Here is a 144,179-nt window from a genome sequence, read left to right as displayed (position 1 = left end):
CGTTGTAGTATAACTGAAATATATATTCAAAACAAACTTAGTTGAGATCGTGACATTCATTGAAGAACGGAATACTCAAATTCTAAAGTCAAGTAGGCCCCTATTTGTCGTTCTGGTATAGCAGCATCCTGTTTGTCACTCGGGGGCACGGGTAGAGCAGTCGTCCACAGTTGTCATTGACGAGTTTCTTCCTTGGGGTACGCCAGGGCCTTTCATCATGAATTCGAATCCCTGTTCGCCCCGATTTGTCAGCACCATGACCTGCATCACTTGTGCTGCCTCACACATTGCGCTGACACGCCATGATATAACTGGAATATTGTTCAAAGTGGCGTAATATCCAACTCACTCATGCAGTCATTCACATACACTCATTCACTGTTTATCACTCACTTGCATTCTGTTTGTGTATTTGTTGTAAAGTTGACATCCACTTTTCCTGGAATTTCCCCAAGTTCTGCGATGAGTCTGTTCAAGCCATCAGTCAGGACACCTCTGTTTGTGTGATCAATCTCTCCCAGGAGCGCGATGTTGACAGTGTCTGAATACAAAGAACATGAGGTTTTTAGGAATAATTCTAATGACATCCAAAGCCTGTATGAAATAATTATTGAAAATGAAGTCTTTGGCCATTTCTTCATTCAAATGTGTTAGTTTATTATTAGATAATTCATGATGACGAAATAGTCATTAAAAGAAAAACATGTGTTTTAGCAAAAAAAGCATAATTAATCGCCATGAAATCCTCTTTGTCCTAAATTCCTTTTTAAATTTGATAGAACAAGAAATGCCTTAACTTTGGTCTCATAGGGTGGATCAGATGCTCATCAACAATCTTAGTAGTGTCCTTAATAAAGAGTGACCTCCCTAGGATCGAAATGGTCAATCTCCACCCCAGGGCGTGATGCATTCGCTGCCATCCAAGTGTTGAGAGCTTCGCTGTGGGGAGCTTATCTACTTCCTTGTTTACAATTGTTGAGGTACCACATTATTCAAGACTCTTCGAATCTCGCGAATTCTCTGGAAGGCAGTTGTACCTGTATACGTGCGAGACGAGGGCGTCCACCTACTTGCCTATCGGAAAACACCGACTATTCTGCCCGTTAGCTAGATTCAGGAATGCAGACGGGACTCACCCAAGACATTCATATTAACATATAAGACAACATCTTTTCCCCACCCATGCAAAATCACAATCACACTTGAACCCAGTTACTGTCAAGCGGTCCGGTTTACAATTCCCTGTTACAGAGGCCGTATGTACGACCTAATAAATAGAGACTGTTTGCCATCGAAACTGCCCACCGAGTATTTTTGCATTTAGAGGTTTTTAGCCCTTCTTCCTCTGTAGAGTAACAGTCGGTGTTTCAAGCAGTTATTCCTTGTATTGCTACACTAAATATATTTGACATATTGCTTGCACATATGGATCTGTGTGCATCAGTTCGCGTTTGTGTGTGCTTGGTTTGTGTGTGGACTCCTATTTTAGAAAATGGGGGAGCACTTAATTAATAAAATATTAACGGAAATAATTCAGGAAGCAATTTGCGTGTTAGCAAATTAGTCCATTTATTGTTACTTTTGTATTATGTTTTTAATGCTTCCACTTGATTACTCGACTGGTATTCTTAAAAACGTATGTTTATAGGGGAGGTTGTGTGGGTGAGGGGGTTGGGGAGTATGCATATAGAGAGTTTAGGCCGTTGTAGAAACTATGTATTCCTGCCATACCATGGAGGGGGACACGAATTTCACATATTGTAAGCATAGAGTCGCAAAATGACATGCTATGTGGCCTGTTCCTCTTGGGAATCCAAATGTAGATTAATATCAGATAAAGTCAACTCACCTTTGATACCCTCGATACAAATGCACTCACACCTTCCGGGTGTATTTGTACAAGTACCTCAATGTTGACACATGTTAATTTCTGTGCATTCGTCGATGTCCTGATCGCAGTTATCACCCTCCCAACCAGCAATTTCAGTAATTGAAATGAAGCATCACCCTGTTAATCGGGACACCGTAAGTTCCGAAAAACACTTTATGATAAGTGTAACATGAATGTCTAAATATGGAAATTGATTTTACTCCATCCCCATGAATCATTAATCCTGAATGAACTAATCCGATCGAACGGATAACGGGGTCTCAATGTACAGTAAACTACGATTATAACGAACTCAAAGGAACCAATATGTTTTGTTCATTATAACCAGAGTTCGTTATAAGCGTTTAAATCGGCACGATATGGCTGAAATACTGCCGATGTGACGTTAAATCTTAACTCACTCACTGTAAGCGTTTAAAATAAAGCATACCGCAAATGGCCGGGATAAACGCAGTTTACTGTACATTGGGACCACTTTAATGCGAAAGGGTCGTAAAGCAAGACAAACTCAATCGTGCTTTCTTTTGAAATTTAAAATGCAGTAACAAACTGAACATTGACATCAACCTTCTGAAAATACCTTCAAAGCCCTCTTTTGCTCCTGTGTGGGCGTGGCACGTGTAGTTACACCGGTCATTAGTGGCACTGCAATATTTCTCACACCCAGACCCGTACCAGTCCGGGTCGCAGTAGGCACGGACCTGAATCTGTAACCTGAAACAATAATTCAATCCAAACATTTCAGTTTGTCATGTTGTTCTCTCATCTTGCTGTTCAAATTCATATGAAACACTTTGAGTTAGGTGCCTCATCTTATAACCACTGACACAATTGCTTCAATATGTTTAGAAAAAGGGAAACGAATTGAATATGAAACAGTCGGGTTCTATACAATCAGCTCTGGGTTATGGTCGAAAGGTGTAATGCAATATTGTTCCACAACCTGGTTCCACAATTTGGTAAGGGGAGGTCAGTTGAATTATTCAGAAAATAATCGAAGTAAATAATGACAAATTAATGACGGCAACTCGGAAGAGGTCGTGGGTGAACCTGTGGCCTGTCGTACTAGAGATAGCATGGTGTGCAACTACACTTAACAGCTTCATTTGGATTCACCTGGTGCAGGTAACGTCTGAAACAACCTAAGCATTCCATCAACATCCTTCAGATCAGCCAGCATTTCAATGTTTATTGCACCAGCAACTCGACTGAAATATTTGGGACATAAACGTTTCTCATTCACATCATCTTTTCTTTGTAACAATCCACCCTTCACGATCAATGAATCTGTGTCACTTAACAGTCAAGATTAAAACCGCTTCTGTCACAGAATCATCCCTGTGCCAATGACTGGCCTATTTATGTTGTAACATGAGCCAAACATCGTTATAAGTAAACCTTGGGTGCTAATCAAATGGCCCTGAGGTTTAGATGCATCAGTCAGATCAACATTATGCTGATGCTAGACGCCAATGGTATCCATTGAATAGACAACATGGGAAATTATTCGCTCTGTTCAAAGTTTTGTTCTGGACCCTCAACCTCACCTAACCTAACCTAGTTCTATTGTATCACCACAGTCATGTCTTAGTCTGACTCACCTTGTCCTTCCCAACACTATGTATGGGGTGTACACGGCTGTCTGTTCTGTAGCAGCGGCCTGGATGTTGATCAGCATGGAGAGTGTGTCCATGTGGTCGCCACTGGAGGTGTCATCATGGTCATACACCTGCACCGTTATTTCTATCGAGGACTGGAGAAAACAACATGTATATTCTCTGCTTAGTTTGTTGTTTAACACGACAGACAGCAATATTCCAGCTATGCTAAAAAAATATGCTATTACTTAATGAGTGAGTGAGTTACGTTTAACGCTGCTTTTAACAGTATTCCAGTTATATCAGGGTGTGTCATCTTTATGTGGTAGGAAAGCGCTGAGTGATGCATGTCTTAGATGTTTACCACTTCGGTGACACCCAAGTGCACGGGTATGGTGCGGACAAACCTAGAAACATAACCAGGCGAACCGGGATTCGAACCCACAATCATAGGTTTCTGGCGTGCCCAAGGGAGGCAACTCTGCACAGCGAATAGCAGTGCCTTAGACGACTGGGCCACCCTTGCCCCCTTATCATTTACTTGATACATGTATTGTCTTTCTTCTAAATATGTACAATGACGCTTGCAGACATTGAGCCTAATCTATGACGTGGCATGGTGAGACCTGTGTCTGTTAGTTTCATTATCAACATTGACAGAACAGATACAGGTTCATATATGTGGCTTGAAGATTTACAATAAAATCTGACATGAGTGTATTTTAACACTGAGTGTAATTTAAGTTTAGGTGACACTCCTACCGGTACTGCTTTGGACACAGGTATGATGATAGGATTCGCTATTCCTAGAATGCTGTTTCCAAATTGGATCGTGTTATGGTTATCTATGTAGTTTGTGGTCCTCTTGTAAAGAGAGCACGGCGCTCTTCCATCTGGCCTGGAACAACATTATATTGTTGTCTGTCGCTGTCAAATCTACAGGTAACATAACTCTACATTAAAAACACGTCATTTTCCCCTCCTACATATTGTAAACCAAAGGCGTAAATTCACTATATTATTTTAATAAATAAAGTCAAATGCACTTAAGAATTGATTCATACAGTCTGCACATCGGTTTTTCGATTCATACCTCAATGAACAGACAAAATGCACAGTCAATGCGCAAATTAAATTCGACAACGAAAACATACACTAGTTTAACCAAAAACACTTGTTTATATCAAAGCAGACAAAAATGACGAGATTGATAAACATTCTAGGTGTAGGAATACATACTTTGACGTGACATGAATCAGATGATTGTGTAATTTATGCACATAACTTGACATGCCCACAAAGTCAGTAGCCAATCAACTGAGAGTAGGATCAAATTTTAAACAAAGTTCATAGGACCTGTCAATCAAGGCAAAAGGCGAGAAGAACTGCAACAGTCAGACTGTAACGAGCGGGAACAAATATGTCCGGGAGAATTAGGCGGCTGTTTTAAATGACATGGTCAGTTACCGCCACACAGTTGGAAAAATGCTAGTTAGAAATGCAACCCGAAGACATGAAAGTTGTGGAACCGATTCGAGCAGGGGAAAAAACAGGCGAGCGAGCCTGCACGTTTGCTGTTTCATTCCTTCTCGGCCTTCTGTCTCAAAGGGTTGTATGGACAATGAATATGCATGAATTCCGCTAAAAGCCCTGTGCATGGCGATACACGTAAGCAGAAAGGGAATTCCATCGACTGTAATATTGGGATTCCCCGACATTCCGTAGTAATAAAAGTAGCCAATGGGCGTGGCTTAACTGTTTACATTCATTTAAAAATGAATGCAATAACACGTGACCAATTCAGCTGACCAGAATGCAGGAATTTCAATGAACAAAAGAAAAAATTAATTATTCAAAAATAGCCCCAAAATTGATTCAAGTGCAGAAAAACGTGACAAACAAAGTCAAGGTGATTCTATTGCTAATAGTGAGTGAGTGAGTGAGTGAGTGAGTGAGTGAGTGAGTGAGTGAGTGAGTGAGTGAGTGAGTTGGGTTTCACGCCGCTTTTAACAGTATTCCAGTTATATCACGGCGTGTCAGCTTAATGTGGGAGGAAAGCCCGAAGTGATGCAGGTCTCAGACGTTTGCCGCTTCGGTGAAACCCATGAGCACGGGTATGGTGCTGACAAACCTAGAAACATAACCAGGGCGAACCAGGATTCGAATCCACAATCATATGTTTCTGGCGTGCCCAAGGGACGCCACTCTGCACAGCGAATCGCCGCGCCTTAGACGACTGGGCCACCCTTGCCCCCTTATTACTTAATCATTCACTTGTTACATGTATTGTCTTTCTTCTAAATATGTACAATGACGCTGGCATACATTGAGCCTAATCTATAATCGCGTCGCCCTCTCTATTACTAATACATGGTTGTACCTCAACATGAGCAAGGAAATACCTAAACTATTTTCGCAGAAGAATCAGAAAGACAACATTAAAATAACCTTTGTGTGATGTACTTAACCTGATGTATTAATGGCAACAGGGGTCCGGGTCATATTTTTACACGAGATACGATAGCCTACAAATAGAAAACTGTCCCTAAATGAACATGTCTCCCTCGTATAGTTTGCCAATAAATATATAAAAAAGTACCTACCCATCAATACAAAAGATAAGCATTGGCTCACATTTATCAATACACAAGGTACGAGCTTCACTGTCACAACTTTGTCATTCCAGGGTACTTACCCATCAATGCACAGGGTAAACCTTGGGTCACATTTATTATTGCACCAAGTGGTGAGATGATTGTCACAACAATCCCCGCTTATTTCTTTCCCATCTGACCAGTAACTGATGAACCGAATGTCCAGTTTGCCGTCAGTCTTCACATGCTGTTAAGGTATGAATATACGGTTCAGACATTTGTTAATTGAAGAAAGTAATATCATCTTGAATGTGATATAATAACGTTGACATGAAGAATGTCGAATGAAGTTCGAATTTCTTTCAGTTTCATTTGCCTCCAAAGAATTTTACTATTCAAAATGATTGTGTTCAATCCACATACATCGTAAATCGTGTATCTATTTTTGGTAACGCGTACCCGCCTATTCTTAAATATGTTAGATTGTTTACTGTTGGTCATGACACGTTTCCCTTTTGGACAATGTTGTGTTTATCCATACTATCATTTAGTCATACAAGACAAGTTTACGATGCAAATAAGTTTTGATAATGCAACCACGTACATAAGTGTTATATGTAATCTACTAAGTCTAGTTTTTAATGCTGTAGGAAATATTTCCATACCCATACATTTTTTATTCTCACAGGCACTATGTTTCATACGGTGTTACCTCATGACACTTCCGAACGAGCTCTTTCAAATGAACTGAGGTGATTTATTATATCAGCTTATATCTGTTAACTTGCTTGGTCAACAGGAGGCAAGGTGCCTAGAATGGCCCAAACGTTTAAGGCGGCACAATACGTTGTGTAACGTTACGTCCTCATGTCAAATTTTGGTGATCGTGGTTTCGAATCCAATACTCGCCATGATATGTACCCACTTTTGTCAGCACCATATCCGTGCCCATTGGTTTCATTTTAAGTGGTAAACGTCAGGTGCCTGCATCAATGTAGGTGTGTTTCCCACATCAAGCTGATAATCCTTAAAACAAATTCATGACAATGTATTGTTTACTAATCTTTTTGTGACTAATATTCATCGCCATCTCCATCTCGTCAGCAGGTAGGCCTAAAATACGGAGGCATTCAGCCACACATCAGGGTGATTCTATTGACAATCACATTGTAAAAACATGTTCATTCCCAGTAAATCTACCGAGGTATCGATTCTACAATGAACGATCTCAAACTTCTAAACACTGGAGGTCTATTTCCTGAGTCATTCACTCAATTGAGGATTATAAAATATTTTCCAGTTCGGTTTACAATTTGAAAAGTAAATATCTTGTTATTCGATCTAAAATATAAGTCCTAGTATTTGAAAGCCAGTGTCTTGGGAAGTGAATCATGATTCATTTGTCGTTAGATGACGATGCATGCACTTAGCTCAAGCATATACAGTGCAGGAAAACGCTATGGGACAGTACGAAGCTGTACGATCAAAATCGTTTATAGGGAGCAGCACAGGGATACGGTTGCGGCAGCTGTGGAAAGAGTGATTTAGTGAGTGGTGTTTCACTCTACTGTCAGTAACATTCCGGCTATATCACGGCGGCCTGGATGAGACAAACCAGTGATAGATAGCATGAGGGAAACGATCACACACTGATGACCAGTGTGATGTAGATTTTGATCAGTGACCTTTAAGGAAAACACTGTAGGACTGCCCGTAGCTCTGTGTCTAGAAATAACATTACCACCAATGATTGGTACCAACACTTTACAAATCTTTTGTCATCCCCCACCATTGAAGACCTGTCTGACGCAGAGCCTACAGTACCAGATAGATCCGCTCATATGATACAAACAAAAATGTTGCGGAGGATATTCTTGATTCTCCAAATAACGAGAGATGGGGTTTTAGACAGCATATATAACCTTAAAAGTAACAAGGTAGCTGGTATAGATGATACTATTCCTGAATTCTTTAAACATTCTTCAGATTTACTACTTCCATACTCAGAATTAATATTTAATTTGATATTAGAAAATGGACATTTTCCAAATTCATGGTCGATTGGTATTATCACCCCAATCCATAAACAAGGTGATATAAAAAACGTAAATAATTACAGAGGTATTACCCTTTTAAGCATGCTTTTCAGCATATTCAGTAAGATAGTTACATCTATCATTAACAGGAGATTAATCTTCTGGGGGTAATGCAATGGATAAAATAAGTGAAGCCCAAGCTGGATTTAGAGAAAAGGGTTATACAACTATTGATAATATGTTTATACTACAATCAATCGTACAAAAGTATCTAAGTACAAAAGGGGGAAAGTTCTATGCTCTATTCGTTGACTTTGCAACGACATAAGTTATGGTCACTTCTGTACTCCCATGGTCTAAGTTGTAAAATGAGCAAACTTCTATGTAATATTTATGAAAATGTAAAAGTATGTGACAGAAATAACCGGGAATTGACGGAAATGTTTGATAGTGAACTTGGAGTGAGACAAGGCTGCATTCTAAGTCCTTTTTTGTTCTCATTTTTTATTAATGAATTAGCAACACAAATTGCAGATAAGTGTACAAATGGAATTCAACTACATCCTAACATGACGCAATTATTTTTACTATTATTTGCGGGCGATATTATATTATTCTCATGTAGTGTTGGCGGCTTACAGACACAAATTAAAGAATTAGAAAAATACTGTGATCAATGGAAATTAACTGTAAACAAAGATTAAACGAAGATCATTGTTTTTAAAAATGGTGGGAAACTTGCTCAAAAGGAAAATGGTTTTGCAAAGGGGAACGTCTAGAAACTACCTCTTTCTAAAAGTATTTAGGTGTATACTTTACAAATCATCTTAGTTGGTCTATGCATGCAAAGCAAGCATCGATGCAAGCTCAAAGGGTATTAATTGATGTGTTAAAACAAATCTTTAATCTTGGAAATATTACTTACAAGTTGTTCTTCAAGATATTTGATTTAAAGAGAAGTCCGATAAAACTATATGGAGCAGAGATATGGGGACTTATTGAGCTTGAACAGATAGAAAAAGTACATTTATATGCCTGCAAGAAATTTCTTGGTGTTAAAGTTAATACATTAAGTGTTATGGTATATGGTGATTGTGGCAGATTTCCAATGAATATATGTTCATATCTAAAGGTTATCAAGTAGTGGTTAAGATTACTCAATATGCCAATTTATAGGTTCCCGAAAAAATGTTATAATATGATGGTACTCTTTGATAAAAATGGAAAACGAAATTGGGTAACAGACGTAAAAGACTTGCTGTTTTCTATTGGTTATGGCTATGTATGGTGTGAATAAAATATACAATGTCATTCTTATTTCATTAGATCATAAACACAAAGACTAAAAGATATATATTTACAAAATGGTAAAAAATTATTTATTTCCCGAACAGTATTTATCTTGTTTAAATGTAAAAAAAATCCGAGTTTCCTTAGCAAGAGTTCGATGTTGTTCATGTGATTTATTTATTGAAACTTGACGTTACACGGGTATTAAAAGAGAAGAACGCATTTGTCAATTGTTCGCCCTGAATGACATTGAAGATGAATACCACTTCCTTCTTATATGCCTATATAATGCAACATTAACGGCTAAGTATATACCTGAATATTACCATGTCAATCCCATTATCTTTAAATTCACATCTCTGTTAAACAATTCCAAGTACTTACTTTTACAAAATGTATCTATGTACAATTACCATGCAATGACACACAGAAAAAATATTATGTTATAGACTCTACTGCTCTGAATGTACAACTCATAAATGTACTGTAGGCCTGTGACCTCCTCAGTACGGAAATAGAGAAATTGAGAAAGAGGACGCTTTATCGGTTTAAAGTTAAACCTTGTTTACTCGAACCCGATTATCTCGTTTAAGAAGGTGTCACTTCTGGTCACCTAAACGTTTTATATCGGCACTCAGCTTGTCTCGAAAAACGGATAAATCGACGTACAAGAACTTCGAGCTAAGGCAGTTCACTGCTTCGAAGATTGGAAAAAAATCGTACAAGAACACCGTTTGGTGAATAGCTATCTTGTTTATATTTCAAACTGCATGTAGGTGAATTATATACATTAAAACGAATTTGAGTATGACTTAAACGTTTAAGGTCTTACCGATATCAGCAGCAGCCAGAGCGCAAAAACCACACCCAAACAGTGTGTCGGCCAACATCTCCAAGTAGACATCATATCCATAAGTCGTCATCAGAGCTGTTCTGGATGGAGGGTTGTCTCACATGTACCGTTCACTGTTGTTCAGTCCACTGATATTTATATCTTAACCCCAAGAGATTACCGGAGACTACAGACGTCCAGGCGCATATCCGTTGTGACTTATATTACACGTAACTAAATCATTACTTAAATTGCACGAGGGTGAATGCGAGTCTGTGTTTAATATTTCCTCGGTGATCTGTGTCATCGAACTTGAGGAAATATTTGTGGTAAATATTCAGTTTCATTATTCACACCAGTCTCGACTACCTCACCAGTGTCGGAAGTACCGTGCAACCTCTACTAGTCCTTGTTACTTCTCCAGTTCATTCAAATTCATGATAAGTCCATTTTGGCAAGTGCAGTAATACCATGTTGAACAAGTGTTACTACTAATCCCTGGGAACATAACATTTCATGTTCTGGTAGCGTTTTGCTGTTTACTGCAGTCACTAAACAAAGACTGTGTCCTCACTGCGAGGTGTTATTAAATTCATGACGCCCGAAGGTGGGAGTGATGATTTTACTACATCTAACTGAATTGTATTTGGACAATACAGTTGTGAAAGTAAAATTGTAACATAACATTTAAGAGAGTATTTAAGAGTGTATACTCTTTAACGTGGCCAAACATTGACATAATGAAACGAGTAGCGAAACCTAATACATATTTATAATGTAACAGAGCAACACAAAAAATAGAAACTTATTTGAATACATTTGGCCGGGTGCACATAAACAACTTGCGGGAAACAGTTTACACATTACACTGGATTAGCATACTACAACAGAAGAAGCATTCAGCCGAGAGGCCTTAAGACAAGTGAAACTGTTATAAGGCATTCACAGTGCTGTTTGGGTATCGAGTTATATTCTCTTAAGGAAAACAAATATTGAAGCTCTAAAGTAACTGTGATCAAATTCGCATGTATCACATCGGGATTCATGGAAGCACGTGATTCAAATTCATAGATATTAAAAAATATATAAAGATTTTGATGAGGTTACCTTGCCGGGGTAAGCGTTTCATCCTTGGCATCACTTTGTCAGGCTTCATCCCTGACATCACTTTGTCAGGCTTCATCCGTAGCATCACTTTCTCAAGCTTCATCCATGGCATCACTTTGTCAGGCTTCATCCGTGACATCACTTAGTCAGGCTTCATCCGTGGCATCACTTTGTCAGGCTTCATCCCTGGCATCACTTAGTCAGGCTTCATCCGTAGCATCACTTTCTCAAGCTTCATCCATGGCATCACTTTGTCAGGCTTCATCCGTGACATCACTTAGTCAGGCTTCATCCATGGCATCACTTTGTCAGGCTTCATCCGTGGCATCCCCTTGTCAGGCTTCATCCCTGGCATCCCCTTGTCACGCTTCATCCTTGACATCACTTTGTCAGGCTTCATCCGTAGCATCACTTTGTCAGGCTTCATCCCTGGCATTACTTTGTCAGGCTTCATCCCTGGCATCCCCTTGTCAGGCTTCATCCGTGGCATCACTTTGTCAGGCTTCATCCCTGGCATCCCCTTGTCAGGCTTCATCCGTGGCATCACTTTGTCAGGCTTCATCCCTGGCATCCCCTTGTCAGGCTTCATCCCTGGCATCCCCTTGTCAGGCTTCATCCGTGGCATCACTTTGTCAGGCTTCATCCCTGGCATCCCCTTGTCAGGCTTCATCCTTGACATCACTTTGTCAGGCTTCATCCGTAGCATCACTTTGTCAGGCTTCATCCCTGGCATTACTTTGTCAGGCTTCATCCCTGGCATCCCCTTGTCAGGCTTCATCCCTGGCATCCCCTTGTCAGGCTTCATCCCTGGCATCCCCTTGTCAGGCTTCATCCCTGGCATCCCCTTGTCAGGCTTCATCCCTGGCATCACTTAGTCAGGCTTCATCCCTGGCATCCCCTTGTCAGTGCTCGGAGTAAGGCAACCAGACAGTCTACTCTAGCGTTCACGAGTGACGTTAACTCAAACAACAGCGATTCTGACCAATACGAGGATGACAGCACCGATGTAATGAAACTTATAAGATCGGACATTGGTAAACTTAATAGAAACTTAATAGAAAGTTTGATACAGTCAGAAATGATATTAAAGATGAATTTTCGAAGTTGAGGTCGGAAAACATCGAACTTAAAGAAAGATTATCTAAACTAGAAAATCTTGTTGATAGTGAAGAGGCCGAGAGCAGAAGGAACAATCTTATTATTCACGGCATAGAGGTCGTAATTTGAGAAAAGTGGGCGGAGACTGAGAAACTAGTGAGGGATTTTCTACACGATAACCTTGGTATGATCAATGCTGACACTATCGATATCGAGCGAGCTCATCGTCTAAGAAGTCAAGGAAGACAGAAGCCCATTATTGTGAAGTTCCTGTCCTACAAGGACAAGGTAAGCATCACTGAACTTGCCAGAGAGATACTTAAAGGACACAAGATGTTACATGTAGCGAACGATTATACGGTCAGAGTCAGAAAGATAAAAGCGGGGCTTATCCCTTATGTGGTGGATGCACGTAAACATACTAAGACTGCTTACCTCTCCTATGAGAAGCTAGTGATAAACGGCGAAGTCTATGTCCTTGAAAATGATGACCTCAGAAAGATCAGTAATCGACTCACTGCCACCAACCGGGGGTCACCGAGTCGCAATCGTGGGGCACATGGAGGGACGCCTCTTGGGCTCAGGAGGAGCGGCGGCGGGGGTACTGATGGGGAGTCTGTTACAGCCTAGGAAGACGGCCGTGGCCCAGATTCAAAGACCGATACATATCTACCTGTACGGGACACGACACCATCTACACTGCCCAATCTTAATGCGTGTGTTTGGAACATACAAGGAATACATTGACATCCCCAAGACAACGCCTTCGTGACATTTTGTGAACAATTTGATATTTTCGGCTATGTCGAAACTATACAGAGTGACACAAATAAGCTTGTAAACTTATTTCCTGATTAGAAAACGGCAGTTTGGTCGGTTTTCCGGTGGTGTTGCTGTTTATATACGCACAACATTTGAACATTTGTTTGAGAGACTATTCCCAGAATGGCAAAATAGTGTATTTTTAACGCTAAGGAAAATTTCATCATTGGGTTTCTATACATACTCCCTGAAATCCCCGTTATACGAGGACCCTGAGACTGATGTGAAGAGTTGGACTTAAAAATATCAGCTATTATATCACGCTATGGTTGTGATACACCTATCCCATTATTACGGGATCGTAATGCCAGAGTTGGGTCGAAAGACGATTTTTTGATTGAAGATGATAACGACTTTAATTACCTACCACTAACAGATTTGTATATAGCTGATGACTTTAACGAGACAAGATCAACGGAAGAACCTGTAGTGAATATGTATGGGTTAGCTCTATTGGAAGTATGCAAGTTGTGGGGAATACACATTGTAAATGGTAGGAGAAAAGGTGATGAATTTGGTTCAGGCACGTGTATAACAAGTAACGGATCAACCTAGTTAATTATGTACCAGCAACTACTAACTGTTTTCAATCTGTTATATATATCGTTGTTCATTCCAGGACGGACTCGGACCATCTTCCAGTATCTTGTATCTTACAAGTTAAATTAAATTCAAGTGATGTTAATGTCGCAAACGATGGCGGTGTAATATGTGACGATGTGTTGAAATATAAATGGGCAGATTTAGGACGTAGACAATTTAATGAAGTTGAAATACCTGAAATCTCGAGTACCATTGTGAACCATTTTCTGCTATTAGTACATTTCAATGTCAATGCTGCCACTGAGAAGCTAGTGGAGCTCCTGCAACATGTGGGGAATCATCGTAAAGTTAACTGTAACAGTCGACAGGGTTTAAAACGTGTACAACCTAAATTGTTTGACCATGAATGTTAGCTCGCAAAAAGAACCAAATATTGTCGTCAGGTTTCGGAGATGTGGAACAAATGATAATTTGACAAGGTATATTCAGTCTAAGAGACACTTCCGCCTTTTGTGCAAAGAGACGTGCCAACATTTCAACAATACGATCGCGGACGAAATTCGTACAGCAGTTGCAGATGGCGATTGTAAGAAGTTTTGGTTTAAAACAAAAGCACTACTGCAGAACCGTAATGAGTGGTTTATTTATTTTAAAGATTTACTAAACCTGACTCGTTGTAACAGCAGTGATGGATTTGATGCAACTGTCAATGATTATATGACACATCACGATGATGAATGTACTTATTGTAGCAGTATGGATAATCTGTCAGAACGTATTATCAGAGAGGTCATTGAGAAATCAATCAAGTCACTTAAAATGGGCAAATCTCCGGGTATTAATGCTATACCACCCGAATTCTTTAAACACGCTAATTCAATTTTACCATGTTTCGAAATATTATTCAATGCTATATTGGATAGCGGTGTTTTCCCGATAGTTGGAATGTCGGCATGATTATCGCATTGTATAAAAAAGGGGATGTTTATGATCCAAATAATTACCGTGGTTTTTCTTTGCTAAATGTAATGGGTAAAATATTCATATCTATCCTTGAATCCAGAATATGAATATGGCTACAGGTACATGAAATATTACATGAATGTCAAGCAGGTTTTTGACATGACTATTCTACAATTGATAATGTATTTGTCCTACAATGTTTATGTCAAAAGTATTTGAGAAAACCAAAACACAGATTCTGTGCAGCTTTCATAGATTTTCGTAAAGCATTTGACTTTGTTGACAGTGAGAGTGAGTGAGTGAGTTGGGTTTAACGCCGATTTTAACAGTATTCCAGTTATATCGCGGCGTGTCAGCTTAATGGGAGGAAGGCCCGAAGTGATGCAGGTCTTAGACGTTTACCACTTCGGTGAAACCCACGAGCACGGGTATGGTGCTGACAAACCTAGAAACATAATCGGGGTGAACCGGGATTCGAACCCACAATCATAGGTTTCTGGCGTGCCCAAGGGACGCAACTCTGCACAGCGAACCGCGGCGCCTTAGACGACTGGGCCACCCGTGTCCCCTTGTTGACAGAAATAAGCGATTGTATGTACTTCTTATAAAAGATGTACATGGGAAAATGTTTAGAATTCTAAAAGTTATGTTTGACAAGGTCTCAGCTTGTGTTAGAATCGGACATTCGAAAACTGAAATATTTACATCATCATATTTACAATACTGTAACCTTCAGTAGCTTAGTGACGCAAGACTTTCATACAAGAAGCCGCCTACATCGTTTAAAATTTAATACAAAACCAAAAATACACAATCTGCATAACATAAAATCACACCTGGTGAACATGCCATCTTAATGAACAAAGTACATTATTGCGCCTGTCTATAATCATATATGTGTACAGGTATTAGACAATAATACAATAATTTAGATATTTGATATTTTTCCACTGTTCATAGTGTGTAGATGGCGGTAACTAGGTGAGAATCACTGAAATGTCATGTGTAAGGTACGGTCCGAACCCCAGCTGCCGAATAGAATTAAGAGCGAGTGAGTATGGTTTTACGCCGCTTTTAGCAATATTCCAGCAATATCACGGCGGGAGACACCAGAAATGGGCTTCACACATTGTACCCATGTCGGGAATCGAACCCGGGTCTTCGGCGTGACAAGCGAACGCTTTAACCACTAGGCTACCCGACCGCCCCGAATAGAATTGAGAACAGGTAATGAGAAGATAACACCCTTGGATGTTGTGACATCCTGGCAATGAAATATGTTCCTCTTGGAGAACAGTGACGCCACAGGATGTTTTTTTAAGAATACACACAAGGCACTTTAGCTCAAGTAATACAGAAAGATTGGAGGTCTATACTCTTGAAACCAAACCAAACAAGCGTTTAAACTGCAGCCCAGTTCACACAACGTAAGCAAAAAAAACTGATTTCACATTTCTAAAAAAAATACAGAAAGGTTTGTCAACAAGGTACGAGATATATTTTTTAGTTTCAGTTGAAATTTCTGATATTCCTTAATTGCAAAAGGCACCAGTTCAACATCTGCCTTTTGTACACACAAAGTTGTGTGAATCATATTGAATCGTTTATGAGTTTCGTTCCGATCGTGAACCCAACCTATATTTGAAAGAAGTCCATTTGGGGGGAAACGAAATGTCAAAACATTAAAAATACAATAAAATGCACCAGTTCAGCACTTATCTGATTTTTATCAAAAGTTTCACATATAATTAAGCGTTGGACAAAAGTTCAGAAGAGTTATCTTCTCAGTATGTCTTCAATGGTCCCTGCAGCGTACCTAAACATTCTTGCAAGACGTAACTGCAAGCAAAAAAATCTCCCTCTGATTATCGTGATGAAACTGCTTATATACATACTGGAATAGACTCCATATACACAACACATCTGACCATAAACCAAAAGATTAAAACACACAATTATACACAAATTGACAATGCACGTATTTTCAATTCAAAGACCCATAAACCCCACAGACCAATTTTTTCCTCACCAAAGACGCCAAGGCTGTACAATGAGCAAGATTGTGGCCCAGCAGGGGACCACGGTAAGAACAGTCAACAGCTCTCTGTCTGGCGGGTTGTCAGTCTCGATGATGTAGTTGATTGCGTGTCATCCTTCCCTGAAGAAGAGGGACGTTGCTCATCCGATCAACCATCAGAACGATTATGCAACTACAGTCTGTGATGTTTACAAATGTGTGATGTCTCATTTGTTTAAATATCGATTGTTTGGGGGAATATTACCTTAATTCAAGGAAGTAGAAACATTTTACAATTATTTACAATGTGTGTATGAACGACCATTATCAGTGAGTGAGTATGGTTTTACGCCGCTTTAAGCAATATTCCAGCAATATCACGGCGGGGGCCACCAGAAATGGGCTTCACACATTGTACCCATGTCGGGAATCGAACCCGGGTCTTCGGCGTCACGAGCGAACGCTTTAACCACTAGGCTACCCGACCGCCCCCATTATCAGTTATTCCTTGTCGGGGTAATCGCCGCATCAACGCTTGTTGGTAAGTGGATATTTTGGTAGTTGACAGATATTGTGATGTTCGGCTTTTATTATTGAGGTATCGTAATAATATCAATAATATTAAGGGAGATTATGTTTGATGACAATCCTTAGTTTTCAATACCCAGATGATGTCGATAATGATTCGACAAACTATTCAAACCACTTAAACAATTACCAACAAATATTTTATATAATTGTTTTATATTATTTAAGATATTACCAACATCACCCTCCGTGGAGTGATTGATCATAACAGAGGCAATCTGACTAGTGACGAGAGTCATCAACGATCTGGGAGAAATCCAGGGACGAGTGAATGTCGAAGTCTCAACAAGCATCTGCAGTAGAAGCATGTATCCTCTACCAAAGCTACTTCACATTGTTCCATAATGACATCTCTACAAACGTAATATCAGTGGTTCACAACATCCAAATGTGTTAGGTTTCAATGCTAGACGTACATCATAATGATGTAAGTAGTTGTGTGCAGGACTCTGGAAACGCTCCTGGCTTCTGATTGGTCGGTTTCTGTGATGACGTCACTTCCGCATCAGAGGTAATCTTCTGTGACCAAACCGAAACCGGAAGTGACGTCATCACAGAAACCGACCAATCAGAAGCCAGTAGCGGTTCCAGAGTCCTGCACACAACTACTGATGTAACTATATTTGGACAAACATCATTTTAAGTTCCAAAGGCTTAAGAGTGATTAAACCCTGTCTTACGTGATAGCTACAGAAGGCAATTATTCTGTATGTTTAATAAATGACTCAAGTCTTATTGTACTTTCAGATGTAGAGATATAGTCACGAACGTACAGTTCTATGTGTCCACGGGGGATGGTACCTTCCTTACCAGTGATTTTGTAAGAGAGATCTTCTCATCAATCAGTGATGCTGACATCAACCAACGCCTCCCCATCCCACTCTACCCAGCCAGAGATGCAGATGAACTGGAGACTGATATTACCAACCAAGAAAGGATAACAGAGGTTGTTGTCCGTTGTTGGCATCAGGCCTTGATCAGTGTGATCAATATTAAAACATTGCCATGCTTTTACACAAACGTTTAACATTTAATCACTCATGTGGTAAGCGTTGGTAAAAATCAATCTGATAAGGTAAGAAATCATCTTTTTGAATATTTGTGTTAATATAACACGGATGTGATATCACTCTGGCGTTCGCGGGGGGCCCAGTTGTCTAAGGCGCCGCAATTCGCTGTGCAGAGTTACTTCCCTTGGTCACGCCAGAAACCTATGATTGTGGCTTCGAATCTCGATTCGCCCCGATTATGTTTCTAGGTTTGTCAGCACCATACCCGTGCTCGTGGGTTTCACCGAAGTGGTAAACGTCTAAGACCTGCATCACTTCGGACTTTCCTCCCACATTAAGCTGACACGCCGTGATATAACTGGAATACTGTTAAAATCGGCGTTAAACACAACTCACTCACTCACTGACGTTCAAGTGTCTGTTATAACAGGGATGCTGGTTCAGGAGGAACTGGTATAAGGTGACTGCGCCTCTCACTGCGGGACTTGTACTGGTGTCGCTGTGTGCGGCATTTCTCGTCTGCGAAAAGAATTCGTAAGTGACACGCGTCTTCCCAGAGAGCGTAAGTCTGTGGTTCTTTCCGATGGACTTGTCATATCTTAAAACCCCTGAATTTAAGGAGATAGAACAAAGACTGGTCGGCTCGGAGTCAGTAAACAGTGTCTGAGTTGGGTATCTGTTTTAACAGAGACCATATCGGTATATATACATTAATTTTTTTAATGATATATCTTAACCCAAACGTACAAAAACTCGTTGTGTTTTCAAGGGTACATACCAAGGAAGGAGAACTTCGTGTTCGTTTTTTCTTTGCACAAAACGTATTTCTTGGTTTTATTGGGACGAATAATGGTAACAATAAAAAATCTGTTAACCATTTGAAAACGTTTTGTTTTATACACCACACCATCAACAACAGTATCAATAATTATCGGGTGGCTAATTCATGTTTATATTCTGCCTCCATCAGTGGAGATTACCAATGTTGACAGAAATAACAAATAAATTTGATAATTCGGTAACAATAGTAATAGTAATGGTTGTGGTAGTGGTAGTAGCCTGCAACCTCGGGGTATCGCGGTACTTGTCATGTACGCTAAACGGAACAAAATGCACTCACTAACCTTTATGTTTATTCGTGTTCTCTGTATCACATATCATTCATGTTATCAAACAATGCATATTTTACTGATAAAAGTTCATTATTTACATTAGTAGCTCCAAGTAAAAGCCGGGCCTCGCGCTCTGTTTGACAAGGGAGAGAACTCCATCGTATCGCGGTACAGAGAAAAGTTGTGTATGGAGGTCCGAATTGGACAAAAAGAGGACATAATTCTACCAACCACTTGGTATGATCATGCCAGACATCAGTGATTTGTCCAGACAAGTGCAAAGACAGCACAAGTAAAATTCTAAATGTGTTATCAGCAATAGGTATTCAATGCATATTTACCGAAAAGTAAGAGAAAAATATTTTTATAAGTCAACATCAAAATATCAGAAATGATATTTTAAGATTGTTTAAAAAGAATTGGATGACAATAAATTGTAACAAAATGGAAAAATGTTAAAAGTCAACAATAAATATATAAAAAGCACTCCTAGTATGCCCAAAGTATGTATTTATCTTTTGGTTACTAGTGAAGAACGTATTTCTAAGTTTGGCATTATGGCCCTTATGATCTCCGAATAGATTCTGGGCACAGAGCGGGAAAAAAAGTGCGGACTACGTAACTTCCGTTACCTCATTAGTCGCCATGAATATGCAGATGATCTAGTTCAGGTCGATAGAGAAAGTTTACTTGGGGTACTGCGGGTTATATCGTTGGCCATTGATAGATGGGGGTAAGGCAATATTACAACAGATGCCAGAAATATGTATCAACGGATTAATAACTCCTTACTTACAGCAGACGGAACATTCCGAGGAAATTGAAATTGTTTACGAAGTGAACTCTTCCTGGTTACTGATTTGCATTAATAGACAGCCGCTAAGAGGCGTGTCCCGCGTGAACTATCGGAAATCACAAATGCCGCGATACGATGAATGCCGCGGTACCATGGGGTCCGAGTATAGTAGCAGCAGCAGTAATAGTAGTAGTAGTAGTAGTAGTAGTAGTAGTTGCAGTAGTAGCAGTAATGGTAGTAGTAATAGTAGTAGTAGTAGTAGTAGTAGTAGTAGTAGTAGTAGTAGTAGTAGTAGTAGTAGTAGTAGTGGTGGTGGTGGTGGTGGTGGTGGTAGAAGTAGTAGTAGTAGTAGTAGTATATGGCCGTCAAGGGAACGATGAGTAGCATCTATATAAATGTAACATTGATTAGATTTTTATTACAACTGATGAAATTAACATATTTTGAAACAAGTGAAAATGAGATGCCTTACAATGAACTGAGTTAGGACAGTGGATCATCTATATAACAACATTTACTCATGTTAGTGAAAAAGTTAATATTTGGCCCACAAATCGTAAAAAGCGAACAGGTGGCAATACATTTTGGGCAGAAATCACGATAGAAATAGACAAAGAGAGTAAGATTCCACAATGGAGCTGTGTAGTTTAGAACTAATCCTAACAAGACTTACTTCATTTTCGTCGATGTGTCCACTGCATTTTCAATATCTTCCAGATATGGGAGTGAAATATCTTGGTGCAAAATACATTTCATTTGTTTGTTTTTCAACGCCGCAGTCAGCAATATTCCAGCTATATGGCGGCGGTCTGTAAAGTATCAAAACATGTTTGAGCATGTACAAGGACTTACATGTACTTTGTGTTCAACGCTGTTGTCCGTTTCCCAATGATATTTGACTTCATGTCGCCAACACCAAACATTTTGCATTAAGTTTTGATATAGTAGAACGGAGGTAGATTTGACAGCGATGATATTTAACATTTGAAACATCCTGCTGCTCGTTCAATTCCAAATTTAATTAGGTTCAAGTCTACAGGTACTTACCTCAACATTGACAACACAGTGTGTTTATCTCCCAGTTTGTCTTGTGTGTTTGTTTGTTTGTTGTTAAACGCCGCACTAGGCAGTATTCCAGCTATATGACGTCGGTCTGTAAATAATCGAGTCTGGACCAGACAATCCAGTGATTGACATCATGAGCGTCGATCCACGTTATTGGGATCGATGACATGCATCAACCAAGCCAGCGAGCCTGATCACCCGATCCCGTTAGTCGCCTCTTACGACAAGCATAGTCGCCTTTTACGGCAATTATGGATTGCTGAAGACCTACTCTACCCCGGATCTTCACGGGTCCCCAGTGTTGTGAATCACATGTACATGTGTTGTATATATGTGCAGATTTACGCTAAGTTTTCAAAATATCCTTATTATAGATTTAAATACAACGTGTCACCAAGCTATTTTTGTATATGTATATACTAGGTATAGACTAAATTCAATTTAACTCAAGTCTACAGGTGGTATACCTCTACATCTACATTATCTCCCAGTTGTGTTTCATCACGTGGACATGTGTAATGTATATTGTTATATTCTACTTTCAAAATGTCCATAACACAAATAAATCCTGTTACCAATCTAGTTTTGTAAATGTATATAATAGGTATAGACTACGCATAAATGTTAACACACTTGTCATTTACAAAGTGGTCAAATGTAACAAATGTTATATTTTGGATAACACTTTCTTAGGGAAGAATAGATTCTCGTACTTTTTGGGGGTTGAGTCCCGTCTAGGTGGGTTCGAATCCCGGATTGGACTCAACGCAAAAAGTACTAAAATCTGTAGTTTACAAAGAAAATGATATCCCCAATATAACATTTGTTTTCGATAGTTATGTTCCACATAATTAACCGCATGTTCATTCATACATTCATTCATACCTTCCTTCCTTCATACATACATACATACATACATACATACATACATACATACATACATACATACATACATACATACATACATACATACATACACACACACACACACACACACATACATACATACATATATTCCTTCCTTCCTTCCTACATTCCTTCATTCATTCATTCATCCATTCATACCTTCCTTCCTTCATTTCTTCATTCATTCATAATTCTTTCATTTCTTCCTTCATACATTCCGTCATTCCTTCTTTCATACATTCCTTTATTCCTTCCTTCATACATTCCTTTATTCTTCTTTCATACATTCCTTCATTCCTTCCTTCATCCATTCCTTCATTCATTCATCCATTCATACCTTCCTTCCTTCATTTCTTCATTCATTCATAATTCTTTCATTTCTTCCTTCATACATTCCGTCATTCCTTCTTTCATACATTCCTTTATTCCTTCCTTCATACATTCCTTTATACATTCCTTTATTCTTCCTTCATACATTCCGTCATTCCTTCCTTCATACATTCCTTTATTCCTTCCTTCATACATTCCTTCCTTCATACATTCCTTCATTCTTCCTTCATACATTCCGTCATTCCTTCCTTCATACATTCCTTCATTCATTCCGTCATTCCTGCCTTCATCCATTCCTTTATTCTTCTTTCATTCATTCCTTTATTCCTTCCTTCATACATTCTTTCATTCCTTCCTTCATACCTTCCTTTATTCTTCCTTCATACATTCCTTTATTCCTTCCTTCATACATTCCTCCATTCTTTCCTTCATACATTCCATCATACATTTCTTCCATTATTCCTTCCTCCATACATTCCTTTATACCTTCCTTCATTTATTCCTTCATACATCCCGTCATTCCTGCCTTCATACATTCCATCATTCCTTCCTTCATACATTCCATCATACATTCCATCATATATTTCTTCCATTATTCCTTCCTTCATACATTCCTTTATACCTTCCTTCATTTCTTCCTTCATACATCCCGTCATTCCTGCCTTCATACATTCCATCATTCCTTCCTTCATACATTCCGTCATTCCTTCCTTCATTTCTTCCTTCATACATTCCGTCATTCCTTCCTTCATACATTCCTTCATTCCTTCCTTCATACATTCCGTCATTCCTGCCTTCATCCATTCCTTTATTCTTCTTTCATACATTCCTTTATTCTTCCTTCATAGATTTCATCATTCCTTCCTTCATACATTCCGTCATTCCTTCCTTCATACATTCCGTCATTTCTTCCTTCATACATTCCGTCATTCCTTCCTTCATACATTCCTTCATTCATTCCGTCATTCCTGCCTTCATCCATTCCTTTATTCTTCTTTCATTCATTCCTTTATTCCTTCCTTCATACATTCCTTCATTCCTTCCTTCATACATTCCTTTATTCTTCCTTCATACATTCCTTTATTCCTTCCTTCATACATTCCTCCATTCTTTCCTTCATACATTCCATCATACATTTCTTCCATTATTCCTTCCTTCATACATTCCTTTATACCTTCCTTCATTTATTCCTTCATACATCCCGTCATTCCTGCCTTCATACATTCCATCATTCCTTCCTTCATACATTCCATCATACATTCCATCATATATTTCTTCCATTATTCCTTCCTTCATACATTCCTTTATACCTTCCTTCATTTCTTCCTTCATACATCCCGTCATTCCTGCCTTCATACATTCCATCATTCCTTCCTTCATACATTCCTTCATTTCGTCCTTCATACATTCCTTTATTCCTTCCTTCATACATTCCTTTATTCATTACTTCATACATTCCTCCATTCATTCATACATTCCTTCCTTCATGCTTTTCTCCCTTGTGTTGATGAACTAGAAAATTCATGACACTCGCAATGTTTGCTGTCATGGGTTCAAGCGTTTTGAATATTTATTAGAAAACTACTTGAAGGAAAAATATCAAGGGTCGTATTTGCAAAGATTCATTAATGTAACGTGAGTAGTTTCTGAGACATATTGTCCCCATTGCAGACACTATTCAGTAAGTTGAAAAGCATGAAGCCAGGGCCATAGCTCTGTAAACAAGTACCTCACAGCACCTACTCCGACTTCACTAGTGTCTCTTAGATAAGCTTGCAAAGTTTCATTCATGTAACTACAGTTGTTTCTGAGAAAACGTGTCCCCATCTCACGTTGAAAAATACGGAGCAAGGGACATAACTCTGGAAGAAAATGAATTTAAGACAACAATTTTCGAAGTCATTTAACATCATGACCAGTAATATCAGTGTGTACAATTACCATCTTCTTCTCAGAGCGTCCATTAGCCTTTTTATCAAAGTCTTGTTTCCACCCTTGCACATATCGATAGTCCAATCAGAGGACGTTTCACAAAATCAGCATCCACGACTAGTACACATTTGTATGAAAGTGATTTACCGCTGCCTGTCTTTGTTGACACGTCTTTTTCATAACACCCCCACCTAGGGTCGAACCAAGAAAAGTGGCCTTGATGTGACAGGGCGTTAAAAACCTTTTGATTATTTTATAATGATTTCAACCTTACGGTTTATATGGGTTTCACCATTGTTTTATTCTGGTTTCACCATTATGTTTTGTATGGGTTTCACCATTATGTTTTGTATGGGTTTCATCAATGTTTTATATGGGTTTCACCATTGTTTTATATGGGTTTCACCATTGTTTTATTTGGGTTTCACCATTATGTTTTGTATGGGTTTCATCATGATGTTTTGTATGGGTTTCACCATTATGTTTTATATGGGTTTAATCAGTCTGTTTTATATCTTTCATCATTATGACTTATCCAGGTTTAACCATCATGTTTTAATTCTCTCAAATGAAAGTGGACATGCACTGTATTGTGATTTTATTGTGTAACGATATATAAATTCTGAAAGAATGTCCAAGAAGTGAAACTTTCTCAACATTGTGACATAAAAACAGAAAATATGAAGATTTACAGCTTTTCATCTTAAGTTGAAACCCGTGACAATCCAGGGTAGAATAGGTCTTCAGCAACCCTTACTTGCCGTAAAAGGCGACTGTGCTTGTCGTAAAAGGCGACTAACGGGATCGGGTGGTCAGGCTCGCTGACTTGGTTGATACATGTCATCGAGCCCAATTGTCTGGATCTATGTGCATGCTGTCAATCACTGGATTGTCTGGTCCAGACTCGAATATTTACAGACCGCCGTCATATTGCTGAGTGTGGCGTTAAACAACAAATAAAACATAAAAAGTCCAAAAGCCCATGGTACTATTGACAATATCATGAGAATGTGTTTATGACTGACTATCAGATAGTGGTGATGTGGAGTGTTCACCAAAAGCTGAGCGTAACCTGCTGGCACTTGGCACAAGTAATGTCAGTCAGATGAGCTGAACCTTAATATATGCTGGTTGACATTATTTTCAGGACATAAGTGAATGCGAGCAGGATGGCACTGGATTGATCTATGACAGCTGACCTCTTCACACTATTCAAACAATCAAGAATGACGTTCAGTTTGATCTATGGGTTGAATCGTTCAAATAGGAGGCTTAATCTATCCACTCAATTTCTGAAGTATTTAATATGAGTGAGTGAGTGAGTGAGTATAGTTTTACGCCGCTTTTAGCAATAATCCAGCAATATCACGGCAGGGGACACCAGAAATGGGCTTCACACATTGTACCCATGTCGGGAATCGAAACCCGGGTCTTCGGCGTGACGAGCGAAGGCTTTAACCACTAGGCTACCCGACCGCCCCTATTTAATATGAACAACACAACAATATCCAATCAAAACAAAGACATTGTTGTTATTCAAAGTTTTATTCTGATCTGAACCAGTGAAACGTAGCATACAAATCATCAAGGAAAAAAAAGAGACCCAATGTTGGTAAGCATTCGTCAAAGAAAACATAATTCACACATTTCTGTTATGACAGGCCTTACACCCTTAAAATGAAGTCAAAACATAAACCCACATACATATATCAGTAGACCAAACTGGTGTTTTAGAAGCATTTTTAGTACATAGCTATTCACACAAACAGGTTCATTAAAAGTTAACATTCATCCCGTTGATGTTAGATGACAGCAACGGTCCACCACAAACACGTGCATCCATCTCAAAGTGTTTGTAGAAAAGGTAAATAACACCAAGCATGCCACATGAACATTTTTTTCACAGCAATCCGTAGCTTTTGGTATTATCTGGGAAGAATATTGGGTTCTAGTGAGTGAGTTTGGTTTTACGCCGCTTTTAGCAATATTCCAGGAATATCACGGTGGGGGACACCAAAAATGGGCTTCACACATTGTACCCATGTGGGGAATCGAACCTGGGTCTTCGGCTTGACGAACAAAGCTTTAACCAGTAGGCTATTGGGTTCTAGTATAAATGTTATTCATGTCAAGTTTGTCCATATTACATCAGTACAGTCCTGTTCTCTTGACAATACTGATACAGCCATGGTGGCTCAAGAGTTTAATTGAAATGATGCCTAGAAGAGAAAAATGTGATAAAAAGTCTGATGACCTGGCACACATTAAATAAACATTTCAGGTTTTGTCTGAGCTGTTGTATTTCAATACATCTCAACCCTAAAAACATGTGATTCTTGCATAAAACATAAAAGCAAATAGAAAGTCACATTTCATTGTTTGTAACATATTCATGCCATGGGCCCTTTGTCAATAAAGAAATCAATTTTGTTTCATTGGCCTATGCATGCTGGACAAATGCTCTTGTCAAAGCTGTACTTGCCAGTACACCAATATCAAGACCTGTGTGTTCATGAGAAGTGTGTAGAATCTTGTACAGGCAAGTCATATTGGCTGTTGTAGATGGCATACATTAAGGAATAACAGGCTTCTTTGATATAAATGGTATTGCAGGGTTTGACACAGTGCAGTGGTCTAATGGAGAGGAACAGGAAGTTTCTCTCAGGATGTAGTAGTGAGTGAGTTGGGTTTAACGCCACTTTTAACAGTATTCCAGTAATATCACGCCGTGTCAGCTTAATGTGGGAGGAAAGCCCGAAGTGATGCAGGTCTCAGAGGTTTACCACTTCGGTGAAACCCACGAGCACGGGTATGGTGCTGACAAACCTAGAAACATAATCGGGGCGAACCGGGATTTGAACCCACAATCATAGGTTTCTGTGCCCAAGGGATGCAACTCTGCACAGTGAATCGTGGTGCCTTAAACAACTGGACCACCTGAGCACCCTCCAGGATGTAGTAACGTTACATAAACTGGACTCTTTGGTGTTTGGGCAATTTCTGAACTATCTGATTTCAGATATTCTCTTTCACCACATGATTTGAATATGCATCTAACAGGTCAGTAGAAGAGTCATATTTCCTACCGGTTATCTGTATGGTCACATCAGGCCATACAAAAAACTTTCCTGTTGCATATCTGTCAAGACTACCGGTAAATGTTTCCAGTGTCTTTGAATGTCCCAGATATATCACTCAAAACAAGTTAAAGATCACCCACAGATGTGTGTTGCAAGACCCACCAGCCATGATAGATTAACTATAGTCATATGCAAACTGGATTTTCTTTAATTCTTTTGAGTAGTATACCTCGGCAGCAGGGTAGTGCTATTGGGTTCTGTTTCCAATCTGATCTGACCAGTAACATGTTTTGTGTTATATCACAGCATACAAATAGAATGAAGTTTTCCAACAATGCTGCAGTGTTAAATATGTGGCACAACAAAGTATTTCGCCACTTGAAATCAGAAGCAGTACTCAGATCCAACAATAACATCACTTGCATGTGATAGATCTTTCAAATAGTGCAATTCTTTAAATCCAGGACTGCTACAAGGGATCAATCGAACACCTTATTTATTGGTTTCAAGACAAGCTACAAATGGTTTTGCTGTGGAATATAGGTCCTAAGCAAAGACTTCTAATCATAACTCATGGATTTCATTCTTATCAACAAATAAATGAAACACTGACAGGTGAGGATGATCAGTGAAGGGCGTTCTTCAGTGATTTAAGAAGACACTGTTCCTAGTATATTACCATTAACACTCTATGTCCAAACATATATTTTATAACCCAAACTCAAACAAGTGGTTATTATCTTGGGTGAATATGCAGCGAGGTCAATAACATTGAGCCATTGTATTACCTTTTGTAACTGTAGACCTAAAACAGTGTTTCAATAGAATTTATTGATCATTCATGGATCTTATGTCATTTATTGATATCACAATTTCGTTTTGTACGTACCGATTTCTGGGTTGAATTTTTGTTTCAATTTTGAAGTCGCCTCGTAACACTGACTTGAATAAAACTTTCTGGGACTGCAAAATGGTTAACCTAAGTCCCCAATAATTGACACAATGACAGTTAAACTACATTTGTGTACATATATTTTTCCAATTCAGCAAAGAAAACTGCAAACACGGAACTACAGGAATGATAACTTGCAACATAATCTGATTAGTTGGAACTAAGTATTAGACTAATATTATGCAAATGAATCCAGTGTATGCAATCAGTAGGTGTGAAACTTTAGTTCCACGGTCCACAGATCAAGTATTTTATTACAAAAGTTGAGTGAAGGGACATATATACAGACAAGGCAGATATCAGCATACTGCCACACACCAGGCTCAAGTACAGCACCCACACTGTAGTCATACAATATTCACTCCTCGCGTATTCGTATTAACAAACCATGTCAAATAATTCATGTTGTTGCCTCACTGAACATGCTGAATATGACAAATGATACATCAACTGCTGACTTGTTATTGTATTCGTGAATTATTATTCGTATTCGTTACCCTATATTCATGATACAAATCGTATTCGCCTCATAGTGTATTCGTTGCAGCCCTAATAATGACCTTAATAATAAACAATAAAACATAATTACTGGGTACAGGTATACAAAACTGAAAAAAACAAAAAAATACAAATAATAATTTTAAAAAAAAAAAAATATGAGAAAGGAATATCAAAAATAAATTCTGGAAACTGAATACTAATCTGGACATCTTTGTATGAATCATGTGACAAGATTCAAGTCCATAAAAAGTGGGTGAATTTGATCTGAAATCATATAACTTTAAAGGGAGGGTGGGTGATTTGGGTTTAACATCGCTTTTAACAGTATTCCAGTTATATCGTGGCGTATCAGCTTAATGTGGGAGGAAAGCCCGAAGTGATGCAGATCTGAGACGTTTACACTTCGGTGAAACCCACAAGCACGGGTATGGTGCTGACAAACCTAGAAACATAATCAGGCGAACCGGGATTCGAACCCACAACCATAGGTTTCTGGCGTGCCAGAGGGATGCAACTCTGCACAGTGAATCGCAGCGCCTCAAACGACTGGGCCACCCGTGCCTCCTTGATGATTAAGGAGGTGAGCAAGTTTGTTGCAGTATTTTAGAAGGAAACACTCAGATGGCTTTGCACATTGTACCATGTAGGCAACTGAAACCTGACGTTTGCATCATGAGCAAACACCCACCACTAGGCTACCATACCAAGACACCAAGACACCAAGACACCAAGAACAGGCTCCACACACTGTACCGTTGACGGGAATCAAACCCAGGTCTGCAGTATGACAAGCTAACACCTTAACCACTAACCTACCCTCCGACCCAAAATGATTGAAATGGACCAACAGGAATATAGGGTGTAAATGCAGTCAAGGTTTCAGTAATTAAACCAACCAGAATATAGGTAATTTCAAATCAGTCCTTTATAACGAAAATAATTCAGAATGTAGTACTGAAAGCATGATGTGCTGACTTGAGCCTCTACAATCTCATAATTCTCCCATACACTCGATTCAGACACAACCAGCCTGATAACATTGATAGGGTTAGTACAATCTGTAAGGAACACTATGTATAAATAACAGCATACATTATGTACACACTGATAATCACTATACACGGAAACACATCCCCTATGATCAGTCTCGATCATTGTTCGCGCATATTTAGGCAACAGGGAAAGCAGCCACAAGAAGTGAAGGGTTAATCTGATAGCAGGTAACCAAGTAAGTAAGCAGGCATTGTGAGAAATAAAATGTTACAGTGTTCCCTCGTTATTGCGCCCTTCAATATAGCGCTAACTCGGTTATTGCGCGCGGTAAAGCATGGCTCCCAAAATTTACTAACATTTTCAATAAACTCAAGTTTTCCAATGACGCGATGTTTTCATGAATCATAAATAACTTCTGAAACGTGCAACGTAGATCATGTATACTGCAGAGCATGTATACTGTTTTGTTGGTCATCTACCACCTACGACTCGACCTTCGTTAAACCGCTCATCAATTATTTGGACGTAGATCATGTATACTGCAGAGCATGTATACTGTTTTGTTGGTCATCTACCACCTACGACTCGACCTTCGTTATAACGCTCATCAATTATTTGGACCCCGAAGGTAGCATTGTAGCGAGGGATCACTGTATTCAAAATAATACACTATATTAGTTCGTCAGTTTTCAAGGTTTTTTCTGCCAATATAATTTCAATAATTAACAAGTCTGTTCATTTGACCTGATAATCCTTTTTATCATGAAAAGATAAAGTTTCATAAAAAACATATTTTAGACAGTGACATTTAAACCAGGACATGACAGAAGTGTGGCCAGGCTGGTATAAACCATTTCTTTTATCCTGTATGCTGAAAAAACTGGACATGTCTACAGTATTACATTATTAAACTCTCAACAGTGTTGTCTGTCTTACAGAATTATAACAGAAAGGCTGACAATGACTGCTTGCTACAGTAGTATCATGCAATGTTTCACCATCGAGCCAGTGGTTGTAAGTTGTGAGTGGACAGGCCAAGAATGTAAATTAAGAACAACCAAACTGGCCAATGACTGGCCACCTAGTACATGCTACACAAATTTTACACAACACACAAATTGCCAACACCAATATTACCCACTCAGAGGACAACAATCTGACTGGACAGTGTACATAATCTGACCTCAATAAGTAGGTCCTTCATGTGGAGATGGTGACGGTTTCTATTGGAGGGCTGGTTCAAGAAAATTTCAATTCATGACAATCAAATTCAGGTTCGCTTTGTGAAATTATTTTTATCAATGAGTCCGCTCAAAACATTCTGGTAACTTATTACTGTTCAATGGGGTAAAATGATGTATAGGCGTTCAAAATGTACACATATTTCTGTATATCATGCTTGACTTATTTTCTTTACATGTACCATTTGCATTGAATTAACACAGCATTTCCAGACCGTTCTACAAGATTATGACATTAATTCAAAACAACCATCATGTGACATGGTCAAGGAATTAAGATGCAGAGACACACACTTACAATATGCCAAATGATGATCTCATGTTGTTGGAATAACATTAACAAGTGTGACCCACCAGGAGAAAAGGTACCTCATGGGTGCTAGAATACAATTGTGCTGTGAAGTCATATAGAAAGACGTTTGACTTCAACTTACTTCAATAAAAATTGCCTTAAAACTTATCTTATTTCTCTCCCGTTAGATTGTAATGAAATAAAAACATTATTTCAAAACATTCAATTTATTCTATATTCAATTATTCTGACATCATATCTAAAAACTGAAATTATTACAGAAACAGTTATAAGTCTGAAAATGGGACTGAAAATGAGTCCAAATGTCTGATGTCATATATCTCTATAATAAATATGAATTAAAGCTTGTGGTTTGTATTTTTGTGTTCCTAATGTACTGCATTTTTCAAATATAATGAGAAATGAAAATGTGAACTTTTCACCCTTAGGTCCCCTATCTCATGGTTGGTCACACATGTTTAATATTTCAAAGATGAAGATAACAAAGGCAAAGTCCTGCAAAAAAGCATCAAATAAGTCACCTAAACTTTCCCAACCTGGTGAAATACACAAAATCCATCTTATAAGGGCAACTAGAACTGATACACTTTAACATCAAACACCACAGTATTCAATGCCCCATATACTGACAGAAAGAAATAACAGAACACATAGCAACACAAAGCTTTCTTTGATATTTGTTCCCTATATTTTTCCATCAGTATATAAAGTACATCATAACTACTCAACTGTTGCTAAGAATAGACAAAGACAATGGGTTCTAAAAAATACTTAGCGCTTCATGACACTGCTGCTTTTTTCTTTGTCAGTCAAGTCTCAATGCAGAAATATTTATATATACAATCAAGATGTTGTCTTTGAGCACTTAAAACATATGGTATTGGTGTGGTTTTTAGGTATTTCAACTGTAATGATCGATTCTTTAGTTAGGCCCCACATAAAAATACAAACACAAAAATGGAACAAAATGTAACAGCTACTGACCACTGCAAACAACTTACAAAGAAAAGAAAGCTTCTCTGACAGAAATAGGTATTTGAGACAAAATATGTAACAATCTGCACTGTATACACAAACCGCATGTATACTTCTAAGTAAACCTAGCAAAACATCCTAATTACACATATATATTTTTATCAACCTTCTCCTGTTACTTTTGGTTTGCAAAAGATCTGTTAACCATAAAAACAGAAAGTGTTGCTAACCTACTCCATGAGTGAGTAAGTGAGTGAGTGAGTTTGGTTTTACGCCGCTTTTAGCTATGCAGCAATATCACGGCCGGGGACACCAGAAATGGGCTTCACATATTGTACCCATGTCGGGAATCGAACAAGGGTCTTCGGCGTGACGAGCGAACGCTTTAACCACTAGGCTGCCCGACCGCCCCCCTACTCCATGAAGCCACTAATGACTACACTGAACCTGGGTCATTGTCACATGCTTATGACCTAGTCAGAATCACACAATGGACTTTGCTTTTTATAGAGATTCCTTACGATTATTGAAATGGCTTTGTTGCTTATATTCAGAATGACATTCAGTGAATATAATTAGAAACAGTTGAGAAGTATTACTTCAGTGATGAAAATCAACCATGAAAGTCAAGGGGTCTTTGTATAACCCTGAACTCCTAAGGAAGATTTTGGGTCCTCTGAAGTCAAATACCACATGAGAAGACCTGAAGGAACCATCCCATCTTAATTTCAAACACTGCAGTTTGTTGTCAAAGTATTTACTCTATACATGAAGGAATTGCAGAAATAACGAACTGAATTTGAAATTGCTAGCAAAACATAACCACTACTATGTACATTACAACTGTTTCTCACAGTCATCTTGGAAGAACCAGGGGCCGTTTTTGTAATCTTTACTGTACAGTGAACATTTAAATAGTAACTATGGTAACATGTAAACAATTTCGTAAAGCTAACAATAAATGGTGAAAATTTGGTGCTTCGTGTTCCATTCCCCGTGCTTGAAGAAAAACTTAAAATGGGTGGTTTCACAGCTGAAAATGACAGATCAACAGAAGGGGATACAATATTGTCCTACAGTGTATTACGACTAACTATAGTTATTTCGAATACATAAACTAAGCAGACATACTAGTGTGTACTCCATCTTGTCTGTGAAGCGTGATAGTTTCTGATAGAAAGCAGTGGGACAGATAGTTGTACAAGACATATTAGCAAACACAATGCAATTACAATTAACATAGAGCTTCAAAGCAACGGAAACTCATTTTTCATGTTCTGTCACCATACAGTTAAAACAGACAATCGCACTGAACATTTTTTTTGTGTTTTCATAATGTCATTTCTTCCAATTCATTTCATAAATATTGACAGAAAACACAAAAATATCAAAGCTGTCAACATCCTTTCAAAACCTCAAAGCATTGGTCAATGTCGTTTACCATATCAGAGTCATCAGGACTTGACCTGGAGAACATTTGAACACAAAACACTGTGAAACACTTACAAGATCATGTGAACATTAATGATTGGCTAAAAAAACAACCTTCGACCACCAAAATATCTGCATCAGTCTTCTGATCGATCCCAAAACTTATATATATCACAAAAAACATGGATCCTGAAACTATTTGATGCATTCAATATGAAAAAATTGTTATAACCATACTCAAAGCAAAAGATTTTTAACCCTCCTGAACACAAACCTGTTCAGACAAAGTTTTTCTGTACAAGGTATTTACATGAGCCATAAACAAGTATAAAATGAATTGTTACAAAATTTGCATGACAAAGTCTGTTATACTGGAACTGAGAGGTGTCCGTACGGGGGATTGAGCCGTGGTTCTTTCAGACACGGAATGTCAGCAGCTGTCTCTTGCCTCTACTCTAGCATATCCTGAAACAGACACATAGGCTCTCAGCAACATTTGCTTGTTTGTTGTTTACAATGCACTACGCAACATTCCAGCTAGGTGCAGCCTGGGCCAGACAATCCAGTGAATGATATCATGATCCAAGTTTCTCTCAATGCTGGCAAACTGTACATTTATTATGTCCAGTGTATCAAGTCAAGCCTCAATATTTATAATTGGCTACAAATCCTTTTTTCCAGGTAGCGAATAGTAAAATCATGAAGTAAACCCAATATTGTAGGTAGCCAAAAACAATTGAAACAAGAGTTTGCCACTAGCGTGGCTATTTCCCCTGCCCCTGTTGCAGAATTTATGACATAATTTAATCTAAACAAACCCTAATTTTTTTTTTCTAAATAGCAAAAGGCACCAGTTCAGCATGAAACCGACAAACCTGCAAAGTTTGATTAAAAAAAAATTAAATGGTTTATGAGTTATGCTCCGGAAACGAAACGTGACGGACGGACGGACGTAAGGACAGACGGACGGAGCCCGTTTCTATATCCCCCGCCCAACAAACTTTGTTGGGCTGGGGATAATTATCTTTTAAAAAGCATTGTAATCAAATTCCTGATATAATAGATATATCATGTACATACACAGTAAACTATGGTTATAATGAACTCAAAGGGACCACTAATCTTAATTTGTTATAACCGTAGACCGTTATAAGCAAATGTACGGAACATACACATCAAATGGACAGGACCAAAAAATAGTTTGTTGTATCCGTCAGTTTGTTATAACCATGTTCGTTATAAACGTAGCTTACTGTATTATGCATGGTGTATTAAGTTTCTCTCAGAGTTGGCAAACTGTACACATATTATGTACAGTGTATCAAGTTTCTGTCAGCACAGGCAAACTGTACACATATTATGTATTGTGTATCAAGTTTCTCTCAGTGCAGGCAAACTGTACACATATTATGTACAGTGTATCAAGTTTCTTTTAGAGCAGGAAAACTGTACATATATTATGTCTTGTGTATCAAGTTTCTCTCAGCGCAGGCAAACTGTACATATATTATGTATTGTGTATCAAGTTTCTCTCAGCACAGGCAAACTGTACACATATTATGTTTTGTGTATCAAGTTTCTGTCAGTGCAGGCAAACTGTACATATATTATGTATTATGTATCAAGTTTCTTTTAGAGCAGGCAAACTGTACATATAATATGTACAGTGTATCAATCTTCTTTTAGAGCAGGCAAACTGTACATATATTATTTACAGTGTATCATATTCTTTTAGAGCAGGCAAACTGTACATATATTATGTACAGTGTATCATATTCTTTTAGAGCAGGCAAACTGTACATATATTATGTACAGTGTATCATATTCTTTTAGAGCAGGCAAACTGTACATACATTATTTACAGTGTATGATTTACTTTTAAAGCAGGCAAACTGTACATATATTATGTACAGTGTATGATTTACTTTTAAAGCAGGCAAACTGTACATATCTTATGTACAGTGTATGATTTACTTTTAGAGCAGGCAAACTGTACATATATTATGTACAGTGTATCATATTCTTTCAGGGCAGGCAAACTGTACATATATTATGTACAGTGTATGATTTTCCCTTTAGTGCAGGCAAACTGCTTTACTTACATCATCAGAATCATCATGGAAGGACTTCACTTTAGACTTTGTTCGGGTTGTGGTCCTGTTGGCTGACCCCTTCTGCATAGCTGACCCGTGAGGAAGGGCCTAGAAAACCAAGATGCGTGAGAATTACATCAACTGCACCAAGCTGTACCTCACCTTGACACATAGCCAACAGCTTAAAACAGCCTATATAGCATTTACAATATGGGTAAACGCTGTAAATCAGATTTAAACATTTTGAACAAGTTCAGATGTCATGACTGGTGGAAACAAGCAAGTGCAGTTTCAGATTCATTTGTCAAGTGGTTTGTGAAGAGACGATGTTTACAATGCATTTTGAGAGAACCCTGGAGTATGGTCAAAGTGCAAAGGTAGGATAAAGGTCAAATTTGAAAATATCGCATAAAAATGGAACATCAACATGTGTATTGAGCTCCACTATACACATATTCGAACGTTTATTACATTTTGAACAAAAGAGGCGGAGTAACAAGGACCTTACGTTTCAAAGGTCAAATCAAGGTCAAAATTTAAAATATCACAAAACAGAACAACCCTGGAACATATAGATGATATATGTTGAGCCCATAACTAACTACTCCTGTACCAAATTTCATGATATTTTGGGGGGCACGGGTGGCCCAGTCGTCTAAGGCGCTGTGATTCGTTGCAGAGTTGTGTCCCTTGGGCACGCCAGAAACCTATAATTGTGGGTTCGAATCCTGGTTCACCCCGATTATGTTTCTAGGTTTGTTAGCACCATACCCGTGCTCGTGGGTTTCACCGAAGTGGTAAACGTCTAGGACCTGCATCACTTCGGTCTTTCCTCCCACATTAAGCTGACACGCCGCGATAAAACTGGAATAGTGTTAATTGCGGCGTTAAACCCAACTCACTCACTCACACTCATGACATTTTGCCAGACGCCAGACAAACAGGCCATGAAATATGCTCACTTGGCTTTCAGTCAGGTGAGCTAAAAAGTGCCAGAGCTATCACATGGTTCTACTAACCTGAACTGTTATAGCTGTGCTTACTATTGTTTGATAGGCATTACTTTGAAGTTGAAAGATGACGAAGAAGAGACACTTTATGGATAACAACTTCTTTATTTACTGTAAAGGCGACGTCTTGTTATAGATCCTTATACCGTCCTTGCTTGACAACGGTATAAGCATCTATACCAAAACGTCATTTTTTCAGTAAATAAAGAAGTTGTTATCCATAAATTGCCTCTACTCTTTGCTTTTACTTGATTCAGGTTTCAGGCTTAAGTGGCTAAAGTTGCAGATTGTATGCATACCTAGACAGAGCTCCAGATAAGCTTTTGGTGTTGTGGGCATTTTACCCATGCATTTTAAAATCATTGGGTATCAGTCATTCTATCTGGGTATTCAAATTTCTGATACCCACTAGTTTTTACACATATGGGTATTCAAGTTAAATATTTAAAAACACTATTCATCTAGTCCCTGCAAATTGGTGTCGTGTGGGTTCTAGAGCTTTTTAGGACTCAAATATACATGTACCACGATACTTCCATAAGAAAGTGTGATGGCAAATGATCATGATGTAACTGTCATCATGGAGTTTGGCAAGGTTGACGGAATGCCCGTTTATAATTTCAAAATAAGTTGCTGATTTGCTAATCGAATACGCAGGATTACTTCACAATATTTTGATGATACGCACAAGTCTTATTTTTGTAGCGTATCTGTAATGTTCGTTGCGTATTTGATACGCTTGGATTTAATTTTACTGCATATTTCTGCATATCTGATGCATATTTTACGCAGATACACAGCTTATCTGGAGCTCTGCCTAGAGTTCTATAGTACATTCAAGATAATCAGTTAACTCTTCACAGACTTGTGAGTGACATACCTCATCATCAGAATCTTCATATAATGTATGTTGTGTGAGAGCATTCTCCAGCTCATTGGCGTAGTCATCACCTTCCGTCTGATTCAGCATAGAGTAGCGATACACCACTTTACTGTAACACAAACAACATTATTACCTTGCAGTCACAGACCATCAGCGCTCCACACTTGCGTGTCCAGTCATACATTGCCTGTGCAAATAATGGGCCAGGGATTAATAGGTTTGATTTAATGTTTGTAACTTTTGTTTGCTGTTTAATGCTGACTGAGCAATATTTCATCCATATGACGGCAGCCTGCAAATAATCAGGTCTGATCCAGACAATCCAGTGATTGATATTATGAGAATCGATCCAAGCAGTCTGGGTATGATGAAATGCAGTGAACCAAGTGACTGAGCCTGACCATCTGATCCCAGGGATTTATCTAGACTTGCTCAGAGGCCGATATTCGGCCCCAAGTCAGCAGTACATGTCATTAAAAATTCTAAAAAATGGAATTAAAAGTTTCCCAATTTATATTAATATACATATAACATTCAAGAAAATAAGAACTTAAAAAAATTCCAATGTTGAACAAAATAACAATTTTTTTCCCAATTTGCCTGTCTGGGGAAGTATAAAATTGTGACTATATCCCTGGATCCTTAACATCGCCTCCATCTTCCCGAGACTGACAGAAGGGAAGCCAGATTCTGACATCTTCCCGAGGCAAGAGAGTTAACTGACTTTAAAAGTCCAGTTTCCACCCTTGCCGAACTGGGCTGGAATTACTGGGCTCGATTGTAGCGCCACTTGTGGCTATTACCAGCTATGTCCCTTCTAAGCCTCTCCTATGGACCAATCAGATTCCACCTCTTGTATCACTTGCGTTTGCTTCACACAAAATGGTGGCGCCCAGTCAGGACGATCTGATCGATAGTCAAGATCTATATTGTGATAAAACGGGTCTTAAATCGCGAAATGCATCGAATCTTGAGCACCTTCATTAAAAACATGAAACCATTTGGGAAAATATCTGCTGACAACGAGTTGGCAGTGCACATGCTTTGCAAATCCTGCAATCGACCGAAATCTGCACGACAGACCCGGGTTTCGATTTCCTGCGCGAATTTGATTGGACTATGCATAGACTCGTTAGTCCAGCCAAAATGTAACTCCATAATACCAGCCTAGTTCGGCAAGGGTGGAAACTGGACTTTTAGTTAACTCTCTTGCCTCGGGAAGATGCATTGCCTCTTACGACATGCATGCTGCTGGGGGACCAATTCTAATCTGGAATCACCACAGGGATAGACATGTACTGCAGGGGGAAACGGATGTTTTCAGTGCTCACAAGCAACTGGAATCAATGTACCAGAAATAAAACTCAAGGAATCTGTACATGCTGCAGCTGCAAGACGAACAAGGTAACATCCATCCAAAGTTTCACCTCAATCCAAAGTCTACACCTCTGCTAGAAAACATGCAGATTTGGGTTAGAATAGGCCTTCAGCATCCTTGCGAAAAAGGTGACAAGAGGGATCGGGTAGTCATGGCATGCGATCCCAAATGCGTAGATCGATGCTCGTGATGTCAATCACTTGATTGTCTGGTCCAGATTGATTATTTACAGACCATTGTCATATAGCTGGAATATTGCTGAGTGTGGAATTAAACAACAAACAAACAAACAAAATCTTTGCTAGCAAGGCCAAGTGATGAATACACTTCAGTTTTACACATATCATATTTCTAGAAATTAACCTTTTATTATTCTTGTGTTGGGGCCTGTGATTTCTGTCTGAGACAGAATAGTTTTTAAGTTAGCGCTTCAAGACAATGATGTCTTTCTTTGAAAGGAGCAGCCAAACCATTTTTTTGTAACAAAAACAAAACAGAGCATTTTTACAAAACCTGTGGAAAAAATATTATTCCCCAACATTTTCAGGAACAGATGACCTTTTTCTAAACAATCGCAGCTGCATCCCCAAGAATGTCAAAAGGTCAGCCCCTTACAGCATACAAAATTAATCACTACATACATTAACTTCTGATAGTTTGGGGGTAGTCGGGTAGCCTAGTGGTTAAAGCGTTCGCTCGTCACGCAGAAGACCCTTGTTCGATTCCTGACATGGGTACAATGTGTGAAGCCCATTTCTGGTGTCCCCCGCTGTGATATTGCTGGAATAATGCTAAAAGCAGCGTAAAACCATACTCACTCACTCACTCTGTTAGTTTGTCCAAATAATCATTTTGCCCTGCTGGCGATGTTGAAATTAGACTGAATTTCTTTCAGCAATATTAAGTAACATCTGTGAATGTTTTAATATTCAGCAAAATAAACAAGTTAAAATGTGTTTTTCAGGAATAATAGTTGTCAAAGGATAAAGGAGGGTACACAAGACAACACATAAAAAGCAAAGTAAGTTCATATACAGACATCCTCACTTCTTCAACACTATAATACATATCTGTACATGATTCAACTTCTGAGGTTAAAACACGATTTCCAAATTCTACATGTGAGTGAGCTGCAGAGCACTACTTTTATATATCATTGCTGGGATCTTACATACAACATTTCAACATAGGCATTGTGGCTTCTGGTCTGGCAAGATACCAGAAGAATATAATTGCAACAAAGTTCTGCCACTTACTGTTTTTGAAGAAGGTACATTTTGTATAAGAAGTAGCCTGAGACAGCAGCAATGAGGATGACTACCACGGTGATTATAGCTCCAAAGACAACCGAGTGATCTGCTTGCTGCAACACATCAGTGGATAAGTTTATTTTAGTTACCAGTAACACTGAAGCCTGTAAACAAAAAGGCTTGGATAGTTAAAACATAGATTCAGGGCAGTGCGACATGTCTTAAAGAGGTTGCATACAAAAAACAAAAAATTCAAGAAATGGGTTTTTCAGATTAAAAACGATGTTTTATTGGTCTGTTTTCAGTCGTACAAATGGGTATCTCTCATACCCTCACGTCTAGTCGCACGTTTAGAGGAAGCCAGAAGCTGGAATGTAAACATTAAACTTGTTTCCGTCCGGTTGCGCACGCACCTCCCTATGACATGTCACAAATCTCGAAGAATAAGCCATCAAGCAGGACTGGACTGGATTACTTCCCTGTGGGGATGGCTGGGTGGGAACGTACGACTGAAAACAGACCAATAAAACATCGTTTTTAATCTGAAAAACCCATGTTTTAGTCTGTTTTCAGTCGTACAAATGGGTAGAATTCGACGGAACACTGGAAGGAGGGTCGGGAAAGTAATCAGGCAGTGACCACTTTCACGTCGAATGTACCAAGTTCCTCACCCCTGTAGTGACAATAGAACATTCGACCAGATGCACGGACGAGACAAGTTGTTTATCACGAACGCACAGCAAGGTTAATGCTCTTCGACACACAACTAATTATCGATGCGACAGGCCAACTGCACGCGTCAGTTGAACTGCGATCGAAGTGTGGTCGACGAATAGTTTAGTTACAGAGCAACTCGCAGTATACAAGGTAACTAAAACAGCATGTTTAATGCTCTTCGACTCACAACGAATTATCGAAGCGACAGGAAAACTGCACACGTCAGTGGAACTGCGATCGAAATGTGGTCGGCGTATAATTTAGTTACAGAACTCGCCGTAGACAAGGTAACTAAAATAGCATGGGTAATGCTCATCGACACACAACTAATTATCGATGCGACAGTACAACTGCACACGTCAGTTGAACCCGGATCGAAGTGAGGTCGGCGTATAATTTAGTTACAGAGCAACTCGCAGTATACAAAGTAACTAAAAAATACGAGCAGTACTATAATGTATGGGTAGACGATGCATACACCGAATAACCATAATAAAAAGCAGAAGTACTGCACGCAACAAAAAACCATAAGAATGCGTACATTCACCAACAGCTTTTATTGTAACCTGTAGTATGTCACGAAGTGTCGAGCAAAAACTCCAAAGTGAATAAAACACGAATTCACTGTCTTTTCTGAGAGATCTGTTGTGCCACCACGAGTGGACCAAACTGTTTGAGTCCTTCAACCTCTTCTGTGGAGATATCTCTAAGATAATGCGAAGCAAACACTGAAGTAGATCTCCAAAAGCAGCCCTCCATAATAACTTGTAGCGAACAATTACTGTGGAGTGCTAATGTTGAAACGAAGGCTCGAACTTCGTGCGGATGAGTTGAGGTGGGAGGTGCGAGTCCTTGCGCCTCGTAAGCTCTGAGAATTACCGCTCTCAACCAAAATGAGAGAATATTACGTGTAATCTCTTTCTTTGCATTGGTTGAGAGCGGTATGAACAGCCATCGAAAATGTTGTCGTCGCTGTTCAGAACGCTGCAGGTAAATACGAAGCGCACGAACTGGGCACAAGGTGAGATCAGCGTGATCACGAGGGCCCATAATGGTAGACAAGGAAGGTTGAACATTCTCGGATCTTGGCCAGGAAGTTAATTTTTCGCTAAAAAATCCCATCGGAGACCAAGATGGACATTGCCATGGTTACGCTGATCGAACGTAATCCGACCGACGTCAATGGCATGTATTTCCGTAATTCTCGCAGCCGTAGCCAGCGAGAGAAGGAAAAACCGTTTTCTGAGACAACAAGTCGAACGCGACCTTATCGAGAGGCTCGTAAGCCTGACTAGACAGGTTGCGCAGAACGACATCGAGGTCCCAGGCCGGCGGTCGGAATTTACGTGACTGATCTTCAACCATGAAGGCACGTAGAATCTTCTGCAACTCCGGCACGTTAGTGAGCTTGTCGCCCGTAGGAGACGGCACTACCGAAGCCAAAGCTGCCAGATATGTCGAGATCGTCGACCCTTTCAGACGCCGAGATGACCGGAGAGAGACTAGGAACTCCGCCACCTGTGGTGGGGTCGCTACCGCCGGGTTGAAGCCATGAGACCTGGCGAAAATGGAGAAAGTGGTCCACTTGTCATCTTACAGCTTACGAGTCGTAACTCGATGTGCCGACGAGACAAGCGCTGCCGCTTTAGCTGAATAGCCTTTCTTCATTAACGAGGTCTTAAGCAAACCCAGGCGTGAAGCTGGAAGTTCTTTATCCCCGGATGCAAGTCGTCGGTGTGAGGATGAAGAAGGAGGTCGTCTCGATCTGGCAACGGGAACAGTGGTTGAACGATGATCTGAAGAAGTTCCGGGAACCATGTTCTGGCCGGCCAATAAGGCGCGACCAAAAGCAGACGTAGGTTGGCCGTTTGACGAACTTTCACCAGTTGCGATGGTAACAGCACCGTTGGTGGAAACGCGTAAGCGTCTAGACCCCCCACGATATCGCTAGAGCGTCGTGGTCCCATGCCCATGGGTCTGGAACCGGTGACACGAATCGAGGGAGGCGGTTGTTGTACGGGGCAGCAAAGAGATCTACTTGGGGCAACCAGAGTCGATCTGTCAGCAGATGAAAGACTGTCGGATGGATCATCCACTCCGTGGGAGACGGCCTCGATGGTCTCGACAGGGCGTCGGCAATCACATTCTTGGCCCCCGGGATGTGACGGGCGCGTACGCCCATGTCCAAGTCGTCGACGAGGGCGAAGAACCTGAATGTCCGGTCCAGAAGGGCCGCCGACTGAGTTGTTCCCTGTTTGTTGACGCAGTGGACGACTGTGGAGTTGTCCGACTGTATCATCAGCCGTTTCCGACGGAGTCGAAGTTTCCAAAACTCGACCGCCCGAAGCACTGCTTCCATCTCGAGGTAGTTGATGTGGAGGACCTTTTCTACTGGCGACCACCGCCCGGCCGCTTGGTCGTCCCCGAAGTGCGCTCCCCAGCCTTCCAATGACGCGTCTACGAATAGGTGTAGAGTGAACGGAGGCTCGCTCATAAAGACGCCCTCGCAAACGTTCGACGGCTGGAGCCACCACTCCAAACGACAACGTAGCTGCGCCGGAAGTGGAACCAGGAGATCGGGAAACTCCAGGTGGGGGTACAGCAATCTCTGCAGCGGACGAAGTTGAAGACGACCTCGACGGGTCAAGTCTTGGGCCGATGTCAACAGACCGAGGACTTCCTGCCACGTGTGCACCGACGACGAGGTATGTAGACGTCACGGAACGCTGCTGACAATCTTGTCCCAACGGTCTTGAGGTACCGGGACCAGATTGACTCCCGTCTGGAAGCGTATCCTAATGTACTGTAGAACCCGAGGTGGTACCAAGTCCGACTGTTGAAAGTTGACGATCCACCCGAGGTACCGTAGTAGACTCAGGGTGGTCGCCAACTCACCTTGAAGGGCTACTGTAAACTGGTGAGCTTGGAGCCCGTCGTCTAGGTAGAAGGCGACCCTGATCGCCTGCCGATGGAGCCATTCTACGACCGTCTTCATGATCCGTGTGAAAAAGCACGGGGCCGTAGAAATTCCAATCGGGAGGGCCGCCCACTGGTAATGAATACCTTGGCATTCGAATCGGAGGTACTTCTGGAACTCGGAAGCTATTGGTACATGTAGATACGCGTCCTGAAGGTCTAACGAGACGAGGAAGTCGTTCGGTAATATCATCCGACGCAGAGAGCTGAGGGATGTCAAGCTGAATGTGTCGGGTGGTTGGAGGTATGTTGCGTTGAGGAAAACCCACTTGTGGGCATAGTGACGAAGTCGCCCCCCTACCGGTAGCTCGTCTAAAGGTAGTGTCACCGGGGGAGACTCCAACCACGGCGACGGCGGGGGAAGGGACCTCACTTCCTCCCCTGCTGGTACTTTCCCCCTCTGGGAAACGTGGAAAAGGAGACCTGGCGACCTTTCCTGTCGGAACCTCCCTTGCGGGACGGCTGTCGAGGCACGTCCCTACGGAAGGCCCGTTGCACATTCTCGTTTCGGTAACGTCGTCGTGGGGCGTTCGAAACCGGTGGCCGTCTGGACAGGTTGGGTGAAGCCGAAATGATGATGTCACGCTCGGCTTCCCTGGAGTACTTGTCCAGAACGTCGTTGGTACGACCGTCGAACAACTGTTGCGATGTCCACGGGGCCCGTAAGAGTGACCTGCCATGACGATCAGGTAGGTCAGTGCAGTCGATGTAACCATGGCGACGCGCCGTAGTCTGGCTGTCGTCACAATCCATCGTCGACGTCGAGTGTGGAGGCGTAGATGAAGGAGCTGCTGTACTAGTTGACGGGCCATGGACCCCTGACGTAGTCGTATCCTTCTTGGTCGACGCCGTCGAGGCGAGGACCGCCGCCGTGATCTGGGCTATCAAAGCCGGGTCGATATGAAAGTGAGACGAGGTCGTCGTTCTGTCACTATCTTCACTACGACGCTGAACCCCCAAACTCTCCCTGCGAGAACGTCGCACGTCCCCATGGGAACGAGGGCTACGATCTCTAACTGTAGAAGTACTACGATCCCCATCGTAGTTATCGTCCGAATCGTACATTCGACGACCACGATGACGATGAACGCCCTCGTGTCGTGTACTGTCTTCTGTGTCCACTGTCGTCCCGCACGACGTCCCTATCGTCGTTGGTAGAACGAGATGCGGACCGACTGGGGACCGTAGTCCCCTCATGGTCCTCGTCACCACCCGGTCCCGTCGTAACGGGGGAGGCTGAGTGACGCTCTCGATCAACCGAATGACGAAGACCAGTCGTGCGGGTAGTATCATCAGCAGGCGAACGAGGGCTACGATCTCTAACTGTAGAAGTACTACGATCCCAATCGTAGTTATCGTCCGAATCGTACATTCGACGACCACGATGACGATGAACGCCCTCGTGTCGTGTACTGTCTCTCGACGAGGCACTCATCCAGTCGTCCCGACATGAACGGGAACGACTTCTGTGTCCACTGTCGTCCCGCACGACGTCCCTATCGTCGTTGGTAGAACGAGATGCGGACCGACTGGGGACCGGAGTCCCCTCATGGTCCTCGTCACCACCCGGTCCCGTCGTAACGGGGGAGGCTGAGTGACGCTCTCGATCAACCGAATGACGAAGACCAGTCGTGCGGGTAGTATCATCAGCAGGCGAACGAGGGCTACGATCTCTAACTGTAGAAGTACTACGATCCCAATCGTAGTTATCGTCCGAATCGTACATTCGACGACCACGATGACGATGAACGCCCTCGTGTCGTGTACTGTCTCTCGACGAGGCACTCATCCAGTCGTCCCGACATGAACGGGAACGACTTCTGTGTCCACTGTCGTCCCGCACGACGTCCCTATCGTCGTTGGTAGAACGAGATGCGGACCGACTGGGGACCGTAGTCCCCTCATGGTCCTCGTCACCACCCGGTCCCGTCGTAACGGGGGAGGCTGAGTGACGCTCTCGATCAACCGAATGACGAAGACCAGTCGTGCGGGTAGTATCATCATGTCGAAAACTGAAGTTGACTGAGGCGGGTCTTTTTCAACTGATTTCTGAGGTGTGGTCGACTCGCCACCCCCAGGGCCTGATGCGGAGGGTGCATAGTCCAAGGATCCAACCGATGACCATCGCCGCTTGTATCGCTGGTCAGCGGCCCGCTTCGCCAACGCACGAAGATACAAGTTAAAGTTTATTGAAGACAAGTTCTCACATTTTTTACAACGTTTATTCCACGAATACGTTGAAAACCCGTCCTTAATGATGCAGGAAGGACAATACTTGTGAGGGTCTACTTCAGACAGTTTTCGGTGACACGAGGCACAAATGCCCGACATATTGCCACGTGTAGAATCACTGACAAACAGCGAAACACGCGTTGAACACAAACAATGGATTACCAAGGATTACATTCCAGGAGTCTACAGGTAAGACATATAATGACTTTATTAGAACAACTGCAGATAAGCGATAAGTACTAGTAGAATACAAACTAGCAGTCTACCGCGAAAGACTTTCTCGAGCGACCAGCGCAGAGGCGCGCTGAGAGATTTGTGACATGTCATAGGGAGGTGCGTGCGCAACCGGACGGAAACAAGTTTAATGTTTACATTCCAGCTTCTGGCTTCCTCTAAACGTGCGACTAGACGTGAGGGTATGAGAGATACCCATTTGTACGACTGAAAACAGACTAAAACATGGGTATATTTGGTATCATTTTGTAGGAAAATGTGTCCTGAATCAAATTACGCAATAAAAAACCAAGTCACGACGGCATTTGAAAAATAAGTGGCGCCATCTAGAGGCACTAGATGATAAAATAATTTTGCCAATAAAATGGTCATTTTAAAGTTTGATTATTAAATGAGTGTTTTTAAATAGACATATTACAGTATTGATATAACACAAAACAGAAAAATGAAAATTCAAGTCAAAACATTTTTAATTTCACACATCATTTACCTTAAAAAAAAGCACATATTCCAAAAAAATTGATTCATCAGTCAAAAAAGCATTTTACAAAATCAAGATATTTTTCAAACTGGCTTATTTCTAATGTTTATTCATTGTAAAATAAAATTATAAAATAAAAACAACATGTTACCAGAGGATATTCAAATTATTTTCAATCGACACAGCATGCTCCTAAAATAATGAACCAGGGGAGGTAGCTCTTGCCCAAATTTACATTTCCATGAGTTCTTATGCAATTAGCCGCGAGTCAAAGGGACGTAAATGCATTACAAATACTCGCTGTTACATGCGCGTCCGGTATGCGCATGAACAATGGTATCCAACGTCTTTAATGACAAATAACAACTAATTGACTAATCTTTGGTTAACAAATGCAAATTGTTCCCTACATGTTGTTATCCAAGGTGTACACTATTTTAAAAATCTGTAAACTGTGCGGACAAAGCTGCAGCTGTACAATGACACAGAAAGCTGCCACTGTACAATGCTGCCCTATCGGCTTGGTCAGACACTGCATTCCCCTGATCTTCATCTTTGTTGGCTCTTATAGATTGACTGTTTATTGTTTACACCGCACTCAGCAATATTCCAGCTATATGACGGCGGTCTGTAAATAATCGAGTCTGGACCAGACAATCCAGTGATTGATATCATGAGCATCGATCCACGCAATTGGGATCAATGACATGCATCAACCAAGTCAGCGAGCTTGACCACCCGATCCTGTTACTCTTACGACAAGCATATTCACCTTTTAAGGCAAGCATTGGTTGCTGAAGACCAATTCTACCCCGGATCTTCACGGGTCGGGTGTTATAGCAGAAGCTAGAAGTGACTAATTATATGTTGCATAAAAAATGCCACATTGAAAATGTGAAGTTCCTGCTAGGGCTGGGACGAGTGCAATTTTACTACCCGGGTACCCACACCCCTATTACCCGACCCTACCCGGGTACCCGCTGTTGGCGTCAAGAGATAGGTACAAAATGTCTGATTGGGAACAGTTTGACAGTAGCCCTGGCAGAATGTATTTAGATACACGTATAAAACGATGTGGTCATGCATACACTGAAGTTGACTGACGTTTCAGCTTTGTTCAAACATATATAAGTCAGAAGGAACGCGTTCATAGTCATGAAGAAATGAGAACATTAGAGACTTAAAATTGTCGTGTCACCATGTAGTTATATTGTGAATTTTTGTCCTGAAACAATATATCACGTGACTAACCATGGGTCCGGGTGGTCCTGTGGGTACCCGGGTCCTACTTAGTACCCACCCGACCCGAGTACCCGAGTTACCCGTCCCAGCCCTAGTTCCTGCCCCATGTGTCAGTGAGCCAGGGTATGGTATATTCAGGCTTACTTGTACAGGCGCTTCCATCTCCTTGACTAACGTCTTGGATCCAACACTGCACATGGCTGTCATGTTAATCTTTGTTCCAATGAATGTCACACCACCTGTACATACGTCTCCAGGGATCTTCCGGTATCTGGCATGGAGAAAAGGGGAGGATTCAGAGAGGTTTATATCGTAGTCATTGCTAGTCACCTATAATGCAGCCACACAATAACCATATCACAGCTGTATAGCTATACTATCATTGTATCGATGTCACATCCATATCACAGCTGTATCATAGCTATGTCATTAATATAACATCTATATCATAGCTATGTCATCAATGTCAAATCTATATCATACGAGGGGTGTTCATTAAAGATTTCCCCTGACCCACTTAGGGTTATCATATTTGGTTGAAATTTCACATGTGTAATGATACATGTATCTATGGGTTATGTCTGAATTTGCAGCACCGAACTACTGATCTTACCACTTTTACAGGTGTTATGATCGAATAGGGTGTGACAATGGAGCCAGTAGAATACCGAGCAGTGATTAGGTTTTTATATTTGAAAGGTCGCACACCAAAAGAAACTTTCGATGAAATGAAAGCAACTTATGGGGAAGATGCCCCATCATATGACGTTGTTAAACACTGGCATCGCCAGTTCAAGTGTGGTAGGAAACATCTGTGGAAACAGCTGCCATTCCTGGTCGCCCCCATTCAGCCATTGATGAGGACACTATCCATCAAATGGAGACTGCCATTTTGGCAGACCGATGTATAACTGTTTGCCAGTTAGCACAAGATGTCAAGATCAGTGTAGGGTCTGTGGAAAAAATGTTCCATGACAATTTGAACATGCATAAGGTGTCTGCATGATGGATTCCCAGGTTGCTCACACCTTTCCAAAAGCAGGAACGAGTCAATTGCTCAAAGGATCTTTTGGACATGTGCCAAAAAAAACAGGCAAACTTTTTTGACAGACTTATCACACAGGATGAAACATGGGTCCATCATTATGATCCTCGAATCATTCAGTTCAGTTCAGTCGATGCAATGGAAGCATGTGGAGTCACCACCCCCAAAGAAGGCACGTGTCCAACCCTCTGCAGGCAAGGTCATGCTCACGGTGTTTTGGGACCAGCACAGGTAGTGATTCTTGGCAAAGGGTACCACAATTACAGGAGCTTATTACGCTTCACTGCTGCGGAAATTGCGGGATGCTATCAAGCTTAAGAGGAGTGGCATGCTGACCAAGGGTGTCTGTCTCCTGCAAGACAATGTTTAATAATGCGAGCAAAAACCACTCGCATTTTTGGCATTTAATTCATGCTCTCGTTAATATCAAGACTTACAGTATGTGCAATATTACTGTATACCGTATTCGACGTAATAAGCGCCCAGGGCGCTCTCAAAATTAGAAATAGGGGGCTCTTATTAGAATATTATTTTGGTGAAAAAAACAGAGTTAAAGGATAAATTTCATGGTTTATGCTGACAGCCTGAAATGTTTATATACCACAGATATATTTTTCCAGAATTTAATTGCCCATAATTAAGGGTGCATATAACACACGAGTGCGTATATATAAGTCTTGTGTACATTGATCAATCGGAAGGGGTGCTAATTGGGATTGTTCACTAGCCAATATATTAGCAAATATCGCCGTGGGCGCTTATTAGAACGGTGCGCTTATTACGTCGAATACGGTATAAGCACTATCGAAGCCACATTAAAAACGTACATCAGCTGCATAAGTTATTCACCATCTGTTTCGTGTGGTGACTAAAATTTGAATTTCTCTTGAAAGTATTGAATGACATCTCACCCTTCAGTAATTATTACTTCTTCATGTCCCCGAAGACAAACATCAACATCCTTCCCCGTGAAGCCTGGTTCTCGGATACAGTCATCAGTTGAGGGTGGCCGGTAGAAACTGTAGTCACTGGAACACCAACATGGCAGGTGTGAGTGAGTGAGTGAGTATGGTTTTACGCCGCTTTTAGCAATATTCCAGCAATATCACGGCGGGGGACACCAGAAATGGGCTTCACACATTGTACCCATGTCAGGAATCGAACCTGGGTCTTCGGCGTGACAACGAACGCTTTAACCACTAGGCTACCCGACCGCCCCTCATGGCAGGTGTGCAAGAAGGGCTTCGGTGTGTGGTTGGTTGTTTGTTTGTTGTTTAACGCCGCACTCAGCAATATTCCAGCTATATGGCGACAGTCTGTAAATAATCAAGTCTGGACCAGACAATCCAGTGATTGATATCATGAGCATCGATCTATGCAATTGGGATACGATGACATGCTTCAACCAAGTCAGTGCGCCTGACCACCCGATCCCGTTAGTCACCTCTTACGACAAGCATAGTCGCCTTTTATGGCAAGCATTGGTTGCTGAAGACCTATTCTACCGCGAATCTTCAGAGTGTGGGGGTTTTCATTTATATTGCAGCAAGTCCAGGTTATTGACACTATTCATTGAATCAGGGACTTTGACTTGACAAGAAATATTGTTGATCATAAAAGAAAATAAATGCTGCATTGGCTAGCCTCATCAAATTCAATCAAATAACATCCATAAAAAAATAGTTTTTTTCCAAATGCTTGCCATTGACTTCGGATGCAAGAGTTAACCAAGAATGTAGAGAGGTCATCAACTAGATGGTCTATTTGAAGTAATATTCCCGAGGCAGGGGAGTTAACTGACTAGTCCAGTTTCCAAACTCACCGAACTAGGAGTGAGTGAGTATGGTTTTACGCCGCTTTTAGCAATATTCCAGCAATATCACGGCAGGGGACACCAGAAATGGGCTTCACACATGGTACCCATGACAGGAATCGAACCCAGGTCTTCGGCATGACGAGCCAACGCATTAACCACTAGGCTCCCCGACCGCCCCTAGCCGAACTAGGAAGGACCCATAGAATTGTAGTTAGGCTGGACTAACGAGTCTATACATCAACATCAACATCCGGTCCATAAACTGCCATGCAGATTTTGGTCGCTTGCAGGGTTTGCAAAGCATGTGTCCCGTCTACTTAACATCAACAGATATTTTCCAAATCTTTTCATGTTTTTAATCAAGGCGCTTAAGTGATTTGGTGCACTTCGTGAAGTAAGACCCGTTATATAACAATATTGACCGTGATTATCGATCAGATCGTCTTGACTGGCACTGCCATTTTGTTTGAGTCAAATGCAAGTGATATTAGAGAATCTGATTGGTCAATAGGAGTGACATAGAAGAGACATAATTCATAATAGCCACTGGTGGCGCTTTGATCAAACCCAGAAATTGCAGCCTTGTTCGGCAAGGGTGGAAACTGGACTTTTACAGTATCATTATGACACAGTAGTGAGTGAGTGAGTGACCGCTTTTAGCAATATTCCAGCAATATCACGGCAGGGGGCAGCAGAAATGGGCTTCACACATTGTAACCATGTCGGGAATCAAACCCGGGTCTTCGGCGTGACGAGCGAACGCTTTAACCACTAGACTACCCGACCGCCCCGACTGACACAGTTAGCATAAAGTGATGTGGTTAGCTGATGGTGGTACTTTAGCTTCAAAGGGAGATACTCACCATTCATAATCCTCCCTTGTACAGTGGCAGGACATTTCAGTTTTCTCTACATCATGTTCATATCCATTTTGACACCTGAAAGAACGTAACGAATGTTATATTTGGGATAACACTTTCTGAGTACAGTACAGATTCTTGTTCTCTTTTGGGTTGAGTCCCGTCCGGGATTCGAACCCACACTGCCAGAGTGAGGCACCTAATCGTCAGCACACAAAGTCAGTAATCTAACCCATTCAGCCACCGACACTTCCACAAAAATGAAAGTCAGACAACTGGTAGTCAAGATCACATACTTTGTGTACCCCTCTGACATGTATAAATTGGCACGGCTCCCATGGCTGAAAGCAATAAACACACAATGCCATTTAGAAAGTGGTCAAATGTAAGAACAGAAAACAAAGTCCATTAATATTTGACATGATTGGGGCAGCCTTATGTACAAGTATGGTGGTGTTTGATACATACTTGAACTCATCATGTGATACCTATACTAACAAATATCTGATATCAAAGCTAAACATACACAAGCATGCTGAGCATTCCTGTCCTAAACAGAAGTTTGCCATTTAATCAAGAAGACTTATAAATTTATTCTGAGAAATAGAGCCATGAGCCTCTGTAATAGGGTTTATAATAGACTTTTTCTCTCTTGATCAAATATGTCAATTAATGTGATCAAATATTTTTGGAAACTTAAAGGAAAACATGTAACTTCAAAATGGTTCCACATTAGAGACACAAACACTACATAAAAAAATACCCAATGATGCATGAATAAACGGAAAAATATAGGGTCCAAAGACCAAAAAACCCCAATAAACCTGTTTCTACATAAAATAGATATTCTCTGTAATACCGAGTTGTGGAGTGAGAGAGAAAAAAGTAAAAAATAACACTGACACATGGAGGAGGTAGTCAAATGTGGTGTGTGGTGTGGTGTGGCGTGGCGTGGTGTGGTGTGGTGTGGTGTGGTGTATGGTGAGTGGCGTGAGTGGCGTGGTGTATGGTGTGTGGTGTATGGTGCGTGGCGTGTGTGACGTGGCGTGGCGTGGCGTGAGTGGCGTGGTGTATGGTGTGTGGTGTATGGTGCGTGGCGTGGCGTGGCGTGGTGTATGGTGTGTGGCGTGGCGTGGCGTGGCGTGAGTGGCGTGAGTGGCGTGGTGTATGGTGTGTGGTGTATGGTGCGTGGCGTGTGTGACGTGGCGTGGCGTGGCGTGAGTGGCGTGAGTGGCGTGGTGTATGGTGTGTGGTGTATGGTGCGTGGCTCGGCTTGAGGTGGCATGGCATGGCGTGGTGTGGTGTATAGTGTGTTGCATGGCGTGGTGTGGCGTTGTATGGTGTGGTGTATGGTGTAGGCGTAGCATGGCGTGGTGTATGGTGCATGGTGTGGCATGGTATATGGTGTTTGGCGCGGCGTGGCATGGCGTGGTTTATGTTTTTTCTCCAATCAGTTTATCCCACTTATCCTAGATACATCCCTGGAGATCCCATGCTGCAAGTTAACATGGAGATGTGAGGAACCTACCAGGAATCTGCTTTGAGCTTCTTGAAGGATTGTTTCAGCCCCAGGAGACAGCCTTCCACCCCCTCTTTCTCATGGCGTCTCATCTCACTGTGAGGTCTCCATATCTCATAGTCCATGTCAGTACCTGAAAGTCAGTTCACTTAGGAATAATTACAAAATGAATTTGTTACACAAATAGTTCTTCGATAAATGCAGGTATGACTGGATTAAGGGAGCCACTATCTAGTTAACCCCAACAGGTCACTTGATTATGTCTGGAGGCTCAGTATTGGCACATTTTTTTAGCATTTGTCATTTTAGCCAAATATTGGGTTGGTTTGTCAACAAACCAACAAACAATATATTTGTTGTTGGTTTGATTATCAATAATTTAATAGTTAGTTATTGACTTAAATGCAAGTACTGAATGCAGCAATCTTCTCACATTTTTTAGTAATGACATCTTCGAAGTTGATGACGTAGACCACCCACTTCCTTTGCTGATCATTAGTGTAGCCCCAGATGGAGACGGTCATGGATCGGCCGCCAGGTTCTGTCAGGAGCCCCGTGATAAGTATATCATCATCAGTGAACTTGTAGTCATGCCAGCAGTTGCCCTCGTCTGTTGAGAACTTGATGTGTTTGGGCTTACTCTGGTTGGTGGAGACAGCGACCAGCAGCCCCCCGCTGTCTGTAATCTGGTAGTAGTGGGGCCCATCCAGTGTCTGTGGAGCACAATACCAGTGTTAGGTCAAACTATCTGGTCCTAAGACCAGGTATTATGGCTAAACAATCAACATCAGGATACCTTTGACGTCTCTGTCAGAACGGATCATATGGGCTAGTATTTCTGCACAGAGAATAAATATATAGGGTGATAATGGGTCACCCTGTCGACAACCGCATCCAATATTTAACCAAGAGGACAAATGATCATGGATGGACATACAGCTTTTTATATCATTGTAAATGCTTTTACGGCAAGCATGGGTTGCTGAAGACCAATCTTACACCGGATCTTCACAGGTTGTCACCTGCATGTGACAGATGAGTGAGTGAGTGAGTTGGGTTTAACGCCGCTTTTAACAGTATTCCAGTTATATCACGGCGTGTCAGCTTAATGTGGGAGGAAAGCCCAAAGTGATGCAGGTCTCAGACGTTTACCACTTCGGTGAAACCCACGAGCACGGGTATGGTGCTGACAAACCTAGAAACATAATCGGGGCGAACCGGGATTCGAACCAACAATCATAAGATTCTGGCGTGTCCAAGGGACGCAGCTCTGCACAGAGAATCGCGGCGCCTTAGACAACTGGGCCACCCGTGCCCCCCTGTGACAGATGAAGGCCAGTGGTGACAACAGCCTATAGTTAAACAAACAAACATTCTCCTGTGTGCAGGAGTGTGTGCATGTTGTTGTTTTTATTGTACTTAATTTTTCAGTCAGCGCTCTTTTTACTCTGAAAGATTCATATCCTACAACACAGTAGTTTCCAGACCATCGAGCCTGTCCCGTGAACACTAATTCATGGGTGTAAAACGCGAGTACAAAATTATCACCACCAAAATATCAAATGGTCGACCCTTGATTTGGTTTGGTTTGTTGTTCTACACCGCACTCAGCAATATTCCAGCTATATGACGGTGGTCTGTAAAATAAGTGTCTGGACCAGACAATCCAGTGATTGATATCACGAGCATCGATCCACACAATTAGAATTATTGACATGCTTCATCCAAGTCAGCGACTCTGACCCCCCAATCCTGTTAGTCACCTCTTACGACAAGCATAGTCGCCTGGTCGGCCCTTGATGGGTCATGGTACAATGGCAAGAATGAGTGAGTAAGTTGGCCCGAACACTGCTTTGAACTTTTGCAATTACAATGGCAATTTCAATGTTGAAGCCAAAAGTGGTGCAGGTCATAGACATGTATCACTTAGACAGTGCTGGTATAGTGCACTCAAACCTAGGATTATAATGGCAGCAGATCCTGAAACTAGGGGACATAACTCTGCACAGCCACTTGTCCTCCATGCCAGGTGAAATGAAAAGTCTGAGTGGCAGAATGTACCCATAGTTACGACTGTTAAGTGGCATGAGACTGGGGATGATAGCAAGGAGACTTAAGTAGATATATACGAGTTCTGTGCCCATGATGTTCATACAAGCCAAGTGCACAAAGCGTATTGTAACTTCCATATTTAAACCAAGATGCATGCTGGAACACCTTACAATCAGCATTGGGAACACCTTACAACCAGCATAGGGAACACCTTACAACCAGCATGGGGAACACCTTACAACCAGCATGGGGAACACCTTACAATCAGCATAGTGGAACACCTTACAATCAGCATGGGGAACTCCTTACAATAAGCATAGGCAACACCTTACAACCAGCATAGGGAACACCTTACAATCAGCATGGGGAACAGCTTACAATCAGCATGGGGAACACCTTACAACCAGCATGGGGAACACCTTACAATCAGCATAGTGGAACACCTACAATCAGCATGGGGAACTCCTTACAATAAGCATGGGGAACACCTTACAACAGCATGGGGAACACCTTACAACCAGCATGGGGAACACCTTACAATCAGCATGGGGAACTCCTTACAATCAGCATGGGGAACACCTTACAACAGCATGGGGAACACCTTACAATCAGCATGGGGAACACCTTACAATCAGCATGGGGAACACCTTACAATCAGCATGGGGAACACCTTACAATCAGCATGGGGAACACCTTACAATCAGCATGGGGAATACCTTACAATCAGCATAGTGGAACACCTTACAATCAGCATGGGGAACACCTTACAATCAGCATAGTGGAACACCTTACAATCAGCATTGGGAATACCTTACAATCAGCATAGTGGAACACCTTACAATCAGCATTGGGAATACCTTACAATCAGCATGGGGAATACCTTACAATCAGCATAGGGGAACACCTTACAATCAGCATGGGGAACACCTTACAACCAGCATAGGGAACACATTACAATCAGCATGGGGAATACCTTACAATCAGCATAGTGGAACACCTTACAATCAGCATGGGGAACACCTTACAATCAGCATGGGGAATACCTTACAATCAGCATAGTGGAACACCTTACAATCAGCATGGGGAACACCTTACAATCAGCATAGTGGAACACCTTACAATCAGCATGGGGAATACCTTACAATCAGCATAGTGGAACACCTTACAATCAGCATTGGGAATACCTTACAATCAGCATGGGGAATACCTTACAATCAGCATAGGGGAACACCTTACAATCAGCATGGGGAACACCTTACAACCAGCATAGGGAACACCTTACAATCAGCATGGGGAACTCCTTACAATCAGCATGGGGAACACCTTACAACAGCATGGGGAACACCTTACAATCAGCATGGGGAACACCTTACAATCAGCATGGGGAACACCTTACAATCAGCATGGGGAACACCTTACAATCAGCATTGGGAATACCTTACAATCAGCATGGGGAATACCTTACAATCAGCATAGGGGAACACCTTACAATCAGCATGGGGAACACCTTACAATCAGCATGGGGAACACCTTACAATCAGCATGGGGAACACCTTACAATCAGCATGGGGAACTCCTTACAATCAGCATGGGGAACACCTTACAACAGCATGGGGAACACCTTACAATCAGCATGGGGAACACCTTACAATCAGCATGGGGAACTCCTTACAATCAGCATGGGGAACACCTTACAACAGCATGGGGAACACCTTACAATCAGCATGGGGAACACCTTACAATCAGCATGGGGAACACCTTACAATCAGCATGGGGAACACCTTACAATCAGCATGGGGAACACCTTACAACAGCATGGGGAACACCTTACAATCAGCATGGGGAACACCTTACAACAGCATGGGGAACACCTTACAATCAGCATGGGGAATACCTTACAATCAGCATAGGGGAACACCTTACAATCAGCATGGGGAACACCTTACAACCAGCATAGGGAACACCTTACCATCAGCATGGGGAACACCTTACAATCAGCATGGGGAACACCTTACAATCAGCATGGGGAACTCCTTACAATCAGCATGGGGAACACCTTACAACAGCATGGGGAACACCTTACAATCAGCATGGGGAACACCTTACAATCAGCATGGGGAACACCTTACAATCAGCATGGGGAACACCTTACAATCAGCATGGGGAACACCTTACAACAGCATGGGGAAACCTTACAATCAGCATGGGGAACACCTTACAACAGCATGGGGAACACCTTACAACAGCATGGGGAACACCTTACAATCAGCATGGGGAACACCTTACAATCAGCATGGGGAACACCTTACAATCAGCATGGGGAACACCTTACAATCAGCATGGGGAACACCTTACAATCAGCATGGGGAATACCTTACAATCAGCATGGGGAACACCTTACAACCAGCATGGGGAACACCTTACAACCAGCATGGGGAACACCTTACAACAGCATGGGGAACACCTTACAATCAGCATGGGGAACACCTTACAATCAGCATGGGGAACACCTTACAATCAGCATGGGGAACACCTTACAATCAGCATGGGGAACACCTTACAATCAGCATGGGGAACACCTTACAATCAGCATGGGGAACACCTTACTATCAGCATGGGGAACACCTTACAACCAGCATGGGGAACACCTTACTATCAGCATGGGGAACACCTTACTATCAGCATGGGGAACACCTTACAATCAGCATGGGGAACACCTTACAATCAGCATGGGGAACACCTTACAATCAGCATAGGGGAACACCTTACAATCAGAATGGGGAATACCTTACAATCAGCATGGGGAACACCTTACAATCAGTAGGGGAACACCTTACAATCAGCATGGGGTACACCTTACTATCAGCATGGGGAACACCTTACAATCAGCATGGGGAATACCTTACAATCAGCATAGGGGGACACCTTACTATCAGCATGGGGAACACCTTACAATCAGCATGGAGAACACCTTACAATCAGCATGGGGAACACCTGCATGGGGAACACCTTACAATCAGCATGGGGAACACCTTACAATCAGCATGGGGAATACCTTACAATCAGCATGGGGAACACCTTACAATCAACATGGGGAACACCTTACAATCAGCATGGGGAACACCTTACAATCAGCATGGGGAACACCTTACAATCAGCATGGGGAACACCTTACAATCAGCATGGGGAACACCTTACTATCAGCATGGGGAACACCTTACAATCAGCATGGGGAACACCTTACTATCAGCATGGGGAACACCTTACAATCAGCATGGGGAACACCTTACAATCAGCATGGGGAACACCTTACAATCAGCATGGGGAACACCTTACAATCAGCATAGGGGAACACCTTACAATCAGAATGGGGAATGCCTTACAATCAGCATGGGGAACACCTTACAATCAGCATGGGGAACACCTTACAATCAGCATGGGGTACACCTTACTATCAGCATGGGGAACACCTTACAATCAGCATGGGGAATACCTTACAATCAGCATAGGGGGACACCTTACTATCAGCATGGGGAACACCTTACAATCAGCATGGAGAACACCTTACAATCAGCATGGGGAACACCTGCATGGGGAACACCTTACAATCAGCATGGGGAACACCTTACAATCAGCATGGGGAACACCTTACAATCAGCATGGGGAATACCTTACAATCAGCATAGGGGGACACCTTACTATCAGCATGGGGAACACCTTACAATCAGCATGGAGAACACCTTACAATCAGCATGGGGAACACCTGCATGGGGAACACCTTACAATCAGCATGGGGAACACCTTACAATCAGCATAGGGGAACACCTTACAATCAGCATGGGGAACACCTTACAATCAGCATGGGGAATACCTTACAATCAGCATGGGGAACACCTTATTATCAGCATGGGGAACACCTTACAATCAGCATGGGTAACACCTTACAATCAGCATGGGGAACACCTTACAATCAGCATAGGGGAACACCTTACAATCAGCATGGGGAATACCTTACAATCAGCATGGGGAACACCTTACTATCAGCATGGGGAACACCTTACAATCAGCATGGGGAACACCTGCATGGGGAACACCTTACAATCAGCATGGGGAACACCTTACAATCAGCATGGGGAACACCTGCATGGGGAACACCTTACAATCAGCATGGGGAACACCTGCATGGGGAACACCTTACTATCAGCATGGGGAACACCTTACAATCAGCATAGGGGAACACCTTACAATCAGCATGGGGAATACCTTACAATCAGCATGGGGAACACCTTACAATCAGCATGGGGAACACCTTACAATCAGCATGGGGAACACCTTACAACAGCATGGGGAACACCTTACAATCAGCATGGGGAACACCTTACAATCAGCATGGGGAACACCTTACAATCAGCATGGGGAACACCTTACAATCAGCATGGGGAACACCTTACAATCAGCATGGGGGAACACCTTACAATCAGCATGGGGAACACCTTACAATCAGCATGGGGAACACCTTACAATCAGCATGGGGGAACACCTTACAATCAGCATGGGGAATACCTTACAACAGCATGGGGAACACCTTACAATCATCATGGGGAATACCTTACAATCAGCAAATGGAACCACCCTGGTCTCATCCCTACAAGAAGAAAGAGGTGCTTCTTATACACTGACCTTCCTCCAGCTGTACCCTCCATCAGTAGTGATGTAGACATTCGGCAATGTTGTCTGGAGAGCATCTGCAGCATGAGCTGCAATTCCACAAAGGAGACACAATCAATCTATGCCGAGTCAGTGAGCTAATACCAATGTAATATTACAACCATATCATGGCCTAGGCCAACTCATGGTGGACAACAATTTGCCCTGTAATCCGTGGTGGACTTCTAAATCAGCCAATCAGCGTGTCAGTATCTCATAACCAGTGGTTCCAGAGTGCCAAGCCATCTTTACCCAAAGGACATATTATGAAGGCAATATTTCTGTTTTGTGTAGGTTTTTATTTGCCAAGATCAACATTTCCTGCTTGCAGACAGAGGGGGAAAAGAAATCTACCAAGCACAAATTGTTCCTGACAATGAGGACATTACAAAAATAGTAACCCAAAATCGTTAAAGAAAGCTGACATCTGAATGGCTCAAAAACAATGCATGCTTCTTTTTGATTGGGTGGATAATGTTTACCAAGGGTTCCTTAGACATACAATTGTTTGGGTGAGCGGTTGACGACCAATTTTAATTTTATTTCAACAAGCCTTAAAATTACATCAACAGCACTAGAACTCTGTTCATACTAAAAAGTATCAAAACAAAAGCAATTGAATTACATTTTATGTAACCTAACAAACATTTGTGGAATATAATGGCAGAAGACACCAAACCAACTTGTGGAATCAAATCTAGGTTTTTCGGTGAGATGTGTCAATACCCCAAGGTTTCCCCACTGCTAGGAGGTGAGGTGAAATTGGGTTTAACATCGCGTCCAAGGTGATTGCACTTATATAGCGACGCGCATGCACGTGTGTGTATGGCTGCTTGTACTAGTCCGGACTGATGCCGATTTATAGTGCTAGCTCACTGAGGTACCATGCCGCAGTTTAACATGAATACCCCACACTCAGACACAGTATACTGACTCCAAGCCGACCAGTCCTTGTTTTAGCCCATTAATGCCGAGCGCATGACAGGGTAACAACAAGTACCATCTTTTGACGTCTTTTGGTATGATGCAGTCGGGGATCGAACCCCGGACCTTCCGCTCTCCGGGCGGACGCTCTAGAAAGGTGCCACTAACCATGTACTAGAACAAGACCAGGAGGACGCTCTACCTCTAGACCACAGAGGCGGACCCCACTGCTAGGACCACACAATAGAAAGGTGACACTAACCATGTACTAGAACAAGACCAGGGGCATTCGCCGTGCTGATTGGTGGCTTGGCCCTGACTCCTTTAGAGATGCTGAAGAAGTTGTGGATCTGCAGCTGACAAGCCTGGAAACACAGCAGGGTATTCCTGTATACAGTCAAGTCCTGTTAATCCGACATAGTCTGTTGCATATGATTATGTTGGATTAATGAAGATGTCGGAAAACAAAAATTAAGTGGTATCAATGTTAATGATAAAAAAAATCTGACAACTACACAAAACAATACATGTTCGTTGCAATAAAATAATCAAAAAGGAAATATTTATATTCTTGTGTTATATTGTTTGTGGAATATATTCTTTAATCATGCATAGTCTCTCAATATAGCCTGGAATGGAAGTCTCCAATTTGAAAGCAGTGCCTCAAATCTTAAGAAAGTTCCTTTCTTATTGGTTAATATTGACTTCCTGTTAGTCATTTCATTGGTCAGTCAGAGTTTGCGAAAGGTCGTTCTGACGTGATCTGTAATGGGATGTTATGAGTTGGCTTGCGTTGGCTGGAGGTGAGAGATGTCAGCGTTCAGCTCTCTAAATAGATCAGCACATAGCGAGTGAGTGAGTGAGATGGGATTAACGCCACAGTATTCCAGTTATATCGCGGCAGGTCAGCTTAATGTGGGAAGAAAGCCTGAAGTAATGGAGGTCTCAGACGTTTACCACTTCGGTGAAACCCACGAGCATGGGTATGGTGCTGACAAACCTAGAAACATAAACAGGGCGAACCGGGATTCGAACCCACAATCATAGGTTTCTGGCCTGACCAAGGGACGCAACTCTGCACAGCGAGCAAGGGTATGGTGCTGACAAACCTAGAAACATAAACTGGGCGAACCGGGATTCGAACCCACAATCATAGGTTTCTGGCGTGCCCAAGGGACGCAACTCTGCACAGCGAGTAAGGGTATGGTGCTGACAAACCTAGAAACATAATCAGGGCTAACCGGGATTCTAACCCACAATCATAGGTTTCTGGCGTGCCCAAAGGACGCAACTCTGCACAGGGAGCAAAGGTATGGTGCTGACAAACCTAGAAACATAAACAGGGCGAACCGGGATTCGAACCCACAATCATAGGTTCCTGGTGTGCCCAAGGGACGCAACTCTGCACAGCGAATTGCGGCGTCTTAGACGACTGGGCCACCCGTGCCCAACTCAGCACAGAGAACACCACTTTGCAAGGGTATAACAAACCCACAGAAGTTGGTAATGAAGTCATTACCAGTGAGAAAACTCATGAAGGAACATATCCATCACGGCTAAAACTCTGTTTGATCAGAATCAACACATCACGAGCATGGTTCACAACAACAACGAACCCAGAGTGTAGACACAATTGATACCAAGCTCAGCACATCAGTAGTAATTGTGGAAAAGACACATCAAACGACAAATGAGATAAAAAATAAACATCTTAGGGAGGTGACAGAAAGACAGTTGAATTCTTAAACATGTATTACAACATAGACTTGCTATACACAGAACACAGAGAAATAAAAGTAACTATTTTAGAATTAAAAGCATGCTCTACGTGGGACAACTTTCTGTTTCACAGAATTCCTGAGATGCCTTGAGATACCGTATTTTCTTGAGTATAGTGCGCACCCATGTATAATGCGCACCCCCCTCTAGCGGGTTCAATATTTTGGGAAAAAAAAGAAATTTGAATATTATGCGCAGAAAAAATTTACACCGTAGCCTTTCAGCCAAGTCCGGCAAACAAACGGGTGCTGAGAAACTTCGTCAGTACAAATTCGAAATTTGAGATAAAAAATCACCAGACATGTTTTTTTACCGTTTAAATAGTATTTATTGTTCTGCTAGGCATTGTTTTATATCTAGGGATTAAGATTACCTTGTGTATTTTCTCGTAAACTAAGCCGGAAACAGCAATCAGCTGTACACACGTTTTCTTGGAATCGACCGGTGATTCGGTCAAGACACACCCAATGATATAACTTTATAGGATTTTTAATGCAAGGATCGGCAACAATTGTATCTGAAACTATTTTTTTTATCAGGAATGATATATTCCAATATTTTCTAAATTACTTGCAGCCTTTACTAAACATATTTAAAATAATAATAACCCTAAGCGAAGCAGCATATCGCTATTCCCGGGTATTAGGTTTTACATGGAACCAGTCTGACCAGTGAAGGCTCACACGCACAAGATCGCGTGATCGCGAGAATTTCATGTTGACATAGAATCGTCAAACAAAAACAAATATGACTTTTAACGAGTCAAAGTATGTCATTTATGATATATGTATCCATTCTCTGTCAACTAAAGTTCGTTTCAAGGCGTCAATAGCGGTATTCTGACCATGGTTGCTGTTAATAACGGTGAGTTGTGCGATCTTCCAATCGCTTCACACACGATTTCGCCGAAATTAATAAAAACAATATTATAAGGAATTTTGAATAAAATTAATGAAATAAGTTACAAACATAAGTCCAGATATACAAAGAACACTTTTTATAGTCAGACTGTGTAATTACATGATTATTTTGCGTACTTCAGTATGGATTTGTTGACATGGTATTTCCGGTGTTTCATGCTCACGGTAATGTCTTTCCATGGGGGGAAAAAACATCCAAACTCATAATTCGTGTATAATGCGCACCCCCTTCTACACAGCTGTGTTTTTTCGAAAAAATGTGTGCACTTTACTCAAGAAAATACGGTGATGCCAAAGAAGTAATTGAAAATGCGATCAGGACCGATATAAAGTGTGAGGGCAAGATAGACATCACTGGAGTACACAACGTTTCGGAGCATATACTTACTCCTTCACCTGATAAAGGAGTAAGTATATACGTCGCAAAAAATGGGTTCCTCATAATAAAGAAGCTGTCATCCATTAATTCTCTTTCTTATGTTCAAAATGCATTCATCCAAACTCGTTTCCTCACCTTGCTTTGGTCCTTGCAGTCCCCCTGTGGCGGGATGATCGGCTGCCAGTTGGCCCCTCTGTTGTATGTGATCATTGTGTGGATACTCTTGTCTTCATTTATCTGACTGGCCAGGTAGACCCCCCTCATAGACTCCACCTTGTAGAAGTCGGTCACGCTGTTGAAGTTGGGGTAGAGGTGGTGGAGCAGTGACTCGGAGTAGACCACGCCAGCCTTGGCGGATGTGTACAGTGTGCCGGACCCTGTGTCTGGAGGTAGAACAGGTGGCACATAAAACTCTGCTCTTGTGAGTGGGTGAATTACAAGACTTCGATTTACATTCATGCATACCCTAATCCATTCACGCATACCCTTACCCTAACCCATTCACGCATACCCTAACCCTAACCCATTCACGCATACCCTAACCCATTCACGCATACCCTAACCATAACCCATTCACGCATACCCTAACCAATTCACGCATACCCTAACCCTAACCCATTCACGCATACCCTAACCCATTCACGCATACCCTAACCCTAACCCATTCACGCATACCCTAACCTTAACGCATTCACACATACCCTAACACAAACCCATTCAAGCATACCCTAACCCTAACCCATTCACACATACCCTAACCCATTCACACAGACCCTAACCCTAACCTATTCACGCACATCCTAACCCATTCACGCATACCCTATACCTAACCCATTCACGCATACCCTAACCCTAACCCATTCAAGCATACCCTAACCCATTCACGCATACTCTAACCCATTCACGCATACCCTAACCCTAACCCATTCACGCATACCCTAACCCTAACCCATTCACGCATACCCTAACCCATTCACGCATACCCTAACCCTAACCCATTCACGCAAACCCTAACGCATTCACGCATACCCTAACCCTAACCCATTCACACATACCCTAACCCTAACCCATTCACGCATACCCTAACCCTAACCCATTCACGCATACCCTAAGTCTAACCCATTCACGCATACCCTAACCTTAACCCATTCATGCATACCCTAACACTAACCCATTCACGCATACCCTAACACTAACCCATTCACGCATACCCTAACCCATTCACGCATACCCTAACCCTAACCCATTCACGCACATCCTAACCAATTCATGCATACCCTAAACCTAACCCACTCACACATACCCTAACCCATTCATGCATACCCTAACCCTAACCCAATCACGCATACCCTAACCCTAACCCATTCATGCATACCCTAACCCTAACTTTAACAGGAGTGATGTCATGAGTGTGTCTAACAGCTGTTTGAGTGTGTTTAGAGAGAAAGGTGAGGTGAAATGGGGTTTAACCTCACATTCAATATTATTGCATGTATAGTGATGTGCATGCATGTGTGTGGCGGCTTGTACTAGTCAGGACTTATGCCAGTTTTATAGTGCTAGCATACTGAGATACCTTACTGCAGTTTGAACATGGATACCCTCCCTGGACACAGTATACTCACTCTGAGAAGACCAGTCCTTGTTTTATCGCCTAATGCAGAAATAACAAGTACCATCTTTTAATATCTTTTGGTATGATGAGACCAGAGATTGAACCACCGACCTTCCACTCTCCAGGCAGACTATGGAGGATGTCACAAAGTAAATATATATTTTGCAGATTTATGTGTAATATTGAGTATTCGATTTGGTGTTGGTTCCAAATGCTATAATAAGCACAGATCAAATGATCCATAACACCCACAATCAACATCACTTCAATAAGAACTGCCTCCCTGGTAGAACGTCCGTCCAGAGAGGGATAGGTCCAGGGTTTGATCCCCAGCCGCGTCATACCAAGAGACGTCATAAGATGGTTCTTGTTGTTACCCTGTCTTGTGCTCATCACTACAGGGCTAAAACAAGGACTGGTCGGCTCGGAGTCAGTATACTGTGTCTGAGCAGGGTGTTCATGTTAAACTGCAGCATGATAAATCAGTCGGAGAGAGAGAGAGAGAGAGAGAGAGAGAGAGAGAGAGAGAGAGAGAGAGAGAGAGAGAGAGAGAGAGAGACGTTCAGGTATTAAATACTGGATGAACAGATGGACAGAGTGAGTTAGAAAAGGAAGAGTGATTCACCTCCAGGGTTGTCCACATGCATGAAGACCAGGTGCTCCGACATGTCCAGCACTGAGTAGAACTACAACAGGAAAATCACCATTCAAGAATGCAAAAATACTAATTAGAATCAGTATGACACTGAAACTAGTAGGCCTTTAAGGGTTCCAAATTCCGTGTACTCTTCTTGTGGACACACTTACTTCCACACGGCACACCTGAACATCGCATTGATGCCCTGTGGCTAACTTCAAATCTTTTTATTTCCCCTTGCCATTTCTGAAGACTCCACACCACAGAGAATCAATTTAAAGTGCATGACATTATAACCCAGGCTTGTTTCACCAAGCTATCTTAGTGCTAAGATTACTGGTCAATCTAGTTTAAGGAACTTAAGGTAATCAAAACTCCAACAAAAATGCCACAAATGTTAAGTGTTTCCACTTGCAACAACAACGTCACTGACCCGATCTCCATCCAGGGTGGGTAACTGTGCCTCATTCCACGTCCTCCCAGCATTCGTGGACACCATCATCACCTTCTTGGAATTCTGTAATAAGAGTACAACAATGACAGTAGCTCACCCGGATACAGTCAAGTGTTGTTTATCCAACAATCAGCTTTATCTGACACTAATTGAACCGATTAAATCAGTGGTATTTAGACCCGTTAATCCGACATTCTCGCACACTGACTCCGACACACCTAATTTGCAACGAATTACCGAAATCACTCATTAATCAGTCTCTGACACAGTGATCAGCGGACTCCATTGTCATCTGCCCACGAGTACACAGCCGCGTGTTTTGATGTGAGACGAGTCGGCTAGTAACAGCATATTACAATGGCTGCAGAGATAAACTTGCTTGACAATAAACAATTAATGCATTAAATAAACAAAACAGGATTAATCACATGCTTACATTACTTCAATCATATTACAATCAGATACAAGTTCTCGCTACCGCTGAGGACATCCCATTACAGGGCACGTCTGAACCACCTTTCGCAAACTTTGACCGAACAATGAAATGACTAAAAGGAAGTCGACATTAGCCACTAAGAAAGCAGATTTCTTAAGCTTTGCAGCACTAGTTTCAAACTGGTGACTTCAATTCCAGACTATGATTTTTAAAGTATTTTGAATCAAGTCATACAGTCCGTAACAGAAGTTTTGTGTTAAGCTTTAGAGGTGCATGATTAGAAAACATATTCCGCTAACAATGTAACATAACAATATGAATATTTCATTATTTATTACGTGTTTGAATCATTTTCTATCGTGCAGTTGTCCGATTTTCTGCCCCGAACGTTGATACTACTTAATTTCGTTTAACCGACATACTCGTTAATCCAACATAATCATATGAAACCATCCATGTCGGATTTACAGAACTTGACTGTATGAAGGCAACAGTTAATAACATCCTGTCGGCATTGATACTGGATAAATACTGAGGACCAGGACCCAACACTAAAACAATAATAATCATCATCATGTCATCACAAGGAGAGACACACGTGCCAACGGTCACCTTAACCTTCCTCAGTCTGGTTTACAAAGCCAAATATGCCTGATAAGAGAATCTGAGGGCGCAGTCAAAACACGAAGGTCAAAACACATGATGAGGCAGCCTTTACTGAAAATCATAACTTCTTGGAGAAATTGGCTGACATCATTGGTGGGAACAAGAATGTGCAGTTTAACCTTCATTGGTCCAGTGCAGTGATTCCTGAGAAGATGTTTATGACACGCCAGATGCCAGCGCCGGACAGACAGGCCACGACATGACCTCACACTTTTCTAATGTTGCCATGGTGAGTGAACAGAAGGATGACAAATCATTCAAAAACATTCACGCGAACGCACCACTTGTTAAGGTGTGGTGTTCTGGACAGCGGCACGTGGCGCACGGGCGGCATGCGCAAATGCGTGTGGTGGGGAACTCTGTCCCTAGCCTTGTCACTTTATAGTCATGCTTGGTAGAGAGCTGCCATTTTGCCGGTGGCTGCCTCTGACAGTGTCAAATCAGGTCACAATTGTAGTATTTGTAAAGTCAAATGAGGACTTTAAAAAAACAAATAAGGGCTTTTCAAAGTCAAATAAGGAATAAAAACATAGTCAAATAAGGACTAAAACATTGTCAAATAAGGACAAATCCTGGTAAGTAGTGCATTTAGAAATAGTTTCTGAAATCGTGGGTTAATTCGAATTTGGTGTAAATTTGAGTTTCAGTTATTAAACAGACATTAACATTAAGTTTTGTTGAGTTATTTTTAAGACTTCCACTGCGTATCAGTGAGATTTCCAAAGAATTTTAGACACATCTGAATCAATTTTTAATGTTAGCTGAGAAAGACTTTCGTACAGTTGGCAAGAGAGAAAATAAGGTAATTATCAAATTCCAGGAAATTGCTGCAATGTATATGATCCAGGTAATTATCAAATTCCATGAAATTGATGCAATGTATATGATCTGGTGTTAATTTGTACAGAGATGACCTGTTAATGTTTGGTGTGAAATAATCCGGCTAAACAAAGTCCAATATCAAAGAATCATTGGTACAGAATAGTCGTCCTTTGACAATATATCTATTTTCAAGACGTCGGGTTTCGGAGTTAAGAGATTTCACTGCACAGAGCTACAGATAAGCTGCGTATTTGCGTAAAATACCCCCCAAAACTATTCAAAACCCAATAACTTTCAATCAACTTGCGTACAGAAACGCATGCATTAAATGGAAAACTCAATTGTTTGAAAACAGCACGTGTAAACACCCAATGAAGCTTTTTCAGCATGCGTACAACGGAGCTAATTTCCGAAACACAATTATGAGCTAATTTAGTTTCCGAGTCAAGCCTATATTTAGAACCGTTATATTACATCTAAAAGATTATTTCATTTTCTTTTAAATCTCAAAATGCTTACTCATTTTGGGAAAACCCAATAGAGTGATGAATAAATGAGTGAAAAAAATATTGATTACCCAATGAAAAATGTCATAACCTAGTAAAACAGAAACCTTCAAGTAAAAACTCAATTGCTCAAAAAGTTATCTGGAGCTCTGACTGTACATATATACCTGCTGATAATACCACCTACCTGTGTGGGATTAGCATCCATGTACACAGAAGCATAGATAAATGCTCCTTGTATTCCAAACGCAATAACATTCTTGTGAAGCACCTCCTTTGAAGTAGCGTCAATATCCGCAAACTTGGTCAGGGTGTATGTAGTGACTTTATCTGAAGTAAAACACAAAGTCTCATACGAAATCAATTAACCAATAAAGTTCTCCGGTCTCTATCAATAACAGTTGGTGCGGTGCTGGACAACTAAGAGCCTCACAGGTGTGACTGATCGAGTCTTGCCACATAAGGGACACAACTCTGCACGAGTTATTGCATCTAAGACAGTTGAATCACCTCCCTTTTCTTATTTAAAAGATGATTAAACTTGACATCAAATTAATTAATATATCAAATATTTATCTTGCATATATAGATCCATGTAATCAATATCACAAAACAATGAAGTTTGATCATCGTGTGAAGATTTGACTTTATCGAGCATTGTAAATTTAAGTACTATGTCACCACTTAGCTTTATAAATTCCCCTCCCAGGAGATCAAGAATACCGTATTCGACGTAATAAGCGCCCCGCTCTAATAAGCGCCCACGGCGATATTTGCTAATATATTGGCTAGTGAACAATCCCACCAATTAGCACCCCTTCCGATTGATCAATGTACACAAGACATATTTTTTCGCGTAAAATACGCACTCGAATGCTATATGCACCCTTAATTGTGGGCAATTAAATTCTGGAAAAATATATCTGTCGCACATAAACATTTCAGGCTGTCAGCATTTCACCAAAGTAATATTGTAATAAGAGCCCCCTATTTCTAATTTTGAGAGCGCCCTGAGCGCTTATTACGTCGAATACGGTAATATACAAAGAACTTGTTGGACTTACTTGACATAAACGTATGTCGGATACCAGTTCCCACCAAGGCAAAAATAGCATCTGGCTCCTTCATCTCCTCATTTCCCCTGCACAAAAAAAAAAGTAATATTCTTTCATATGTTACATGGCAGTGGAGAGTTTTGTGATTGTCAGGAGCAGCAGATGATTGAAGCACTTGTAACATGTTGTGCGCTGTAGTGGCCAATTTACACTTGTCAGAGGGGTACATAAAGTACGTGATCTAGACTACCAGTCGTCCGACTTTCATTTTTGTGGAAGCCTCGGTGGCTGATTGGGTTAGATCGCTGACTTTGTGTGCTGACGATTAGGTGCCTCACTCTGGCAGTGTGGGTTCGAATCCCAGACGGGACTCAGCCCCAAAAAGTACAAGAATCTGTACTTTACAAAGAAAGTGTTATCCCAAATATAACATTTGTTTCAGATTGTAACAGGAAGTGTGATTTAGAGTGACCTCCCTTGGCTGTTGACAAACCAAGCTCCTCACAGCGATTGCCCATTCGTGGAGCTCTCTATACAATTGCATGCTTGCCGTAAAAGGCGACTAACAGGATCGGGTGGTCAGGCTCGCTGACTTGGTTGATCCATGTCATCGGTCCCAATTGCATGGATTGCTGTTCATGATATTGATCACTGGATTGTCTGGTCCAGCCATGATTATGTACAGGCCGCCGTCATAAAGCTGGAATATTGCTGAGTGCGGCGTTAAACAACCAACCAACCAACTATACTATCACTGCCACCAGTCATAGCTACCCACTGTGATAGGTTGCCACAACCATGCTTGGAGTTGAACTTGCAACTGACTCACCGTTATGTTTACAAACAAGTGCTGACAGTCATGACGCCGAATACTCTTACCCCAGCTAAATTATTCTCTTTCATTGTCAATTTTAATTTCTATTTTCAACTATCATGTAATTGGTATAGTAAGAATGTAAGGGGGAAGTTGGGAGATTTTCTGTTGTTCTGCAATCTCAAACCAATCTGAACAAACAAACAAAAAGCTAAATTCATCCGGGAAATATGGTCAGTCGTAACCTTTTCAAATTTCACTATGATGGCATTCCTAAAGACATAAACAAAAGTAAAAACGTTACTACATTGGGGGTTAGAGGGCAAATGTCAAGATTCTCCCACACTGACGGCAGCGATGTTACCGAGAGTGTAATGAAGATGTCACGCTGAGAAGGAGCTTGTTGACAAACATGGGAGACCTGATCCTTCAAGGAGTTTCGTGATGTGACAGTTTCTAGAAGGCTAGTTGTACCCTTATGAGCAACCCAAAGGCGAATCGAGGCCTTCTACAACCTGACTTGCATCTTATCTTTTTGCCAAGTGCGGATATATAACCTTTTATTCCCCCATAAAGAAGAGTACAAAGAAAAAACAGAAAATAATAGATGAACATTTATCAGAACAACATATTATTTTGCATTAAATATGCAGAATGGTAATGCTGATATATTGAGAGTTAGTTGAACACCATTTCAAACATTGGCTTGACATATTTAACACACACACTTACAAAGTCATCAGCATCTTTGTCACATAGTCTGTAATCTGTTCTACAAGACAACAGGCATTCAGTGAGCTTTGCTGAGTCCATACCATGCAGGTAGCAGCTAAAGTCGACATCACCGATATTGATCAACTCCATCCAGAGCTGATCCCGAATATCACACGTACATTCACACTCAACAACTGCATGTGTCACTGGATCACGATACACAAGACCACATTCGTGGCACAGTCCTGTATCACACATGTCCTTTGCGGTGGCACACGTCCTTATCCCAAAGTTAGAGTTCAGTCTCAGAGTTGGGCCGTCTAAGGAGATCTGCCAGGCTGGATGGACATCATATAGTCGATGGATTCGACTAAACATCTGGAGTTCTGGATCAGCAGCAAGTCTCTGCCTCCAGGCAGAGAGATGGTGAGATTTTAGAGCTTTACTCACTAATCGTTTCCATCTCTGTTTCCCTATGAAGATACCATTCCGCAGTTGGTGAATGTAACACATCAGTCTGGTCATGAACAGCTGATGAGGCAGGAACTTCGGGTTCATGTTGATGATGCGCTCCAGGAAATACAACTTTCTTTGATCTATATGGTATTCAATGGGTAGAACACCAAGAAGACTCAAGCAGACATCAGTACGGGTCAGTCGCGGCAGGTCCTGGATCACGATACGCAAGACCACATTTGTGGCACAGTCCTGTATCACACATGTCCTTTGCGGTGGCACACATCCTTATCACAAATTCTAGATATCCATGAGTGCACAATCATTTATTCTAGGGCCTGTCACATATTGCTGCTGCAACATTTTGACCCCTTGTAAGTGTTATCCTGTACCGGTGTGGTTGAACATAATTTATTGATTATTCATTGACCTTGTTTGGTCATTTATTGATTTCACAACTAAGTTCTGAACGAAGTGATTTCTGTGTTAATCTTTGCATTTCAATTTCACCTTGTAACGATTAAAATCAGGTCCTCATGCCACACAGGTGCCCGTGGGGATTTCAGATTACAAATGGTCCCCAGCAACCTTAGCTTGTTGTTGGGGGCAACTGAGTGGATCAGTGGTCAGACTCAGTGACTTGGTGCTCATAATATCAGTCACAGGTTTGTCTGGTTCAGATTTGATTATGTACAAGCAGACATACAGCTGAACTATATACGAAAAACAAACAGAAAACAAACAGGCTTCTCAAGAGATAGTAATTGTTTTACCTGTTCAGTTAAAACATATTTTCTGCACATTACGAACTACAATTTATTGGAAAGCTTGAAATAGTCATTCAAGAGAGCTGTAATTTGAGAGACAGCTGTTGCCATATTCCCAATGGGAGAATAAATACATACCATTTGGCCTGCCATACTTTCTCTGTGATCAGGCGGATGTACTTGAAGTTCTTATTAGTAGCAAATAACTGAAATGAGAGAAAGGGTACCAGTAACTTTCTGAGTCATATTATCATGATTATGGATAGTGTTATTGACGCGATAAACTTGGTATCATGATCTGCACCGGAACTTCTTTAAGCCCCATACATCGATATACTGTCTGCTTAATCAATAAATTATTGACAAACCGTCCCAATAATCATATGTAGGGGTTTCCTGAAGTAAAGGCGATTCTGTTGACAACCATCTCTGCAAATAATTTGACACCTAATGATAAACGGGTCAGTTCAATTTAAACATCAATATAAATGTAAAATATGTATTAAGCTCGTCGAAGGCTCAATAAGGCAAAAGAATTATGCATGAGATCCAGTTCTTGATATGTACTGGGAGTGACCGAGTTTGGTGTAACACCACTTAGACAAGTATTTCAGTCATATAACAGTGTGTCACTTTCAATGGAAACATTTGAGATTGTTGACATTATTGTTTTTTATTGTTTCTTACATTGCTACAGTTCCCTGCTGCATCACACACTCACTCAGTGTAGTCTACAACCATAAATAGCTCCTCCCACTTACGTCTCCATTGGTTGCTACAGTTCCCTGCTGCATCACACACTCACTCAGTGTAGTCTACAACCATAAATAGCTCCTCCCACTTACGTCTCCATTGGCTGCTACAGTTCCCTGCTGCATCACACACTCGCTCAGTGTAGTCTACAACCATAAATAGCTCCTCCCACTTATGTCTCCATTGGTTGCTACAGTTCCCTGCTGCATCACACACTTACTCAGTGTAGTCTACAACCATAAATAGCTCCTCCCACTTACGTCTCGATTGCTTGCTACAGTTCCCTGCTGCATCATCACACACTCACTCAGTGTAGTCTACAACCATAAATAGCTCCTCCCACTCACGTCTCCATTGGCTGCTACAGTTCCCTGCTGCATCACACACTCGCTCAGTGTAGTCTACAACCATAAATAGCTCCTCCCACTTATGTCTCCATTGGTTGCTACAGTTCCCTGCTGCATCACACACTTACTCAGTGTAGTCTACAACCATAAATAGCTCCTCCCACTTACGTCTCCATTGGTTGCTACAGTTCCCTGCTGCATCACACAGTCACTCAGTGTAGTCTACAACCATAAATAGCTCCTCCCACTTACGTCTCCATTGGTTGCTACAGTTCCCTGCTGCATCACACACTCACTCAGTGTAGTCTACAACCATAAATAGCTCCTCCCACTTACGTCTCCATTGGTTGCTACAGTTCCCTGCTGCATCACACACTTACTCAGTGTAGTCTACAACCATAAATAGCTCCTCCCACTTACGTCTCGATTGCTTGCTATAGCCAGAATCAAATTGGGGCGATTGTCAGTGTGAAAGATCAGTGGTTCCGACACAGTTGTCCCGTCTTTCGTAACCTGTTTGGCAGAGAAGCTCTCTCCCCCATCCTCTGTGATATGCACTGTTGCCTTGTGTGTTAACATGTACACCTGCAAACAAATGAGAAAGTTCACAATCACAATGAATGATATATGAAGTTGTGATCTCATCACTTGGAATCGACCTGTCTCCAGGTATCTGTGAGAGAATCCTGCATGATGCAGGCCTAAGACATTTTACCACTTGGTCAAATCCACGAGCAATGCTAAAGTACTGACAACATCACGAAAACATTATCAGGGTGAATCAGGTCTTGAATGCACAGTCATAGGTTTCTAGCAGACCTAAGGGACACAGCTCTGCACAGCGAACTGCCGCGTCTTAAAAGAGTGAGTAAGTGAGTGAGTTGGGTTTAACACTCCTTTTAACATTATTCCAGTTATATCACAGCGTGTCAGCTTAATGTGGGAGGAAAGCCCGAAGTGATGCAGGTCTCAGACGTTTACCACTTCGGTGAAACCCACAAGCACGGGTATGGTGCTGACAAACCTAGAAACATAATCGGGGTGAACCGGGATTCGAACCCACATTTATAGGTTTGTGGCGTGTCCAAGGGACGCAACTCTGCACAGCAAATCGCGGCGCCTTAGACGACTGGGCCCCCCGTGCCCCCCGTCTTAAAAGACTAAACGGGGCACCTGACCAGTGTCACACTTTTACAAGAAAAGAATCTGTAGTGTTTTTTATGACAAACTCCTGGCTGTAGCGTATTCTGTATATAAATAATAAGTATCCATGGAACATGGACTAATCGGTCAGGTCTTCATGTTGATTGTTTTGGATATATGAAACATTGTGAATGAATGCTATTTCAATGATATCAGTAAATACTTGCATATAATGTCATAAATTGTCCATGTGATGTCGTTCGAACAATAGACTTACTGACCATTATTTCTACATGTGATTTCCAGTTTTCTACATTTTATTATAAAATAATATCGGCATACAATATTGAAATATCTACACGAAGCTTGCATATCTCAATAAAAATATTGACAGACCCTCGCCAAAGCTCAGGATTCACAAAATAAATTCTCTTTTATGTATATATCTATACCTATCATTATTAATGTTTTTACCATATTCAACGTAATAAGGGCCCAGGGCTCTCTATAGAAATAGGGGGCTCTTATTAGAATATTATTTTGGTGGAAAAAACAGAGTTGAAAGATAAATTTCGTGGCTTATGCTGACAGTCTGAAATGTTTATATACGACAGATACATTTTTCCAGAATATAAATGCCCATAATTAAGGGTGCATATAACACACGAGTGAGTATTATACACGAATAAATAAGTCTTGTGTACCTTGATAAATCGGAAGGGGGGCTAATTGGGATTATTCACTAGCCAATATATTAGCAAATATCGCCGTGGGCGCTTATTAGAGCGGGGCGCTTATTACGTCGAATACGGTATGTTATATTTGGGATAACACTTTCTTAGTAAAGTACATATTCTAGTACTTTTTTTGGGTTGAGTCCCGTCCGGGATTCGAACCCACACCGGACAGGACTCAACCCCAAAAAAGTACTAGAATCTGTACTTTACTAAGAAAGTGTTATCCCAAATATAACATATGTTACATTTGACCACTTTCTAAATGGCATTGTGTATTCATCATGATTCATTTGTAAACTTTTCTGCACTAATTTATATATAGTGTACAGGAAGAAATAATACGAACACACAGCAACGACTGTTTGTTTCAAATATAGTCATGTATAAAGAGTTTGAGTTATAAGCAGAGCCTGTGACAGTTTTATGACTGCCAGCAAACATATTGATCCTAAAACAGTTTTGAGGTCACTTGCTAGGGTACCGACAAATGAAAACGTCAATTATTCAGAGACATCTGGATGTTGACTATAGGTTTCATATTATTCAAATATGATAACACAATTGAGTTCTGAAACAGTTTAGAATAAGAAAATAATTTAATGCCTGGCTTAAAAAAGTAAAGGAATTGGTTGTCAGCTTTTGAAAATATAGTGCAGGCAGGTGGTTGTTGTTGTTGAAACTAGTATGTAGCCAAATAAACAGTTGTGTACAATCAACCTGGGAAAGGGTCTACCTAAACGTATTCCTTGATGAGTAAAATACTGGATTACAGTATTTGACTACCGTTGGATGTGAGCATAATACAAGCCTTCAATGAGTTTTGATTTTATTTCACTGTGCCGAAAAGATTATCGTGAGCACACAAACACAACACCGGGAGATCCGTACGGAAGTGCAAAGGTCATTCTGTTATAACACAATCTGGCTATAAAAGTGTTCATTGTGTATCTGGACTAACATTTGTAATCCATTATATTACTTTTATCCCAGATTTCTATCAAGTTTGTTGACAATAATTTCGGCGAAATCGTGTATGAACTGATCGGCAAATCACATCAACTCACCATGAACTCATCTTGAAACAAACATTAGTCGTTAGAGATACAAAGTCTTCAGTCCTATCACTGTAGTGAAATTTCTTTTCAGTTATGACATTGGCCATGACATTAAACATGTTTTAAAGTAAATCACCCACAGATTGGAGAGAAAATGTGTGAACAGCTGATTGCTATTTCTGGCTTTTTTTAAAACACACAAACACACATGTAATCTTAATCTCTGTGTATGAAACATTGTCTGGCATACAGTACACAAATACCTTTGAATTTACAAATCACCATGTCTGGTGATGTTTTATCGTAAATTTCACGTTTTCACATACCGGGTACACCTATTGCCGCCATGACGATAACACAAGATTCGTAGTAAAGCAGTGCGCATGTGAAGGGAAGATACTTCATGCCATACTGGACCACATTGGTTTTTACAGGGTATGAAACTCCCAAAAATTTCAGCCAAACCACAGGACTGGCTAGCTGAAATACTTGCCAGCCCTGACCAAAACCTGCCTGCCCACTATAATCATATGTTTCTCAGGATAAGCTAACGGGGTTTCTTTTCGGTTACATTCTATCATTCATCTTTACATGTGAATTAATGCTTATCATCGGGAAATATTTAGAATATTTTCACATATGAAATATAACCCGACCGTCGGGCAGGGGGATTTGAAAATCTGGCAGCCCGAGTTGAAATCAACCCGTCTCGGTCGGTCGGGCAGGCAGGTATTTCGAACACTGGTTTTTGGTACTGTAGCATTTCACTGCCGGGGTTGCGTGTTTTAGAAGTAGAATATTTAAGCCTTATATATATTTTTTTTAAATGGAAATAAAAAAATGAAACATGCCGCTGACTTTATGATGATGTGGGCAGTGCCTGAGACCCAAGACTAGGGATGGGTATTGGAGGTTTAAAGTGTATCACAATATTTTGCGATGCACAAGGCCGTATTGCGATACGTATCACAATACTTTGCATAATTCTTAAGTTTGAATTCAGAAGCAATCTGATACATTAAGGTATGAATAGAAGTTCAGAAATGGAACAAAACAAGATGCTGGTACAACATGATGTTTACTCATTCAATTAATACACAGCCATATTGCGGACTTGGATGCATGCTGTGTCACAGCGAAGGCAATTGGCAAGAAAATAACATTAAACACATTACAAAAATCACTATTTCAAATCACCCATGTATTGAGCATGATGAAATGATATTGTGTTACGTATGATGGAAAGAATGAACCTCGATTAGCCAATATACCCAAAATACCGCACACCCTTACCCAAGACTGTTATTTGTTTTTAGCCATAGTGATTTTTCTTAAATCTTGAGTTGAGTGGGATTATTAAACAGTCAGGGAGTGCATGCATGCAGGCAACAGTATCATAATTGTCCAGTTCCTTACATACTTTTGTTAAAAAAATGTACAGATGAAGAAAACCAACGTTTCCAAATTTTCCCATCATTCATTTGGCGGCCATCTTGGATTTCAAGATGGCGGCCATTTTTGCCCATATTTGTCAAGTCTAAAAGTAGGAACTTGCTTCCATCCAAGTTATTCGCAGTTACCAAACAAATATTGAAAAGCTCTTTTCATTCTTGTATCTTGCTTCATGTTAACACTTCCATTCTCTGTACACAACAAGGGTGGAGCCTGATATTGTCTCAGCCACTAGTCTGAAGCCCAAGTCTAGTAAAATTCTGTTTGGTCTGGTAAGATCAGCTAACAATGGTCCATATGAAAACCATTTTACAAATTCCCTGAATTCCTATCACAAATTCCCAGGAGCTTTCATATAAAACCTTGTCCAAGGTTGTTTTTAACTTATTCAAGTAGAATGTATTGTATAAAGTACACGATGTCTCTACTCAAATGGCATATTAACATGTGCAAATTGTCGACTTTGACTTTGACACAGCTAGCAAATGAAATCATATTTTCAGGACAGTTGTTAAGCAATCAAAAATTCCTGTATGCGACTTCAGCCCTAGACTAGTACAAGATTTTTCTATGTCTGCAATATGACAAGCATAGTCTTACTATTTATTTGATCACTAAAATAATATATTGACATACACTAGTCCATGCTAGTCAATTAACAACAAATAAGACTTATGAGCATGATGAATGAAATATGGCATTTATAAATTATAATACATGTATTCATTCTCTGGCAACTATGGTTTGTTTCAAGGCGTTAATCTGATCGTGGCCAATAATTGTGGTTGGTTGGTTTGTTTGTTGTGTGATAGATGAAGCCAACATTTATCAAAGAAAATACCTGCTTGTAAAATATATTTGCTACTACATGTTATACACCATTTGAAAGGTCTGATCCTATGGTTTATAAATATGAAAGTTATGTTTTACACATTATTTAAAATAATGCATTTACAACATAATTAAATTCGTTGTAAATAAAAAATGTACGCTAACACGTTGTTAACATGCAGATTAAGGACCAAGGAAGCGAAAAGTTGACGATTTTCGGCAAATATATGATTTCATAATATCCACGTACCTATTTCTGTTTTATTTTCATTGTTTACGTAATTGGAAAATCATTTTAAAAAGAATTATAAATAGTTTCTGTCATCACACATTTCCCGATAACAGCGACTGTCCGCTCAGTAAAATGAAGAAATACCCCCGTTTTCGAGGTTTCGTGTGAATAACACGTTTGTCGAAGAATGGCATACGACACATCGCTGGAAAGCTTATTCCTTCATCTACACGCTCGTAACATCGACTGGTGTTTTTTCGTAGTTATAACAAGCGATTTCATTGGATTAAAATTCGTTTCTAATGACGCTTTCTTGCTGAAATCTGCTACAAGTTTCGTGATTGGTCAATTTTGAGCATGTGACCTAAGGCAGCCAATCAAATTACAGCTGTGATACCAAGCTCGTGTTCGATAAATTACAGAAGTTTGCGAAAGAATTTTGTTAAATCGTGTTATTCTGAACGTTTTGAGCAGGAAATCACTATATATATTAAAAATATGGAACTTCGTGAATGTATCGTGCTAGGTTACGAGCTGTGACAAAGATTTTTCATGCATATATTTTTGCATTAAACATCGTGTCCGAGCCGAGAATTCAAGGCGACGAATGCCGAGATGTCATTTGACTTACATTCCACGCGATCGCACGAAAAGATGGAAATAATAACTTAGATGTAAGTTTGATTACTTTTAGATATATTTTTGTTGATTTTATTTATTACTTTGTATAATATATTTAATGATTTGTTTAAAACGGCTTTATTTTCCTCTTTGACGTGTTCGATGTGGACCCGTTGTCGAAATGTGTGTCCGGGGATTATATTTTCAATAACATCGCGAGAAATTAATGGAAACAATACTGAATGCAGTTTTTTATCAAATTAATAAGGAAGATTATAAAAAGCCTGCTATACAATGAACACTTTTTTATAACCAGACTGAGATAATGAGAGTAACTTGCATACTTCAGTATGGACTTAGCATGTTTAATGACATGTTATTTTCTGGTGTTACGTGCTAGCGCTCATTGCGTTGTGAATTTAAATGTTTAAGTTTTTGTTTGTTGTTGAACACATCACACAGCAATATTACATTAAATACATATATGTGCATGTTGAGTCCGAAAATCCAGTCTGGACTGTACAATCAAGTGATTGACATTACAAGCTGAGGTGAGGTGAAATGGGGTTTAACATCGCATCCAAGATTATTGCACTTATATAGTGACTTGCATGCACGTGTGTGTGTGTGTGTGGCTGCTTGTACTAGTCCGGACTGATGCCGATTTATAGTGCTAGCTCACCGAGATACCATGCCGCAGTTTAACATGAATACCCCACTCAGACACAGTATACTGACTCCGAGCCAACCAGTCTTTGTTTTAGCCCCTTAATGCCGAGCACCAGACAGGGTAACAACAAGTACCATCTTTTAACGTCTTTTGGTATGACGCGGTCGGTGATCGAACCCCGGACCTTCCGCTCTCCGGATGGACGCTGACATTACAAGCATTAATGGGATACGATGTCAATCAACCAAGTCACCGAGCCTGACCACCCAATCCATGTAGGTGCCTTTTACAACACGCAAGTTGCTGGGGACCACTATTCTCAACTAGATAAAGATATCAAACTCATCCTATACATGTATAATATAAGACAGTTGGTTGGTTTGTTGTTTAACGCCGCACTCAGCAATATTCAAGCTATATGACAGCGGTCTGTTAATAATCGAGTCTGGAACAGACAATCCAGTGATTGATATCATGAGCATCCATCCACGCGATTCGGATCAATGACATGCATCAACCAAGTCAGCAAGCCTGACCACCCGATCCCATTAGTCGCCTTTTACGACAAGCATCGTCTACTTTTACGGCAAGCATGGGTTGCTGAAGACCTATTCTACCCCGGAATCTTCACGGGTCTTATAAGACAGTACTGGGGGCACAGCACTGACAAGGGTCAAAGATTGTAATATTGTTACCCATGAGGCTTCATGTGGATTCCTCTGCAATCCATGGTCCTGTCTGATCACAGCCTTCTTTACCAAATCATCAATATTTGTCCATGTGCGACCATAGTCAGTGCTGAAAACGAAATGGATGTGCTTGGAAAGGCATGGAAAATATTCTATTTTCAATATTACGTCCAGCTGTCATTTCGTCATCGTTTTTCACTGTGTTACCATGCATATTGAACAACAGTGTAGCACATGGATGAACTTATTGGCAGACATTTTGACAAAAGGCTCATAATTTATTTGTTTAATTTATTTGTTTGTTGTTATCATCGCACTCAGCAATATTCCAGCTAGATGACGGTGGTCTGTAAATAATTAAGTCTGGACCAGAAAATCCGGTGAATGACATCATGAGCATCGATCCAAAAAGTGGCAATTTTCTACTAGTCCTTATGATACCTTAACTATTGGGCAGTTTGGCAAGGACTATAGGACTAGTGCCAATTTCTAACCCTGGCAAGCCTGACCACCCGATCCCGTTAGTCGCCTCTTACAGCAAGTATGGGTTGCTGAAGCCCCGGATCTTCAGAGGCGCATAATTCATTTTAGGGGATCCGGGGCGGTCGGGTAGCCTAGTGGTTAAAGTGTTCGCTCGTCACGCCGAAGACCTGGGTTTGATTCCTGACATGGGTACAATGTGTGAAGCCCATTTCTGGTGTCCCCAGTCGTGATATTGCTAAAAGCGGCGTAAAACCATACTCACTCACTCACTCATTTTAGGGTATCCTTCACCTTGCAGCGGTAGAAACTAACAGGTTTGAACCACTAGTCCTTACAATGATAACATATAGCAAAACCCTTAAAAAGGGCAAATTTCTACTTGTCCTTATCATGTATGAAACCTTATCTATCGGGCAATTTGGCAAGGACTACAGGACTAGTGCCAATTTCTAACGCTGCCTTGATAACACTGACCAATTTTACTGATAATGTAACTTCTCTAAAAGTCTCAGGCTTTGCCCAGTTATCATTATGTAAACTTTCACCTCATAAATATAGACGGTTTGGCAGTTTCACAAATGACGTTTTAACTAATCAGTCTCATCCAAATCCATGTGAATTCATAAACGTTAATACTTCCTCATTGTCATGACCTGCTGAATAAGGCTTGATTTGACTGGCAATTGACTGAGAAATTGTTCAAAACAATTTTAGCAATACTCCTTACTACTGTATTCAAGTTGTGCTAAAACTCCACATAATTTTCTTCCATTTGTTGTACAGAACTTTGCAGCCCAGAGTCGCCTCCCTTAGGCATGCTCATCGCTATATGGCTAAAATAATGTGATGCGACGTTAAATCTGCTAAAACTCCGCATACTTTTGTTCCATTCATTATACAGCACTTTGCTGCCCAGAGTTGCCTCCCTTTGGCATGCTCGTCGCTATATGTCTGTATATTGCCGATGCGACGTTAAATCTGCTAAAACTCCGCATAATTTTGTTCCGTTCGCTCCTTACTACTGTATTCAAGTTGTGCTAAAACTCCACATAATTTTCTTCCATTTGTTGTACAGCACTTTGCAGCCCAGAGTTGCCTCCCTTAGGCATGCTTGTCGCTATATGGCTGGAATAATGCCGATGGGACGTCAAATTTTAACTCACTCACCTAAGGCAAGCCAGAATCCACAGGTCATTAGTTCGAATACCTGAATACAGCGTTAGAAATTGGCACCAGTCCTGTAGTCCTTGCCAAACTGCCCAATAGTTAAGGTATCATAAGGACTAGTAGAAATTTGCCATTTTTAAGGGTTTTGCTATATGTTATCATTATAAGGACTAGAGGACTAAATATGTTAGTTTCTATCCCTGGAATAACACTGATAATGATCCTCGATTGGTCACCAACATTATAAAACCCGTTTTCCCAAATGCATTTTCGTTTAACTAAAGACCTAAGTGCCAGAAGAGTCGGTATGATGTGAAAACAATGTGTCAGAACACTTAATGCCAGCCATTACGGCATTATTTTACTGCTCAACCAGTTGAGCTAACAACCCCAAAGAAAAAAGCAACAAACCTCCTCCAGATATTGGACATAGCAAACATCATCAGAACGATTTCCGTTGTCACCACAATCAGGGTCTGTGAACATACAAAAACACATATTAGTAACTAACTCATTCTTAACAGGACATAGAGTAAACAATCTCATTAAAATCAGATCTTAGTTTTCGCTACCGCTAACCAAAGATCTGAGGACATCCCATTACGGGTCACGTCAGAACGACCTTTAGCGAATTTTGTCCCGCCAATGAAATGACTGACATAAATCGACATTGGACAATCAGAAGGCAGCTTTATCGAGCTTTACGACACTAGTTTTAAATTGGCGACTACGCTTCGAAACATATTTTGTCCTATAAAACTGATAAGAACATTTTGGAATGGCTTATAGATGGCCTAGATTGTATGGATATAATCATAAAACCTGTAACTGTCGTTCGGAATACCCCGTGTTAAATATATATTGTGGTTGCAGAAAACACATTCCGACTGTCACTTTCATGATCTTGTAAGTGACGCTCTGATTGGTTGGATGAAAGGTCGTTCTGACGTGACCCGTAATGGGATGTCCTCAGATCTTTGTTTAGCGATAGCAAGAACTAAGAACTGATTTTAATGAGATTGTAGAGTAAAGTACTGCCATATCTTGAAACTGGTGTATAACGCAGCAATAGCAAATGGCACTGGTCCTGTAGACCTTACCAAACTGCCCAATTGTTAAGTTATCATAAGGACTAGAAGTAACGTGCCATTTTAAAAGGTTTTGCTGTTATCATTGTAAGGGCTAGTGGACTAAAATTGTTACATTCTGTCACTGATAACATAATATTTTTTGAGCGAAAAAACTACTATTGCTTTAACTACATGTCATCTAAGTAGGATATTGAGAATTTTCTGAGCTTCCCAACAGGTTACATACAGTGTGCCAGAGGAATGTCACACTGACTTACTGAAATGAAAGACCACATAGTGACAAAGACTGATAAATGTTTCCTGGTGTGTTCAATAGAGCTACTTTGTATCACAATCTAAGTTGGTTAGTTGGTTTGATGTTTAAGGCCGCACTCAGCAATATTCCAGCTATATGACGGCAGTCTGTATATAATCAAGTCTGGACCAGACAATCCAGGGATTAACATCATGAGCATCGATCCACGCAATTGGGATCGATGACATGGATCAACCAAGTCAGGGAGCCTGACCACCCGATCCCCTTAGTCACATTTTCGACAAGCATAGTCACCTTTTACGGCAAGCATGGGTTGCTGAAGACCTATCCTAACCCGGAATCTTCACGGGTCTATCACAATCTGAGACACACAGAGAAAAGGAAACGTTTCACTGCACTCTCTTGGACCATTCTTGGCAAATCATAAAAGTCAGGAGAGTGTACATATTTTTACGTAATTACTTGGTCTACATTTTATTACCCAAAGTATATTTTCTTTAATTTCCCCTGCTCAACAATAATGTATACCGTAAGTCATTATTTCACAATCCTGAAATATTTTTATTCATTTTTTTTTTTTATCACTGACCAATATGATTTGTTGGTTTGTTGTTTAACACTGCACTCAATATTCCAGCTATATGACGGCGGTCTGCAAAATAATCAAGTCTTGACCAGACAATCTAGTGATTGACATCACAAGCATCGATCCACGCAATTTGGGATAGGATGACATGCATCAATCAAGTCGGCAAGCCTGACCACCCGATCCCATTATGTGTGTATATGTAAATTTACTATGCGTTCACATGAAAAGCATCTTAGGTGTGTAAATAAAGTATGTAAATTGTGTTAGGCACACATAATCGTCAGTCTGTTCACGACTTTCAACACAGAATAGCTTGTTTTCCAATCAAAGTTGTATGAGAAGAGAGTTACTTCACTGACATTTTTCGTGTGAACCAACATGTATTTGATTTAATTTGTACACCTTGAAACCAAAAGAAAACACTGTCCGCTAAACTCTGTATAAACACATAAAAGTTGGCAACTGTTGACAATTTGTTTGGTGTTGGCAAAAGAACAGATATTAATTAGATCATCCTCTTACGTTGACATAAACGTTCACATAGCAACATATACACACAGTACAAATTTACATTTACATTTGCACCTGCTCCAGACTTGATGCAAATTTGCTCCTGGTGTAAATATACACACATGAGTAACGTGTTCACATTACAAGTATACTCACGTATGTATTTCTACACACGTATACACATATACACACATATGTATAGAGGCACATGTGAACGGGGTATAGTCTGCGGTACAAAATCCTGGAATGTTTCGTCATGCACTGGGCTGCAATGATTGTCCGATCTATTACAATCAGTCTAGCCTCAACTCAATAAGCATGATTTGAAATAGCTTAAACCATTATAATATATTATCATGTGGAATGTGGAAACACTGTCATTAAAAGCTGCTTTTCCTTGTGAGTTATATATCTGCCTATGTGGCAAGGTCGGTAAATGTACCTTAAGGTCAGGTGATCTACAAACAGTAATTACTGAGGCGTGACTTAAGGTCGACAGAACAAGGTAGTGTTTGCTGGGTCAGTATACAGGATGGGCGTACCACCAGACTCCATTCAAGCAATGATTTCTCAACCATTGTCGTGACTGCATTTACCGTATTCAACGTAATAAGCACCCAGGGCGCTCTCAAAATTAAAAATAGGGGGCTCTTATTAGAATATTATTTTGGTGAAAAAAAACAGAGCTGAAAGATAAATTTCGTGGTTTATGCTGACAGCCTGAAATGTTCATGTACGACAGATATATTTTTCCAGAATTTATTTGCCCATAATTAAGGGTGCATATAACACACGAGTATGTATTATACGTGAATAAATAAGTCTTGTGTACATTGATCAATCGGAAGGGGTGCTGATTGTGATTGTTCACCAGCCAATATATTAGCAAATGTCGCCGCGGGCACTTATTAGAGCTGGGCGCTTATTACATCGAATACGGTAATACCTCCAGAACGCTCATATCAGCTCTAGTGCCAATTTCTAACGCTGTCAATAAAATGCATGCAATGCTGTTCAAATTTGTTTTTCTTTTGATCCATGAGTGGTTGTAATTTACACAGGGTTATGTGGAAGTTTCTTTTTCTTAAATTATTGGGGTAAAGAAAATACAAATCAGTCATATCTCAAACGTTACTTTTTATTTGTTGTTATGGTTATCACATTCAAAGGAAACTTCAGTTCCAAGGTTTAATTCAACTCTAAAATCCATCTAAAATGATACACTGAAAACCATCGATATTTATCGCAAGAGTTGCTTGCAATATCAATAGTTATCGCAATAGTTTGAACTGTTCTTTCTATATCAATAGATATCGCAATAGTGATTTCCAGGCCAATAATCACCCCTAGTTTCAATTGTATATCAATGTTAAAAAATAATGCATGAAAGTCAAAAAGTCCAACATGATTAATCACCCTAACAGTAAAAAGACTGAGAGAGGGACCCATTGTTGCAAACACTATTGCAGCTGACCCATAGAACCAAGAACCACCGTTTCACAAAACAATCCTAGCTCTCAACTGTAAGTCCATGTTGCGGTATAGGAATTAATATTGTCGTATCACAATGATCACTATGTGAAACGGCCAAGGATTCCAAATACCATATTCAACGTAATAAGCGCCCCGTTCTAATAAGCGCCCACGGCGATATTTGCTAATATACTGGCTAGTGAACAATACCAATTAGCACCACTTCCGATTGACTAATGTACACAAGACTTATATATTCGTGTATAATATGCACTCATGTGTTATATGCACCCTAAATTACGGGCAATTAAATTCTCGAAAATATATATATCATGTATAATACGTACAGATTCTACTTTTATATCATTTCAGGCTGTCAGCATAAACCACAAAGTTTACCATCATTCAACTCTACTTTTTATCTCTCCAAAATTATATTCTAATAAGAGCCCCCTATTTCTAATTTTTAGAATGCCCTGGGCGCTTATTACGTCAAATACGATAATATGCTATATCAAATTGAAACCTGTCATCCATATTTCATATTTCTACACATTAAACTTTGTATATACTGTATATAATTTCACAACATATCACAATATTATAGCATTATATTAATATTTTTTTACCCAAAGAAAAACACGGCCCGTATTATTCAACACATATTACATAGGACAAGTTTCTAAATTTTTCATTCAAACAGGTGCAATCAACATGAGCATTTCTCCTAAACCTCATCTAGGTGAACATGAGCAAAGGGGCACAGTGCATCACCAACAGCATGAGGATGCAACACGTGCTGGTTCTGTATCACCTTGTATTTTGAATTTGATCAATAAATCAGTAGGAATGATCAATGGACGGCTAGACACGCTAGGCTAACTTGACAATCAATTGTCCAGACTGTGGTCTCCATAGAATTTACTGTAGCACAGACTCTGTGCTGTTGGCATTATTAGTGTGTAGACCAACACATTATACTGTGGGTTGTCCTGTCTCTACTCTCACTGTCTCCTCCATGCATCAGTGGCAGTATTAACCTTAGTTATCTTGTACAAAAAGTGATGTCATATAGGGACACCCTCTAAAAAGCCCAGAGCTCCAGATAACTTTTTGAGCAATTGAGTTTTCACTCTAGGGTTTCTATTTTAATTGGGTTATTACATTTTTCATTGGGTAACCAATATTTTTTCCCTCATGTATGCATCACTCTATTGTTTTATTCCCAAAATAAGTGAGCATTTTAAGGTTTTGAAAAAATTAAATAATGTATATAACTGTTCTAAATATATAGGCTTGACTCGGAAAGTAAATTATCTCGTAACTGTGTTTCGGAAATTAGCTCCTTTGCATGCATGCTGAAAAAGCTTCATTGGGTATTTATGCGAGCTGTTTTTATACATTTGAGTTTTTCATTTAATGCATGCATTTCTGTATGCAAGTTAATTGAAAATAATTGGGTTTTGAATATTTTGGGGGGTATTTTACGCAAATATGCAGCTTATCTGTAGCCTTGCAAGCCCCAGGATAGGTTTATCCTATAGTGTGACTTCTACTCCTGTGTGGGTATGTGGGAATTCTGGCAGCATTGAAACTCAATTCTAGCCTGCTACTAGTTCTAGTCCATGGCCAATAAACATGGTAAACTTGTGACAGGGCTAGAAGAATCAATTAAGTATTTCATCGATGAAATGCCAGGGCGTACATTTCTTTCAGACACTCTTTACCCACAAGACCCGTGAAGATCCGGGTTAGAATATGTCTTCCATAACCCATGCTTGTCATAAGAGGCCGCTATGCTCGTCCTAAGAGGTGACTAACGAGATCGGGTGGTCAGGTTCACTGACTTGGTTGACTCATGCCATCTTATCTCAGTTGCGTGGATCGATACCCATGATGTCGTTATCACTGGATTGTCTGGTCCAGACACGATTATTTACAGACCGCCATCATATAGCTTAAATATTGCTGAGTGTGGCATTAAACAACAAAACAAAACTCTTTAAACCTGGCACTTAATTGATGCTCCACGTCAATTCGAGCCTCGCATGTATAATTTCAATTTTGGACTAATGATACGTTACGATTCACTCGTCAGGCCTCAAAGTTGCAAATAAAACGGTCGCCAATGCGACCTAAATTTCAATTTGTCTTCTGTCTAAAATTCAGGGGTAGCCAAATGACTACCTCCAAATACATGTATCTTGTGGCAACTAAATCCTATTGCTACACATATGTAGACACAAAAACAAATAACAGCCAAATGTGGAAAACATGTCTGCTAATAATTGTACTTGCATATAAGTCCTGCTAAAGTCAACAATGAACAGAAATAAAAAAATATTAATTAATGTAATGTAATCTCATTTCAGTTGACAGTGCTCATTGGATAAGCAAGGATATACCTAAATAATCTAGTAACATAAATTGCATCATTGTTAGAGTCACAAGTGGTAAGATCAAGTACAGTTTCCACTAACATACAATTCCAAGAGTAATCCTATAACTTCTACATATTATAATATTTATTTGATAAAAGGTAATTTCAAATGCTTTTGGCTACCTACAATATTGGCTTGACTTCTTGGTTTTACCACTGGCTACCTGGAAAAAAATGTTTGTAGCCAGCCGTATGGCTACTTGGTAAAAATTTAAACTTTGAGGCCTGGCTGGTGTCTTCGGTGAATGGAACTGTATCCGTTCACGAATTGAATTTCTTATCCGTGGTCACAAGAATCGAATATTTATGAAAAAATAAAAAATAAAGATAAAAATACTACCCATAAGAACTAATTATGTGCATAGATAAATTTCTTCAAAGACAACACTGTTATATATTTAATTTGACAGGTCACTTGACATTGTCGCATTTTTGCAGATACTGGTACTTGGATAAATGCAGTATATAAATAAATGTATAATGATGATGATAATAATAATTAACACTGTCAACATGGTCAAACCATGTCAAATAACATATTTTGTTATTGTTTCACAGAATATATTAAATAATACCTCACCTGATGACATGTTACTGTAGTCGTGAAAAAAATATTCATATTTGTTACCCTTCATTCGTGATACATATCGTATTTGTCTCATAGTGAATTCGTTGCAGCCCTAGTTCAGACCCATCTTCGCTACAGTAGTCTAAAAGTTCTCTTAAACGCTTCTGTTTAGCCGGGACAAAGATCGTTATGCAAGAATGTGGAGAGTTCTGTGCCTAAAAAGTACCCAGGGTTTAATCAAGGCCTGGCATTTATTCAAGCCTGGCGTTTAACTGAGGAAATACGGTACATCCTGTAGTCCAGTTGGCTAGTTCAATCTCACAGGAATTTACCTTCTGACATGTCTGAGAATCAATTATTCCTGGACTCATCATTTCTGTGAAAAATTATACGTGAATCGCAGCACACTGTGTTTTCTTAGTACTTGTTACAAAAGCGAGCAGAAAACTCACTTCATCAGATTCCACTAGATTAAACCACTAGAGACCCTGCCAGATCAATGATGTGTGTATGTATGTGGATGCTGATGCTCTTCAAGGCTTCATATTGATCGATGTGGCTACCTCTTAAAACTTGGCATAATTTCACGAGGAACTGCCAAGTTCTATATGGGTCGTCATCTGGAAACCAGTGTATAATGGTTGATATTATTGGTAAATTAGAATCCGTATTTAATATGTGGGACTGGAGAACCCATATGACCACTGTTAATAATATTTATCACATTAATAACTTTTTATCACAATATACCAGAGGTCTACCTGGGTTATAAATTTTGGGTGTTCAAGGGACTAAAAGTTCTCCAACTGAAATGAATTTGCTACTTTTAGAATATTGCGAAGCATTTGACTGTGTGTTCTATTTTTATATGCTTACGTATGTAAATTAATCTGAAGTGGTATGAATCAGCAGTATTCATTCCTCAAAATGTATGCAAATTTTCTGAATCACTGTGGATGCACTTTGTATGTCTTTTATGTTCCTTTTCATCATTGTTCATAGGATGCCATATCTTGCCTCCGGTAAATGCATACGATAGAATTTGGTTCAGATCCATCAATATTTGTTCATGTGTCGTTGAAACAAGCTGAACTGAGATATTGTTTCTTTGGAAAAAAGGGTAATCATTACTGCTAGATTGACTTTTATCAAAAAACAGTTCACAAGTGTTGAAATGCTTGAAACATATTGAGAGACTGCCAATTTGTCAAACCCTTGCCCCCTTTAAGAGCTGAGCCTTATTGCACTGTCACAGTTGACCTACAAAAGGGGGATCCAGGGGACCTCCAATAATTAATTTTAAGGGTCCTTGCAGGCAATGTGAGGTCCTGAGAGGTATTGAGATGGTGTAGTGTACGGTACGTTTATATAATTACTTTAGAGAGTGGTCATAATTAATGGATGACATAACAGACTACCCGGCCGTGACAACTGCTCTTTATGAGCTGTAGGAACAATAAAAGTTGTAATATAAATCCCACGTTAGGTTTCAAACCTAACCAGGGACTCATAAAACCACATGTGCCCCGAGTGATATTGCTCCAACGAATCTATCTTCCTGACATGTTTTAATATGTCATTGTAAAAAAAATTAAATCAAATTCTTCCAAATTCATAGAATTATATAGCTGTTTGATTGAGCTGGGGTTAACTTGAGCTATGTCACATGACTATCATTGACTCGGGGGAATTTCTCCAAGGCTGTACTGAAAGAAAAGTCCATGGATGTGTAGTAATTCTATCCTCCTAATAGGGAAGTCTAGTACATGTAGTAAGGACTCCAGTCTCTTATTGGGACAACTTGTTCTTATTATTTACATAATCTAGAACTAATATTTACTTATCTAATACTAATAATTATTATTAGAGTCTTGTGCAAGTCTAGATGGCAACAAACAGCTGTTACTCTGGATCTGGATCTGTCCTTGTCCGTATGTATATTTCGTATATTGATCAGGGCATGTTTCATATTTTAATATAGCTATAACGGCTATGTGGACATTGGAAAGCTGCCCATTCCGTCTAGGTGGAGACAATATGGTTTAATTAAATGACATGAATGCTGGGGATTTATGCTAAGTTTCACACAACTGATGTGTTCAGTTATTAAACCCTCAACTCACCACTCTCTGATATGTTTTGTGAGCAACAATATAATATGTTATGTATTGCTGTGTGTATTTAGTGATAGAGATAAACCTGGTTGTATTTTATTAATTTTAGAGGCAGTCAGCATGACAAATGTTACCATAAACATTTTACTTAGCAGGCCCCTGTAGGTTACACACAACCAAATGTTTTCCCATAGACTTCTATTGTAACGTTATATTTTTTTAAAAAAGAACTAAGCATTTAACAGCTATTACCTGTGCGTGTGTGCACAGGTTGGCCTTAGAAGTTAGAGCAGCAATAAAAACAAAAAAAATGACTAGCTTAGCCAGCTCCTTTTCCGAGTACAGGAAGCTAAACACACCACCCCTAGTTTCACACCAAATGTCACCTACTTGAAAATAGCTGTGGTCACATTCAGCATAAGTCATCATGTTGAAAAAGACAGTACTAAATATAGAAAACCATGGTCAGTTTTAATAACTGGATGGATGGACATTTAAAAGACATAAAAATCTTACACAATATTCTCCAATCACAGCCTGCAGATATCTCTCGATCTGCACTGAAGGCTCCCTATCGGGGTATATCCCTGTTGCCTGTACTGAGCAAGGTCTTTGAAATGCTGCTATTACCAAGGTTGAAAGGTTTAGATCAGTCTGACAAATTTCCCGACCCTCAACAAATGGCGTACCAGATCGGATTGTCTGCCCTTCACACAACATTCAACTTACAAGAGACCATCCACCACTATCATGAGCAGAATGAAGATGTCCATGTTGCCTTCCTAGATACGTGTAAGGCATTTGACACGGTGTGGCATGGTGGTCTTAAGTACAAGATATTCGAGTTCAGAATCAAGGGGTCTCTATGGCTAGTGCTTGACAACATGTACACAGAGATGGTTAGCCGTGTGTGTGTGGACTCAATGTGCTCTAGACCCGTATCCATGAAACAGGGAATAAGACAAGGTGGTGTGTTGTCGGGGAAGTTGTACCTCTTGTACATTGACGCCCTCCTCCAGAAACTATCGAAGTCGAGACTTGGTGCCGTGGTTATGGATTTGAATACCTGTTCTCCAACGCAAGCCGATGATGTAGCCCTTGTTTCATCAAGAGTGTCAGCATTGAAATTAATGTTAAAAAAAGCTGAGGACTACAGCTGTGACTGGCGATACATATTGTCATCTTCCAAAAGTGAGATTGTATCATTCCCTTGCCGCAAGGGGACTCAACACAGATCTGAACTGAAGCTGTACAGTGAACCCATTCCATGGACGAACACCATCAGACATGTTGGTTTGGTACTCTCTGGCAACATGTCATCCCTTGAACATGTTACTCAAGCTTCAGTCAACCTCAGGTCAGGGGTAAGAACGCTGATTTCACGAGGTTTTCATCCTAGGTTCCTGAATCCTATAACCAGCTTGATTGTGGTAAATAATATGTACCTCCCAAGGACTCTGTATGGATCAGAACTGTGGTCAAATCTATCAAAGGTAGAGATACTGATGCTGGAGAGGTCGTTCAGATATGTCATAAAATCTATCCAAGACCTGCCGCGACTGACCCGTACTGATGTCTGCTTGAGTCAACTTGGTGTTCTACCCATTGAATACCATATAGATCAAAGAAAGTTGTATTTCCTGGAGCGCATCATCAACATGAACCGGAAGTTCCTGCCTCATCAGCTGTTCATGACCAGACTGACGTGTTACATTCACCAACTGACAACCTCATCATCAGGATTTGTTCCAGACGTCATCAGATTGTTATCCAAATACAATCTCATGGATCCTCTGCTGTCGTTCCTGCGGAATGGTATCTTCATAGGGAAACAGAGATGGAAACGATCAGTGAGTAAAGCTCTATGTTCTCACCATGTCTCTGCCTGGAGGCAGAGACTTGCTGCTGATCCAGAAGTCCAGATGTTTAGTCAAATCCATCGACTATATGATGTCCATCCAGCCTGGCAGATCTCCTTAGGCGACCCAACTCTGAGACTGAACTCTAACTTAGTGATAGGGACGTGTGCCACCGCAAAGGACATGTGTGATACAGGACTGTGCCACAAATGTGGTCTTGTGTATCGTGATCCAGTGACACATGCAGTTGTTGAGTGTGAATGTACGTGTGACATTCGGGATCAGCTCTGGATGGAGTTGATCAATATCGGTGATGTTGACTTTAGCTGCTACCTGCATGGTATGGACTCAGCAAAGCTCACTGAATGCATGTTGTCTTGCAGAACAGATTACAGACTATGTGACAAAGATGCTGATGACTTTGCAAGAGTGTGTGTTAAATATGTCAAGCCAATGTTTAAAATGGTGTTTAACTAACTCTAAATATATCAGCATTACCATTCTGCATACTTAATGCAAAATGATATGTTGTTCTGATAAATGTTCATCTATTATTTTCTGCTTTTTTGTACTCTTCTTTATGGAGGAATAAAAGGTTATATATTATCTCCCTAATGCCGAGGCAGAGCACCAGGCAGGGTAACAACAAGTACAATCTTTCAATGTCTTTTGGTACGACGCGGCCAGGGAATTGAACCACCAACCTTCCATTCTCCAGGCAGACACCCTGTCCACTAAGCCACGGAGGCGGTCCACTGAATTAAGGCAATACATCATGTACTATAATCCACTACTACGGACCTATCCTGCCCCAGAACTCCCACTGTGCACAGGGAAATGAAATCAAAACAAGCTTTGGTGGCTATGAGGCCGAGTTACTATCAGCAAGTTCACCACAAGGATAAACAGAACAAAGTAACACGGAAGTATTCGTAAGCTAACACCAGCATGCTCACACCACAACACCACTCGGTTGTAAATCTTGTGTAACACATCAGAAGAATAGTATCAGTACTTTTACCAACCAGACACTATCAAGTAACCCTTTCCCTAATCAGAAGTGGTGACTGGCATGCAAAGGTTGAGCACTACACTAAGAAAACTCAGAAATAAATTTTTATTTTCACTATTTGCCAAATATACCTAATGATAAAAGTGGTAGTCCACAAGGGAATGTCATTAGCCCTTCCTGAATTTTCCTAGTCTCGGACTAGCAGACTTATGTTAATTTCGAACCCTGCGTTGCATGTGTAGCAAAACTCTTATAATTTCATAACGGTGACATAAAGTATAGATTCACACTTGCAAGGAATACAACTCGTTGGCTGATGACCACATGCTTTCAGAATCCATCTTCCCGAGGCAAGAGAGTCAACTGACTATAAAAGTCCAGTTTCCACCCTTGCCAAACTAGGCTGGTATTATGGAGTTACATTTTGGCTGGACTCACGAGTCTATGCATAGTCCAATCAAAATCGCGCACCGAAATCGAAATCCGGTTCATAAACTGTCATGCAGATTTCGGTCGATTGCAGGATTTGCAAAGCATGTGCACCACCAACTCGTTGTCAGCAGATATTTTCCAAATCTTTTCATGTTTTTAATCAAGGTGCTCGGGTGATTTGTTGCATTTCGCGATGTAAGACCCGTTTTATCACAATATAGATCTTGATTACCGATCAGATCGTCCTGACTGGGCGCCACCATTTTGTGTGAAGTAAACGCAAGTGATACCAGAGGTGAAATCTGATTGGTCAATAGGAGAGGCTTAGAAGGGACATAGCTGGTAATAGCCACTGGTGGCGCTACGGTCAAGCCCAGTAATTCCAGCCTAGTTCGGCAAGGGTGGAAACTGGACTTTTAAAGTCAGTTAACTCTCTTGCCTCGGGAAGATGTCAGAATCTGGCTCCCCTTCTGTCACTCTCCCTTTCAAAATTAACATGAGCCTAAAGAGGAATGAGACTCATTTTCTTTGGGCACAACCTTCTATAATCAGTTTAATGGAGCAGGTACAGAAAACAGAGCCCCAGCAGGTTTATCCTTGTGCATATAACGATTGGGAAAAAAATCTATGCCTACAGCACTATATAACAGACACTAATGCCTTTATCATTTCAGTGCTTAATCATGCTAATAGTCCTGTTCAGGGCCTTGGGCTAGTAAGCCTCACATTAGCCATGTAAGTTGCTCTTATACAAAATCCATGCAACATTTGGACATTTGAATGAGGATTCCAGAGAGACACAAACATAGTATGGTTTCTTCAGCTGCTGTCCTGCTTTTCCAAAACCTGCGTTTTCGATCTTGAGCCTCATTCAAACATTCTCAATCGGTGATAAAAGTATATACATACTTGGAGGTATCAAAAGATTCGGAGAAGAAACAATAGCGGCACCTTTCACAGGTTGACATGACACTTACCCCTTTGTCCTTATCACTAGCCCAGGCCATTGCCAGGTTGAAATGGGTCTTGTTGGCAAAGATGAACTGAAAAATGGGAAAGAAAACAATTAAAATGCATCAATCTCTTGGAATATACACAAAATACAGAGAAACCTGGTTCAGCAACTCCATCGACATGATAGCAACATTGCGTTAGTTGTAGTGTTTTTTCCCATGTATTGTGCTTATGAATGTTCTGATAGTCAAAGAATTTCTCCCCAGGAAATTGTTGCAATGTCTGTTTGTTGCAAAAAAAAACCCCATCTTTATTTCCCATTACTTTGTCAACTAATATGTGACAGCCTGCTTCAGAAGGGTCAGTGGACTGTGTGCTGAAAGACTTGAGATTCTCAAAGAGCTAAAACCCTAACATGATACGAAGGGCGTTCAATAAGTTTTGCAACTTCACCCTTAGCTGTAGGGTGGGTTATTTAACTGTACAGCCCAGACTTAGCCCCCGGTGACTATTTCCTGTTCCAGCAAATGAAATCTGCCCTACGTGGAAGACGCTTCCAGGATGACGAGGACATAAAGGCTGCCACAGAGGCGTAGTTAGAGGGCCAATCTGCGGATTTCTATAAAAGTGGTATTAAAAGCTTGAAGGACAAATGGAATAAGTTTATTTAGGTGAAAGAAGATTATATTGAAAACTAAAAGTGCAAAAGATATTCTGCGACTTGGTTATATATTGAAGTTGCAAAACTTATTGAACGCCCCTTGTAGTCTTCAAATCAAATTGGCCATCACTGACCAATTCACTAATAGAGGTGAATCATACCATGTGTCATAATACTAGCATGGCCTACGATCATGTATATATTCGGCCAACATATATATTTTACAAAAGATGGCATGTTTTAGAACTGATATAAGTTGCAATGTTCTCAAATTTGTTGGCCAAAATAGCTCAGCAACAATAATATGCAGAAACATCCAATCTGTTTCCTAATGTAACATATGGATTTCTTGAAAGCTGTTTCCTGCTGTCATGAAAACATTTGTAAACAATGGGTCAGTCAGGTTACCTGAAACAGGATATATTTTTGCCTTTTTGCATGTATATGAGGAACATGCTATATGGTATGAAAACAATTTGTAAAATATTATTTCCTGATATGCAAGCCACATCTCACTCATGTAAACCACACTGTTGGACTCAACTGTTTTTTGGAAGGTCTCTCGTCATTCCCTTTGATGATAAAATACATCTCTTTAATATGATATGAATCAGGGTTGAAAACATTCGAACCACCGAGATACAAATCTTATTGCCACAAAGTCTGTAATTACAACCCAAGTCCCAGAGGTGCTGGCATGTCACATTAAGCATGCTTGTGGTGCAGGCTTCCGTAAGACAAGACTGACTGACTGACTGACTGACTGACTGACTGACTGAGTATGGTTTTACGCCGCTTTTAGCAATATTCCAGCAACATCACGGCGGGGGAAACCAGAAATGGGCTTCACACATTGTACCCATGTCGGGAATCGAACCCGGGTCTTCGGCGTGACGAGCGAACGCTTTAACCACTAGGCTACCCTACCGCGGACCAAGTGACAAAAAGTCTCACAGAAAATAGTTGAACTGCAACACAAAGATCTCTATTGTTTTGCATTAAAGTCCTTTATGTCCAGCTAATTTCCTTCATTCTGTTTAAAGTAAGCACCATAAGAGAATATTCAAGCCTTCCATTAGCTTGGGTGTATCGATTGAACCATTTCTGGTCCTAATTTAGGAGAGTCATGTTTTCAGATTTGTGGGCGTTATTGATTGCATCAGCCAGAGGTTTCAAATATCAACATTTAGGGGATCAAATCCCATTTATTAACATTTCTCCAACAGTCAGATTGCATCACATACACCAGTTCAGTTTTACAATTAGTGTCGATATATTTTGTGAGATATTCAACAATTACTTGTCTTATGTGAAATTCCCTCCTTAATCCCCTTTTTGTATCTTATCCATCACCGACCCGTGAAAGTCCGGGGTAGAATAAGGCTTCAGCAACCCATGCTTGCCGTAGGCGACTATGCTTGTCGCAAGAGGCGACTAACGGGATCGGGTGGTCAGGCTTGCTAACCTGGTTGATGCATGTCATCAATTCCAATTGTGTGGATCGATGCTCATGATGTCAATCACTGGATTGTCTGGTCCAGGCTTGATTATTTACAGACCGCCGTCATATAGCTGGAATGTTGCTGAGTGTGGCATTAAATAACAAAGAAACTTACCCATCACCACGCTCATGTGAGTGAGTGAGTGAGTACGGTTTTACGCCGCTTTTAGCAATATTCCAGCAATGTCACGGCAGGGGACACCAGAAATGGGCTTCACACATTTAACCCATGTCGGGAATCGAACACGGATCTTCGGCGTGACGAGCAAATGCTTAAACCACTAGGCTACCCGACCACCCCAAGCTCATGTGAATTTGTACCCATAACAATAGATGCTGTGGACAAGTAGGAAGACCCCTAATAAACCACCAGGCAGACTGGGCACTATCCCGATCGCTAAAATTGTGCAGCGCGTCAAGCAGTGGGAACCTGTTTTAACCCCACCTGGGAGAATACTGAATTACCTTTACTGGCGGAATTTTTTGGTTTGGGGGGATGGTTTCCTATTGTTTTTTAACATCTTTTTTGCGATTTTTCCTATTTTCAAATTAAATTTTGGTCAAGCATTTGTGATGAAGTCATATTCCAGGGCACTATTAAAGTCAAATTTCCACCCTTGCTGAACTAGGCAGGAATTTTCGGGGTTATACTCTCGCTGGACTAACGAGTTTATGCATGGCCCAATCAAAATTGTGCAATGAAATCAACATCTGTCTTGTAAACAACACGGCAACTGCTGTGCCGGTGTTGGTCAAATACAGGATTTGCGCAGGATGTGTGCTTCAACTGGACGTTGACAGAGATTTTCGAAACGATTTTATGTTTTTAATCTAGGTGCTCAAGTGATTTGATGCACTTTGCGAGGTTAGACCCGTTTTATTAAAAAAAGATCTTGATTATCTATCAGATCATTTTGACTGGGCGCCACCATTTTGTTTGAAGCAAATGCATGTGATGCGAGAGGTGGAATCTGATTGGTCAGTAGAAGGGACATAGAAGGGACATAACTCATAATGGCCACTGGTAGCCCTACGATCGAGCCACGAAATTCAAGTGAAGATTGGCAAGGTTGGAAACTGGACTTAATAGTCATTTAACTCCCTTACCTAGGGAAGATGAGATTAAGTATACCTTAAAGTATTAAAATCTGCAAAGTTGCTATGTTCACTTTACTTGCCCTTCAAAATGGCAGGTCAATACTGACCATCTGATGAGTCAACATCGTGAGGTATTGTTTATCATGTGGTATGGATTAACCAATGGAATTGCAAGATTCTTTCAGAGGTATAACAAACACGCTTACATACGATAATCAGATGATAATTACAGGATGATAATTGGCTAAAACCTGGGATTTGAACCAATGGCTGATAAGAATGGGATTTGAACCCATGGGTCCTGGAAAAGCTAAGGTATCAAACTGTACAGCGAGCTACAGAACTGTAACCCAACAGTGAGTGAGTGAGTGAGTGAATATTTATAGTCACATCAGCAATATTTCAGCCATATCGTGACTAAATCAAGTTAGACAGTAATAATACATTCAATTTTATTATAAAACCCGTTGTCAAAGAACAGTAAAATAACAAGATGTATAGTTTAAGACTAGTATGGAACCATAAAAAGATATCACGATAAATAACAATACATTATAAAAACGGGGCTAGGGATCGCCAGCAACTAAAGGTAGGCCACCATACTAGGAACCGTGGGGACTTACAATACTTCTGCTACCTGCACGGTTCCCCAGCAGGATTGATGCCATCCCTCAGCCACTGGCGATTTTCATCAAGTTAAGCCCAAATTAAAACAAACAAGTATACTGCGACTAAATGGTAGTAGGAATAAACTGACTTCGAATGATGTGGACTTACATACCCTCTTGGGTAACCTAACAGACTACCTATAGCTAGGGATGTCACGATATGACTGTATCATGACACTTTGTTCATGATACAATAGGTATCGCAATACTTAATTTGTGGTAATTTCATTGGGAATAAGCACTAATAAAAAAGCTTCAAAATTCCTGAACATCTGGTCTCATATTTGAAAATAAAAATGTCTCATTGCAATCAATTCTTTATGTCAGATAAAACTGGAGTATCAACACCAGTTAGAAAAGACTAGAACATAGGCTTTTGATCGGTTTGAAGTTTAGAAAACAATGCATAATCATGATAATATACTAGTTAAAATACATATCGATACAGGATTGAAATATGAATCAAGAGAGGTTAATGTGCAATATGTGCATTGTGTATAATATAGTCTGAGAATATTATCAATCATCTTCCCGAGGCAAGAGAGTTAACCGACTTTAAAAGTCCAGTTTCCACCCTTGCCGAACTAGGTTGGAGCTCCTTGGCTCGACTGTAGCGCCTCCAGTGGCTATTACGAGTTATGTCCTTTCTATGCCTCTCCTATGGACCAATCAGATTCCACCTCTCATATCACTTGCATTGGCTTCAAACAAAATGGCGGCGCCCAGTCAAGACGATCTGATCGATAATCAATATCTATATTGTAATAAAACGATTCTTACATCGCAAAGTGCATCGAATCACAGGAGCACCTGGAGCCAAAACATGTAAAGATTTCGAAAATATCTGTTGACAACAAGTTGGCGGTGCACATGCATTGCATGACATCTGCATGACAGTTTACGAACCAGATTTTGATTCAGTTGCACGATTGTGATTGGACTATGCATAGACTCGTTAGTCCAGCAAAAATGTAAACCCATAATACCAGCCCAGTTTGGCAAGGGTGGAAACTGGACTTTTATAGTCAGCAGAGCTCCAGATAAGCTGCGTATCTGCGTGAAATACGCATCAGAAATGCAGAAAGACGCAGTAAAATATAATCCAAGCTAACAAATACGCAACGAACATTACAGATACACTACAAAAATAAAACTTGTGCGTATCATCAAAATATTGTGAAGTAACCCTGCGTATTCGATTAGCAAATCAGCAACTTATTTTGAAATTATAAACGGACATTCCGTCAACCTTGCCAAACTCCACGATGACAGTTACATCATGATCATTTGCCATCACACTTTCTTGTGGAAGTATCGAGGTATTTTTTAGTCCTGTAAAGCTCTCGAACCCACACGACACCAGTTTGCAGGGACTAGATGATAGTGTTTAAATATTTAACTTAAATACCCACATGTGTAAAAACTAGTGGGTAACAGAAATTTGAATACCCAGATAGAATTACTGATACCCAATGATTTTCATATGCATGGGTAAAATACCCACAACATCAAAAGCTTATCTGGAGATCTGGTCAGTTAACTCACGTGCCTCAGGAAGATGATTATCAATGGACAAATGTATTGGTGAATTGTGACATCCCTACCCATAGCCCTGACAGGATTCTGGAACATGTCCCAGTCCTGTAAGGACCAGTGACCACAGCAGTCTTGTTATCTAAGTAGACTCCTGAGAAATAGATCTTGTGCTGTTACCTAACACCTTACTGGGAACTGAGCAGCTCAGTGCTGCAGGATATCGGTATTGATTGGGAATGATCCGCACACAAGGCCACAGGTAAGCACGTAAGGTGTATAAATGATGTCGGGCTGTGTTGGCGAACATGATCTCTGGACCGATTTCACCAAGATAAGAAGTCACACTTGTCAGTGGTCTGTTCTAGAGGACTTCAATGTGACTTCTTTACATTAATATGTTTTGAACAGTTGTCTGGACCTGCTTGGAGGCTGATATTCGGCCCAAGTTTGAAGTAAATGACAGTAAAAATTCCAAATAAAAAATTTCCATTACCTCATAATTTACAAAAATACGAACATATAAAAAAATAACAAATTGTGAACAATATCACAATTTTGCTGTCAATTTGTCTGCCAAAGACACTCATTGGATTCAAACTTAACACCAGTGGCAGACATAGTTAAAAAAATAATCAAAATTGGGATCTTTATTAAAGTTAGTATTTAACTGGACAGGTACCTCAATACTGCATTCTATGTGATATTGTTTAACATAGAAAAAACCCTTTCCCTTTGATTTAGTCTTGTTATCAGAGATATACAAGAAGAAGCTAAAACAGTATGAAACATGAATTGAGAAATTGTAAATTCACATTTGGGAATTTTTACTGTATTTTGAAGAAGAATGCTTTTCAAAACATCTGTAATGATGTCTTTTGTGCAAACACACAAACAAAACACACAAAACAATTATTATAAACATATCTGGGGACACGGGTGGCCCAGTCATCTAAGGCGCCGCGATTCGCTGTGCAGAGTTGCGTCCCTTAGGCACTCCAGAAACCTATGATTGTGGGTTCGAATCCCGGTTTGCCCTGATTATGTTTCTAGGTTTGTCAGCACCATACCCGTGCTTGTGGGTTTCACCGAAGTTTGTAAACATCTGAGACCTGCATCACTTCAGGCTTTCCTCCCACAATAAGTTGACACGCCGCGATATAACTGGAATACTGTTGTTACTCACTAACATATCTACCATGTTGACTGCAAAGGATATGTTCCTAAATACAAGGAAATAGCTAAAAAGCTCTGTAGTTCACCTGACACATTCAAACTGAAACACGGAAGGGAACACTAGTGAATCAAGTAATGATCAAGGAAACTGTATCTGTTTATTGGCTATGTCATGTGGTCTGTTTGATGAGACTGAGAGGACAGTGTGATCTCAATGTAATTATCAAATTATTCAAGAACAGTGTCATGGTGACTAACATTATGAAAAAGTGTTACTTTTTAAATGCTTATGCCAGGATAAAAGGTGAAGTTCATTCAGGGATCCAAAAGATTTCTTCAGCCCTTGTGTCCTTACTCGAATGTTATAATTCGTTTTGGGTACTGAGAGTTTTCTGTGGGTATTCAATATATCATTACTCCCCTGGGTCCTCTCAGTATGGTTTTCAGCATTAGTGAGTGAGTGAGTTGGGTTTAACGCCGCTTTTAACAGTATTCCAGTTATATTGCGGCGTGTCAGCTTCATGTGGGAGGAAAGCCCGAAGTGATGCAGGTCTTAGACGTTTACCACTTCGGTGAAACCCACGGGCACGGTGCTGACAAACCTAGAAACATAATCGGGGTGAACCGGGATTCGAACCCACAATCATAGGTTTCTGGCGTGTCCAGGGGACGCAACTCTGCACAGCAAATCGCGGCGCCTTAGACGACTGGGCCACCCGTGCCCCCTTCAGCATTAGAAATTGGCACTAGTCATATAGTCCTTGCACTAGTCATATAGTCCTTGCCAAACTGCCCATATCATAAGGACTAGTAGACGTTTGAGCTTTTTAAAGGTTTTGCTATATGTTATCATTGTAAGGACTAGTGGGCTAAACCTAGCGATAGAAACTAACAGCTTTAGCCGACTAGTCCTTATAATGATAACATAGCAAAAACCCTAAAAAGGGCATATTCTACTAGTCTTTAATATACCTACCTAACTATTGCACAGTTTGGCAAGGACTATAGGTCTAGTGCCAATTTCTAACGCTGTAAACCTGTTGGTTTCTGACGCTGGTTTTCATAGACCAAAGAGCGGACCTTTATAAAGAGATCTCAGCTTAAAACACCCTGTAGACTTCTGCCCATGTGATGTCCCAAGTATGTTGCATATCACAACATCATAATATCATTAACATGTGTAAGTGACCATTGCTGATGGTTGGTTGGTTTACGCCGCACTCAGCAATATTCCAGCTATATGATGGCGGTCTGTAAATAATAGAGTCTGGACCAGACAATCCAGTGATTAATATCATGAGCATCGTTCCACGCAATTGGGATTGATGACATGCATCAACCAAGTGAACAAGCCTTACCACGCGATCCTGTTGGTGGCCTCTTACAACAAGCAGAGTTGCCTCTTACAACAAGCAGAGTTGCCTCTTACGGCAAGCATGGATTGCTGAAGCCCTGTTCTACCCAGGACCTTCACGGGTCTACCATCACTGAGATGTAGCACTTTTGTGCATAAGGTACGTACAACATACAATTGATTTTGCGAATAAATCTCATTCCAAAATATCAGCTCTCGATTCTGAGCATGACAGAGTCACAATAAGGCCAGAACCTGTTCCACAAAATAATTGTAGGGCTACGACTGTCATAAGTCTATGTTAAAGTATGGGAGTTATAATCGTCTTAGTGCTACGACTGCTTTGTGCACCAGGGCCCAGACCTACTGAATTAATACCTGAAGTGGCGTAGCTCTGAGACATTTATCAGTGGGATTTGAACCCATGATCCCTAAGGGATGCAACTCTGCACAGTTTATTACACAAGGTTAGAAACTAACAGTTTTTGTCCACTAGTCCTTATAATGATAACATATAGCAAAACCCTTAAAATGGGCCAATTTCTACTAGTCCTTAGGATACCTTTACTATTGGGCAGTTTGGTAAGGACAACAAAATTAGTACCAATTTCTAACGCTGTTACAGCCCCCTAAACAGCTTGGTCACCTGTGCCAATTGCAACCATTGGCTTAAATAAACTAGTTTATGGTGAAAGTGTATACTAACTAACACGTTTTCTATCCTAAATTACAGTTTTCGAATTCAGCTCCAGAAAGTCCAAATTTGTATCCATGGAAAAAGAAAAAAATTATTTGTGGCATCATTAATAGCAAAAGGCAGAACGTGAGTTCTTAGTGTCATCATGGTCATACAAACAGTTTCAAAAATAACATTATGAGCACGTTATGCAAAAGGTATGTTAACAATATAGAGGTAGCTTAGTTACATAGACCATTAGAGAGGTGACAGGAAGTTTGTGATGTTACCATGGCAACAAAGCATAATATCCTAAAGATCCATTTACCTCAATCTGTTTGTCAGGAACTGAAATTTTTATAGTTGTTTCTCAAAGTCAGAGTGGAAAGTGGTTTCATCTTCCTACATCTTTATGACAACCAATAAACGATCATTAAGACTCACATGTATTCATTCTAGTCTGCTTGCTGTTTGGTAATTAGATATTTTCCATTGAAAATATAACAGCCAATCAATACAAAAATAGCATGACAAGGTAATCACATTGATTGATAATTGCTTGTGTAATCAACCCAGGAAACAACCCATAAAAAGTCACTATACAGGTGTGTGTATAGGTCAGGGCTGATCGATAGACCAAATGTGCGACCCGATACATATCACGATACCTTGCTCACGATACTTACATGTGTTCTTATCTGTGGTGCGTGAGCCATCTTTTCAATAGACAGGATGGCCAAATACATAGCACACTGACGATTCAAAGTTGACAGTGTCAAGTATGCCGCAATGGATAAAAATATTTTCACTACTCACTTTCACAAGTACTGTATTCGACGTAATAAGCACCCCGCTCTAATAAGCGCCCGCGGCGATATTTACTAATATACTGGCTAGTGAACAATATCAGTTAGCACCCCTTCTGATTGATCAATGGACACAACACTTATTTATTCACGTATAATACATACTCGTGTGTTGTATGCACCCTTAATTATGGGCAATTAAATTCTGGAAAACTGTATCTTGTATATAAACATTTCAGGCACGAAATTTATCTTTCAACTTTTTTTCACCAAAATAATATTCTAATATGAGCCCCCTATTTCTAATTTTGAGAGCGCCCTGGGCGCTTATTACGTCGAATACGGTAATTGGTGCTTGGTGTAACATTTATTAAAGATTACGCTTAAGGTAAGAATCGAAACTTTTTACTTAGTGTGTGACTGTGATCGATACTTGTATCAAGAAGTAAAAAAGTGTGATCCATCAATGCATCAGTGTATCGCCCCACCACTAGTATAGGTGTATGTTAAGTTGGTGGACCGAGGGTGTCAAGATCATGTTTCATAGTCATACACCCAAAAGCCTGGAAGTATCAGCTAGGTCTGAGCCTACTATTGCCAACTGTGAAAAACGCCTACACTGACAATCCCTACAGAAGCTGTTGTTTTATTGATTACACAAAGTATTAGTAATACATCCCTGATTAAGAAAGTGGTCCAATCTTGAGTGGACTATCACCCATATCGATAGTTCAAACAGAGAAGTTTTACAAAATCAACATCCGTGTTCTGAAAACTTTGTCGCTGCTATGGCCACAACCATCACCTGTCGCATTTGCTTTGAAATTACTCCCAAACTAAAGTGAGACAAATATTTTTGAAGCGGTTCAAAGTTTTTAATCAACTCGCCTAAGTACTTTTACGAGTGCAACTTACTGAATGCCTATCGCAGGGACTGAGATGCAGTGCTATTTGTAAATGAGTGAGTATGGTTTTACGCCGCTTTTAGCAATATTCCAGCAATATCACTGCAAGGGATACCAGAAATGGGCTTCAAACATTGTACCCATGTCAGGATTCGAACCAGGGTCGAATGCTTTAACAACTAGCTTACACGACCGCCCTATTTGTAAATGAACACCATCTGATAATTCAATGGTTCTGCAATGTGCAGTGTTACAGTTTACTAGATACTGTGTAGTCTCAATAGTATGTTTGCCTCTGTTAATGTAAGAGCAGAATGTGGCAGTAATAAATATGTTTTCCGTGGTAATCTGTCATTTTGTTTGTCTGTCAGGGACGAAATCTCAAGTCCCTTCGTCATCTGATCGCCCAAATCATCTGCCGTGGTAGTCACTTTCATGAAGCCATTCAAAATATGAACAGCGATCTGATTGGATATCAAGGTTTCATCACAAGGGACACAACTAATGTTCTAAATGGGGTGGCGCTACCATCGAGCCAAGAAAAATAGGTTTGAAATGGCAAGGGCAGAAACTAGGCTTTGATATGGGCTAGTGGACACTCTTGCCTTGGGAAGATGAGCAACCACAGCTAATAATTCACTATGTCATAACATGAAAATCTACCGAAAAATGATGCAGATCAGGAAAGCACTTTCAAAAGTTTTTTTGCATGGACAGAGACTGCAATGGGAACCAAGTATGCCTGCCTCAGCAGAGTACTGGAGGTGGTTATCTGATCTGGATGTATTTAGCATGAGAGGGATTGAGATACGACTTCCTGCTCAAATGGATATCCTTACACTGTTCAGTATAATTTTGTCTTCTTGTGTTGACATCAATGATGTTTCTATGATGTTGTTCCTGTGACCTAAGATCATGAGAAGTATGTGTGAAACATTTAACCCAAAATATAACCATTCAAATCTTTATACTCTGAAAAATACTCTAAATTCTGATTCTTAGCTAAATACCAACACAATTTTGATGAACTAAAGGCTGAATACTTATCTATGTACATCATGATGTACCTCAAATGATGAACAAATGATGGGAAACAGCAGCAAAAGACAGGACAGGTACTACAGTAGAGTACCCCAGGATAGGCCTGGGACGGGTAACTCAGGTACTCGAGTGGGTACTGAGTAGGAGCCGGGTACCCCAAAGACTACACAGACCCATGTGATATATTGCCTAGAAATTCACTAAAACTCCATGGTTACACAAGTCACTGATGTTCCCATTTCTTTCTGACTATGAACGCATTCCTTCTGACTTGTAGGCCTATATGTTTGTATAAACATGAAGCTTCGGTCAACTACGATGTACTCATGACTAGATTGTTTCATATGTGTATCTAAATACCTTTTGCCAAGGCTCCGATAAAATAATAACCAATCAGACATTTTATTGGGCACACTTTTGAGACCTACAGAAGGTGACGTGAGATGAGGTGAAATGGGGCTTAACATTTCGTCTAAGATTATTGCAATTGTATAATCTTTACATGCTAATATTGATAACCCACTAGTCACTACATACTGACAAACGTGGCATTATCATCTTTAAAGAAAACACCTAGCAACTTCCATTAACAGTAGTATGAAATGTTCATATCCACATCCACAATTTTAAGTTAGGCCTAACTGTGTATGGCCGGTTTAACGACCTTCCTGGTTCAACCGTTTGGCGGCCGTATCTACCGTATCGGACAATCTGCTAAGGCTATTTCTTATGTATATTGGTTACAATCAGTTGATATGTGACAACCGGTAAGATGAATGATGGAACAGCTTAGTGACACATCTACAGGATACACATATGCTCACCTTATTTGCAAGATGTGTGTTTGTCTTTAAAGAGGAGAGGAAATCCTCTTCTTGTTTGGAACATTTCGCCTGAACATCAGAGACGTCTCGTTTGCTTCGTTCTAAACTAACCCTACTAGATATCGAATTGACTGCGTCCGCTGCTGATACTGCATACGATTGAAAACTGATAACATTTTCATTTTCGTGGACTGACCAGGTACGATTCACACAAAGACAAATCAAAACAAAAACAATAACAAGTAATCGACGTTCCATGTCGACTGCTTCCATTTTGGATCTCAGTTACTCTCACGTGAGGAAACAAATGCACAACGCCATCTAGCGGCAAGCTAAAAATAGACATTCTCGAACCCTGTTCTAGACTGTATCCAGTCTCCGTTGAAATAGGACGGGTTTTTTTCTGTTTGAATGGCGACAAGAGTATATGGCCTTATGGTGATAATAGACTAGTTGTTAATAGAGTAGGCGCCATATCTTTATTTTCGATAAAACATACAAGCAAAGAAATGTACATGTATATGTTGGCACAGCGAGTTTAGTGAATATATAGGCTTCCCGATCTCGTTGAACGAGACACATATACACACAGAGATAATTGCTCCTAGGCTGTACTGAAAAATAAGTCCATGGGTGTGTAGTAATTTTATCCTTATAAAAGGCATGTCTAGATAAGCGGACAGTACACTCTAAGGAGGCAAGTCACCTTTAGGGGCAACTTGTTCTTGTCATTTATATAATCTAGAAATTATGACTAAAACTAATATTTTTTACCTTAGAGACTTTTGCAAGTCTAAGAAAATTGGTACGTTTTAATACTATTTAATCTCTTAAATCAATAAGTCAAGTATTGATATCTCAAGTTCGATTTTTAGATATCAGTAAAACCGATGTATTTTTAGACATTGTTAAAAATGATGTATATATTTTAGATATCAGTAAAACCGATGTATTTTAGATATCAGTAAAACCGATGTATTTTTAGATATCAACAAATAGAATTAGTGACATAAAAAGGAAGTAGTGATATTACTTTCCAGACAATTAAAGTAGAATTTGCATGCCATATGTAGTACTTATATGTTAATGATCAATCGACGTTTGTTATGTGAACCAATGGAGGATTTATAAACCGAGGAGTATAATAAACTACACCTTCCTGTTGATTTTATAATGTTTGATTCTCAAGTGCAAATATTTTAAGTAAGATATTATATCCAAAATATTAACAAAACTGGCGCTTAGTCAGCACCCAAATTTAATTTGATTTTTAAAATAAAAAAGAGATATTCGCATAATACACAACTGCTGAATGATATCTTAGAATCTTCGGCACAAATTTACAACATTTCAAACATGGTAGTACGGAACCCTTTTACAGAGTTTTAGGGCCATTTGTTTAAAAAAAAAAAAAATTCGATACTAAGTTGAAATTTCAAGATAGTATCTTGAAATTTCAACTTCTATATCTTGAAATTTCAACTTAGTATCTTGAAATTTCAAGATAGAATCGAAAAAAAAAAATGGCCCTAAAAGGCTTCCGTATTGGTAGGGGTCATGTGGTTGCAAATTCTTTTCTTACCGCAATCGTCATTGAACCAATTTATTTTTACATAAGATTCCCAGCTGCAGATTACATTTTACGAACTGTTGCAGGAATGAGTGATGGTTAAATATACATAATCAAATTAAACACAGTTCGTTCAATTTTTAATTACATTAAAAACACACTTTCTTTTGTCCCTCAGTGTATGTGTGTTAACAACAACAACAACAACAACAACAACAACAACAAAAGTTTTCACTCGAAAGAGTGAGATTTTTAACGTCCATTTTAGCAATATTTCGGCAATATCACCGCGGGGGACACCAGAAATGGGCTTCACAAATTGTACCCACGTGGGGAACGAACCCAGACCTTCGGCGTGACGAGCTAACGTTTTAACCACAAGACTACCCCCACCGTCCCACACCACAAATTTGCATCACAAATTTGCATTTTAGACTTAGTTTTATAAAGAGGTGAAGAGCAAGGCCCTCATCCAACCGGGACGGAGTGTGATGAGTGATGGTAGAGATCACTGTGGCGAGCTAGAGTGAGTGAGTGAGTATGTTTTTACGTCGCTTTTAGCAATATTCCAGCAATATCACGGCGGGGGACACCAGAAATGGGCTTCACACATTGTACCCATGTCGGGAATCGAACCCGGGTCTTCGGCGTGATGAGCGAACGCTTTAACCACTAGGCTACCCGACCGCCCCTCATGGCGGGCTAGAGAAATGTAACTGGGGTGTCAGTATACAGGACTCATAGCCGACCTCCGACCTCTGCATTATAGGTGAGTGGTAACTTAAGGGGGGAGTGTAGACGTTTATGGGCAGTGTGAAGGAGGCACCGAGACCGCTCGACATCTTGACCCACGCACACCAATAAAATGACATTGTTAAGTGTTGTGTAATTAGGGGTCAAAATGAAAACTGTTGTGTTGGCTTGTAAGATTGGTTGGTTGGTTTGTTGTTTAAGGCCGCACTCAGCAATATTCCAGCTATATGACGGCGGTCTGTAAATAATCGAGTCTGGACCAGACAATCCAGTGATTAATATCATGAGCATCGATCCACGCAATTGGGATCGATGACATGCATCAACCAAGTCAGCGAGCCTGACCACCCGATCCCGTTAGTCGCCTTTTACGACAAGCATAGTCACCTTTTACGGCAAGCATGGGTTGCTGAAGACCTCTTCTACCCCGGAATCTTCACGGGTGGCTTGCAAGAACGAAGGCCATGGTGGATATGTAGTTTAATTACAATACTTGGTGTCCCGGTGTAGAGTGTTATGTTATTGGTGTTTATGAGTGAGTGAGTATGGTTTCACGCCACTTTTAGCAATATTCCAGCAATATTACGGTGGGGGACACCAGAAATGGGCTTCACACATTGTACCCATGTCTGGAATCGAACCCAGGTCTTCGGCGTGACGAGCGAACGCTTTAGCTACTAGGCTACCCGACCGCCCCTGGTGTATATGAAACGATATCAATATGTACAGTGTTGTGTTATTGGTGTACACGAACGGAGGTCAAGATACAAACTATTGTGTAATTGGTGTACAAGAAGAAATGTCAAGATGTGCATTGTTTTGTTATTGGTGTGCAAGTACATATGTCAAGATGTACAGGGTTGTGTTATTGTGTACAAGAACAGATGTCAAGATGTACAGGGTTGTGTTATTAGCGTACAAGAACGGATGTCAAGATGTACAGTGTTGTGTAATTGGTGTATAATAACGGATGTCAAGATCGAAACTGTTGTGTTGATGGTGTACAAGAGGAAATATCAATATGGTCATTGTTGTGTTATTAGCGTACAAGAAAGGATATCAAGATGTACTGTGTTGTGTTATTGGTGTATAATAACGGATGTCAAGATCGAAACTGTTGTGTTAATGGTGTATAAGAGGAAATGTCAAGATGTACATTGTTGTTTATTGGTGTACAAGAGGAAATGTCAAGATGTGCATTGTTGTGTTATTGGTTAGCAAGAACATATGTCAAGATGTACAGTGTTGTGTTATTGGTGTATAAGAAGAGATGCAAAGATGGACAATGTTGTGTTTTTGGTGTACAAGAACGGGTGTCAAGATGTACAGGGTTGTGTTATTGGTGTACAAGAACGGATGTCAAAATGTACAGTGTTGTATTATTAGTGTACAAGAACGGATGTCAAGAGCTACAGGGTTGTGTTATTGTTTTTTAAGAAGAAATGCCAAGATTTACAGTGTTGTGTGTGTTATTGGTGTCCAGATGTCCATCGTTGACTCATTGGTGTACAAGAACGGATGTCAAGATGTACAATATAATGTTGTGCTATTGGTGTACAAGAAGAAATGTCAAGATGTACAGGGTTGTGTTATTTGCGTGCAAGAACGGAATCTACGCTGTTGCAAGCAGTTTTTCGATATTTTAGGAATACAAATCTTTCAAGATACGAAGCTGTTTAATATAGTTAATTCACGGCTTGTGTGGTCTTGTGCTATTCACATCTTAATTTATTCATAGAACCTTTAACTGTCATTAATGGGTTGAACCAACACACAAAATGTGTTTGAGACAAGCAGGCGGTGCATGTGTACAGAACCGGACAAACCTATTTGGCTTGTTACAGGAAGAGAGGGTGCACGCGCATGTTTTGCACGCGCATGTGATAACGATAAAATTGACTACGCTCCCGTGGACATACATGTTGCTCATAGGCTATCAAGAGGTCGGTGTGACAAGTCTATACGAGAATTCTCTACAAGTCGTTTGATAGAAGTTAATTACAAACAACTATACATGTCAGAGCTGGGTAAGCATGGCCAAATCATACATTCTCAGACTTGATAATTGGTCTATATAGACATATATTACAATTTACGATCAGCCATCACCATGTCATGCGCCCGGGTAATGTTTTCCGGAATGGTTGCTGTTGAAGGCCTTCCTGGACGCGGGTCATCGTCAAGGCTCTCCCCGCCACGCTTGAATTCCGCAGCCCACTTCTTTACAGCGGAAAAGGAAGGGGAATCATCCCCTAAAGTGGAGACCATGTCAGCATGTATCTGTGTTGGAGTTAGCCCTTGCAGTTGGAGGTACTTGATGACTGCCCTATAGCCAGTTTTGTCCATTTCTGGTGATTTCAATGGGTAGGTTCACAAGATGGTCTGGTACAAAGACAATACTAACACTACAGTTGCAGTTCTTATGTCTATGATTCATTAAATGATTGTACTTGTTGGTGGCAAAAGTTTGTTTCAATCCGATTGAGATATCCCACTTAGGCTTAGAACTTTTCAGCCGGCCCTCGTACTTGTCGCGGACAGGTACGAGACACGCTACACCTTTCTTCACAATGGTAGGCGACACTGGGCGGACCTCATACATATTCACACGAAACGAGGCAGAAATCAGATTTTACGCACGCTTCTCGTTTTCTGTCATTTATCACTTCTCGTGTGTCCGAAACCAGTCATGACGGTAGGAAGCGTAGCACAAACGCAGGGGTGGATCAAAGATTTTAAAAAAGGGTTGGAGTTGGGCTGGGATCCACTTCGGTCATTTGCACCTTCAGCCGAACTAGGCTGCAATTTATTCGTGACCAACTCGTGTTATTCCGGGACAAGCAGGTTACGGAAAGGGGCGAGTGGTGACGAATGGGCTGCAGTTATGGAGTAATATTTTCACTGGACCAACGAGGCTATGCATTGTCCAATCAAAATCACGTAACAAACCGACATCCGGTTCGTAAACTACCGTGCATATTTCGGTCGATTGCTGGATTTGCAAAACATGTGTATTCTCAACTTAGCGTCAACATATATTTTCCAAGCGTCAACATATATTTTCCAAATACTTCATGTTTTTAAACAACTTGCTCGCATGATTTTATGCACTTCGCAAAGTAAGACCCGTTATATTACAATATAGATTTTGATTATCGATCAGATCGTCTTGACAGGGCGCAGCCATTTTGTTTGAAGCAAAGGATATCAGAGGTGGAATCTGATTGGTCCATAGAAGGGACATAGAAGGGACGTAAACCATAATAACCACTGGTGGTGCTACGATCGAACCCAGAAATTCCGGCCCAGTTCGGCAAGGGTGGAAACAGGACTTTTACAGTCAGTTAACTCTCTTCCTTCGGGACGATTGATGCAGGAAGATAATGATCTGGATTCTGTCAACAAGAATTGGAAATGGTGTCGTTGCGTCCCTTGGGCACGCCAGAAACCTATGATTGTGGGTTCGAATCCCGGTTCGCCCCGATTATGTTTCTAGGTTTGTCGGCACCATACCCATGCTCGTGGGTTTCACCTAAGCGGTAAACGTCTGAGACCTGCATCACTTCGGGCTTTCCTCCCACATTAAGCTGACACGCCGTGATACAACTGAAATACTGTTAAAAGCGGCGTTAAACCCAACTTACTTACTCACTTACTGGAAATGGCGTCACTGCTACATTGCTACCCTTTTCAACCGCCTGGACAAGAGGACAACACATGCTCAGGTTCAGGTGCTTCTTTCACAAAACAGACTGATTTAACCCTGGTTATCTCGCAAACAGTTGTGGAAATCCCTATGAGAGACAGACAGCACATGGATCACTACCTGTGTGCAACGAGTGAGTGAGTGAGTGAGTGAGTGGGTGAGTGGGTGGGTGGGTGAGTGAGTGAGTTTGGTTTTACGCTGCTTTAAGCAATATTCCAGCAATATCACAGCGGGGGACACCAGAAATGGGCTTCACACATTGTACCCATGTCGGGATTCGAACCCGGGTCTTCGGCGTCACGAGCGAACGCTTTAACCACTAGGCTGTGTGCAACTAAATACCATCAACTACATTAGAACATGGGTATAACGAACAACAAAAGACTGGAGAAATCAGTTCGTTATATACGTTGTTCGTTATATACGTTTTCGCTCGGAAACGTCCGCCATTTTGGCTAAAACAAAACACAATACACATACACGTTTATACGCGTTTACTCCCGCATCTATCGGTGATTCAGTTAAAATGTACCCAGTGATACAACTTCAAAAAGAATCTATGCAAAAGTCGGTAGAAATTGTATCTGAAATTATTATTTGATCAGAATAATATATTCCAATATCCTTTTATTTTAGTTACAGCTTTCACCATGTATACTTAAAATAATAAAAGCCATAAGCGTAGCACTTTAGTACAGGTGATCGCTATTGGCGGATATTTTTACGTAAGGAACAATTTGACCAGTCACCGTGCTACATGTATTTCGATTGCGTACAGCAAATTGTCAGTGACACTTGACACTGAGTGAGATTTTTTTCAGTTCCCTATACACGTCACTAATTAGTGGTATTTCGGCTTGTTGGGGTCAGCTATCAGTTCGCTATATACCTTAGTGCGCCGTAGAGAGTTCGTTATGTACGTAAATTTTATATGATGATATATATGGTAGATACATCGGGGATTTTTTAACAGTTCGTTGTATCCGTTTTTTCGCTCTACTCGTGTTCTACTGCATCTTTAACTCAACCATATGTGCTGGAATAACAAGCGTACAAGGTAGAGTGCAGTATTTGATTCTTTGTCTTGCTGAAAAAAATACAAATGTCTGTGCTGTTGCAGATCGCAAAGCGAAGGAATGTACCGTGTGGTCCACGAAGTCAGTGGTTGGTTGGTTGGTTGTTTAACGCCGCACTCAGCAATATTCCAGCTATATGACGGCGGTCTGTAAATAATCGAGTCTGGACCAGACAATCCAGTGATTAACACCCTCAGCATCGATCCACGCAATTGGGATCGATGACATGCATCAACCAAGTCAGCGAGCCTGACCACCCGATCCCGTTAGTCGCCTTTTACGACAAGCATAGTCACCTTCTACGGCAAGCATGGGTTGCTGAAGACCTATTCTACCCCGGAATCTTCACGGGGCTTATCACTGAAGGAGATCTGACAACTGGTTTGATGTGGTGTTGGTCCTACTGTCAGCTACTTTTTATATATATTTTTTCAATGTGCACACATATTTCCATACCTTATAAGCATAAAGAAATATCAAATCAGAAGTTAAATCCTTAAAGTAAAAACTGACGTCACGTACTAAAAGTTCTATTAGATAATTAAGTGTCACAGCTTGGCCTCTCATCATTTGTTAGTTGTCATCTTCATCATTTGTTATTTGTCATCTTCATCATTTGTTATTTGTCATCTTCATCATTTGTTAGTTGTCATCTTCATCATTTGTTATTTGTCATCTTCATCATTTGTTAGTTGTCATCTTCATCATTTGTTAGTTGTCATCTTCATCATTTGTTATTTGTCATCTTCATCATTTGTTAGTTGTCATCTTCATCATTTGTTAGTTGTCATCTTCATCATTTGTTAGTTGTCATCTTCATCATTTGTTATTTGTCATCTTCATCATTTGTTATTAAAGATTGCTGACTCCCCAAGCCACATGCCAATGTCATTCATGTGAAGTCTTAACTTCATTATAGATAGATAAGCATAAATGTCAATCAGGTAAAGTCAATTTAATAACGTCCATTCAAATGAAATTGTATAAAATTCATTGCTTATATTGTCCAATCAGAATTTAGTACGTACTTCTGTAAATGAATTCATTATCATATATAAAACTGTATGTTTGTGCTGGTATGTAAGGGGGACACGACCGGAATGGTAGTCGAGTCAAGGGACCCAGGCGGCGACTGTATAAGTAAATATTATACGCTAGCGATACACCCTTAAGTTTGTTTATTTTATTTGTTGTTTAACGTCGCACTCAGCAATATTCCAGCTACATGACGTAAATAATCGACTCTGGACCAGACGATCCAGTGATTGACATCATGAGCATCAATCCATGCAATTTTGATACGATGACATGCATCAACCAAGTCAGCGAGCCTGACCACCCGATCCCGTTAGTCGCCTCTTACAACAAGCATAGTCGCCTTTTACGGCAAGCATTGGTTGCTGAAGATCTATTCTACCCCGGATCACACCCATAAGTAACAAGGAGTAGGTAGTGAAGAAGTAACACTTCCGAGGCCAGTGGCAGCCTCCAGTAGAAGTGATGGGGACCCTGTCTTATGCTTCTGCTCCCGAGACTTGAGACTTTGCGCAAAAACTATAGCAAAATATTTCTATGCGTTAAACAAGCGTTATTTCAAGCTCTGTACATATTATTATATATGGCAGTGTGATTTATTGTTAAAGAATGATTGCAACTGTATGACAGTGTATCTGTTGAGATTCAGTAGAAGTTCATTACATTGTATTTGGACAATGCCTAGTTGTCAGGAATGTAGTACTATTTAATGTAAGCAGTTGTCAAACGACAGAAACCAAGAATAATTGCTTGGGCGAAACCGAACTGGCGACGGTGAGTATGGGTTATCTCCCTTAGACCGCTGCGCGACACAGTGCTCAATGAATCTGGGTTTAAATATTAATGAAAGTTGATATTTGTTTTACGTTAGTTTCGTTGCGATTATTTCTTGAATCAAGAAGGAATTGCGAAAAAAGAAACTCATGTCGACATTCTTTACATGGCCGATCGTGTGTGTGTGTGTGTGTGTGTGTGTGTGTGTGTGTGTGTGTGCGTGCGTGCGTGCGTGCGTGCGTGCGTGCATGTGTGTGTGTGTGTCCCGGGCTATGCCGATTTTATAGTGTTGGTCCACTGAGATACCATGCCACAGTTTAACATGCATACAATTTTAACTGACGCCGAGCAGACCAGTCCCTGTTTTATCCCTCTATGCCGAGCGCAAGGCAGGGTAACAAGTAACATCTTTTAACGACTTCTGGAATGGCGCCCTAACCACTAGACCACGAAGGCGATTGTAGCATCAGTGGAGACGTAGCAATGAATGTTGTATCTTAATCAATGAAGTTGTCGCAATAGGCAATTTCCCGCCTACGAGACTGACGCTTTGAGTGTTTAGGTTGAATGATTTATTTTCTAATATATCTTCAAGCAGTATCGTTTTCTGATGTTATAGTAGTGAGTGAGTTGGGTTTAACGCCGCTTTTAACATTATTCCAGTCATATCACGGCGTGTCAGCTTAATGTGGGGGGAAAGCCCGAAGTGATGCAGGTCTCAGACGTTTACCACTTTGGTGAAACCCACGAGCACGGTATGGTACCGACAAACCTAGAAATATAATCGGGGAGAACCGGGATTCAAACCCCCAATCACAGGTTTCTGGCGTGCCCCAGGGACGCAACTCTGCACAGCGAATCGTGGAGCCTTTGACGACTAGGCCACCTGTGTCCCCGCTTGATATACAACTTAACATGGATACCCAACTCAGACACATTCTGCTTGTTTTGTCCCCTACTGTCTTTTGGTAGGTATATATATCTATGACGCGGCCGGGAATCGAACCACCGACCTTCCGCTCTCCGGGCAGACGCTCTGTCCGCTACAATCATGTTTGGGACAAATCAGACAGACAGACAGACAGACAGACAGACAGACAGGCAGGCAGACAGACAGGCAGACAGACAGACAGATGATTTATTTTCCGTCTCACCTCATTAAATAAACATACATAAAATACCCCTATAAAATCACGTGAAGATAGAAGAGCCGTTATAAAGGTGGTACGTATATAAAACTTACATACTTTAGAAAACGATAATATATAGTACTTATACTTACTTCGAAATGACAGTGAGTATTTTATACGATGGATTGTCTACGTTCTATACTGACGTGGAAGGTTTTGGCAGCTATACAACTTATCACGGGGCTAATTGACAACATAAAACCAACTTTTTCTGCATCCTGGCGCTCAGCGTGATTATCCATCATTGTATTACAGTAGGCAGTTAACTCAACTTCAATATCTTCATACAGTGGGCGATGTAATAACACGTGACACTCATCTTCCACACGGGCCGGTGGGGTAGCCTAGCGGTTAAAGCGTTCGCTCGTCACGCCGAAGACCCGGGTTCGATTCCCTACATGGGTACAATGTGCGAAACCCATTTCTGGTGTTCTCCGTCGTGATATTGCTGGAATATTGCTAAACGCGGCGTGAAACCTAACTCACTCACTCATTCATCATCCACCCATAAGAAAACAGGTTCTCTGGTCATGTGGGGTGTTGCTATTTCTACCAATTTCCTCTCTGAACGGCGTTATTCCATTTCTAAAATTGGCCAAAACAATTCTTTGCGGACACGTTACGCTCCGGGGAGAGAATAGGTCTTCAGCAACCCATGCTTGTCGTAAGAGACATCTTCCTGAGGCGGGGACACGGGTGGCCCAGTCGTCTAAGGCGCCGCTATTCGCTGTGCAGAGTTGCGTCCCTTGGACACGCCAGAAACCTATGATTGTGGGTTCGAATCCCGGTTCGCCCCGATTATGTTTCTAGGTTTGTCAGCACCATACCCGTGCCCGTGGGTTTCACCGAAGTGGTAAACGTCTGAGACCTGCATCACTTCGGGCTTCCCTCCCACATTAAGCTGACACACCGCGATATCACTCGAATACTGTTAAAAGCGGCGTTAAACCCAACTCACTCACTCACTCACTGGTATGAATGCTGTGACGAATCATTGTCTCATTGTCATTTAACGTGAACACCCCTGAGACACGTCCTCACAATAATAAATTCATGGCCCACTTCGAAGATCACCTTTTAATCGTGTATTTCTGTGTACAGGGTTTGTGTTTCCGTTAGATAGGCTGGAACTTCCTCGTGAGTAACTTTATTGCTTGTAGATTATATATCACGCAAAGATATATCCTTTAAGATCTGTTGACGGAAGCGTTGGTATGTTGCTGCAAGGAAATATCCCTCTGTATCAGACTTCTGCCTGTGTCGCGGCCCGACAGATCCCCAAATGTCTGTATGATCGAGATCCTAGTGACTAAAACCAATGTGTAAGTTTGATAAGGGAACTGTGCCATATAAGGAAGTATAAATCAGAGAAATGTGAAGTGGCTACTTGAAAACAAACTGTTAGAAATGTCCAAGATATGTCCAAGATCTCTTTGAGATTTGATTCGGCATGAAACATAACTAGTATTACATAAACACTGTTCAAAGCATCGGTAAGAATCACTCAGAATAATATTTCCAGTGTTTGGTTAGTTTGTATTTTTGTTTGTTTGTTGTTTAACGCCGCAATCAGCAATATTCTAGCTATATGCTGGCGGTCTGTAAATATATACCCGTGATGATCCGGGATAGAATAGGTTTTCAGCAACCCATGCTTGCCGTAAAAGGCGACTATGCTTGTCGTGAGAGGCGACTAACGGGATCGGGTGGTCAGGCTTGCTGACTTGGTTGATGTATGTCATCGATCCCAATTGCCTGGATTGATACTCGTGATGTCAATCACTGGATTGTCTGGTCGCGACTTGATTATTTACAGACCGCCGTCATATAGCTGGAATATTGCTGAGTGTGGCGTTAAACAACAAATAAAATAAACAAACTTAAGGGTGTATCGCTAGCGTATAATATTTACAACAAACAAACAAACAAACAAACAAACAGGTTTAGTTTTGAATGTAATCATTAAACATTCACTCATCCATGTTACTATGCGGCGTTAAACAACAAACAAACAAAACAATAATATAACCATTGCGCTAACTGCCCGCCCTACGCCGCACTCGAGTTATTCGACTAACATTTTAGTCTCATATAAAACATATACCCACAAACAAAACAATATAATTCAAATGGAGCCCAAAACAGTGCTCACCTAGCGCTGAAGTAGTCTAGACTTTCTAAATCATTCTAGACTTGAGTTGGATTCCTTTTTTAATATTTTCTGCAGCGTCTAGGAGACAGACTATCGTGTGATGTGTTTGGCGTAATTTGTAGGCAAGTCGTACACATTTGGCGAAATAAATACACAAATCCTATGGCATTTGCAATTTGTGTTTATAGCTTTGATCTTCTTATCCTCAAAGAGAAGATACTCTCTTCATCAGCAGAAAGGTTGGAGATTGTATCTTCACTCAACCTTTACGGACTACGTTGGGTATTGGTTATGCATATGTAATGACAGTGCCCACGTTGGACAAACGTCACCTTCACCTCGAAGGCCCAGAGTGGCGTGCCACACGCTGCACAGATCGATACCAAGCAGCAAAGGATTATCTCCCTTGGACCGTTTGCATGGGGGTGTTGTCAGTGCAAGAAATGGTGACGGGTAGTATGGGTTAGCTCCCTTAGACCGCTGTGCAACATACCGCATTTCGAACAGATTGGTTTAAATGTTAATGAAAAATTGATATTTTTAGATGGTCGCCAACCCCCTTTTGGTACGTAGGGTTCGGGAAGAGGGGGGTTGGGGGGAAGTCAATTAAGAGGGTATTCGGGACTCTGTAGAATCGTATCGTATTTGTAAATGGCAAAAGTGAGAAACTAACGTTTATATAGTTTAAGGGTATTCGGGACTCTGTAGAATCGTATCGTATTTGTAAATGGCAAAAGTGAGAAACTAACGTTTACATAGTTTATGTATTCTTTATTTCTTCAGACATTTAACTTCAAAGAGCACCTTTTTTTAAACCTAGGAATGTATTCTAAAGGTTTCGTCTGTGGTCGCCATGCTGCCTTTGTAGAGTGAATCCTGTCATGTGCCTTTGGGATCTGTGTTAACTGTAGTACTCGGGATTCAGGGGTGAGCAGAGAGTGAAATCTTAGTAATTTGGATTCAGGGGAGAAGGTGGGGTAGGCGTGTGAGTGTATCGGGTGAGGTGGGTAGGGATGGGGTGTATGTATCCAAGCGTGTTTGAACAAAACCCCAACATTTACATATGCAAATATTTTTTTCATCAAGTGTTATATCAGTGTTATTTTCACGGCAGCCAAGCGCAAAATGGAGAAACCCGTACAACAGTTACAACATCTCCACATCCTCTGCCTCCTCATCAACATCAGGAAATACAAGGACCTGAGATTGTAACTTCAGTGATATACAAAACTTACAAAACTGTTTATTCATCAGCAAAAACAACGTGTTAGTCGAGTGTACGTGTTAGTCGAGTGTAAGTGTCAGTCGAGTGTAGTGTTAGTCGAGTGTAGCGTTAGTCGAGTGTACGTGTTAGTCGAGTGTAGTGATATTCGAGTATAGCGTTAGTTGAGTGTACGTGTTAGTCGAGTGTAGCGTTAGTCGAGTGTAGTGTTAGTCGAGTGTAGCGTTAGTCGAGTGTAGCGTTAGTCGAGTGTAGCGTTAGTCGAGTGTAGTGTTAGTCGAGTGTAATGTTAGTCGAGTGTAGTGTTAGTCGAGTGTAGTGTTAGTCGAGTATAGCGTTAGTCGAGTGTACGTGTTAGTCGAGTGTAGCGTTAGTCGAGTGTACGTGTTAGTCGAGTGGAGTGTTATTCGAGTGTAGCGTTAGTCGAGTGTTGCGTTAGTCGAGTGTACATGTTAGTCGAGTGTAGCGTTAGTCGAGTGTAGTGTTAGTCGAGTGTAGTGTTTGTCGAGTGTAGTGTTAGTCAAGTGTAGTGTTAGTCGAGTGTAGCGTTAGTCGAGTGTAGCGTTAGTCGAGTGTAGTGTTAGTCGAGTGTAGTGTTAGTCGAGTGTAGTGTTAGTCGAGTGTAGCGTTAGTCGAGTGTAGCGATAGTCGAGTGTAGTGTTAGTTGAGTGTAGTGATAGTCGATTGGAGTGTTAGTCGAGTGTACGTGTTAGTCGAGTGTAATGTTAGTCGATTGTAGTGTTAGTCGAGTGTAGTGTTAGTCGAGTGGAGTGTTATTCGAGTATAGCGTTAGTCGAGTGTACGTGTTAGTCGAGTGTAATGTTAGTCGAGTGTAGCGTTAGTCGAGTGTAGTGTTAGTCGAGTGTAGCGTTAGTCGAGTGTAGCGTTAGTCGAGTGTAGTGTTAGTCGAGTGTAATGTTAGTCGAGTGTAGTGTTAGTCGAGTGTAGTGTTAGTCGAGTATAGCGTTAGTCGAGTGTACGTGTTAGTCGAGTGTAGCGTTAGTCGAGTGTACGTGTTAGTCGAGTGGAGTGTTATTCGAGTGTAGCGTTAGTCGAGTGTTGCGTTAGTCGAGTGTACATGTTAGTCGAGTGTAGCGTTAGTCGAGTGTAGTGTTAGTCGAGTGTAGTGTTTGTCGAGTGTAGTGTTAGTCAAGTGTAGTGTTAGTCGAGTGTAGCGTTAGTCGAGTGTAGCGTTAGTCGAGTGTAGTGTTAGTCGAGTGTAGTGTTAGTCGAGTGTAGTGTTAGTCGAGTGTAGCGTTAGTCGAGTGTAGCGATAGTCGAGTGTAGTGTTAGTTGAGTGTAGTGATAGTCGATTGGAGTGTTAGTCGAGTGTACGTGTTAGTCGAGTGTAATGTTAGTCGATTGTAGTGTTAGTCGAGTGTAGTGTTAGTCGAGTGGAGTGTTATTCGAGTATAGCGTTAGTCGAGTGTACGTGTTATTCGAGTGTAATGTTAGTCGAGTGTAGCGTTAGTCGAGTGTAGTGTTAGTCGAGTGTAGCGTTAGTCGAGTGTAGCGTTAGTCGAGTGTAGCGTTAGTCGAGTGTAGTGTTAGTCGAGTGTAATGTTAGTCGAGTGTAGTGTTAGTCGAGTGTAGTGTTAGTCGAGTATAGCGTTAGTCGAGTGTACGTGTTAGTCGAGTGTAGCGTTAGTCGAGTGTACGTGTTAGTCGAGTGGAGTGTTATTCGAGTGTAGCGTTAGTCGAGTGTTGCGTTAGTCGAGTGTACATGTTAGTCGAGTGTAGCGTTAGTCGAGTGTAGTGTTAGTCGAGTGTAGTGTTTGTCGAGTGTAGTGTTAGTCAAGTGTAGTGTTAGTCGAGTGTAGCGTTAGTCGAGTGTAGCGTTAGTCGAGTGTAGTGTTAGTCGAGTGTAGTGTTAGTCGAGTGTAGTGTTAGTCGAGTGTAGCGTTAGTCGAGTGTAGCGATAGTCGAGTGTAGTGTTAGTTGAGTGTAGTGATAGTCGATTGGAGTGTTAGTCGAGTGTACGTGTTAGTCGAGTGTAATGTTAGTCGATTGTAGTGTTAGTCGAGTGTAGTGTTAGTCGAGTGGAGTGTTATTCGAGTATAGCATTAGTCGAGTGTACGTGTTAGTCAAGTGTACGTGTTAGTCGAGTGTACGTGTTAGTCGAGTGTAGTGTTAGTCGAGTGTACGTGTCAGTCGAGTGTAGTGTTAGTCGAGTGTAGTGTTAATCGAGTGTAGCGTTAGTCGAGTGTAGTATTAGTCGAGTGTAGCGTTAGTCGAGTGTAGTGTTAGTCGAGTATAGCGTTAGTCGAGTGTACGTGTTAGTCGAGTGTAGTGTACGTGTTAGTCGAGTGAAGTGTAGTGTTGGTCGGGTGTAGTGTACCTGTTAGTCGGTCATAGTGTACGTGTTAGTCGAGTGTAGTGTACGTGTAAGTCGAGTGAAGTGTACATGTTAGTCGGGTGTAGTGCACGTGTAAGTCTAGTGAAGTGTACGTGTAAGTCTAGTGTAGTGTACGTGTTAGTCGGATGTAGTGTACGTGTAAGTCTAGTGAAGTGTACGTGTTAGTCGAGTGTAGTGTACGTGTAAGTCTAGTGTAGTGTACGTGTTAGTCGAGTGTAGTGTACGTGTAAGTCTAGTGAAGTGTACGTGTAAGTCTAGTGTAGTGTAGTGTACATGTTAGTCGGGTGTAGTGTACGTGTAAGTCTAGTGAAGTGTACGTGTAAGTCTAGTGTAGTGTACGTGTTAGTCGGGTGTAGTGTACGTGTAAGTCTAGTGAAGTGTACGTGTTAGTCGAGTGTAGTGTACGTGTAAGTCTAGTGTAGTGTACGTGTTAGTCGAGTGTAGTGTACGTGTAAGTCGAGTGAAGTGTACATGTTAGTCGGGTGTAGTGTACGTGTAAGTCTAGTGAAGTGTACGTGTAAGTCTAGTGTAGTGTACGTGTTAGTCGAGTGTAGTGTACGTGTAAGTCGAGTGAAGTGTACATGTTAGTCGAGTGTAGTGTACGTGTTAGTCGAGTGTAGTGTACGTGTTAGTCGAGAGTACGTGTAAGTAAAGTGTAGAGTACTTGTTAGTCGAGTGTAGTGTACGTGTAGGCGTTAGTCCAGTGTAGTGTACGTTAAGGTCGAAAGTGGTATACGTGTTAGTCGAATCTCGTATACACGGAGGCCGAGCGTATTACACGTGTAAGCCGAGCGTGGTATTCCCGTAGATCGTGTGCGCTATTCAGCTATTTAGAAAACAGTTTATGGGAATGTTGGCTTACGACATCCTTATAAGTGATGAAGATTCGTGAAGAGAGCGTCATACTAAATAACGTGGCGAACGAATTAATGATTGTACGGTGTAGAGAGGCGCTAAACGTTGTTTATTACAGGGCTGTTTATTGTCGTCAGCCTACACATACAATATATATCATCGGCATCTGGGCTGTCTTTCGAACCATATACCGCTAAATATGGCCGAGTGAACTTGCGTCAGGATGTCGTATATTACAGAAAATAATATAAACCGTTTCTGGTTGGACCAGATACCATGGAAAGCATTACTTGATGTTGGTACGGGTATCTCGATGTTGGTACGGGTATCGCGATTTGGAAAATGTTTGGCAACGCATCAATATAGCATGAGTGTGTGAGTATAGTTTTACGCCGCTTTGGCAAAATTCATATCAGGGCGGGGACACACAAAATGAGTTTCACACCTATGTAATTGAATGAACCTTGTTTCCCGACATTTTGACAGTCGCCGATATGAATATCGCGATATATCGTATAAACAGCTCCTAAATTAACTATACAATTCTTAGATGCATCAATAAGCATATAGTCAAAGTTACAATGAAGGCAACTTAAAGCGTGTGACGTAGTCTTAGCTCTATGCGCATGCAAATTACGTTCTCAACTCCATGGGAAGCATACGATACCGACATGTATCGATGGATCCTTCATACCTATGTATTTTATACTAATAATTGAACGATCTATGATCAAAATTTTTTATTGATTAGTATTCTTGTTTTATATTTTTTACAACGAAAATGTGTCATTATATGTGAAAAAACTCTTTTTGACTTAAAGCTCTGTATATGTACACAAACAAATAATGCTAAAACATGGCGTTAAATACACTCAAATATGTATTCATACAGTAACTCATATCTTAAATAGGAAGAAATTAGATTGTAATTACTTTCAGTGGCCTTGTATATAACTATGTATGTCTATTGTATGTGAAATGTTATCACGATGTTGCCTACTTTTTTTTAAAACGTAAAGGCTTATATGCTGTTTTTATTGTAAGTCTTTTTCAAACATTATCAGAAACAATTTAGAGTTGACTTATTCACTACTGCAAAAATAAAATGTTGATAGAACGACTATATGTATGTATACAGTATTGTATGTTGAATAATAATGTTATAAAATATGATATATTTATACCATTATCCTTAATAATGCATGCATAAGTATTTGTGACCAATATCGCTGGTTATCTATTCCTAATATTAAAAAAACATACTTAGAGAAGAACTATCCTCTTTTGGCCTGGGGTAATAAAGATAAGAAAGAAGAACACGTTTCTGGTGACATGATATTCTTTTCACCTAATTCAAAAAAAAAATGTTTTATTTTTAAAATTAAGTTTATTTTAAAAAAAGGGAAAATATGAAATTAATGCATTCTAAATTATATAGACGAGTCAGAGTGCTTGATGGTGAACCATATGGATGGTGATGATGATGATGATGATGATGACGACGACGACGACGACGATGATGATGATGACGATGATGACGACGACGACGATGACGATGATGATGATGATGATGATGATGATGATGATGATACCATATGTTCATTCTCGCTCCTATTCAATTTTCAGATTTTATTTAAACAGCGAGTCCAAAATAAGACTACTTTAACTTTATATTTCATTTTTTATTAACAATGTGTCAGGATGAATACTATTTACACACGGAACAGGAGCCAGGTATCTTCTCTTGTCGCAAACTGCTTACAGTTATCTGAACAAGCTCATCGGCTTGCTTGAATGAGAAATCTATATAACTGCGTTCTCAGCACTTAAAGTAAGGCAGGCTGCCAACTTGACAATTCCTCCATTCGGGTTGTGTTTAAGAGGACATAGATGGATATTGTTATGAAATTATAGGAATATGTGTACAAAAACTAGAATGTATTAAGAACGAAAGAGACAAAGATGCTGTATCTGGGTTTAAAAAAAGCACTTTTTGAAGTCTTTTATTCGGCAGCCAAGGTGGCCAAAGAGGTCCTCTGTAACACGTCATTAGAATAAAGTTATTAAATGGTCGAGGAAATCGTCATTTTACTTTTCCCAAATATAATATATTGGCTATATTTTACTTATTATTGTTGTTAGTAACAATGCTGGATCATTTTTTTCGAAATTTTCAAAGACGAGTCTAGATCTGCCCAGATATCTGTCAAATCATAGTAACGATCTTAAATTCGTGAATACTTCAGTCTCCTTTCTGTTTTAAAGGAGACACGATGTATCTTGAGTAAGAACACACTTGCAAAAAAAATACCGCGCGCGCTTATATCACAGATATACGACGCCAGAATATTTAATTTTTATCCAGCTTAATTGATAATATTGAGGCTGCATATACCGCTGTCCTTGGTCAGAGAAATATCACCACACATCTGTCGACTTTGATGGACATGATTAAATACAGGCTAACTGTACAAAAAAATATCTTTTGTTATTGGACCCATTTCCTGTTCTGATTTCCTTGTAAGCCAACGTATGCCCGACCTCCTGTTCGGCATTGTTTTAGCTAACGATATTTCTCCCCTACTGTGACGATGGCACGATAAAATTCTATTCATTATTTCATAAAGACCGGCATTTTCACTGGGCCAAGAAAGGACCAGTCAGCCTTCAGAGTCCCTTAAAGAATGGAGACTTGTTCGATATCGCTTTTCTTTGATGTACACGACTACGTTTAGTTCATGGATTGTGGTTGTTCCGAATCGACACGAGGTTGGGCCTATGTCAGGCCGTTATTGCTGAGATTATTTAGAGTCTTTGAACCAAGATTTGGATGTTAATTGTTTGAGGGAAAGGAGCATTATACGACGTTGGTTGTTTATATGCGTTCCGTTATTGAAACACACAATCAGCTGTAATAATCGATTCTTTTAGATTTTTAGATTATTGCTAGTAGGCTGTTGACATCGGTAATTGTGTGTGTGGCGTTTATTGTTCAAACAGTAAAACCCTTTTAGTGCGGACACTGTTAGTCCGAGAACCTCGGCATCTGGACACATGCTACCAGGATCGACTGGACCGGGTGTGGGATTTCCAGATTCAGTGAGTTCGTGAATCTCATGTTAGATTTCTCTCGTTCGCGATCTGCTGGAGCACAGACATATCTGTATTGTTTTCAACAAGACAAAGAATCAAATATGGCTCTCTACTTATAATACCCCTGTTATTCCAGCAAATCAGGATGAGTTTTAGAGAGTACATAGCCCCAGAAGGAGACATTGTGTTGAGTGGACAGCGTTTTTGTGTGGACAAAATTTGTTACCGTTTGGGTTGTGGTAGAAATAGTTATTTAGATATCAAGCTCTTAAATCATTATACACTGGACATACACATAAAAGTGATATTCATTTCCAATACAATCAGTTTTACAAATCTTACAAAGTCTACGTTCTCTTGCAATACGTTCATATCAGCCTCTCTCTCGCTCTCTCTAGCTCTCGCTTTCTCTCTCCACTCTTCCTATCTTCTCTCGCTCTCCATCTCTCTCTCTCTCTCTCTCGCTCTGTCTCTCAGTCTCTCTCTCTCTCTCTCGCTCTGTCTCTCAGTCTCTCTCTCTCTCTCTCTCTCTCACTCGCTAATACGGATTTTTGTTAATTCGTTGATTTCTCTGGGAACGGTTCTATCCGGATTATTGGGGTTTCACTGTATATTTATGTATCCAGCGGGCTAACTTTTGTACGTCTGTGTTTCTCTAGTATCGGACGGATGCGAGTTTACCAAATAACCCGTCTGTCTGAAAAGTGTTTATAAATGTCGATCATCAAAAGGGTTGATGTCGATAGCTGTATTCCATGTTTACCAGAAATATTGACCAGACTCAATATCAAGATGAAGAATATTCATTCGCACTAAGACATCTGGGCCATTAATATGTAAAATGGTTTAATTACAGTTACGCGCACACACCCACACACACACAAACATTTATATATCTGTGCACTTGGAAAACAAGATTGCATTCTACTGTTGACGTTCATTTTGATATAAGTGGTTTTTTTTGTACGTATGAAGTCAAAATAAAATTAAACTTTTCATTCAATTTGAATGTTTTACATCTCTTCATGAGGAATGAACATTATTAGATATTTCATCATGATTTATGTAGACAACATAATCAACACAAGGTATGATTTATATTTAAAAAGTTTAATTTTTTCCAAAGAAAAAAATTAAACACCTTTTAAAAACATATGGACCTCTCTTCAGCCTGGATTTTGTGTTGCTTTTTAGTGAAGAAGAACAAGATCACAAAAAGACGTTGATGACATGGATATTCATCTTGTATTTCGAAGCGACACATTGGATATATTCTAAAGTATTTGTCAACTGAGCACCATTCATCATGCTTGTTCGTTAACATACGTGGACAAGATGTTATTGTAAAATAATAAATGCAAATGTAAAATATTCGCGAATCTACAGATCCGTTTTCATTATTTTTCAATCAAGGGCTCCTCCAGGTTGATCATTGTTATTTTCTTTGGAACTGACATTTTAAACTGTTTTAGAGAGCCTATCACATTAATATGTTATTGAAATATTATTGATTCATACTTGGTTTCGATGTTTGAAATATTTTCGATTTTGTAACCCACGCAATGTTTGGAAGCCACGTACACAAAGCTAGCAGGTTTGTTAGGTTTTATATTCCTTATCAGAAAACAACCAATAAAATATTAGCTTGGATGAGCATTAATAATTGCGTCGATTCTGAAGAACTAAAAATCAAGTAGATGTGGCCTATCATAGGTGTGTGTGTGTGTGTGTGTGTGTATGTGTGTGTGTGTGTGTGTGTGTGTGTGTGTGTGTGTGTGTGTGTGTGTGTGTGTGTGTGTGTGTGTGTGTGTGTGTGGCTGCTTGTACTGGTCCGGACCTCTTGCCAGTAGACTCTTCAGATATTAATATTCCTCAGCAAAGGAAGCCTCTATTGACACATGATAGATATACGGTATGTACATCCATGTCATTGATGAAGAATGGTGAAGAGTGATGAAGAGTGATGAAGAGTGATCCACCCTCGGTAGTTTCATTCGTTGATTATTTACATCTATATGAGAATGGTACATGCCACTATGAGGTTGCAGACAAGAATCTTACTTATTTGTTGTCTCTGGAAATCATGAAGTTTATGAAAATGGTATATTTTCATCGCCAACGACCCCCCTCCCCCAACCCAACCCCCCTCGACCCCGTCCACTAAAATAACAAAAATGACTGAACAATAGCCATCACCGTCATAGAATTCATTTTTTTAACAAGATAAACCAACAAAACAGAAGGAAAGCAAAAAGCATACAAAGCATCAACAAAAACAAAAATAACAAGCTACAACAAAATCGGACAGCAAAACAAACAAAGAATATAAAGTATTAAAAAAAACAAAAAACACCTCATACCGGACAAACTATAAACATTTCACAGAAAGCCAAAAATAAAGTTTTTTTCCAATTTAAAGAAAGTTTTGTTTTTTATCAAATAAAAATAAAGAGTAGTTCAGTATTCAGGATTGAGGAATGGTGGTCGGGGGGAGGGGGGGGGGGGGGGGGGGGGGGTGTTAAAGCAGAGACACTGCCAGGTTTGAGACACATTTGAGACATCATTCAAACGCCAAACGCCTAGTCCCGAAATGGTCATAAATTTAACTGTTAGATAAATTGATCGAACGATTTGATTTCAGAGTTAGCCTAACAGTGTTGGGAAAGTGCCATTTGTGTGAAAATGTTTCTAAATAATGAGTCTGATATATCCGTAAAAACTGGAAGAATTTGTAAATTTATTTAGCGTCGGAGACAGTACGACACGAATAATCTCGCGTTTCGCGCGGTCAGACAATGTTTATTGTTCTACGCCCAACCGGGGCAGATATAACTAAACAAATATAAATCAGAGAAACTGTATTTACAAAAACAAGCCAGGCGCTGGAGTCTGTGAAAGCAATATGTCTGTCAAATAAATCAGCCAGAAACGGAGGGGCATGAAAACACGTACTTTTTTCTCTTTCCGACTGAGTGAAACAGAGGGTGGTCCCAATGAAGGAACCCACACAAGACAATTTTAATATGCCGAAACAGGATTTTTTTTTCTTAAAACACCCAATTTTATTTCAAATTTATTTCATTTTAGTCCCGCTGAAATTTGCCAAATTTGCAGTGAACCCTGTCCAATGAGTCTTTGGAGTTAAGTTGTAAGTAACTGCCCTCGGCCTGTGAAGACGTGAATTATGACTCCGTTTCCTAAAATTTTAAACTATCGCATAAAACAAGTTCCGTAGCAGGTGGATACGACTATAAAGTGATAAATAGCGGGCGTAAGCAGGCGGCGTCAAGGCTATCGTTTGTACCCACTGGGGATTTGGACCGGCCGGACACTATTATTCGGGGATTTAAGTACGGGCCGGAGTGGGATCATTGTTGTTAGAACCGACTGACCGGGCGGTCATAAAATGCTTGAACTGATCTCGGCTCTGTGTTGAGATTTAAAAACGAGAGTTTCAAGTGACCAGAGATTAAGCCCACACGATCTCAGACAAAGACACTGTGGTCGGAACAAATCGCCGACAGTTGTCATCCAACTCGAGACAATATAAATAGTCCCGGGTGGAGTATTTAAAATATGGTTTAATTTGGTTCGTGGCCGCGGTCTGTCAAAGCCATGCGAATCAGGCTCGTTGTTATTCAACCTCGTCACTGGCCACTGGTCACTGTGGTGCCCGGCTGAAATGAAAATAATCAGACAGTGATGGACATATTCTCACAGATGATTTAAAATGAGTTATTCATGATGATAAATCTTGCAAAGCATTACACCATTACAGCAATAGCCATAAATCTAATGTTCCGATTAGGCGTTCAATCTTTGGACAAGTCTTCCGATAATCCCAAAGAAGAAATGCGTTCAAAAGTTATTAAAAACAAATCCCTTATCTAATATTTATTTACACAATCACCCAAAATAGATTAATTCTCAATGTTATCTAAGTTTTTTCACAGTTAAAACATGAAATCATACACTAAAGTTAAGAGTCGACACTTTTTAAAGCACTTTGGAAAGCATAATCTATTTTGGATAAGTTATCACATGTTTAAGAGACCTTTGTTTAGATTTAGATTTCTAAGCTATGTGAAATGATCTAAATATAAAGCTTGCTCCACCGTACTCTGACGGTATGCGACCAACTAATGAGTCTCAGCAGTGTGTTATCTGCACCTAGTACACTTAAATCTATAAGTCTAACCACCTAGCCACGTTGCGCGTACCTGTTGAAACTGTATCCAACTGAGAAACATTTTAAAAAATATCTTTTGATTATTTATTGAAGCACCAAACTTGGTATACAGATAAATGTGTTGCCAAAGAGGGTATCAGTACTTAAATTGACACATCTCTTGCATTGTGATTTCAAGATGCACGTGTGCCTTTATACTCCTATAACTCTTCGAAATACTTCAAATTGTAGACAAAAAGTTTTAAAAATTGTTTTCATCTATTCACAACCATAGAATGTGTTGCCACTATAAGTTCTACAGTAAACTACGTTTATAACGAACACGCTTATAACGAACTGACCGATATAACAAAGTTATTTTTTTAGTCCAAGCCATTTGTTGTTTTTATGCTGTATATATACTTATAACGAACTACGGTTATTACGAACTATGATTAGTGGTCACTTTGAGTTCGTTATATCCGTAGTTTACTGTATTTAGTCTTAGGTCTTATCTATTATCATATCACCTTGTTTCAAAATAATTGTATGCTATTAACATGAATATATTTTGTAAGTACATCGTGTATAATGTGTTTCAGATGTCGGGGGCACGGTTTTTATGCTGTATATATGTTTATAACGAACTACAGTTATTACGAACTATGATTAGTGGTCCCTTTGAGTTCGTTATATCCGTAGTTTACTGTATTTAGTCTTAGCTCTTATCTATTATCATATCACCTTGTTTGAAATAATTGTATGCTATTAACATGAATGTATTTTAAGTACATCGTGTATAATGTGTTTTAGATGTCGGGTGTTTCCTTAACTGAACATAATGACGGGTGTTTCCTGCGTCTCAACATCATGCATAATGCATGGCCTGCATGCTGAGGATTATCTCAACATGTTTATGTAACAAGCACGAATCTGTAACCATTTCCTAGCCACCATGAGAAACGCAATACAAGTTTATAATGACAATACAAACTATTCTGTTATCAACGAAACTTGAACCTTTCTGTTATAAAGATCCAAGAATTTATTTTAATCACCTCGACTTTGGAGTGCACATAATAAACGAAAGAGCTTTCAGAATCTACGTGTAATTTGCTGGTGTATCCCCCAACTGTCAGATGCGATAGTTAATAGACAACATCAATCGTTTCTAAGGGGGTCCTAATGAGCGTGTGCTCTTCCCTGTCTGATCAAAACCAATCCCTTGTGGGTTTTGGTAACATTCGTACAATACAATATCAATTTAGTGTAACACTAACTTGTAGAGTGACCCATGGAGTGCTGCTATCTCTTCAACCCATCACCATATGACACGGGTTGGGTGAAATTGACAATACAAGTGAAATATGATTCCGAAATTAACATCGTATGTCCATCTGCGTCAGCTAACACAATCGAGTGATATAGCTTGATAACCAGACTGAATTAAGTATTATCGGGTGGGGTAAGTTTCAAAATAACCAGAGTGGTGGAGAAAAGGGGGGTGGAGGGAGCAGGGGAGGGTCCCATTAGAGAAAGCGTGTGAAAAGTGTGATTATGACAGCAATCGACCGTGATAAACATCACGTCTCCAGGATGGAAGTTTGATATGCAGATGAATCGGAAATGATTTAATATTTTCTGTAGAAGTTATCACTGATAGCAATTTATGTTGTATATTTTATTATTTCGAAGTTTTATTTGATAATAAAAGACAATTTCTTGTGTGTTATTGTTGATGTTTTCAATTCTAGACTATGATGTGTATTTAAAATATTTGTTGATTGATGAAAGTAGGTACGGCCTGTACTTGTAAGATAAGAAACGCATGGTGTCAACTGGTGCATCTAACGATACCGTAAACATTAAACTGATTATGGTTTTCATGAAAATATGTCTTGCAACATAATCAGAAATAACCTGGAACAGCCATTGCCCTCATTACCACCATGAGACGCCATCACTGACTTACATCATCACCAGACGCCATCACTGACTTACATCATCATCACCAGACGCCATCATTACCTTACATCGTCATGACCAGACGCCATCATTACCTTACATCGTCATGACCAGACGCCATCATTACCTTACATCGTCATGACCAGACGCCATCATTACCTTACATCGTCATGACCAGACGCCATCATTACCTTACATCGTCATGACCAGACGTCATCACTGCCTTACACCGTCATGACCAGACGCCATAATTACCTTACATCGTCATCACCAGACGCCATCACTACCTTACATCATCATCACTAGACGCCATCACTGCCTTACATCATCATCACTAGACGCCATCACTACCTTACATCGTCATCACCAGACGCCATCACTGCCTTACATCGTCATCACCAGACGTCAACACTACCTTACATCGTCATCACCAGACGCCATCACTACCTTACATCATCATCACCAGACGCCATCACTACCTTACATCGTCATCACCAGACGCCATCTTTACCTTACATCGTCATCACCAGACGCCATCACTACCTTACACCGTCATCACCAGACGCCATCATTACCTTACATCGTCATCACCAGACGTCATCACTATCTTATATCATCAGCACCAGAGGCCATCACTACCTTACATCATCATCATCATCATCAGACGTCATCACTACCTTACATCACCAACACCAGCCCGGGACATCATCACCTTACATCACCATCGCCATCGCCAGACCACCGCATTACAACAACGGCCATCAGACGCCATCAGTACCTTACATAACCTCTACAAGACGCCATCACTAACTTACATCACAACCACCCCTTCCTTTCAACACCATCACAAGACAACAACACCGTCAGCTTTAATCCGCAGTCAAATTCACCTTCAGACACCAACGTACGTCGCCCCTACTATCAACCACGACTACGATCACCCACAGACACCAAAGCACATCGTCACCGCTATCAACCACGACCACCATCACCCACAGACACCAAAGCACATCGTCACCGCTATCAACCACGACTACGATCACCCACAGACACCAAAGCACATCGTCACCGCTATCAACCACGACCACCATCACCCCCAGACACTAACGCACATCGCCACCACTATCAACCACGACCACCATCACCCCCAGACACTAACGCACATCGCCACCACTATCAACCACGACCACCATCACCCACAGACACTAACGTACATCGTCACCACTATCAACCACGACTACCATCACCCCCAGACACTAACGTACATCGTCACCACTATCAACCACGACCACCATCACCCACAGACACTAACGTACACCGTCATCACTACCTTACATCGTCATCACTACCTTACAGCGCCACCACTATCAACCACGACCACCATCACCCACAGACACTAACGTACATCGTCACCACTATCAACCACGACCACCATCACCCACAGACACTAACGTACATCGCCACCACTATCAACCACGACCACCATCACCCACAGACACTAACGTACATCGTCACCACTATCAACCACGACCACCATCACCCACAGACACTAACGCACATCGCCACCACTATCAACCACGACCACCATCACCCACAGACACTAACGTACATCGTCACCACTATCAACCACGACTACCATCACCCCCAGACACTAACGTACATCGTCACCACTATCAACCACGACCACCATCACCCACAGACACTAACGTACACCGTCATCACTACCTTACATCGTCATCACTACCTTACAGCGCCACCACTATCAACCACGACCACCATCACCCACAGACACTAACGTACATCGTCACCACTATCAACCACGACCACCATCACCCACAGACACTAACGTACATCGCCACCACTATCAACCACGACCACCATCACCCACAGACACTAACGTACATCGTCACCACTATCAACCACGACCACCATCACCCACAGACACTAACGCACATCGCCACCACTATCAACCACGACCACCATCACCCACAGACACTAACGTACATCGCCACCACTATCAACCACGACCACCATCACCCACAGACACTAACGTACATCGCCACCACTATCAACCACGACCACCATCACCCACAGACACTACCTTACACCGTCATCACTACCTTACATCGTCATCACTACCTTACAGCGCCACCACTATCAACCACGACCACCATCACCCACAGACACTAACGTACATCGTCACCACTATCAACCACGACCACCATCACCCACAGACACTAACGTACATCGCCACCACTATCAACCACGACCACCATCACCCACAGACACTAAAGTACATCGTCACCACTATCAGCCACGACCAACATCACCCACAGACACTAACGTACATCGTCACCACTTTCAACCACGACCACCAACCCCCCTATACACTAACGTACATCGTCACCACTATCAACCACGACCACCATCACCCACAGACACTAAAGTACATCGTCACCACTATTAACCACGACCACCATCACCCCTATACACTAACGTACATCGTCATCACTATCAACCACGACCAACATCACCCCTATACACTAACGTACATCGTCACCACTATCAACCACGACCACCATCACCCACAGACACTAAAGTACATCACCCACCACTATCAACCACGACCACCATCACCCACAGACACTAACGTACATCGTCACCACTATCAACCACGACCACCATCACCCACAGACACTAACGTACATCGTCACCACTATCAACCACGACCACCATCACCCACAGACACTAACGTACATCGCCACCACTATCAACCACGACCACCATCACCCCCAGACACTACCTTACACCGTCATCACTACCTTACATCGTCATCACTACCTTACAGCGCCACCACTATCAACCACGACCACCATCACCCACAGACACTACCTTACACCGTCATCACTACCTTACATCGTCATCACTACCTTACAGCGCCACCACTATCAACCACGACCACCATCACCCACAGACACTAACGTACATCGCCACCACTATCAACCACGACCACCATCACCCACAGACACTAACGTACATCGTCACCACTATCAACCACGACTACCATCACCCACAGACACTAACGCACATCGCCACCACTATCAACCACGACCACCATCACCCACAGACACTAACGTACATCGCCACCACTATCAACCACGACCAACATCACCCACAGACACTACCTTACACCGTCATCACTACCTTACATCGTCATCACTACCTTACATCGCCACCACTATCAACCACGACCACCATCACCCACAGACACTAACGTACATCGCCACCACTATCAACCACGACCACCATCACCCACAGACACTAAAGTACATCGTCACCACTATCAACCACGACTACCATCACCCCCAGACACTAACGTACATCGTCACCACTATCAACCACGACCACCATCACCCACAGACACTAACGTACACCGTCATCACTACCTTACATCGTCATCACTACCTTACAGCGCCACCACTATCAACCACGACCACCATCACCCACAGACACTAAAGTACATCGCCACCACTATCAACCACGACCACCATCACCCACAGACACTAACGTACATCGCCACCACTATCAACCACGACCACCATCACCCACAGACACTAAAGTACATCGTCACCACTATCAACCACGACTACCATCACCCCCAGACACTAACGTACATCGTCACCACTATCAACCACGACCACCATCACCCACAGACACTAACGTACACCGTCATCACTACCTTACATCGTCATCACTACCTTACAGCGCCACCACTATCAACCACGACCACCATCACCCACAGACACTAACGTACATCGCCACCACTATCAACCACGACCACCATCACCCACAGACACTAACGTACAGCGCCACCACTATCAACCACGACCAACATCACCCCCAGACACTAACGTACATCGTCACCACTATCAGCCACGACCACCATCACCCACAGACACTAAAGTACATCGTCACCACTATCAGCCACGACCAACATCACCCACAGACACTAACGTACATCGTCACTACTATCAACCACGACCACCATCACCCACAGACACTAAAGTACATCGTCACCACTATTAACCACGACCACCATCACCCCTATACACTAACGTACATCGTCACCACTATCAACCACGACCACCATCACCCACAGACACTAAAGTACATCGTCACCACTATTAACCACGACCACCATCACCCCTATACACTAACGTACAGCGCCACCACTATCAACCACGACCACCATCACCCACAGACACTAACGTACATCGTCACCACTATCAACCACGACCACCATCACCCACAGACACTAACGTACATCGTCACCACTATCAACCACGACCACCATCACCCACAGACACTAACGTACATCGCCACCACTATCAACCACGACCAACATCACCCACATACACTAACGTACATCGTCACCACGATCAACCACGACCACCATCACCCACAGACACTACCTTACACCGTCATCACTACCTTACATCGTCATCACTACCTTACAGCGCCACCACTATCAACCACGACCACCATCACCCACAGACACTACCTTACACCGTCATCACTACCTTACATCGTCATCACTACCTTACAGCGCCACCACTATCAACCACGACCACCATCACCCACAGACACTACCTTACACCGTCATCACTACCTTACATCGTCATCACTACCTTACAGCGCCACCACTATCAACCACGACCACCATCACCCACAGACACTAACGTACATCGCCACCACTATCAACCACGACCACCATCACCCCTATACACTAACGTACATCGTCACCACTATCAACCACGACCACCATCACCCACAGACACTAACGCACATCGCCACCACTATCAACCACGACCACCATCACCCACAGACACTAACGTACATCGCCACCACTATCAACCACGACCAACATCACCCACAGACACTACCTTACACCGTCATCACTACCTTACATCGTCATCACTACCTTACATCGCCACCACTATCAACCACGACCACCATCACCCACAGACACTACCTTACACCGTCATCACTACCTTACATCGTCATCACTACCTTACATCGCCACCACTATCAACCACGACCACCATCACCCACAGACACTAAAGTACATCGTCACCACTATCAGCCACGACCAACATCACCCACAGACACTAACGTACATCGTCACCACTTTCAACCACGACCACCATCACCCACAGACACTAACGTACATCGCCACCACTATCAACCACGACCACCATCACCCACAGAGACTACCTTACACCGTCATCACTACCTTACATCGCCATCACTACCTTACAGCGCCACCACTATCAACCACGACCACCATCACCCCTATACACTAACGTACATCGTCACCACTATCAACCACGACCACCATCACCCACAGACACTAAAGTACATCGTCACCACTATTAACCACGACCACCATCACCCCTATACACTAACGTACATCGTCATCACTATCAACCACGACCAACATCACCCCTATACACTAACGTACATCGTCACCACTATCAACCACGACCACCATCACCCACAGACACTAAAGTACATCACCCACCACTATCAACCACGACCACCATCACCCACAGACACTAACGTACATCGTCACCACTATCAACCACGACCACCATCACCCACAGACACTAACGTACATCGCCACCACTATCAACCACGACCAACATGACCCACAGACACTAACGTACATCGCCACCACTATCAACCACGACCACCATCACCCCCAGACACTAACGTACATCGCCACCACTATCAACCACGACCAACATCACCCACATACACTAACGTACATCGTCACCACGATCAACCACGACCACCATCACCCACAAACACTAACGTACATCGTCACCACTGTCAACCACGACCACCATCACCCCCAGACACTAACGTACATCGCCACCACTATCAACCACGACCACCATCACCCACAGACACTAACGTACATCGTCACCACTTTCAACCACGACCAACATCACCCACAGACACTAACGTACATCGTCACTACTATCAACCACGACCACCATCACCCACAGACACTAAAGTACATCGTCACCAATATCAACCACGACCAACATCACCCACAGACACTAACGTACATCGCAAACACTATCAACCACGACCAACATCACCCCTATACACTAACGTACATCGTCACTACTATCAACCACGACCACCATCACCCACAGACACTAAAGTACATCGTCATCACTATCAACCACTACCACCACCACCCCCATACCCTAACGTACATCGTCACCACCATCAACCACGGCCAACATCACCCACAGACACTAAAGTACATCACCCACCACTATCAACCACGACCACCATCACCCACAGACACTAACGTACATCGTCACCACCATCAACCACGGCCAACATCACCCACAGACACTAAAGTACACTGCCACCACTATCAACCACGACCAACATCACCCACAGACACAAAGGAACATTGTTAACATTTCACTTCAACACATTCACACGAACTCCTTTACGTCATTAACATTATCTAAACTGATCCTTTAAATACCAATAACACGAAAATATGGCACTCAGTAAAAACTCAGTATCATATTTCATATCATTGGCGGGTATTGAAGAGTAATATGAGAAATAAATCATTGTCTATCGCCACTAATACTATTCATTGTACAATAGCTCAAACGGTGGACGCACAGCTGATAGTTAACAGTTAGCAACATCCAGTCCCAATAACGCTATTCCTGGATATTTCAACGGAAATTAAAATAGATATCGTTTCATTATGCACGTATCAAAATTCGACCCATACACGTTAGGATATCAGCGATAACGGAATTTTCATTGTATCCAAAACATTGCTGAAAAAAACCAGGAAAGCCAAAGCTTTCGCATCAAGCTTGATCATATGTCTGACTTCCACTATTACCGTGATAGTGAGTATCAAGTATCAACCATGTTTGACAAATATTGATACTTACTATTTATTTTTCAGAAAAATATTTTTAGCATTACATAATCAAATTTATATTCATCACAGTGGGGTTGTCAAAGAGCGATCAAAGCTGCAAAGTGGTGAATTTTGTATCAGTGTATTTTCATAACATCAATATTTTTCGTCTCTTGCAATCTAATTGGCCTGCACGTTGCTATCATGAGGTCTGTCAAACACATGTTACCACCATTCATTGTAAGGCTGACAATATGCTGAGCGTCAGACTACATAAAAATGAGTCGTTCGACCTCGGTAAATAAATACCAACGTTCAGCATCTCGGATATTTGTAGGGACAATGCCTGTTTGATTTAAAAACTTAGTGAGGCGTGACTGCTTAAATTATAATCCTTTCAATTACCGTCAATATTTCGACAAACACGCCAACTGATGTTTTTTGCTTTTGTTTCAGGATGCAACATATGCGGGATTTTAAGTTTTGAGTATATGTTCCAAGTTCCGAGTTCAGTTTTTATGATCCCATGGTAAAAATTACGGTGTTTTAGAACTACAATAACACAGGCGTTATTTTACTCTGGAACAATGGGATAAAATAAGCTGTCACTGGCGATACTCATCGATGTTCTCTGCAGGGGACATTTTGCGATGACATCATGTTTACAGTTTTGCAGAATCAATAAAAGTAATGTGTTCTAAATACAATAGGGTGTAGTTAAAGTTATTTTACTTCACGAAATATTTCATCAATATATACATCAATATACTATTTCGACAGGTATTTTAAAAATGTGGAAACATTCAATTTAACACTGCATAGCATCTGAATAAAATCTGTTACCACACATCCAGTCAGTATATCTAATTTTCATATTTTTATCCCTGGTTATGTTTTTCATCCTTTGTAATATATTAGTATAATCACCATTTTGATAATTGTCCCCTTCGGCAGCTGCTCAGTTTTTTTGAATAACAACATTGCGTTTGAAAGGGTGGATGGTTGTGCACCATCGCTAGTCATTGTAAGTCAAGCGTTTAACGGCAATAATTAGGGACAACAGAAGCGGCAATTGGCGTTCTACCAAATTGTGTTATTATGCAACATTCAGCCTTCCGCAGTAAATGTTACTTTTTAAACAAGTTCCTCTATAACATGAATTATTTACATGTGGTGTTCACGCGGACGCATCCAAGACCTGCATCACTCCGGGCCTTCTCCCACATCAAGCTAACATGCCGTGATATGACTGGAATACTGTTCAAAGCGGCGTTAAACTCAACTCATTCATGTAGATTCAAAGAAATCCAAATTAAATCGAGCATCATTGTAGGATTGAAAACATGCCCCCAAAAACATAATAGGAGTGAGTGAGTATGGTTTTACGCCGTTTTTAGCAATATTACAGCAATATCACAGCAGTGGACACCAGAAATGAGCTTCACACATGGTACCCATATCGGGAATCGAACCCGGGTCTTCGGCGTGACGAGCTAACGCTTTATATTACCACTAGGCTACCCGACCGCCCCTAACATAATAGGAATATATAAATCGAAAATTAATGTTTAAATAAACATAACCTTACAAACACGAGCAAAGAAGAAATCACAACCTTATTATGTTATCTGTACTGAGTGCATCATCTGTTATAGAATTCTGCCTCGAATTCTTTCCAGGAATACTTCTCAACTCTTAAATTCACAAATATGTGTATATTTATTATTTGTACTGTCACATGGACACAGATAGTATATTTAGGGAAGTTATTTTAAAACAAGAAATCTGTTGTATGATATTTGAGTGGAAATGTACTTAAAATGTTGTTACGAAAGTTGCAATTTTATTTGAACGATAACCTAATGGCATCTAAATAGGTAATGGCAGGAGGAAATAATTGCCTGGTTCCACCGTGTTTTTTTCGTCGCCGAAATGATTGCATATTGATTCAAGAAAAACATGAAAATGGACGTTTATATATAAGAATTTTTTTTTGAAATGTTACCAATGAAATCATGTAAGTATACATAGAATGGTGAACGAGAAGAAGATTTAATTATTGTGTCATTTGTAGAAATAAGTTGTATATAAAGATAGCGAAAACGCTACATGAACATA

General features: G+C 40.9%; 1 protein-coding gene and 1 long non-coding RNA gene across 2 annotated transcripts; both read right to left on the bottom strand.

Moving 5' to 3' along the window:
• Window positions 1-6,199: 6,199 nt before the first annotated feature.
• LOC125380929 lies at window positions 6,200-13,018 on the bottom strand. Its single transcript, XR_007221535.1, has 3 exons — window positions 12,882-13,018; window positions 10,242-10,299; window positions 6,200-6,330 (listed from the first exon to the last, which is right to left on the bottom strand). It is a non-coding gene; the product is annotated as an uncharacterized LOC125380929 (long non-coding RNA).
• A 19,515-nt stretch (window positions 13,019-32,533) lies between these two features.
• Window positions 32,534-109,475, bottom strand: LOC124133822 (sortilin-like). Its single transcript, XM_048397030.1, has 22 exons — window positions 109,177-109,475; window positions 96,957-97,022; window positions 84,047-84,111; window positions 81,992-82,094; window positions 74,976-75,140; window positions 73,594-73,661; window positions 70,714-70,790; window positions 69,837-69,979; window positions 67,199-67,282; window positions 66,754-66,814; window positions 64,649-64,896; window positions 61,698-61,800; window positions 60,485-60,561; window positions 54,186-54,465; window positions 53,762-53,885; window positions 52,237-52,311; window positions 50,469-50,585; window positions 48,657-48,783; window positions 40,637-40,743; window positions 38,000-38,111; window positions 36,119-36,217; window positions 32,534-34,481 (listed from the first exon to the last, which is right to left on the bottom strand). The coding sequence occupies exons 1-22, from the start codon at window positions 109,447-109,449 to the stop codon at window positions 34,467-34,469; spliced, it is 2,589 nt and encodes an 862-aa protein (XP_048252987.1). The 5' UTR covers window positions 109,450-109,475; the 3' UTR covers window positions 32,534-34,466.
• Window positions 109,476-144,179: the final 34,704 nt, after the last annotated feature.

This window comes from Haliotis rufescens, unplaced genomic scaffold (genome assembly GCF_023055435.1).
Source record: "Haliotis rufescens isolate VD_foot unplaced genomic scaffold, xgHalRufe1.0.p SCAF_16, whole genome shotgun sequence".
Classification (NCBI taxonomy): domain Eukaryota; kingdom Metazoa; phylum Mollusca; class Gastropoda; order Lepetellida; family Haliotidae; genus Haliotis; species Haliotis rufescens.
This window is presented reverse-complemented; position numbering and strand designations above follow the sequence as displayed.

Coding starts and splice junctions, on each gene's coding strand:
- LOC124133822 (XM_048397030.1), bottom strand. CDS start 109,449: ATGGAAGCAGTCGACATGGAACGTCGATTACTTGTTATTGTTTTTGTT. Junction 48,784..50,468: donor GAAGTAATAATTACTGAAGG/GTGAGATGTCAT, acceptor TCTCCATGCCAG/ATACCGGAAGATCCCTGGAG. Junction 40,744..48,656: donor AGATGGAAGCGCCTGTACAA/GTAAGCCTGAAT, acceptor GATGTGTTGCAG/CAAGCAGATCACTCGGTTGT.